The following is a 118197-nucleotide window of genomic DNA, read 5'->3' as shown; positions in this document are numbered from 1 at the left end:
ACTGTTCTAGTCTAGTGGCCAGCTCCAAGTTTGCAGCTCTGTTTCTTCCTGCCTCTCTCTCCCTCAGCAATGCCCTGTGACCTCACTCAGAGAAAGACATTTCACCTCTTTCCTGATTTAAAACGGGAAACTCGAGTTTAAATTTTTGCTGCTGATAGATCACGGTGGTGGAATTGCAATGCAACAAACCAGCTGGACTGCAGGATTGTTGCAGCTCTGATGGCTGCCTTCCAAGTGTGGTTAGAGAGATTCACAGGCTCATAAAAAAATTTAAATTTGGGGACCTCTTGAAAGATGCTACTTCTACCATGCACTTGGAGCTTGGCCTCATTCTGAATTGGATCCAGCTTCAGAAGTAGATCGTATTGCTTGGGGTCCTGGTTTTTCAAAAGGAAAACAAGCAACAGGCAGCTCTGCCCTACCAAGGTTTTGTGTCCCCAGATTTTCATCTCCCAGCTGCATAAAGGTGTGAGCACTGGCTGATGCTTTCATATTCCTGCTATCCCAAAGAGAAAAGCAACTGGGTGTTACCATCATGTTTTCAGGTCTTAAAAACACACAAGCTTAAAATCACAGCAGCATGAAAAAAGAGTCTGGGGAGTTGTATGGGGCTGGGTCAGTGCTCCTTCCATGGCTGGCACACCAGCAATCCTCTACAACCAAAATTATGACAGGGATTGTCAGTGGATAATCGCTAACACACACCCGCCTTGAATGGGTATTTGCCAGGTACCCTCAGTGTTTGGAGACATATTCCTAGCATTTGATGCCTGCCCACTTTGTAACCAGGATGTTTGTAACATCAGGCTTCTCCACAAGAAGCCACAATTCCTGCCATTTTCTACACTGCTAGAAAAGGAGGGGTTTATCAACCATGTATTGGAACCTTTTGTGGTTTTACTTTTCTTCCAGAAATGACAACACAAGAAAACAAATCAGTCCCCTAAGGCTGAAGTTGATCCCTGGAGGACTTAGTTTGAAGGGGCATCTCAGATTGCCTGGACCAAAGGTGACCATTGTGGGGCAGCCACCCAGGGGGTCTGTTGGGGCAGCAGTGCTCAGGGGCTGCAAGAGCTCCACTTCATCTCTAAAAATGGCACTTGGCAGCAGAGCAGGGAGTGCCCTCAGTACTGCTGAAACTCTGAGGTGAGGCACACCAGCAGATGGGGTATTTTGGGTACAGGCCTGGGCAGTACCTTGTGCTGGCATGGGCTGTGCATGCTGCAAACATAGAGGGGCCAAGCTGTGCTCCTCAGCAGGGTCTCTGTTTTGCTTTCATGCTCCTGAGCTGGAATTCATCTCTCTTGCTTGAAATGGCATCTTCACTGAGGACCACAGCTTTTCAGAGCTCACTCCAAAGCTCACTGGAGAACTCTGTTTGCTTCACAGGGTCTGGATAGCCCTTGGGAGCCCAGGAAAACCTACTACAGGTGACACCACAGGTGACAAGAAATCTCCTGGCTTATCCCATGCTTGAATACTCCATCACTCAGTATGCACTTGCAAAAAATGCCATTTGTGGCCATTTATATTCCTCAGGCTTCCTAGTGTGCAGGTAAAGTCGACCAGACTGTTTCCACATAAGGTCTTACTTCTTTGCTCCTTGCTTGCATGCATACAAGTTTGCATTGCCAGGTTGCTCCAGGCTCTGCTCTCCACCCAGTTTGCTCCCAGCCCTGCTCACACCTTCATTCCCTGCTGTCCCCTCTCTCCGGCCACCCCAGGCACCAGCACGCTGCCTGGCTGAGCACAGGCACCTCCCATGAAATCGCTGGGGTGATGCCAGGGATTTTTCCCGGTGTCACACAAGTGTTAGGTGCCACACCTGAGTGGCTGCTGATAAAAGGTGCAACTTTTGGACAGACTTATTTACTGCTTCCTGCAACTTCGCCCATGGATTCTTGGTGGTAACTCCGGGTTATTTTAAAGGCAGGGATGGGGAATTAAAACAGCCACACCAGCACTGCACACTGCCTTCCAGCAAGGTTAGGTGTTAATGCTGGGTCATACAGTTTTCTAATGCACAGCATTCCCCAAGCCATGCATGCAGCACGGACCTAGCAGTTATGGCCAAACAACTCACAAACTCTCCTTTGTAATGGCTTTGTTCTTAAGCTGTTGCTCTTGTCAGCTACCATGATTTTACTGCTGAAACTTCACCCCACTGCAGCACCAAATGCCCTCCCTGGAGTGTTGCTGCTGCCCTGTGGCCTTGCCTCGATGCTATTTCTGCCCTTATCTTGTAATTGAAGTAGATACCAACTGCAGCATTTCTGCTTCTTGTTTTCTGAGTTGACACAGCTCAATAAGGACCAGCCAAACCCAAGTGCTTCTTACCATTGCTCCTGTTCCAGTAGAGCAGACCTGTCACTGACATGAGCCTGGCCTGCTGTACACATAGAATCATAGAATCAACTGGGCTGGAAGAGACCTCCAAGATCATCCAGTCCAACCTATGCCCCAACCCTATCCAGTCAGTTGCTGTTTCCCATAAAATTGTGGTCTTTGTGGGCTCAGATCAGATAATTACACTCTCAATTTTCTGTCTTCTATGCTGAGTGCTTTTTCTGCAGTTCATCTTTTTCCGCTTTTCATCTTTCCTTCAGAACAACAGAAATAAATGTCTGTTTCTTGAGCCTTTCCTCATTTCTTTTTGCTCTATTTGTTTTCTCTTTAACTTTCAGACTGCTGTGAACAGTGAACATATGGGAACAAGGTCACCTGCTAATGGATAGCTTTCTCCAGTCAGACTTTAAAAGTTGTTGCTAGAAGAATAAAATAGCAACCCGAACTCAGACTATAAACAAGTCAGTCAAGGGAACAGCTCCTGAGTGAAGCTGCTTCCTCTGCCCTGCTCTGTTGCTCCTGGTGCCGGGTTTCTATGTTTGAGGACACATTTAAACAGGTATGTGTTATTAAGTGTTTTTTTTTCCCCTCAAAACACATTCCCAGAGGCTGTGAATTGCAACATATTGAGAAGCAGGCTCTTCTCTGTGCCAGTGGAAATCTTTTATTGCCTGCCTGCAGCCTGTGGCAGCTGGCAGAAAGGAAAATCAGGAGGGAATCATGTTTAAGTCATCTACGGGCAACTGTATGAAAGCAAGAGAGAAAGTAAATTTATAATCTTTACTTGAATAGAATGGAGTATTTCCCTCCAGGGCTGTAAATGTAGATGAGAGAGAAGCAGAGTTGGGAAAAGTGAAGTATTTTTCACTTTTGCTCCAAGGAAGGGACTAAGAGCTAAGTTACAGACTGCTTTCTGCTGATCTACTGCCACTACAGTTGCTTCATCACCAGGAATGAGCACTTCTGTTTTCAGCTGTGAACCTCAAAGCAGGGTGATGAGTTGGAAAATGTGCATTAGATGAAGTGAACAGAACAGCAGGGAAAGGATTCATGGTGCCCAGTGGCAGGACCAGAGGCATGAGCACAAAAAAGCACAGGAGCTTCCCTCTGAGCATCAGGAAGGGTGACCAAGCACTGGTACAGGTTGCTCAGATAGATTGTAGACTCCCCATACCTAGAAACATTCAAAAGCTATCTGAATGTGGTCCTGGGTAGCCTGCCATAGGAGGCCCTGCTTGAGCAAGGAGGTTGGACTGGATGCCCTCCAGAGGTGCCTTCCAGTCACAGCCAGTCTGTGATTTTGTGGCCACCCCTAGGACATGCTGTTTTCACACAGGCTTGAGCAAAGCAAAAGTCTGGTGGAAAGACTCTTGGGTTTTATGATGTCAGCTTCAGGACTAGAACCCCACAGAGGCTTAAAGACAAAGAATGAGGAAAGAAAATACACACATTTTAGTTACTATAAACATTAACTACCAGACAGATAACCTCCAAAAATAGATCAGCTGGAGATCAGCTGATCTGTATGCTCTACCCTGGGGAAGGAGCAGCAACTAGGATCCTCTGCCTTCAGTCCTGCATTCCATGCATTTGGAGCCCTGCCCACTAGAACTGAATGACAGCTGCTTTGGAGGGTCAGTAAGAGGAACAGGATCCACTTTTTTTTTATTACTATGATCTGTCAGCAGAGGGAATTGTTGGGATGTAGATCAGCCCCCTTTCTGATCAGGAAATGGGTGGTGCCTGCTCCCATGAGTCAGGAGGAATGAGCCAGCTCCTGACCAAAGCTGTCCCACACCTACTCACAAGGCCAACAAAAGGAGAACTTGCCTTCTCCCATCCTCAGGAAAAAGTTATTTTTCCAGACCAAAACTTAATTCATCAATGTCATGCAGTGGCAGAAGCTGTTAGGACTTTCTATTGGAAAGGGGGAGATTTAAGTCCCAGCAGGCATGCAGCCAGCCTCCTGGGCTGTGGTGAGCATTCTAGTTTCCCAGTGCCATGGGTGACCTCAGCTCTCTGTCCATCTCCTCAGCCTCTCTTCCTTCCGCTGATAGGATGCTAATCACTGCTGAGATTTTTCCAGTGGAGCACGGGGCAGTGCCTTAGTCATTGGAGCAAGCCCCCTTCCTCCCTTTAAAGTTTTCCCATGCTTAATTCAACTTTGTATCGGTAGGAAACCACAAGTCACGTCAGGTTTTTTTTCTTTCCAAGTGTCTCATACTGCTTCACTCTACCTAGAAGCACAGCATCTGAGCGGGAAAGCACAATGAACTCACCAAGTATTACCAATAGGAAGTGACATTTTTCCTCCTTTTGTTCAGTGAATTCCCTACAGACTGCAGTTAAAATATTGAAGACATTTTATTTAAAGGCAGGAACGTTGTGTTTTCAGATATGATACATTTCTGATTTAATTTTCTGTCTGATGGAATCTGACCAGTCTGGACAATTTTCAAATTAAGATTGTGAGCTTATTGAAAAAATCCTGAGAATGTACCTTTTAGTCAAGTGCTGGCTCAAAACCCTGATTTAGTATCAGAACTATTAACACAGCATTTCACTTAGGAAGTTACATGTCCTTCGTATGTGTCAGCTCCGGGAGTCTTTTCTGAAAGCAACCATTGTTGAGCTTGTGCTTCACAAATTTGCCAGCATGGGTAGCAGCAGAATTACATCTCAGGCAGATACCTTCCAATGGTTGCAATGTCACCTTTCCCTTAACAATATGGCACTGAAGGTCTCAAATGTAGATTGATTGTTGCCTTTCTGCCCATGCCTCAGCAGTGATTTTCCTCTTATGGCAAGCCTTAACTAGTAGCTATGGGCTTTAAAAAAGGAGCTGCAGATGCTGAGAGCTATTGTGAAGTCTCTGCACACGGAAGAGTACGGGTCTTCAGGTGCTATTATGTTACCCATCAGGAGGTCTGCTACGAAAGAGACCATGAACCTTTTCACTGAAATACTAGGCACTTCTTTGCAGCTTAGTTTCTAGACCTCCCAGCCCAGAGACCCTTCTTTCACATATCTCATGTAAGTAATAGCATCAGCTGGTCTCAAGCAGGTAGAATCTAATCCCTGTGTAATCAGGACACTGCTACCAGAGGATTTCTGTGAGGAAGGCGGGGTTAATGACACAGCAGAAAAGCTTCAAGAACCTGTGGTTAATTTTGCTTTGTCCTGCTCATGCACATGTTTCTCTTGCAATATGTTTCTCATGCAATATGTTTCTCATCCACAGAGAAGGTCCTCATGTAATTTAGGAGCTGCAACACACTAGCTGGTTCAAAGTGCCATGTCCCAGTGCAGGTGTTTTTCATGTTATGCTGCTTACATATTTTTGTCCCTTTTAATATTCCTCAACATGCATGTAGCAAGTGCCCCCAAATTACACTGAAAAGTAACCCATAAGATAACATAGCTTGCAACTATCAAAGCTTGCAGACATGTTTTTCACAGAATGATTGACACAGTCAAGGGTTTGAAACTCTCCTTTTATTGCATATATTTTGTCTTCACAAATAATTATATGCAGCAATACAAATGTTCCTTCACAGAAGGTACATTTCTTTTTTATAAAAAAGGGCTAGGGCATCATCCAAAATAAGCCTTTTATTGTTCATTAATGTAAAATGTATTCATATTTCTGGGAGGTGTCATATCCAAGCCACTGTTCATCCAAATTTCTTGTATGATCTGGTCCCTGCGCTCTATCCTTTCAGCCAGTTCTGCCGCCTCTGTGGAACTGTAACCTGAGTAAGGAGGTCTGTAAAGTTCTGCTACCTCATCCTGGACATCCGAATCAGAGGACTCTTCCTCCTGCTCCTCGTTTTCACTGTTCTCGTATGCTCTGTCACTTCCTGGCATTAATTGATTCTTCTTTCTGTGCAATTTCTTGATGTCGTTCGAGCACCACACGCAGATCACCAAAGCACACAGTGTGAAGATTAAGCCCACACAAACACTGGACATAAACAGGAGAGCTGCTCTTTCGGGGTGATCTGGAATCAGAAAGCCTGTGCTTAAAATACTTGACAAACTCTGCCAAAGTCTAGCTATGAAAGCATCAGCTGCCATTTCCAGAGCAATGCAGAAATCCCTGCCTCTTCAGAACATGATAAAATAACATTATTCCACCATGCTATTAGCATCTCGCTAGCATTCTCAAACAGCTCCTGAAGCACACACTTTTTTTTTTTTTCTCCAGCCATCCTGCCAAAAAGTGCCTTACCCTCATGAAGAGAGGGCATGGGAAGAGCAACTCTGGGCTCTGCACCACCATGGCAGCATCTCCAGGCCAGTCTGGGTAGGCAAATTTTTTTTCCCTTGACATGCCCTGAGATCACTTCTCGGTATAGCAACATGTGAGACAGATGTGGAATAGCCTTTAGTCATGGACTGTAAAATCCAGCCCTGGCTGCTTGGGGTGTTGCTGGGGGTTCTCGAGGCTGGTGGGGTCTAGGCATTTGGGGACTGTTGGTGGCAGCTGGGTGCTGCCAGCAGGGACAGTCTTGTCTTGAGGGGCTGCAGCTACTCTTCGTGCTGGCAAGTGAAACCCTTGCAAAGACTGTGAGATGATGCTCAACAGCTGTGTGGCTCTTGGTGTTTCCTAGAAGAACAGAAATCTTAGCTCCAGAATCACTTCTCAACATCAAACTTTGCTTACTTCAAAAATTCATGACTTCTCTTGTGGTGTTAAAAGTTTTGGTGATCATGAATTAATTTGTCTAAACAAAATTTGCCTTAAGTGTTGGGAGGTCACAGCAAACCCTGCTGTGTCCCACGCCAGAGAGGGCTGGACTTGGATTGGCTTTTATTTTTTTTCACTGCTCCTTGATGATCCTTATATGTGAGCAAACCAACATTTCCAAAAATGGATGTCCTCAGCTCTGCTCCCAGACTGGGACCAGGTTTTCAAAACTACTGAACAACTGACTGTCCCCATTGAAAATATTCATTAAAAAATATCTTGGCTGCAGTCTCTGAAAGAGTTTGGATCCTTCAAGATGGAAAATACTCTATTAATATCAGTTATGCTGTGACTGTCCCATCCACAAGACTGCAGTCATATTGTAATAATATTGTTACTACAAACATGAGAAGTTGTGACCTTCTGAAGTGATCCTCCCTTTTCCCCAAAATGCCATGATTTAATGAACAAAACAATCTCAGCCTCATTTTCTTACCTCTAAGGTATGCAAATGTAGCCAAGGAGTTGCTAACAATGGTTCCATCTTTCTTTGGAAGTCTTGATTCCTTTGGATCGAGGTCAACACCTGTGACATGCGGAGGTAAGGCAAATTGAATCGTATCACTGATGATGAAGCTACTGAACTGATATTCACCCAATAACTTTTAAACTAACAAGTGCACCTAAAACACAGGCAGGCTAGTGCTATGCTGTAGGAACCTTGCAGAACTTTAGAGCAAAACAATGTTTGATAAATATAATATTTAAATAAATTATCAATAAGAAAATATTCAAAATATTGAGTATAGACAAGCCTGGAGAAGAGAAGACTCCAGGAGTATAGGAAAAGCTGGAGAGGGACTTTTCATAAGAATGTCTAACAGTGGGACAAGGGGAATGGTTTAAAGCTGAGGGAGAGTAGTTTTAGGCTAGATTTTAGGACTTTCTTCAGCACGAGGCTGGTGAGACTCTGGAACAGCTTTCCAGAGTGGCTGTGAATGTCCTCCCTGGAGGTGTTCAAGGCCAGGTTGGATGAGGCCTTGTGGCATCCCTGCCCATGGCAGGGATGTTTGAGTAGATGATGTCTAAGGTCTCTTCCAACCTAAGCCATTCTGTGATGAACAGGAAACTATCTACTACCTGTGCCTTCTCCCATTAGAGTCTCCAAACTAATTTTACTTCATTATGCTTCACAGCTCTCAAAAGAACTTCCCAGGTCCAGCCACTGCAGTATACTCCCACTGCTGATGACAGTAAATATGCATTAGGCACATCGTTCATTTTGTTGCCTTTAAGAGCAGGTGCTGTTGGCATAATTCTTACAAGACTCTTCACCCTGAAAAACTGCAGTTTCACTTTTACTTTTCCCATGATCCCATTGAAATTAGAAGACATCATGCTAGTTACAGGTAGATCTGGATGGGCCACTCGTTTCATAGTGTTGTGATAGCAGAGTCGTGCTGGTGTGAGTCCTGCCTTGCTCCCAGCCAGCCATCCTGTCCTGTTTCTGCCAGGTTTCTATGACCCACCTCTCACAGACCAAGCCCTGCAGTGAGAAAATGTCTTATTTCAATCAAAGGAGAGCAGCAAGCCATATGTTTTTGATGGTACATACCATTGTTCTGTTTTACAGAAGACTTATTATCAATGGCCAGGGTGTTGACTGCCGTGAGGATCAATTTAGGAACTTGAAAAGATGAAAGACAAATTGTGTAGTGTTAGTTCGAGGAACCAGATCCTCAGTTCATTACCAATCTTGATACTAATGCTCAGTTTATTTAATTCAGTCTCAGAAGTGCTACAGAAGGAATAAGAGTGGGTGGCTGCATTCAGAACCAGCACAAGCAAGTGCCAGCCCTGCTAGTGTGCAAGCCTTGCCCCAGTGCCACAAGCAGCCTGAGCTTCCTCAGTGGCCTGGAAGTGTTCCCTCATGTCCAGTGGCCAGAAGTGTTTGCAGTTGGTACTGCTTATCTGCACCATATCAGTCTCAGCTGGGGCTGCTGCTGCTGTCTGCTGCATTGCCCTGACTTATAGTAACCTGAACTTACACCCTCACCCTGGTATCTTGTCCCAGGAGAGTGGCTGCACCCAGTGACACATCCTTTTCCTTCCACTACTGCAGATCTAGCACACCAGGAGGCACTGCACCGAATGCTGTGGCATGGGATGGTAGCAAAGACCATGCTGCTCACAGGGTTAGCACTGGTGGGGAAGAAAAGGAGGTGGGAAAGGGAATAAAGTAACTGGGGAGAAGAATATAATAAACATGGGGTGAGAAAGGGTTGGAAACAATTGCAGCAGGCAGAGTGAATCTGAAAGATGGAATGCATAGGTAGAGCACTGCTAATTTTCATCTAAAGATGAATGAAACCAAAGAGGACATACAGTGTTTGTGAGGGTCTAGTAAGGGCAAATGTGGACCTGTGACTGGATTCACGTGCCAGCCTGTGTGAAGCTCCAGGAGCATCAATGTAGCTGTACACAGTGTGGGACCTACCCCCTTGTTTTCCATCCCACAAGGGATGTGTTAGCTTGTACACAGTAGACAAAACAAGCCTATAATTTCAGGATAAAATGGGCTACAATCAGATGCTAAACTGCTTCCAGATGCTGGGTTTGGATGAGGATAATTTGCTTTAATTCTCAAAGAAACTAAGTCTTGTGTCATGTCCTCTGCAAAGCCTCTGAGACAAATTGTCACTGAGAAGGAAGGTGTGCAGGATGGGAAGAGATGAGTTAGGTGAGAGTCGGCTGCATCCTTCTCATTTCATTATTTTTTTCCCCTCAGTAAGTTTTTATGCACTTAAAATAATGAGAAGAGATAAAAGCAGGTGCATCATGCAGACAGTGACAGTTCACATTTCTTGTTAGATGAATGGGGCCTTCAGATACTCAGATCTTGGCACCTGTTCCTGTACTATGTGAAGGCAGATTGACTGATTTGTCAGCCTGATGTAAAGGAGGGGGAAGCAAGAAATTTCAGGTATGAAGCTCACCTCTATCCCACACAGAAACATTTGAAAATACATAGTGTATAAGAAAAGTTACACAGAACAGAGGAGACTGAAGTTTGCAGCTTAGCATAGTTTTCATTTGAAAAAACAACTAAAAATAGCACTTCTTTCTGAGCAGAACTTTTGTGTGTGGGCTCAAAGTCACAGTTGTTTCCTTTCCTGATGAAGGACTTTTTTCAAGACTCTTAGCTCCCGTTTGCAATAGAAGGCCAACAGAGATAGGGGAGAATGAGCTCATGTCTATTTTGGCTTGTACCTCATCGTAACTCTTAACTGTTTTCCAGTGGCTGAATACTTCTGTTGGTGGATGAGGCAGACAGTGAGCAGGTTGTTTTGTTTTCAGACTGCACTCTGAGCTGGCTGTTATGAACAATATGCATTTGTTATGTACAATATCCTGGGAGGACAGACCATCCCCAGGGCCTTGGTGTGACCTGAAACTTCTGTTGCATGGGCACCAGCTCAGGCGAAGGCTCCTTCACTTGGGCAGATGTTCCTCCTGCTCCTCTCCCAGGGGGAACCTCCCTGGGCTTTGCTTGCTACAGGACTAAATCCTTTACCCAGAGCTTCCCATCATGTTTGCATAGCTACTTAATTTGGCATTCAAATATTTATTGCAGGGGGATGCTTAATTCAAAATGGGAAGGACCAAAAAGGCCCCTGATTGCCTGCATTGTTCATTTTTATTATGGTTTTATTTCAGACATGAGGACTTTAGGCTGCCTCAGGTCACTAAGGTACAGAAACACTGGTACTAGCATAAGGAATTTGTATCAATACACCTATATTACAACTTGTGTCAGCACTATGTCAGGAAGACTCGAGTCAGTCACCTACAGCAAGCTGCCAAAGACAGCCCACAGACAGTGTCTTCTAAGAGAGGTTCCTGAAGTTCAGCCTCAGCAAGAACCAGGAGATGCCACCTTGTGCAGATATGAGATGATGCTGAGTAGGTTATTGGGAGCGCTCAAAACTGCTAGAAGCCAGCATGTTCTGGCTCCTGCTGAGCTTCTACTAGCAGGAATTAGCTGCAAAACTAAAAGTGCAGCCAGACACACTAGCCTTAAATGGTCGTTGACCCATGAAGTGGGGAGTATGATTATTTTTCACATTCCTGATCATGATGAAAATACTTTCAAGTGTGGCACAGCCCTCAGAGACTCTGCTCTGCTGTGCTCCTGTCACTTCAGAGGAAGGCCTGTTTATCTCATCTTGGGAAGCATTAGGTTATCAGGAATCTTCTAGAGGGGAAAGAATGTGAAATGTCATTCTGAGATATGGCCAAACTCTTCCCATGTTCACCAGATGATCTCTAAAATAGTTAGACCTGCAAATCATTGGCTAATGCTCTGGATTGCACAGCTCAGTAGAATCTGGCAGAAGGAAAAGTCTTCAAAATGTGCCAGCAACACACAAGAACACTATTTATTACCCACATGCTTTTGCAAAGCCACTCCACTAAATAATAGAACACAGAACATCACTGCAAACAAACCTCTGCTGTTTTTCTAGTACACAGATATGCAGGACAGGATATATTGTTACAACTATTCTTAGTAAAAACTAAAGAGAATTCCTTTAGCTCATTTGAAAAGTTACTGCAGCATGATAAGATGACATATTAGTGCAAAGGCAGTATTCAACAACATAAAGCTGAATTACTGCAATGCCTCTCACCTCACAGCTAACTCAGGAGGAAGCTGAAAATCTCTCATGCCAGCAAAGAAGCAGCGAGGGCTCATTTTCCTCTGATCATCGGCTACACAGTGATCTAGCAATCAAGCCTATGCTGCTGTTCCCAAAAGCACGTCTCAGATAACCTGTGCCCTCTAACCACTACTCACTAGAGATGCAGCAAAAGGACTCTTTGATATGTCCCTGTGGAGCTACTGCTTTGACTCCCTGCAGACCAGAAAGAGTCAGAAAGGAGAAGGGCTGGCAGCTTTCCAACCAGTGCACAGTAAGCAGATCAGTAACTCTGTAAAAAAATGTTTATGCATCCTCAGTTGGAGCAGAGGTGTGTGAGAGATAATCACCCCTGACCCTCATGCTTCAGCCCCAGAGCTAGCCAGCAGCAAAAAGCAGAGCCTGAGGAAATCTGTTCAAGGCTTAAGTAAAGTGCAGTCATTCCTAAAAATGTGCAATAGAAAACAAGATGCTACACAGAAGTTCTGCAACTGCCTTTCTCTCCCTTTATTGATATTACACTTGACTCTCCCACAGCCTTTGCTTTTGAGAAAAATAATTGTAGGGAATTCTGCTTTCCACTGATGGAAAAGTATTAGCCTGTGGTAAAGAATATGGAAAACTGCTCCCTTTTTGTCTGAGGAAAGAGCTGAAGTAGGCTTCAGTCCTGCAGGGGATGTATAACCCCAAACCCTTACTTATAGTGAGACTCTGCCCATGAGAAAGGAAATCCCTCTGCAAGGCTGAAGGCTGTAGGTGTGCTCATGTGAATCAGGTTTCAGGACTGGGCTTGTAACACAGTGCTTCAATTATACTGGACTGCTTTACCTGTACTGATGGTAGGCAATGCCAGGCTATGTTTCCTAGCTCTGTTGCAGACTCTTAATTCAATATTATTTCTCAAAATACTTAATTATTTTGTTGCCAATTGCATTTTTACAAGAAAAAAAAAACAAAACTCAATGTCTAAGTTTACATTTGGTGCAGCTCTGCCCATGGGTTTGCTCACATCTTTTGGTTGTTCTTGTATGGCTATATCACAAACTTCCTATGTTAAAAGGCAGGGGAGATTTAGGAAGCCTCTGGGTGCATGTGTATGTCTCTGTATGTGTGCACCTTTTGGCACTGTTTTGCTTTGCAAACAGAATGGGAATTTAAAAATGGTCACAGATTAGCTCTTACCGCATGCATAGCTGACGTTAAGGTGTTTTGTCACTCCAGGTAGGCATGGACTTCCAAAATCCTGGCTAGTGACAATGAATTTGCATCTCTGTTTCCCATAACACCTTTTTGATAAAACTTCTAGCGCCGTGTAAGACAAGCAGTCTGAAAGAAAAGTGCATACAATGAATATACAACACTGGTGTTATTAGAAATGATAGCTGCTACTTGCATCACTAAACATCACAGAATCATAGAACTTTAGAGGTTGGAAGGGACCTCCAGAGATCATTGAGTCCAACCCCCTGCCAAGGCAGGATCCCCTAGGGTAGTTAGCAAAGGAAGGCATCCAGGAGGGGTTTGGAAGTCTCCAGAGAAGGAGACTCCACAACCTCTCTGGGCAGCCTGTTTCAGTGCTCTGTCACCCTCACTGTAAAGAAGTTTCTCCTCATGTTGAGACCTTCTATATTCAAGTTTGTAGCCATTGCTCCTTGTCTTATTGCTGCTGACCAGCGAAAAGAGATTGGCCCCATCTACTTGACACCCACCCCTCAGATATTTGTGTACATTGATCAGATCTCTTCTCAGTCTTCTCTTCTCCAGACTAAACAGCCATAGGTTTCTCAGTCTCTCTTCACAGGGGAGATGCTAAAGTCTCCCAGTCATTTTTGTGGCTCTCCACTGGACTTTTTCCAGCGGGTCCCTGTCTCTTGAACTGGGGAACCTAAAACTGGACACAGTATTCTAGGTGTGGTCTCACCAGGGCACAGTAGAGGGGCAGCAGATGCAAATCTAATCTTTATTTCAGGCAGATGTTTGCCTAAGCAGGATTTCAGAATTAAAGACTATGATCTGTCAATGCAAGGACAGCTGCAATGAAAATGTGAACCTGCAGCAAGCTAACTACCTCATGCTGACTTCCAGGTGCAGTAAGATTCATGTCAAGCTCCCGATGAGGTGTCCACTGTAAGATCTCTATGTTTCCTTCATGATGACTTGGAGAAAAAAAAGCACATCCAAATAGTTCTCCATCTATTCCATCTCAAAATGACTGCGCAAACAAAGGGAGAGGCAATGCTGTTTGGAGGTCTTCCTCTTGGGCCTTGCACGATGGAAATGATTTGACTGGATGCCTAATTTCAGTTAAAGTCAGGTAAGACCAATTTTTCTGTGTTGTGACAGCTTGGGCTACAGTGAAATTTGGTGTACTAAATGTAGCTTTTTGCTTTATTATGTCTGTCACTGGTAGGAGCCATTCTGCCATTGGTGAAGAGGTCAAAATGGACTCAGTATTTAAACAGGGAAATAGTTGTCTGCTTCCATTCCAAATTCCAGGCTGTTCTCGTAAAATGCCACCACAAGCCAAGTTTGCATGCCTAAAGCAACCACAACAACATCTATTCTGCCCTAATTACAATAGGTAACCCACATCATTTTCAAAGCAGCCTAAACTTTCCTGACTTTGCACAAACAAAGAAAATCCAGGTCTCTCTATGGACTGGGCAAGAGGCACACATCAGGTGTGAAAACCTGCCTTGCTAACATCTGCACTCAAATCTGGAATTCCCTTAGTCAAGACTTAATGCCCTCCACTACAATTTGTAAGATAATAAAACTTGACTAGCAAGATTTTGCACTGCAGCTGGAATGATCTGAGTGGGAAAGCATGTATCACTCAAAATTCTGCTTTAAAACAAAAAAAGAGAGAATGTCTTTAGATGTGATTAAATTAGTGGTATCCACACATGCTAAACTTCAAGCCACAAATCAAAACATCCATTAGTTTTGGGTTTGAAAATGAAAGTATGCAGAAATTACAAGCCTGGAGTAAGTAATACTTTGCTGAAGCTGTCTGCTTCCAGTCAGTGTGACCTAACACATTTTGTGACTTGCTGGATGATAGATATTTCTTACTCCAGCCTTCAGAGGCATGGACACCTCAAAGGTCTGAAAACATATTTTTCTGGGCATTAAAGTAGCCCTTCCTCTAATAAAACTCAAACAAGGATGGCATCATGTCACTTTCCAACTGCTGAAGCTAATTTGTGACCTTAAAGGAAGGAGAAACAGTGTTTGCATACACATTGAAAAGGTTCCCCAAATCAGCCTTACTTGAAAAGAAAGAGGAGGTTTGAGACTGGAGTTCTTGACAAAAAGTGACATTAAATAAGTGAAAATGGGACAAATTTGTGATTTTTAGAGTTAATGCCCTGACACCAGCACTAAATAAGTTATGTACTTGAGCACAGCCATCAGGAGATTCTGGACTGATTGCTTCAGCAAAAGTCTCACAGGTTACCTTTGGGCATGGAATTTTAGTAAAGTATCTATTCCTTTGACTTCTTGGAAACTTAAAATTCTAATGCCCCTATGTCAGGGAAGGCTGACCTAAACCTTGTGTACATCTGATGAAGTAACTCAGTGCTTTAGTTTCCCTCCCTGGCAATTTCAGATGAGTAATGATATATTCAGGTAGACATTTTAGGCAGCCAAGTAGCTTATTTTGGCAAGTACAAAAACAACTGAAGAATATCAGGAGGAATTATCAGATGATTCATAAATGGATGTCTTGGGAGTAGTACAGAAATCTGCAAACTGACATGTTTTTCTACAAAATTTCCTGCCCTGGATGCTACTCAGAGTGTCTTAAAAAAACAGGAGGCTGTTGTGCTGATGGTTTTCTACACATTCAGTGATACAGTGAGTACATGTTTCGGTTTGCCTTTGGTAGATGTTTGCTCATGTTTCTCTGAGAGTTAATAGCTTCTTATCATTTATACTCATGTTGGATTTGGCTCTTCTACCTGAGAGGCCAGTCATCATATGCCTGCAGGCTCTTGGCAGGGCTGTTTTTGGAGAACTTCCCAAGTCTTGCCTGGTGTCACAGGTGAGGAAATGCAAACGAGGGCTGGCTTGCTTTTGCAGGACACCACGGATGTTAACTGGAAAGACTTGTATCACAAAAACTCTTAACGGCATCCTGTCGCCTGACAAGAGTTTGAGTTTTAGTGATTTGGTCCAAAAGTGTTAATTTTTTTTCTCTCTAGTTCATATGCACCTTTTCTGTCTCCTTGCTAGCTCTCTCTGCAGCTGTGATACCAGATAAGCAGTGAGTTCAGCTCAGAGGAATCCTGTGTACCTGGTACCAAAGGCTACTTTTTCAACATCTGCAGCTTCATCAGTACAATCTCCCACAAGCAGACATTACAGAAGTGTGTCTGCACTGAAGTCAGAGGAATCAGTGTGAGCCGAAGGGACGTTCAAGCTAGTTTCAACTAAACTTGCTTGGGGTCCAATAGCAATGCAGCTGCAGCAACACAGAGCTCAGGCTAGGAGTAACTTATCCTCCTTCTGGTTAAACAACTTCCCGCAATGTCTGAATGAGGAGAGGATAGAGCTGCATTTTGAGTAGATGAGTGAATGGTCCCACCACATGCTCCCAAAGTCAGGAGATGAATGTAAACATGCAATGTGTTGGCATTCTGAATATCTAAGTACTGTTTGAGCTACACATAGGTTTATGAGGCTTGCTAAATTGGTACCACACATTTAACATAAATTCCTGGTATGCTGGAAGGCTGGTAGCATCCAAGAGTGGCAGTGGCAGAAAAAGCAGCATTGTGTGGCTTGGAAAACACTCCATTCTTCATGCCTGTCTCCCAAAGTTGCCTGCTGCACACCAAGACTGTTGGTGAGTCTTTTGAAGCAGTCAGTCGTATGGATGGCACAGAGATACAAGTGTCAAGAAGAGGTTCTTAATGCAGTAATAAATGATCAAATCTGACTGCAGCTATTTAACAGTGAGTGTAGAAAGCCTTGTTTCTGGAGGAAAGGCTCTTTCAGCTCCCTAATTAGCTTTGTTTAGGGAAGTTTTGGCATGCAAATAACATGCCATAAATTATGCAGGCTTTAATGAGAAGCAATTTGTCTTCTGGTTTCTTAAAGCTTCTCTCAATTCAGACAGGAGGAGGTTTCCTTCCCTTTCTTTCCACTCTGCCACACAAGACCTCCTGGTGATGGAGCAGCCAATGCTGTTCTGAGCATCTTGTGCCAAGTTCTGGCAACAGTATTCTGTCACACCCTGTCCAAACATTAATGAATGCTGTCTTCTCTCAAATCACTATTAATGGGGTGATCTTTGAGACATGATGGGGACGTGTCTCATATGTAGATCTGCATGACATAAAAAGTAATGTGCTGGTGAACGACCAGGGTGCCCAAAAAAGGAACTTCTCCATGACCTGTTGCTCCAATATTGGAGCTCAGATACTTCTTGCTTCCATCCAAACTGCTGGCTTATGCTGCATTATGCTTTCTGGGCTATGCCTACCAGCAAAAGAATAAGCATCTTTTAAAATCAACTGAAAGCAAAGATTTCACACTACCAAATCAGGACAGCTTGTACTTTGTGGAGCCCAAATATCAGCTCTGAGGATAAAAAGTAACAAAGGGGAACGATGGAGTTTGGAATAAGCTAAGGCTGCAGACTCCTAAAGAAAGTTACCATAATAATATGGTAATTTATGCAAAAGCATGGCACACAGGGTGTTGCCTGTGCATCAGAAAAGGGCATTGTACTGCTGATTCTAGCAAAAATGTACAATAGGATCACAGCACTTATGGAAAGTGTTGCCGATATCTTTACATTCCAGGTCCAAATATTGTCAGTAAATATGCCAGTATGACACACTAAGAATACTTACTGCCTGCAGGGGCCATTCCTTAACAGTGAATACAGCACCAAGGCTTTCTGAAAAGCTGCACCCTCTCACTGCAGAGCCTGTTGTGAGACTCTTTTAAGTCTGCATGAGATAAGCCCACGGCTTGGTTTTATTTAGAAGCAGCTCTAAGTTCAGAATCCAGTCTGTACGTATTCTGCAGCAGCATTCTGTCTGGTCTTTCTTCCCTTCTTGCACACGGAAGAGTGCACACAGAGCAGGGGATCCACCTGCTAGTACGAATGCCGAGGGCAAGAGACAAATGGAGCTCCATACTCACTATAGGCAGCAGGAACCAGGCTCCCTCTGCTCAGACACTCCTTCCCTGTTTTGCACCACTTCGGTCTGCATGTACACAGGCAGGAGTTCCCTGGCTTATTTCAGACTCGAGTGGCAAATGTACTTTTCAATAGTTAGATAATCTAAGATAGAAAAAACTGCATAAACCCCCTGAATTGCTAGTGAAGAAAACATGGATGGATGAAGCCACATGCATTGGCCTGTGTTTCAAGCAGCTTCCAACAGCTGTTCAGCTGAATGCAATCTTCCTTGTTCTTCTCAGCAGAAAGCTAATTGGACTCAAAACGGTGGCTGCTTTCTTCCCTTCAAACAAACAGTTCTCATTCTGCCACTTGCTTTGAACACCTTTCTCTTTTGGGGGAGCTGTTTTTTTTTCACAAGATTTGTTGGGATCAAGGAGTGCAATGGCTGCTACTGGAATTTTCTAGAGCCTAAAACACCTACTAATCTTCCCAGATCTTGGCTCAGATTGACATGGAAATGGAACTTTTCATATCTGATGCCTGTACATAGAGACAGAAAGCTGACTTAAAGGTTTTAGTGGTGGAAGCAAAACTGAACTACTTTAGACATTCTTTTGCACCCATAAAACTCAGCTGACTGTTGTTGCCCATACTCAGAATGGCAAGGTGCTAGTGGAAGAAGCTGCAAGGTTTATGTCAACCTACTCCAAGTCCCTGAGCCCTGGCCCTGCTACAGAACATGGCCTTTGCATTTACCCCACTCACACCATCCCTCTGCCTTCACAGCTGGAGCACGTTTGCATTTTCACATGGTCCCTGGAAGAGGTCCTATGCTGGGTTACTAAAACAAGTCCTCTGAAACCTCAGGTTTTCTTCGCTCAGGAGCCTGCTACTTGCACAACTGCCACAAGGCTTGTGTTCGAAATCAGAGTCACTGTTAGCTAGTAAATATAATTGCTAAGCAGATGATGCTTAGGAACATAAAGGCCTTCAACTGGTGATACCTGCAGTCTAAAAAGTGACCTTCTCTCTAGCAGTTCTGAGCTACAAGCTGTTGCTGCTTCTGCCAGCAGAGAACTGGGCTTAGTGTTTCTGTTAATGATCCTTGGAGTGTTTGCACTTCAACATCCAGCATTTCCTAAATTCTGGGCAGCTTACAAAGTTTGTGTTTTATGACACCTAAATGTCTATAGATAGCATGAACCTACTAATTTCAGTGTATTAGCATTTCTAGATCTGTCTATAGCCATTTGTACCTTCATTTACATCTTCTCTCTAAAGACTTACACAAGGGACTGGCTCAAGATGGGAGGAGTATAAATCTCTCAGAGAAAGAAAACAAAGCTTTTTAATTAGTGATTAAGAGCTGTAGACTCAGGGAAAAGAAAAAGGTTAAAAAAAAAAAAGAGGGATCACAGTATCACAAAATAGTGTTATATAACAAAATCATGACGCCTTCTTGGGCTGGAAGGAACCTACAGGATTTTGGAAAGCTCTTTCTTGCCTTGCTAAAATCCCTTCTTCTTAGCCAAATGCCATTTCACTGGGAATAGGGGATTAGTACAAAACTCAGCCGCAGGTCATGTCATGTCACAGTGAATGAGGATAATGCCTGAATTCTCAGTTTCCCAAAAGTGAGAACAGGTAAAAGAGAGGACTGTGTTGGAAAAGACTCCAACTTGCATCAATGAAGATACATAATTCAGGGCTCTGCTGGTCATAAGTGCTTGAGGGAATGCACTTCTCACCAGCCAATATGCATCCAGGCGAAATTTATGGGAAGGACATTCTGAAGTTTTAGCTTGCAAGTTGCAGCTAGAAGCGACCCACTATTGAGCCTTTTTCCAAGTACTTTCATGTATTAACAAGAGTAATTTATTGAGAGGTGTTTGTTGACCTGAATCTTCCTTGTATTCTCTGTGGTAACCTGTTCTGGCACAACCTTGAAATTTCCTCTTTCCTCATGCACATGTTAGTACAAATATAAAAGAGAGAGCATGTCTGAAAAGGCCAAAACTCACAGGAACAAACCGATACAGTTTCCTGCTTTGGTGCTGGACACAATTAAAGTAGAACCATCTGCTACAAAACTGCACCCAAAAGAAGTTTTAGTTTTACTGTGATATTTTTGATAGCCTTAGTAAAACAAGGAAGTTACTATCTGTAAATACTGTATAGTCTTAAGAGTGCCAGATGTATGAATACAGCTGCAGAAGCAAGATCCTGCTTGCAGGTTTTTATTTTCCTGCAAAGAAAGATGCAAAGATCCTATAATGGAAATAATTCCCTGTGCGTCAGTGAACTTTGCCACTTGTGGTAGGAGCTTACTTTGCAGAATAAACTTCTGAAGGCAAAATACCCTAAAATGCTCAGAGGCAAGATTTTGTGCACTGTTCTTTGAAGCAGGTAATGGTGACCACTCATAGGAATGAAGGGCCTTGATGACAAGCTGGAGAGCAAGACCAAAGATGTGTAAAAATATCATGTTTCAATTCAATGGTGGAAGTGATAAAAAGTGAGGAAACACAGGGAAAATGTTTTATAGTGGTCTTGTATGGAAATTTCACATTCTTTACAAATCCTCCCTCTCAAATTCCATGGAGCAAGATGAGTGATTTTAAGTGCAGCTTGTTTGGGGTTTTTATTGGTTGTTGGTTGGTTGGTTAGTTTTTTTCTGGTCATTTTTAATAAAATCAAGAGATATTTTCACATGAAAGGTGCAAATTACACATATAATACCACATATCAGTCTTGGGACTGAAGTCTTGCTGCTTTATCAGCTATGGTACATGTTAGAGGGTTTCTTGTACTCAGTAGTTCAGATCATTACCCAGATTCAGATCTTCTCTTTATATAAATCAGAACATGGACTTGAATGTACATTTCCCATAACCCATCCTGTGTGGGCTTTTCAGCTGGCTTTGTCTTGTGTTAAAACTGTTCCATTGCCTAAGGTAAGCAAGACTTAACCATACCAGAGGACAACTCTACTGTAACGACTTTATCTAGCAGGAATGACACCACAATGCTATTGCTCTTCTTCCTTCTCTGTACTGAAAACGGCAGCCAATTTGTGTTACTAAAACTGGCTTAGTAAACTGGGTCCAAGAGGAGGCAGCCATGCTAAATGTTTAGGCCAGGCTCAGGGTGCTATAAGCAGGTATCTGCAATACAAGAGACAGGTTTATACAGTCTGTTTCCCATATGGAGAAGAGCCTTTATGCTAAAGACATTGTATGTTTCCTTGTGTTCCCTTTGAAGCAAAGCTCCAAAAATCTGCCAGCTGATTACATAGACTGTTCACAAAAAGCAATAGTTTAGCATATATCTGTCTTAGTCCAAAGATGCTGACTGTCATTAACTGCTTAGCATCTGTATCATATGTAACATGAGGTCACAAAAGTCTACAGAAGTATCTAATTAATTCAATACTCAGTACCCCTAGCAGGATGGATGTCAAATATATCAAGTATGGATAGATACAAAACTCTTGAGCTCTACAGAGGCTTCCTATACCTGTCATTAGGACTTACAAATGACTTCTTTGCTACATAGTACTAAAAAATTGCCATTTTCCCCCTGATGACTGCATCAGTCAGCAGTGCCTTGTTCTACAAGTGCACTGCTTTGCACTACAAGTGCAAAACTGTAGGTAGAAGTAACAACAGATGTGTGTTTGAGCAGATTCAGCTTTTGATGCAAACATATACAAGTGCATGGGCTCTGATTGAAGAATCAAGAGTAGCTGAAGGTTTCTAAATTGTCTCAAATAATTAAGATCATGTTGACATTCGAATTACCATTACTTTCCTTTAAAGGAAGGTACAGAGACATTTAAAAAATCTCCTCATGCACCCACTCACACCTGTATGTGTTTAAATAACCACTTAAATAAGATTGAATCTTTTGTTTTTTTCAGACTGCTTTATAGAAGACAAAACCAGCAAGAGCCAGGCTGTTGTCCAAGAGGTGTTCACATGCAGGTGGCTGCAGCAGAGAGCTTAATGGTGGTGCACAGTGTTTCTTTTTTAATACTGGGAAACTTTATCCAGTAAGGAGGGCCTGCAGTATTCCAATCTGTGAACTCTTAAGTGCTTTCACTAGAGGTGAGTGATTTCCAGAGGTGAATTAAATGCAACAAATTAGTATGATGTCAGACTTCTAGATCAACTGGGCTATCTCTGTGGTGCTTTACATCATGAAGGATGTATGAGCCTGTCAGAAACATACTAAGATGTTTCCTTAATAGAACAGATAGAATCATAGAAACATAGATAAGTTTGGGTTGGATAGGCAGACGAGCAGAGCTAAAGTCCGTGTGAAGGACCACACAAGGCAGATGATGTGAAACACAGTCCCAGAAATTTTAAACAGATTCATGCCTAAGAACAGATTACAATTTTCAACCAATACATTTTTAATAATATCTATAGAACTAAATGGAAACATTGGCTTGCAGACAAGTGGCTTTTAAGACTGATTATCAATCTCTTCTTGATATTGTCAGATGCTTCTTACAGATTTCACTTGTAGCATCTTTCTTAGGAGTAAAGTTCAGTCTTTGCACATGTATCTAATCCTGTCTTTCTCCATGGCATGAACATTTACTTTCATACCTTCAGTGTCAATTACTGAGCACCATATGACCTCACAATCGTCATAAATTTAGATATTTTGTGATAAAAAGTGAGTCATAAGTCTTTAATCATACACCAGTTGAGACTACAGAGTGAAGTCAATGACTGGTTGTCTATGCAGTTATGGTGGTTTGGGTTATTTTACCTATTCAAAGGGGAATGGTCTGTGCCTGAAAGTGGTCACAGCCTGACCAAAGTAATATTAATATTAGAACAACATGAAACTGTTGTTTTTATAGGAATTATTAATTTAATGGCATTAATAGTATATATTGAGATGCACCTGTACAAGTAAATCAGACCCTAAGAGGCATGCTTCTGGCACTGCAATGCAGTGTTCCACTATAAGCATGGTCCCTGCACCCATTAGACCAAGGCCAAAAGCATCCTCTCAACAACTCCCTACCAGAGCTGAAGATCTAGCATGGGTCAGGGAGCAGCCCCAAGAAGCATTTTGCATGCAGTCTCCCTGCCATGGAAACTAAGAATTTAGTACATTTCTGTACTAAATTTAGTACAATTTAGGCCATTTCTGCCTGCTGGATTTAGTGCCAAAGAGAAGTCCTAAGAACATTTAATTTTCTACTGTCACTGTCTTGGAATCTGGTCATATAACAGTAATAGACCTATGGACCCCAACCTTACAGTCTGCATTTAAGGCAAGGAAAAGCTGGCAGAATTAGAGATCAGAGGAGAAGGTAGCAATAAGACATGGCATCATGACACTCAGGTTGCCTAGTTACTGTCAAAAGCTGGGGAAAGAACAGAGGCAGACAGCTGATATTTAGTATACATCACCTAAGTTCAAGACAGCCAACAGAACTAGAACTAAGGACTCATCAACTCTGTGAAAGTTTATTACTTTTCTGCATTTCTCACTCTGTGTTTCTCCCTCATGCTGTGCAATTTGTTTGAGAAACAATCTCATACTTCCATCACCACCACTTCCAAAACACCACTGCTCTTACACCTGAAATTTTCTCCCTTTGTGTTTCCCCTCTGTGCACCTGCCTGAAGAAGGCCTATCCATGGTGTAACAACATACCAAAGCTAGGGACTCGCTCCACTTCTGTTGAGCAGATGTTCTCCTCATGTGCCCGTCTGCCATAGGTGGCAGAGTAGATGATAAGGAATTTGGACTCCTGACAGTGGAGTTTCAGTTCCTGGTTTTCACATGCTGACTTGGTTTTGTATTCAGCTAAAACAGAAGCAAACAACAATACAGTAGCATGAGACAATTTACTCAGCTGGACTGATAACAGCAAACAACATCAAGCTTTTCTGTAAGTTCTGTGGCACTATCACAACTACAGACAAAGCCAGTTGCAAAGTGGTGTGTTTCCTCCAACTGAATTGCTCCCATATGACTATCCAAAGCCTCTGGCTCCTTTCTGAAAGCAATTTAAATGTTAATTTTTGCCAATCCCTTCTCCCAGTGGAACAGCCTTCCCCCTTCCAGCCTGATTTCCTGGCTTGTGTTCCAGCATTGCTTAGTAGGAGAAGCCTCATCCTTTCCTTTTGATAGCTTCCTGGGACAATGTTGCATTCTATGCCTACTTCAGATGCTGGCCTCAGCTCTGAGAGCCTCCAACCACTCATAAATCATGAGGATGGCTGGCATCACCCAGTGCCACCACTTACTGCACTGAGCGAGTGCCGAAGAATGGCAGGCACAAAGGCACGGGGACGGGCAACTGAGCCAGACAGTGCTCTCAGCTGTATTTGCATGGCTCCGCCAAGGTCAGTGGGTGTCCCTGGGCGTGACTAGCCAGCACAGGCTCATTTTATAGTTTTGCTGACAAAGAGATGTGAATCAAGAGCCTGAGAAAAATACACTCCCCTTCCTTTCTTAGCTGGCAAACGCACACTGGCAGGAGTCTCAGCACAGAAGTGAAGGCAGGGAGATTGTCTTCCAGACATCGTGGTTTATCCCTCCTGGGGAACTGTTTAAAATCTGCTGTCTGGGTAAGAAGGTCTCTTGCTGGCCTAAGCAGCTGCTCTGCTTGCAGTATTTTACTGCCAAGTCTTCCTGGTCTCTGGTATGATGGCAAACATTTTTACTGCAGATACAGCAAGAGAGAAGAGTTTATTTTTCTACTTTTTTTTGTCCTTCCAAAATGTGAAAACAGGAAAAGGAGGATCCTGAACAGAGCAGGAGAAAAGGGAAATCTTATTGTTACTGAGTGGTATCCCTGTGAGAAGAGTGTGGGTATTTGTGGTAAGGGAGCTGGAGAGAGAAAAAACTCCTATCTGTTCAATGAAGAACATACTGTATCGTTTAGAAGAGAGCAGATATAAAACAAAGGGGGTCAGTGTTTTGGTAATAATCCACTTTCTTCCATCCAAGCTCACCAGCAGTTACAAGCTTAAGTCTAAAAAGAATGATTTTAAAAAACACTTGACTTGCTGCAGTTTGTTACTTCTGTAGAAGCATGTGCTACACTGTACACTCATGATGATCATGTCAAGAAAACAGAGGCTCTGACCCAAGGGCTGACAGCCTAAAGGCTCTGTGTCTGTATGGCTATGCTTTCTGATTGTAGTACAGAGAACAGAAACAAACCTGCAAATGGTATAAGACAAAGTTAAGCATACAGCAAAAACCTCTGCAGAGATACAGCAACAGTATTTCTAAGCAGATTAAAAACTAAGAGACTTTGGCAACTGTTTATGTGCCCACTTGAAGGCAAGGAGACTGTAAAGTATACTTAAAATTACATTTACTGAGTGATTCACCAAGTAAGTACGCCTGCTACAGCCAAGCCTAACAATATACAGGCTACAATCTTACCTACAAGCATAAATTTCCTGTCCCATGAAATCATGTCATTTGCACTAGAACTGTACTACACCTCAATTCTGCAGTTAACATTTGCTGTTAAATACACTTCTGACCAGCTTTTGTAAAATTCAGATCATGCTTATTCCCTGTGGGAAAAATACTAAGCAATGTCTAAAAGTAACAAACAGGATCTCAATCCACTTTTGATTAGTGAAAAGAGATTTCTTCTAATGACACAGACACAGCTGTGATATCCTCATCCATCTGTTATTAATAATGAAGTAACCATAATATGTAAAAAGTTAAATTTCAACTATTGAGATTACAAAACAGATCATTGAAATTTTGAATTCTAGACTCTTTTCCCCACTGATGATTTGCCCAGTTCTTGTGTCAGCGCTTTGCCAAAGGTAGTATCTGCCCACTCGATTCCCGTATCTCTGCTCTGTCTTCAATACGCCACATAAACTGGCCCTTCAGTTTTCTTGTCACTTCTGTTCCTACTCCACCAATGATGCCTATCTTCATGCTCCCATTAAACAGAATCTCTTCTGTGCTTTCTCCTTTAGTTGTGGGATGGTATTTTGGAGTTGGCTGGTGAACCTACCCCTAAGTCATCATTCTGCTATTTTCTCTGAGACCCATTTCAGTCACACGGGGCATTGGCTGCCAAAAAAAGCTGAGCCCTTGGGCTACTGGGGCTTGCTCTCATATATAATAGCAACAAGAAAAACAATTTGAAAGCATCAGAAAAAAACCTCATGATGATTGTCTTAATCTTTCTTACATTTTTCTCATGTTTACAAAGCACATCCTCTTTGAGGCAGGATTTGTCCCTTTACATGTCATCAATTACCTGCAGAGAATACAGGTGATTCTATAAGGACATTCTATAATAAAGTTAGCCAGGCATTTATGTCCTCCAGCCATTGTTCTATAATCAGGAGGTGGTAACAGAGGCTCTTTCAAAGCTTTGGTCCTATCTCCTTAAGTTTTTGTGCATATTCATTATTATGGTATCTTCTTCACCACTTGGATCATTAGCCCAAGCATCTGGTTTTGATGTTCAGGTCTATTTTTCTAGTATGACATTATCATTGCCATCTCTTTAAAAATAATTTTCCAAACATTTTTCCTTTCAAGTCTGATGCCTAACATCTGACTCTGCCAAACTACACTGGTCATAAAATTGGCAGCAAGCTCATTGAAGTTGTAAACACAATGGAGAACTGAGGTAAAGCAGAAAAAAACCAATTTGCTATTAATCTAAGAGTCTCAAAACTACACATGGACTTACACAAAGCCTTCTGCAGTGGCATTTTAACCAAAACAAACAACAAAACAGATACAAAAACACATTTGCCTGATGTGAATTACTTACTAGGTTTGCATTTAAAGGAGACAAGGAGGAATTTAGTGGTCCCTGGACATAGATCAGGTCCAAAAACCCGACTATTGACAAGGAGCTGGCAGGATCTCAGGTTTTGGCATTCATCCAGTACTTTCTAGAACAATGGGCAAAAAGGATAGGCTTGAAAACAAGGTATGAAGCTATACAGCAAGGAGAACACTTCTTTTTTTGCACAGAGGAAACATTCCTTCACAATATTTTGGCTATAACCATGCAAGAAACATCTGTATCACTAGATTTAGGCCACATCTCTACTGCACTTTGTGTCATGGCCAAGTTTATGGGAAGGCATTCATTACAGTGATGCTCATGGCAGTCAATGTTGTTACCAACTGATGTTACACCTTGCTCCTGTTTGTCACCTTTCCCTCTGCCCATGGAGTCAGATAGATCTCACTGTGTGCCACCATAGCCTTAGTGGTGCTTGAGACTCTGTGTGGATCCCAGAGCAAGTGGGAAGACGCTTAGCCCCCAGCACTCACACCACCCTGACAGATTTTGTGCAAGTGCAGTGTCCAGGTGAAGCATGGTAACTACAAAAATATATATTTTTAACCATTTCATCTCAGTTTCCCTAAGTTGACCTGATCATGGTCTCTACTATCTTCACTTGAAAGAATTATAATGACCTGGTGTGCTTAGTGACACTTAAACGCAACCCTAGCTTTAAGCCATATGCAGGACCTCCTGTTTAAGGGGCACTTACTTCTTGCATGCAGTTACACACACTATCAGGTATTTCTTTGACTTGCCACGTGAACCAAATTCAGAATCAGTCTGATAGCACAGATTCTAAGCCTGATTGTAATGTTTTTTTCTTTAAAATGCTTTTCTAAGACCATATCTCCCTAAAGGTTTTTTGCCCAGCACAATATATCATGGTTCTTACTGTGGTGCTTCACTGGCAGTGGCAACAGAAGGAGGATAACACAAAAGTCAGAAGTGTTACATGCAAAGGGTCATGTGGACCCTCTCAAGGTTCTGTAAAGCAACAGAGTACTTCTAGAACTCACATTGGTGTTCCCACTCCATCAGTAGTTTTGGAGACGTAGCTATAGAAAATATGAAGACATTGCTCAAGATGAGTCTGAGTTTTTAACAATGTCACAAGACAAAGCATCTAAAACCTCCCCAGTTTAAATGCAGTGGTGTACTTATGAAATTTTATTCGCCTTCAAAGAGAGGGCTTTCTATACACTATTTTTGGATAGTCTGTGGTGTTGTGCTCAGGATTCTTGAGGTTTAAAACACACCAGGCTGCAATAAGGAGGGCATCGTCTATGGGTCATCCCACTGTTAATTAACAGCAGTGAATATAAGATGTCCTTCTCTGGTAGTTTCAGGTATTCCTGTAACATCTATGGGAAATTTTGCCTCATTTCTCCTCAGAAAGGGTCTCAAGATACCACTGTGATAGCACAAGCTGCACTCTCACTTCCAGGCTGAGGAAGTTGGCAGTGGCTGAATGTCTCCTGTCATCCCTGGAAGCCATCCCTCCTAAGCAGAAATGATACACATTGGCAGCACATAGCAGTGATCCTCTAACGCTCATGCCTTTTTGTTTCCGTTGGTAGAAGCAGAGGACTGACTTGGATCCAACACTTTTTGAGCATTAAGTGCACTCTAAAGATTTCAAAAGGGAAGGAAAGCTCAGCAGGCTTAACTTTATCAGTCAATTCTTCTATTACAGAGCTGCAAGTCAAACAAGTAACTTCCTTAATTGGGATGGTTTTGGAACAGGCCAGTGAAAGAGTTACGTCCCTGGTGAGTCGAGAAAGCTGTCCCCTACTGAGTCATCTTCTGTTCACCTGAGCTGAATCATCTCCTGTGCATCTGTTTGTATCTTCTCCTACTTAATGTAAGCAGTAGTCAAATTTTCTATTAAGTTGCTGTGCAAAAACACATAACCACAAAAGCAAACAATGATATTCATAATAAGATAGTACTGGACTGCTAATATCTGGAGACAAATATAACTTTGCAGTTTTGCTTTTAATAGGAGGTCACTGTAAAAATATCTTGTTGTGTTTCCTTCTGGCTGCAGGGTAGCATCATGCCCAATTATGCAGACTGCAGATGCAGTTCCAAAGGGAAGGGGAGGACGGATGAAATCATTGGTGCTCTTTTCTAAGAAATTAGCTTACAGGATGTGTCTCTTCTCCTTGACAGAACCAGAATTCCCTGAGATGCAGAGCATTTGTATCTCTGATGTTCATGGCCTTGTCAAAATGCCTTTGATCAGTGGCAGTGCCTGCATGATGATGATAGTTTATACAATAGTTATCCCATGCTGTGTTCATTATATTCAAAGGAGGGGGAAAATTTTGGAGACCTCAGAAAGGCACTCAGAAGCCCAAAATAACCATTGGTATCACTTTACTGTGGTCACTAAAATGACATCAAGGATGTCTCTGGCCTACTCTTTTTCATAGAGAGATGTACTTTCACATGGCTCATAGGTCATGTCTGGAATGTCTTTAAAAGCTGCAGTAAAGCATGGGCAAGCCACACTTGTAAAATGCCCTAATACTGTTTCTGGAGAGAATCACTCTCCAAGACTTAAAGATGGGAAGGGAATGGACATTCCTGTTATCAAGAAACAATGTGTCAGCAGCAAGCACAAATGTTTCAAACTTCATCAGAGCTTCTGTAGAGCATTTACAACAGCCTTACCAACATAAGGTGTTCAGATGGCTCAGACTACTCATTTTTGCAGTGTTTTACTGAATTTGGCCTAACATTGGGCATTTCTCCCTTCACAGCAGTGTAAGTCAGACCTTCTGAGCCTTCTTATAGAAGGCTCCACAGCAGAAAGTAATAGTTTATGAAGTATAATGCATTTTAGGCTATACTTAAGTGGGGCCAGCACACAGACATAGACTATTACTGGTACAAACCAGGTATTCACATAAATATAGATACGTGCACAAGTGTTTAGGATCTGCTGTTTAGCTGTCACGATGCCTTTCCATTGAGTAATGATAGGCATGGAACAAGCCAAACACCAACCAGAATGTCATCTTACTCAGTGGATTGGTAACCTAGCTCTGTCTAATGTTTGAATCCTCTCTTGGGGACAAGAGCCTGTGTGATGGATCAGGACTGGTCTGCTCAGTCATGATCAGGCCTTGTTGAGAAGGGAACTGATTATTATAGCAAGGCTCACCAGAAGAGAAGGCAACCTATAAAGCTTTCACAATTGTATGCTAATATCCCACTGGCCAAACTAATCCTTTTAGCTGTAATACCTCTGATGGTAAACACAGACATAATGTCATCTCATTCAAGGGTGTGAACACTTGCCATTTTCATACACCACATGGAAACTGTCAAAACCCTTCTGTGCATTAAGAACCTTCACAGCGTGCAATACCTGCAATGAGGTGGGTGCCACACAATTTATAGGCTCTGCCATCTTGCTTTCAGGCTCCTGAGTGCTACACATGTGGTAGTCTTGCCCATAAAATGCTGACTGAACACTTATTGTTGAATGCCGAGGACAGTGCAGACTCAGATGTTCCCCATCGCAGGCATAGGCAGTATGGTTTTGCAGAAGTTTGGTTAGGTAACCTAGAAAATATTCAGCTCTGTTACAACTAGTACAGGAAATGACAAGCTCATTAGATAATAAGAAAACCACAATCAGTCTCTGGAAAGGGCACTGCAGTCAAGGTTATACATGTGGCCTGCTGCCTCACCACATGATTCTGTCAATGGGTCAGCCATTACATGCTAGGAACTCTCAGGTCTGGAAAACAAGAGGTGGGGTGGCAGTGAGTCAGAGCCCTACCAACACACTAGCAGTGGCACCATGTCAAAAATGTCACTTCACAGACAATAAATAGGCTCAAGCCCTTGCCAGGCAGAGTTGCTAATATCTCCAGGGAGTTTACAGACATTGGAAGGACTGTTACTTTGTTTTACAGGTTACATTCTTCCAGCTGCTAAGGTATCACCTCATTTTACACTGATGCTTTGCACTTCTGGGCTCCTAGGCAGTTGTGTTTCACAAACGTGATAACAAAATTCTGTCTCTGTGTCACTGAAAGATGGTATGTAAGTGCTGAACACTGTAGGTGCTGGAGAGGAACCCAGAATTAAGACACAGAATTTTGTATTTGCTCAAGAGTTTATCAGTGTTACCAGGAGGGGGAGAGGTAGGATCTGTATGCAGCTGTGCACCTGTGCTGTCAGTTTGCATCTTTCAATATGTCTATGAGCAGCAGAGATAATGACAATTGGGCTTCTGATTTGTATTTCATCATATATTGCCTCTTTAGCAAAGATTACTGTTATCACCACAAATATTTGAATCTCCTACTGGCCTCTCTGTTCTGCAGATTACTTTAATGGAAACATGCAACTTGCTATCTTTGACAGATTAGCCACTGTGATGGGACACTATTAGGGATAATTTAATTCAGAGACTTTCCTCACCTATATTTAGGAAGCTTGGACATCTCTACCATTCTGACACACCTGAATGAAATCTACTTATAAGCAGAAAAGGTTTATGGGTGAAGTGACAGAAGAAGCATGAGAGACAGGAGAGAGAAAATGATACAGTCAACAAATGAAGCAGCATCCTTCCTCATCCATAAACACATGGAAACTAGACCCAAACCCACATTTTTCTTCCATGACAATCCAATATGCTACAGTCCAATCAAATACACTAATTCTTCCACTATTAGTCAAACTTTTTATAAACACACACACACACCCCAACTGTATTTGAATAGTTTTCTTATAAATGTATAAAATTCTGTGTAACTATCTCTAAAATAAGTTCCCACACACTAGAACACCAAATTCATCCACATTCACATAAAAATAAAACCCAATCAGTGTTCTCCAAACCCACCACAGCAAGGAATAAGATTTGAGAAAACACTTTTAGAACTTTTAAAACAGAGACCATGATTACACATGTAACTTTTTCATTTCAAACATTTTAAGTTTCCTATCTTTGCCTCTTTTCCAAACATAGAATTGGCCTCACTAAAGACAAAAGCTAGTGTCTTTTCCTCAGAAGTCTTGCTTACCCTACTACAGTGACAGCAACATTATTACTGCTAAATATAACAGGGAAAAAGAAAAAAAAAAGGAGTCATGCTTTCTTGTTTTGGTGGCTGAATCAGAACTAGAGTGGCAAGGAGTTTGTAACATTAAAACAAAAACCAGCTTTCACAAAGAAAATATTGAAAAATAGCTGGCTTGTGCTGACACTTTTGGGCCTTTTCAAACCTTTAACCAAAGAGGAGCAATTTAAAAAACATTTTAAACAGAAATCTAAGTATTCTAAGGAAAATATAAGAAAATAAAGTATTGCAGTTCTCTGGGATCTTTTCTGGCTCTAGCTGTGCAACTGCATAGGGAAATTCAGTTCCCATGTCAGTTACCAAGTCTTGAGAAAGGAGAAGCCTGCTTTGCTACTGTCTTTACTATTCTCATCTAGAGGCTCAGAGAGGACAGGAGTCAGTTAGGTGCACTTTACACTGAAGCAAAGATGTAAGTGACTTCCTCACCTCATTGAGCCCAGTCTGAGCACCAGCAGAGAGGAATTCATGTTCTCTCCTCACAGCCTAGATCTCAAGCAAGCTATCCCTTACATTTGTGTGTAACTGAGATCACAAATAATTGAGCTCTCCTGCCAGAGCCACTCTTCTGTCAGCCTGCTCCTGAGAAGTGCTGAGTATTGTCAGGAAAATGGGCCAAATGCCCAACTGCACCCAAGTGACTTTGCTACAGTCCACTACCGCAAAGGGGCCTCCAAGGGCATTTAGAGAGGCCCAACGCCTTTGACATTGCCATCATAGCATAAAGGCCCATAGTGTAAAACAGCATTCAGTCCAACATGAGTTGTGGGCACTCAACACCTCGAAAGATTTAGCCTGATACTTGTAATCATTTCAATTCCTCAGGTTTTACATTACTTGGAGCCAAGAGTGCTGTATACAAAACAGCCCAGTATTCCCTAAAGAATATCAGCTATGTTGTGATTTGGATGAGTTCCCTGGCATCTTAACTGCTACTTTGATCCTGCAAATTCCTAATCCAGTATCTAAGCACCTTTCTCCAACAATTGCAACTATTCAATCCTTAAAAAAAAAGGCTTTATAAAAACCTTGCTCTGATTCTGTAGAAGCCATATGGTTCACTTATAAAAATAGCATCAGGTGGACTGCTGAAAATAAGAAGTTGTGCTCTCTGGCCTTCCAAGTGGCATTTAAAGTGACTCTTGCCATTCAAATCCTTCTGTATTTGCACACAATAAAGGATAAAAATAGGAATGGGAATTGGCTGAAACCTAATGTTCTCCGATAAGAGCAGTGGTGACGTGCTAGTATCTAAATTACTTGTCTTATGTGGTAGACCACATAAACTTGCCTTTTTTATTACTATACACACAAACTATACAGACACGGGTGGAGCAGTCAGCCCTTTGCAAAGGCTGGTGCCAATTAGGCAGCTCACAGCCCACACTCAGAAAGAATTCCCACTCAGAAGATCATGGTTTCCTCTTGCTCTTCCATGAACAACTCCAGTGTCTTTTCCTCTCCTAATGCAGGCCCTCTTCAGATACCAGGAGACTGCCTGCCCTGTAAGGGAGTTAAGTTCCCTCAGCAGCTGCTGCCTCTCCCCTCAGTCATGGAGTGGTGTTTGCACAGGAGCGGGACAGATTTTAGTTGCCTCCTCTCCTTTACTGGGCAGTGTGGCCATGTAATCACACTAATAGAAAGCTTCACCTTAAGAGCATGAGTTATTGTTTACGAAAATCTGTAGAGAAACAGTTCCCTCCAGGCAGCCAATTTAGCCAAACAACAATGTAAGGGTAAGGGGGAAATCCTTCCTTATCTCTACAATTAATAACAGCCATGATTATCAGGAGGGAGGGCATTGTGACAGTTGAATGGCTCTGTCACTCTGCCTGATGCATGCTTCCTTTTCTGCATTTCTGTCAACTGGCACAATTAAATCAGGTCATCCAAAATAGACAGCAGGGTTGTGCCACCATCCAAAGCAGGCAGCAGGATTGTGTCACTTTCAGGCAGCACGTTGCCTGGGCTACACGTGCTTCAGGGCACACTGTTTGTTGCTTAAAATCTCTCAGTTCACATTAATTCATCAGTGTCTGTTCATTGTGACTTCTGAGAAAACTTCTTTTTTTACAGCTAGAGGCTGTGCCTGGACTACAGGACCACAGTCCTTTGTCTCCTGTGTGCTCGGGAAATACTCTCTAGCTCATCTCTGGACTGCAGAAGAGGGGATTCCCTTCCCCTGGAAAGCAGGGCACAGGGAGGTCCGGACCACAAGCACGGCTTGCCTCAGCGTGGATGGAGTGAGGACATGCCCGTGTGTACATCTGGACTGTGAGTCTCACCAGAAGAGTTGTCAGTTATAGAGATTCTTATCCTGAGCAAACAATTTTAAGCAGATCATATCAAATTCCTTAAGATTACTCAGTATTTTAAAGGAAATATTGGGGGGGTTCTCTTTATTTCGTGAGTTGTTTGGTGATGGAAGGAGATGCGGTGTGCAGCTACAGCAGCCACTTTTTCAAGTGCTATTCTGCAATGAAAAGGGTTATAGATGTCCTCTCTACTTTTTCAAAAATGATGGCACTCTTCTTTAGAATAATATGAAACAATTAAATAATAGTTAAAACAATAATAATTAAAACAATTTAAAAAGAAAAATAAGTCAAATACTGTGAGAATTGCCTAGATTAGAGAAACTTGGCAATACTGCAATGTCCCAGTAATAAGTCTATGCCTCTGTGTGAAAGCCCCACTAGAAGCTTTCCCATTTAGACAAGACACACATTCATAAGCAATGTATAGGGTGCTCTGCATACAAAATTGTGTACAAGACATTACAGACTGGCTCAGAAGTTAAGCCTGAATCATACGGCAATAAACAGATCCCATTGATTTGAAGGCCAGAAGGTATCATCCCACCCAACTGTCTGCATAACCCAGACTACTCACTCATTGTAACTTTTTACTGAGACTCAAAACACTGATGCAGAATCCAAGCATAATCCTTTCTTCAGGAATTAGCCAAATTAGTCACAGCATCTACTGTGTTGACAAAGAACTTCAACGGAAAAAACACAGCACCACAAAAACACACAAAACACGAAGGCTGAGCAGCTGAACAAAGCTTTAAGCCTTGCTGATCACTTCTTGTTGCAAAAAGGGAACTGATAAACTGTAACAACAAAGACAGACAAAAAAAAAAAATGGCCTAAGAGAGTATAGGTTGTGAATAGATACCTCTTTGTGTAAAACAGAGCTCTTAAAATGTTATGGTTTTTATACTTATCATATGCTTCTGGCATTATTGCTTTCAATAGTAACAGTAACAGTAGTAATGAACCAGAAGGTACGAAAATCCAAGTTTTTTTTCTCTTAAGAACACTGAAAAACTGGGAACTTAGAAAGTTTCTGTTTATTAAAAAGCCTAGCAGTGGTCAGACAAAAGATGTGTTACATCTCCCACGTGTGGCAGAAGGCACTACAGGGTAAGCAGATTTGCTGGATTTATTCCTTATGTTGGAGGATGCTATTACAAGGCCTTAAGGCCCTTTTCAGTTGCCAGCATTAGAGTAAAAATAAATGTGTATATTCTGTCCAGCCTCATGGCACTGGCATGTACCTCACCATATGGAAATATCAGGGTGAACAGTATTTCAAGCTGCGAGTCTAATGCTGACCACATATCAAATGCAATGTTAGTCTTGACTGGTGTAGCGTCTTTTTGGCAAGAGAGCAGATGTGCAATGTAGTATTTTTAGAGCCTGAACCTGTGTTAGCACACAGCCTTTGAGGAGTCTCAGAACTGGGCCTTCATATACAGATTTAGCAATATTAGTTCCTGTGCATAGTTCGATCTAACTTAATTAGCACAGTGATTCGGTAGCTCATTCTAAAGACATTTTAGATCAAACCAGACTGAAACAGCGTAGATATTGTTGTGGGAGTCCTAGAAGGCTAATCCATTCAATGAATTTGCATTAGCTCTCAGTTCTCTGAAGAGTTGTGCCAACAGTCATTATAAATACACAAGCAAGATTGGCAAGTTTGAAGGAAGAGATCTCATGCAGTGATAACAGAATTGTTGATAAATCTCCACTACAAACACCCTTAAAAGCATCAATCTGATGTTTATTGGTATTTGGGCTCCAGCTGCAGTACTTTCCCAGCAATATTTTCTACATTGTTCTGTGAAGGAAGCACTGAAGAGAAATTAACCCCTACATTTCCTGCTTCATCTCCTTTCTCATACCCTCTACTGGTCTTTAGAGGCAGCTGTGCCACAGACCATGCTTTTGAGGGTTATTGCATAATCAGCGCTTTCAGAGCAAGGCTGCGTGTGTGGATATCACAGAAACAAGGATCTGTATCTTGCAGTTCTCTTTAGTGTCTCACCTCACTTTCTGCAAGTTCTTTCTGCAGTAGCTCTTTTATAAGAGTTAGTAATCGTGACAGAGGGCAAAATGTTATCCAAGAAAGAGGCTTTCTAAAGTTCACACCACTGTTTCTTACCCTCTCGTTTTATTCTTTCTCACCCAAGTACTTTGTAAGGACAATGTTTGAGTCATTGTAGCCAGCCTTGGTCTTACAGTCTTTTATCAGCAAGAAATACTCTTAGGCAGAAGTATTGTTTATTCTACTCTTCTGAAACAAGCATAACAGCTTTACTAGGCAGATACACATAAAAACATGCTTGCTTAATATACACTTTGTTCCTTAGTCACTAATTTGACTTAATTTCCCTCCACTTTTTTTTTACAGTGTGCCTTTTTTCACTGTTCCTCTCAATACTTATACCCTTTACAAGTGACTGCTATTCTACTAACTTCATCTTTCTGCTGTACTATGGGAGGTGGCATACAAAGATGGTTTTTCATGAAAAGAAAACATTTTTTGTATAATCACTGTGTTTTTAATATCATATACACTGGTTTTCATCTGGAGATAGATGTTCTTCATTTGGAAAAATAAATGGTAATCTAATTTCATTGACCATAGTCACTATAAAGAAACTTCCATTTCTAAATGTCTAGCTTGGCTTCAGAGGATATAAAGCTGTTGCTTTTCTTAAAATCAGTCCTTTAAAGTTGCCTGTTAACCATTTCTGCTAATCATTTATAAAGGAGGGGAAGCTTACAAGATCATGATCTCCATCCATCTGCCATTCCCCTACTCAAAACCTTTAAGCTCAATGGCCAATTTCAAACCTACGGAATACAGGGATCACAGGAACAAAGCTTATACAAGTTTCACAAGAAATGAAGCCTGAGATGAGAAGTCAAAGTAAGAACTGTCAACTTAATTGACTAATGCTAAAAGACACCTAGCTACTGAAGAGACAGCATATTATGGAGAACTAATCAGCCTCCTACTAATGAAGTAATGTGTTTTCATTTTCACTGACCTTAGTGACAGATGAAGGATTAAGCCTTCAATAAGAAAATGCTTAAATTAAAAGTGTAAGTGCTTTTGGGATAGCATGGCAATCGAAGTAGGCATGAGTGATGAAGATGTCAGTCAGGTTTCCCAGTAACTGTTTTATCAACGTGTGCTTTCCTAAGGAAGTGGTCTTATTTATTTTTTTCCTTCATAGTCACACCTCATGGATCACAATTGTCTTATTGAGCCTAACTCCATCTGCTAAATCTGAAGGTCAAATTAAGTAACTGCTTCATTTCACTTAAGCCAGAGAAAAGACCCAGGTAACCAGCAAATAATGAATCACAAAAATGCATTCAAACTCTAGTATGTGAACAGGGTTTTATTCAGTGAGTGGCAGCACATGCAAGAAACCAACCCATGAGTTCTCTTTAGAAACACAAAAGCAAGTTGTCATGAAGAAAGTATAGACCTCCTGTAACTTTTTAGTTGTACTAAATGGGCACTATTTCTCCAGGAACCAGAAACCTCATCAGATCCATGCCACTCATCTCATGCTTCCAGTTATGAGATAATTAATTTTTTTCAGAGTGGAAAAATCCATGAATTCTGTGCTGGGAGACCAGATGCTTATTCTCTCATACCCTTACACAGCTGTTCTGTTTCCTTCAGATCCACAGTTTGATATTCCCTTGTGTTGTTTCCTAGGAGTGATGCTTATTTTCATTGTATTTCAATGTCTTTCTGAGGAAACTGGAGACATGTCTATTTATTTCCTTTTTCTTGCTCACTTTCTCTTTTTATTTCCTTCTTCCTTTCTTGTGTTAGCAAGAGGCAAACTACTACTGATGCCCAAAGATTTGGGTCTGTAATAAACTCCAAGCTATGGTCAGTTACACTCCCCTCAGCTATTCCATTAACCCATAGCAGAAAATACTTCTTCTGGAACCTAACATAGGAAATATTTCAGTAGAAAAGGACAATTTTCTCCCTTCTCTTACGACATGCTGACAAGAGGTACAACACTGTTGAGAGAGACTGTGAGGATCTTTACTGCCCTTGCCAAAAAGTCATTTTGACTGGAAACACAGTAGCCTCTTCTAGTGCCATTAACAAGAAGTCACAAGAGAAAGGCTCAGCAGGCAACAAGTGCTTCTGGAGATACGATGAGTGAATCATAATGCCCAGGAGGCATCAAAGTTACAATCTCCACAAAGACTGCAAGTGGGAGAACCTCAGGGACTAGAGGAAAATATTTCTTTGAAAATTTGGGTTTATGAACTTGAACTTTTGTTCAGACTTGAGGAGAGAGCCCCTTCATTGACAGCTACTTAGAAAACAAAATACAGATTTCATGTTGCATACAGAAATCTGACTCAAACTGCATTTTTTTTAATTCCTGTTTATATTTGAGAATTTAAAAAAAAAAAACAAATAAATTAGAGATCAGGGAATTTGCTTACTGAATGACTATCCTTTGGCAGCTCACAAATCTGCAGTGTTATGATGGCTTATAGTACAGTGAGTCCAAGTCAGAGAAGCAAACTCAACAGCACTACCTTACCCTCATAGCCTGATGATTTTCTTTAAAGCATTCCACTGTGCCAAACTCAGTTTGGGCTTGAAGAAATGAAAAGATACAAATAGTAAAGTTATCCTGGAACTCTTGTGCTTGTCTTCCCATTCAATAATAAACACAATGAAGAAAAATAAACAGATATTTGTAGGTTGAAACCCCCAGCCCAAAGCCCAGTGAAATTCTTGGGAATCCTTCCAGTGACCATAGGCTTCCAATCAGGTCTTATGAGTGATGTTTTAAAATTAATTCTAAATTAAGAGCCAAACATTGCTGGTATTTAACTTGTTGCCAGAAGTCACACAATAGACCTTTGAAACAAAACTCTTAAAATGCATAGAAATTCAGCTGAGATGTCTCGCCAGTAATATATCAAAATATTTCCATTTTAATTGTAGATTATGGTTGGCAGATGACAGAATTCTGATAACTGGGGACTGGCGAGACAGTGCTTTCTCTGTCTGGGGACACTTTCATCAAAACCTCAGTATTTATTTGGAACAGATATGTAATCCCCTTCTCTAATAAAGCTGAGACTGCCTGGAAGCTCTGTCCCACTAAGAAGGGTATCAGCAGCAGGTGGAATAAGAAGGCAGAGGGGAGCTAATCTCTGCTATTTATTTTGAATTAAAATAACATATCATGTGTCAGGTGCCCAGTGGGAACAAAGAGAACTCCTGCCCCAAAGGTGTAAGAATCTGAAAGACAAACTCAGACATGTTCTCAGAGCAATGGACCTTAGGAATTCAGGTTTCCTCTACTCTTCTGTCTCACACCTCAGTTTCCCTGCATCTGTTGCACAGGCAGGAGCATCACATGAACACCTCAAGAGTCTGATGCGCTGAAGAGCAGAGCTTTGAAGAGTAGAGTAACACTTCAGGTGAGCTTTTGAAGCTGCATCCTTTCTTGGAGATGCCAGTAGGGCCTATCTGCTTATGCCTACAAAATGTGTGGGAATTTGTTAGGTCCAAAGCTTTTACTTCCATAACAAAGATGATTAAAGAAATATTAGGCAAAAAACACATCTAAGATGGGATTTCATAAGCTATACCATCTCAGGAAAGCAGAGAGAACAGCAGAGACAGGACTGAAAAAGAATCTTGGATTTCAGCAGCATGATCTGAACTAAAATGTCACTTCTGACACACCTTTTTTGTTCCACAGAAGAAATCCCAGATCCAAACACCCTCCACTTTGAGAAGATTTAAACCAGACTTTGAAGTTTAACTCCCATACTACCAAAATGAAATATGTTTCTAAAATGAAATGTTTTTCTTTAAATAAAAGCAAATTTTCATTTGACTTTCACAAGGCATTATCAAGACGATGCATCATTGACATCACTCCTTTTAGCACCTCTTTAAATATCCTGGTTGAAGGACAAGCTCCACTTGCCACCGTGAGTCAACAAAATCGAATCAAAAAAAATATATACAGTACTTTATTTGACCAATAGAAAACCAACAAAAAACCCTCTGCATCATTGTGGTTGGTCATGATTGATCCTGCCACATTATTACCAACAAAGCATTCGCTTGAAGCATTTGTTTGCTTTCCTTTTGCCTGAGGGAATCTGGCATGGGTGAAAGCCACAGAACTTAATGGAAACTTATAATGCAGAAAGCCCACAGAATCAGATTAGATTTCTTTGGTGAACTGGCTTGCTTTTTCATTAGGGACATTTGGTTTCTATTGTGGGTCAGAAGATCAAGTCTATGGAGTTAAAGCAATGCTAGTCCTGTCTGAAGTGTTCTGGAAAAAAGAAAGAAAAGCTGACCCCTGCAGACAAAGATTCAAAGCAGTGGTTGTTCTTTCTGTTCACATCCAGAAGGTCATTCTTCAGCCCAGTTATGCAATCACACAGTTACTTCTTCATTTTTGATCTTCAGTTATAGCCACATTTCTTGAAAGCTGTCCAGAAAACCTGGCTAAGACTAAGGTAGAGAAAGGGAGATTGACAATGAAGTGAGCAAAGGAGGCCAATTCAAGCAAAGAGTATGAGCTCAAAGTAGCATGGAGAACAGGAAGAAACAGGTATAAAAAACATGACTGTGTGTTCTTCAGTGTTGTCAGAGAGAAGGAATTTGTTTCCAGGTGGATAAGAGGTCAGTTCATTTCTGCAACAGGAAAAAGGTGGGAGAAGAAACAGGGATAGGACAGAGAGCCAAGGGGAGAGCCAAGCACTCTTCCCATTGCCAGCAAGGAGAGCTGGGGACCTGATGAAGGAGCAGTGACTCCTGCTGTTGGGAAGACAGATGTTCCTGAGCAAAACACCACCCCTAGCAAACATGGCTTTCCCTCAGCTGCAATGGTAGCAGACAGTCAGGCTTTCTGTAGTACCAGCGTAGGTATGTAAGTATAGTATACAAGTTAAGTACAGTGCACAAATCTGCTGGGTTTACCAGCTCCTTATTTTGCCTGTTTGGGGAAACTATCATTAACCATAGAAGAGTTGTGAGGAAACAGCTGTCACATGGCCTTGACTTCTTGAAAACTCTGTCCCTTTTCACTTCTGAGTCTCCCAAAAGCCCAGAGTATTTAAGATTTTGGTTCCCAAGGACCAGAGAATTAGCAAAATTCACAGCAGTCTTCAGTCTCCTGGGCTGGCACCTGATCTGAAATGCAAAACCTGCAAGTGATCACTGAGGAATTAAACTGTGGACACGAATACTTATTTTGGTGAAAAGGTGTTTCAGACATTGTTTGAAGACATGAGGGAAAAGAAAATTATCTACCTATAGCAACAAACCAATATACATAAAGATCTAAGGAATGAACTGTGGATGAAATCTCTCTTCTTCCAAATCTTCAGCTTTCACTTTCAAAATTGGGCATAAATGTTTGAATGTTTGTATTTAACTCCAAAAAATTAATCACACAGAAGACTGCACACTTCACTTCCAATAACAAATGCAATTAATAAAAATATTCTTTTTTGTCACCAAAGTGGTAGAGAATGATAGATTACACAGATCTTTAAGTATTGTGTGTGTCAACATCTCAATATATCAATACCTCCTTCTATTAAAAGGCGAAACTAACTTTGTTCATAGACACCGAGTCCTCCTCTGAGTTCTCAGAGTTTTATTTAGAATTGCTTTTGGAGTCTTGATCAGAACATTTTTTTCCCTGGAAAATACCATTTTGCATATGAATTCATATTGCAGTGAAGAAACATCTCAAAAAAACTCTTCCCCACCCCAAAAAAAAAAAACCCAGGAGATCCCTCAAAAAAAAAAAAACAACAACTTTTTTCATAGTTAAAAGCTGGTCTGTGAAACATATGAGAACAAGAACCCATAGTTCTGTCTCCTATGAGGGCAAGAGTAATAACAAGACCACAACAGCAACTGATCTGCAGTAACCTAATGAAGAGATTCTACTCACAGCCAGAGCTGCCAACCTCTCTCTTATGAAAAGGGAGGGATAAATACTGTACCAGTTTCACTGCTTCTGTTCTGTGAAGTGATCCATAAAAAATGACCATAGTTTTCTAAATAAGGAAGTAAATACAAGTCAAGCATTAAAAAAAAAAAAAGGCTAAACCAAAACCTTTCACTATCCACGTACACTGCCCCCTGTTCCCCTCTGCATGACATCAAACAGATCCTAAGAGCTGTCATCTTCGTGTTGCTACAAGCAAGCAGTTAGGTCTTGTGATTCACAAATGGGCTCTGGGCAGGTTAGAATTGCTATCACAATTTAATACATAGATAAAAAGAACAACAAAGCTGTCACAATCAGGCAGCAGTCCGAGAATCAGTTATAGAAAGCTGTCAGAATGGGGAGAGGGTGGGAGTAGAAAAGAGGAGCAGAGTTTGGGCTGCTGAGGTAGAGATCTGATGCTGGAAACACACGGACTGGAAAAAGCAATGACCCACAAAAGTATGCACCTGATAATCTGAGTATAAAAGCTGAAATCTGTGAAAAGGAGAAGTTTAAGTAAGTGGCCTTCCAGTTCTCTGTGTACTGCTAATTTCCCACTACCACAGCAAATCATGCAGAACACATTCAAGGTGCAGATCTCAGTTCCTTTTGCTACAACATGCAATTGCACATGGAAACCTATAGCCTAATGCCTTGAAGCTTTACCCTCAGAAGGGTAGAGTTAGACCTGATCCATGCCAGGAAAGTGAAAGTGCAGGTGGTGAGTGAAACAGAGGGAGCCAGCTCTCCACTCCTCAGCCCACTGCCTCCCAGTGAGAAGCCAGCTCCCCACTCCCTCCTCATGAGCTGCCTTCACCTTGGCAGCTGTAGAGCCCTGCCCCTTTAAATGGGGCAGATTTGTTTTCATGCAAATTCAACAGAGGTTATGAAAACCAAGTCACTGTTCCTGCTCACAGGCAGAGCAAATAAGGAAATTCAGCAACTTTAGAAGCTCATCTTAAGGCTGCTATTACAGAGCTTGTCGCAATTCTTTAACAGGTATTCAACAGAGTAGGGATGGCACTGCAAGGTGTCATCTTACATCCACCAGTTACTGGCCCAGAGCATATACCTTTGAAGTAGTTAAAAAACTTCTCCATGTGCTGTAGATGCTTTTATTTTTCTAAAGGCTCCAGTAACATTTTGATCTTTTCTGTCATTCTGGATTAGATCTCCATGTTAAAAGTTGTTTATAAAAAAAACATGGTAAACAAGGCAGGATTTCTTTGGATCTGGAAACCTCCCAGTCTGGCAAGAATTTTGGAATCCGATTTTTCTTTTCTACTTACTTACTGAATTGTCTGCATGACATATTTAATACTAATCTCTGGGGGTGAGACAGAGGTTTTTCCTTGGTCATTCTACCTATTTGGAAAGTTCAGTGCACAATGAATACTGAATACAGCTGTACTTGTGAAATGTATCTTGGATAACCTTATCTAAATAACTTCATTTGAAAAGTGAATGGACTTTTGTGAGAGGAACTTTTCTAGATAAACTAGAGGGATATTTTTTAACTCAGCGGCTATTTGAAAGGGAAAATTCAAACATTTGTTTTATTTTCTTGTGGAGAACTAACATGTGATTCCAAAAATAACATCTACAAGCCAGCAATTAAGCAAAAAAAAAAAAAAAAACCAAAGAATGAGATAGCAAATATCTAAAAGCCTTTTACATGTGAAAGGCATCTAATAGGAGAAATGTAATTTAGCCAAGTATATAGTTCTGATCTTCATATTTGGTGTTGGCTTGCTTGCTTAGAAATGTTCAGGCTTACAGGAACTGGAAACAGTAATGAAATCACAAACTATTTCTCTATTGCTGAGGAAATAGTTTTTACAGAACCATCAGCAACTTTTTAAACTGTACTAACATGAACTATATTCATATGCATAACAACACATTTGACCTCTTAATTATACCCTACCTTTGTTCCGGTGCACTTGACTGACTTTTGGAAAGTCTGCTCTCTTCATTAAGGGTAAAGTTTGCTTTTTGCCCTAGAGGCAGTTCCTTAAGTTTACAACTGCCAGGATTATGCTGTGCCTACTGTGAAATATAGAAAGGAGAGAAACCACTCTTCTGAACAACTTCCTAAGAGCAGTGAGATGTCCTGGAGCACAAGAAAAGTTGCAAGACTGTAGTTTTCTCAAGCAACAAATTACAACTGCTTCCTCAACATGCACATCTTTCCAGGTTCCACAGTACGTCCGTTTTGCACCAGGACAGCACCTTCACAGTGATCACAGATGTGATTTCTGAATGACCGCTACTGCTTCTGCTCCCTTGGAAGCGACTCTCACCCTTCCAGCCCTAAGAGGCACAGCACTCTCCCGGCAGAGAGAAGTGCAGCATTTGTTTGCTACTGGACTTAAAGGCGGCTCACTCAGGGCCCGATTCCAAGTCTCCAGGAGAAAGTGGGAATCTTTCCAGGGACTTCCACGCACTTTTGGTCAGGCCCTGTCTGATTCACGCATAGCTTTCCCATCGTGCAGCCGAGAAGAAACCGACAGTTCAAGCCTTCACGTCCCTTCCCACAGGACCCCCTTGGAAGCCGTTAACCCTCTCTTCCTTCCTCCCCTCCAACACACGGTGCCACAGCTAGGCACATCTGAATCATTCGCCCGTGCTCCCCGGGGCACAGGCCCGCGTCCTAGCCCCAGGACACGACGTGCTGAGCTCGGCGCTCAATACGCAGCCTTCCGAATTGTTTCGGGCGGGGTCCGCTGAGCAGCGAAGTAGGCGGACAGAGCCGACGCTCCGGCGGCCGGGCGCACCCGGCTCCTCACGCCCCCGCCCAGAGGTGCAGGGGTACGGCGGCTCCCCTCCTGAGGCACCACGGAGGACGGACAGCGCCGCCAGACCCCCGCCCGGCGAGTGCGCGCAGGTACCCTTCTCCTGCCCCAGCGGCCGCCGCCGTGTCCCAGGTAACTGTTACTCGGTCCCGGCCCTCCCGCCGTCGTCAGCAGGCCCACCCGGTACCTGAGAAGTCGGCGAGCGCCGCGATCTCGGCGCTGCACACGAGGATCACGCAGGAGAGGAGGCGGAGGAGCCGCCCGGGTTCTACCTGTCTCCGGCGTAGGTGCTGCCCCGCATCCCTGTCCCTCATGGTGCGGGAGAGGGCAGCTCGAAGCCGGGGGGGCAGACTCGCCGCCTCACATGATGGACCCTTCGCTGGCTGGCGGCACAGCCACCCCCGGCCCTCCGGGTGCCCTCCGCTGCGGAGCAGTGCCGGCTGCCCCGGGACCGCTCGGTCGGCGGGGCGCGGGAGCAGGAGGGCGGAGCAGCCCTGCCCGAGGCCGAGACCGCAGCGCAGCCGCCTCACGCCGCGGCGGGAAGGGGTCTGGTCCGTCGCGGAGCACCGGGAGACGAGTCGCTGCCGCCGCAGGGGAGCCCGAGAGGGCGGCAAGAAAGGAAAGAGACTTCTCGGCGGCGCCGTGCCTGGCACTGCCCTCAACGCACATCGTGCGGGCCGGGCTGACTCAGACCCGGCTGCACCTCGCCCGCCCTCCCCCGGCTCTCTCCACCCCTCTCCGGGCAGTTCGAGGTCCCGGCACCTCCCTCTCGGAGAAGAGGCACGATTCGCCTTCGCGCCCCCTGCGAAGGGCTTTATGTTTAACTTATTTTACGACTTTATTCCTGCTTTGCAATTGTTGGAGGACTGTCATGGATTTACACAGCTCCCCCGACTTACATGACAACATTTCCTTGCCGGTATTTTTACCAAGACAGGTACAAGATGCCATCATTCCCTGTCCGCGGCAGCGCAGCTTCTCAGCATTTCCTCTTTCAGATGTCTTTGCGCCGCATGCCAGACCCTGCAAAACCTACTGCTCCAGCTCGGCTCCAAGTCTCGCAGGTCTCTGGGAGAAATCTTCTTAAGAGCTACGCCTGACAGGATCTCAGGATGAGGAATTTCACTGAGCAAACAGCCGTGTTAGGAAATAGCCCCAACTCTTTCGTCTTGCAAAAGAAACTTTCCCTTTCTCTGTTTCCTCCCCACATGTTGTTGCCTGACAACACCTCACCATAGCCCTTAAAGACTCACGTAGTTCAGCGTAGCTGAGTTTGAAGTGTGTAGGTTTGCCTAAAGCTTTCATTGCAGAGTGAGAAAACATCTTGAGGTTACTTTGAGAGAGCTCAACTTGCTCCCTGAAATGTTTGCAAGACCGAAAAGTAAACCAGTGGGAAGTTCAAACAAACTGTGTTTACAACCTGTGAAGCCACCTTTAAATATAAGGTGGAGCTCCTTTTAAGGTATGAGGGACTAAAGAGAATAAATCAGGACAATCATTTCCCAGTTCCTCTAAGAGCTGCCCTCGGGAAAGACAGCCTAAAAGCAGCGCTGGAAACGAGTCATGAAAGCATCTTCTGCCCTGGGGTTGAGCTTGGATATAAGGTGGGCAGGCAAGAACATCTATCTGTTTACATCCTGGCATACATGTTCACACTGATCTTCCTCCTGAAAAAAACATGAGTGAGCAGGTGAGGGATGACAGAACCAAATTAATTCTGTTAAATCCGTTCCTCTCCTCCTGCTCCAACTGAAGTTGGATCGTGTCCAGATTTCAATTTCCAGACTGTGGCACCTTTTTCTGGAGGTTAAACTGAACTTTGACCATGTTTGAATAAGAATCCACTTTCTTTCCTCACTCTCTCCCTTTACACCCAGAACAACAACTGGATAACATATACATTATAGTCATGCTTCCTTAGTCTTGGTCAGATAAGAGCAAATACGGTTTCAAATGACCCTGACTTAGGTCAGGGACATTCCATCAAGTTTTACTGAACTGAGATAAATGAGATCAAAGATGCCGAAATAACAGAATAAAAGTGGAGTACATCTGAAGCATCTGCAACTGCAAACATGGATGGAAAGAGAGAACAGTAAGTTTGCCAGGTGCATGAAGCTCCTATTTCTTGCTGCTTCAGAGAAGGACAATGTTTGCCTCCAAACTGAACCAGTTACCCTGTGACTTTCAACTGTGATACTGGAAGGAGTCTTGAGGGAGTCCCTTGCCATACCCGGTGATTTAATGCAACTCTTTCTGCACTTGGTGTCACAGGTCAGCTCTGCCAAAGGTTTAAATGAATGAAAGGGCAATGTTGTAAGTAGCACAGATTTTTACCCCTCCATAAAAGCAATCACTATCCTATGCTCATTCTCAAAAGGCCTTGAATCAGAACATCCTATTGGGCTGCTTGCCTAGTGGGAATTTGTGAATCTTCTCTTTCCAAAGAGACAACATTGCATTTTCTAGTCTGTGATGTTGTAAGAAAATGACCATTCCATGTTGCAGGAATGAGCCTGGTATGGTTTTGGCACTCTGCAGGTATAACCCAAAGGCAAAGGCAGTTTTCAAGTGGAATGGATGAACTGGGAGAAGTTCAAAGTGTAGGTAACCTCCAGGGAGGTGAAGCAGCAAGGGTGGAATAAAAACATAAGAAGCAGCTGGGTACTCCTATGTGTAGGTATCTGCCTTTTAGAGAGGTCTTTCTATGGAGGGAAGCAACTCGATAGACATTGCAGCCAACAGCAACTGAAAACTTCCAATAAAATGATGCTTCTGATTTTTATTTATTCCACCACTAGGGGCTACTTCAACACGAACCTAAAAGTGTAATGTTTTTGGTAACCCCTACTATTCCCCACTATGGGGTAGTGCTTAAATAGTAAACTTGGAGACAGCTGTGTAAAAAACAAAGGTAGGGAGGGAGGAAGAAAATATGATTTATCCTGATATGTTTCTTTGCCATAGTCTTGAAAGCAGGTTCTACAGAGCTTAGTAGTTGCAAACAATAGAAGTCATCTAGACATGTAGAATTACAGAAGCTCTCAATCTTGGCCTTTCTTAGGAGCAACAGCAGTGAGATTAATTTTTTTCTTCAAAGGGAAAAAGTAGAGGCCTGTAAGTTAGAATGCAGGCAAGATATGTCTAATCCAGTTTCTCTCTTTTGAGCTTGGAAAGAAAAATAATTTCAGTGTCAAAAACGCAGGAACTGTGTTGTTGCATGGAAGCTTTGCAAGTGCAAAGCCAAAATCTGAGCTCTTTTTTTTCCCCTTCATATTCATTTTTCTCTGAACTTCAACCAAACTGCCAATTTGAAACTTACATCATGGCTTAGTCTATGGAAATAAAAATCAAATAGTGCTGTCAGTTAGGAAATAATCAAACAATGTGAAACAATAGAAAACAGTTGTGTTAGATGGCCTCATTTTTTCTGACAGTAAACTAAATCACAGCAAGATCCAAAGCACAGTAACAAAAAACACCAGAAATATATAGTCTCAGAAACTCTCTCTCTATATATATGTACAGATATACAGACCCCTATTATACCTCCTACTGCTTTTTCTTCCTCCTTTCAGCAAACTTACTGTGAGCTGATATATGTCATCTTCATTCTCTTCTCCCTGAATAAACTTTCCAAGAAGTTCACTAACATTCTCTTTGGCTTTTAGAGGCAACCCCCCCCCCCCCCCCAGCTAACTACAAAACCCCAGGCTTTTCCCACATTTTAAAATGCTTTATAATCCTACATCCTGACAGATGCAATCTACAACACAGTTCAAACAAGTGGGCTGTTATCCTCTCTGTTTCTATGGAAATGAGTGTCAGACTGGTTAAAACAAAACACACATTTTAATCACTACATAGCAGTTATTTAAAATAATATATCACACTTTTCCCAATTCAACCTCTCTTTCTATGGAAATAAGAATCAAAATAGTGGTAGAGAGGCCTTTGCTGTGTTTTTTCAATTCTAAATGTGTTTGGGGTACTTGTAGGTTCTGGGATGTGACAGGTTTTAAGTTCTAACAAGATCTTCAGTTGTGCAGTAGTTTGAACTTGGACTTGCAAGTCACAGTTAGGAAAAATTCTCATGCATTAAAGCAGAAGCTTGAATGAATAGAGAGTATAGTACTTCATCCAGCAGGTATAGAGGAGGGAGAAATAGTTGTGATTTTCTGCCATTTTATTACTCATTTCAGAGAGAAATGTTAGCTAATGACTTCTGAATTTTGTGGTCATAAACTGCATCCTGCATAATCATCTCTTGGTCAAAATAATGGCATGGTGACCCTGCCTATTTCACAAAAAAGAGAAGTAAGATGTAGCATATAGAGTTTGTAAAATTAATCTCCCTTGTTCATTCCATCTGAATTCTTATTGAAACCTTCCTCACCACATTCAGCAGAAAGGTCACTGCTCATCATCCTGAATGCTGCTGGTCTTACTGGCACCTTTCCTGTATGCAGATTACTTTTTCTAGCAGTACACTTGGACACTTGTATAAACATGAAGTAGGAGGCATGCCCTATCTTACAGAGTTTGCTGCTGGAAACAAGAGGGAAAAAGACTTAGGGTGAAGAAAGAACAAACACATCCAAAAAGTCCTGGGTTTGTTGTTGCCCTCTTAAAGCACACAAGTCATCTCTGGTCACTTCCTGATGGGACTCTTCAAAGACAGACTGGAAAAGACTGTGTCTTGTCTTTCAGTTCAGGAAGGACATTAGGGCAGAGCTGCTGGGTGGACCACAGTCTTGGAAAGCAGCCTGTTTGCTTGTGAAGATGCCTTATTAAGAGTTTATGAACTGGCCTCTGGGCTGGTTGTTGTCACCACTTCTCCTTTAATATGTATTTAGGCTAAGATTTTCCAAAATGACTAATGATTTTGTGTACTTGAAATTCAAGACTGCATCTTTTAAAGCCACAGAATCGATGTCAAAGCACTGAAAAAAATGGTGACATTTCCAAAAGCCTTGGAAAATCAGGCCTCAAGGTCTCTCAGGTTAGGTACCCAAAAGCATGCAAAACTGACAGTGTTTCAAAAGAATATTGATTATCTAATCAGTGACAGTTAATAGTTTTGAGATCCAGACCTCACATTAATTCAATTTGAGCTCTCCAAAATTAGAAGCAAATAACAAAAGTTAAAAATAATATTGCCTTGTTTCTAAAAGCTTGGTTTTCTTCTCAGTACTTTAAGGGTTTCATGGTAAATTCTGAAGAGCTGCTCAGTGACTGTGTTAAACTAATTCAGGCTTGATGACAGTTGAAGATTATTCCATGTCTAGAAGGTGTGGAGGATTTCAGTATGCATGGGAGATACCTTTTTTCTGCCTCAGAATGTAAATATCCCATAGCGTCACAGGTCTTGTTCTGTACCTGAAAGTAAAGAATTAATTTAGTTTATCACAAGTCGATACCCATCTTATACTTTCTCTACCTCTTCCCAGCCTGCTCATTGACATTCCTATTCTTCTGTCCTCTTCCCTTCTTTTCTGATCTTCCCGTCCATCTTAAGTATCTGGGCAAGCAGCCTGATTCCCAACTCATACCACGTTCTGGCTCAGAACCCTGGTGCTAATGCATGTTCGTACTGCTGACTCCGCAGGCAAGTTAGGTCTTTGATATTGATAGGGCTCTAGTGTAATGCTAGGGAAGATAAACTGTCATTAGCCAGGTTTTAAAATGCACTCCTTTAGCTATTCAGAGAAGTGCTGCTCTAGCTTAAATAACTAAAAGATTGGAAGATGTGGAGGCGGGGTAAGTTTATTTTTCAGCCTCAGGAGCAAAAAGACTTGTGGTTTTACTAAATTGGTCTAACTTACTTATGCCAGAGCAGTACTGGTGTTGAAGGGCAGTTTCATGAGGTTTATTGCCATAGCCCAGTCTGCCTGCTCAGTTCCTGAGTCCATACACCATTTGGAGCCTTTGTTTCTCAGTTTCTGGAATTCAAGCTCTGCAGTCTCTGTATCTCCAACTCTGTGCACTGACACTGGGCACAAGACGTATGATGACAAAGAAGTGATAATGTTGGGATGCCTTGGGAATATTGCCTTCTTTAGAGGCTGTGTTCAGGAAGCAGTCCTGACACAGCAGCATCCAAGCTCTCTCCCTTTGTGATTTCATGCCTCAGGTATCAAAAGCTGGAAAGTAGAAAGACCTGAAAAATAGCAGTATCACATACAGGAACTTTAGATTTTGGAGAAAAAAAAATGAAGGAAGCTTTTCTGTGAAATAGATCTGTAAACCATGAAAGAACGTTGAAAACAGCAGTTTTAAAGATGCAAATTTTGGACGAAATTCAGTCTCTCTGAAGGCTCTCTATAATTCATTTGTAGATCCAATGAAAAGCTAATGTTAAGAAACTACTGCATTTTCTACATACTCTGGACCAAAGGTAGTGTGGATCAGAGGATCACAGGTCCTATATGGCCATTAAGTGATACTGCCACTGACAGCAGCAGTTATACTGTTAACTGGCAGGGATTCCACTAAACCAAACTTCAGCAGTTTTAAAGGACAAGTCTGGTCTGGGATTAGCATGGGCAGTATAAATCTGTTTAGATATGGGTCTATCAGCAGTTCTACTCATAAGGATAGTTGTTCATGTATAGTGTGAGGTTGCAGGCCAGGAGATCAAACTGAGTTTGGTAAAGGTCACCAGGACATGGTTAGGGAATGATGTAAAGTTATATCAACAGACGTAAGATTGAGGGCTGGCACAGCAAGTACTGCTGACCTATAGGTAAAAGCTAGAGACAGGGTCTGGATGAGTGGGAAATGAATGTTTATGGATGAAATGAGAAGGCAGACCTTGATGAATCTAGTGGGTAAGAACTGGCCTAACTTACCAGTCAGCTTTTGTCTTTAGGCACTGCATGATTAAAAATCCCAGAGCAAGGAGTAGCATTTGTATTAGGCAGGACTGGGGCTTTTTGCTTTTGGTACTGTTCAAGCCAATAAAGACTTCAGAGGTCAGGTTACAGCTGGTATGGAAAGGGTCACTTGGCTCTCTCAGTCTTGTATCTGGAACTGTTTGTTGAACAAGAGTGATAGCTAAGGTTCATGAAAGAAACTGAGAATTCTTTTTCAGACTTGCAAATGCCAAAGGGGCAATGTGTATCTTGGATCTGACTGTATGTCCATCTGGCAAGAATCACAGAATTAACTTTCAATTTACTGAAAACTAGGCAGCTCAGAAATTAATGCTTGACTCATTCACTGCTTACATCTGGTAAATGTGCAGGCACAACAGAGCAGATGAGCTTTGTCTGAGTTTGATCTCTCATTCTCCTCCATGATTATAGCTTGTCAGAAATTAGACTTTAGGGAGGAAAATTCTCATAGATGTAACAGAGAAAGAAAAGGACATAGGCTTTAAGTAGACTACAGCAAGAATATGGCAATAATCTGGCTTGAAGTGAAACTAAGTCATCCTCACCATCCTCATTAAGGCCTATGACAGCTGTTCAGGCAGTCAGGGGAGATAATCATTGAATTTAAAGTTGAAATTATAATAATTTACACTAGTATTTTGTAGCAATGTATTTATACTAGATATTCTATGAACAACTATGACTTTTACCTGGACCACATCAGCATGAGTGCTTTGAGCCTTTTCAAGGCTGTGTTTGATTGTTTTGTTTTGGTTTGGTTTTGTTGGTTTGGGGTTTTTTGTTTGTTTGTTTGATTTTTTAATTCTAAGTTTTACTAGCTCTACCTTTCCTTTTTGTCCCTTCAGAACCAAAATAACTCCTTCTTAAGAATGTTATTTACTTTCCATGCTATGTGCCCCTCCATTTCTAGAATTTGAAATATATTTGCATATCTGCACATCATCAATTAATTTTCAGGAAAATTATAAGGTTGAAAAAAAAAAGATTCTCATCATCCAGAATAATAACCCATCAGTAATGTTTTATGGGAGAATTGAACAGTCTGTGCCTTTGAACAGAATTTGCTATACTAAGTTGAATTACAAATGAAACTGCCATCAAAACAAGCAGAAACATACTTGGAATCCACTATGTTAAAATCTAAGTATTTCTGGAAACATCCTGAATTATTAGAGAGTTTGGAGTATGATGTAACTAGCATCATTAAGATGCTTTTAAACCTTGTTCTTCTACAGTACTTTGAAAACCCTTGTAGCTAACATCTAGCAATGCATACTTCCAACCTTTTCTTTGCAGTTTCAGGTACTCCTTTTATTTTACTGTTTTGTGCCTTCTACCTTCATCTTCTTTTATTTTCTTTTACCATCTGTTCTCAAAATATTGGAGCTTCTTCCATCAACAGCAAAGCATTTGCCCATCCTAAATCTTAAAATTGCTGTTAATGTTGCCCTCTTCTGGATCACTTTTTTTCAAACAGTTTTGTTTTTAACAAAAACTCATGTTAGGCAAACCAGACAAACATTGGGGTTGCTTTTATTTGTTACTTGTAAATAAAATTATCTACTTTGGATAGATCTCTAACTTGATTTTAATTTTCTCTTATCGACATAAAAGTCTCCTTTATCTTCCATAACTGTTTCTGCTACTGGCTTTTCATTGGTGAGTTCCAATTCATTGGAACAAAATTTCTTCCATTCCTCCCTATTGCTGTGTTTCTCCTTGAATAACTCCTGCTGAAAGCAAAACTTCTGGTTTCAATTTAAGTCTAGAGAACAATGAATGTATTTGGTCACCTTGATTAATATGCTTCATAGGCTGACAGGCAACCAGTACTCTTCTATCATGTCTAATTAATTATTCGTTCATAATTAAGTGTTAGTGCTTAAGACATTTTAACTAGCAACTTTTAAAGTGTAATGGAAACATGGCCTGTTAATTGGAAAGCAGCTTGTGCCCATTGCTTTTTGCAAATTATGATTTTATCTTTTACCTAATATCTTAAGGAGTTCTCTCTGCTTCCTGCCACTCCATGCTTTCCCTTTCCGCTCCCAAGTTTGTGTCTCCTTGGTTCAGGACTGGATAGGACTGAAGTTCTATGAGACGGTGATGCCAGTGGAGATAAAAAGCTGCTTAGCCTTGCAAGCATCCACAGATGACAGGCTGTATTACAGGGTAGTGGAGACTTGCTTTTGCAGGCCCTCTGCTCCAGGTGCTTTCACCCCTCAGTGGTACCAGTCAGGTCTGTGCGGTTGCACTTAAAAAGAGCAACCAAAGCATCCTGAGAGAGAAGCAGGAGGAAGGAAAAGGTGCGATAACTATTCCTGAATCATTTTGTCATCCGATTTCTCTGATAGCATGCCCACAATACAAGCAAAGAGTAGTTCACGGTGTTATGCACGCACACGTACGAAGTGCCTTTGGTTTTGGCCCCGGGGACCGAATGCCCCACTGGAAGGGCAGCTGCCTGGCAAGCAGTAACTGCATGCAGAGGGCTATTTCGGGAAAGCAAGTGCCAACTGTAACGTGTGACAGCGCCAGGCCCAACAGCAGAAACCTGCCGAGCAGCCGAACGCCCAAGCCTATCTCATGAAACGGGAGCGGGGCATTTTGCACCGGGAAAGCCCCTAAGGGGAGGCGCCGCAGAGCTGCGTGGCAGGGCAGCGCGCTCCGCACAGCAGCTGCGTCAGAAGCGGGAGGCACAGCAAAGCTGCGACATCTCACGGAGACAGACCGCAGCGAGGCAGGCGAAGAGTGAAATGCCGCCCATGCGTGTTGCAGCCGGGCCCCGGCTCGGCCAGCCACCCTGGCTCAAGGCCCGCGCCCCGATACGCGCCCCGGTCAGGCGCACCACATCCCGGCCTTCGCTGGCAGCGGAGCCGCCGCGGGGCGGAGGCTGTTGCAGCTGCTATCGCCAGCGCCGCTTCCTGCCGACGGCCCCTTCCGGGGCGGCTCTGTCAGGCCAGCGGCAGCGGCATGGCGGCGAAGCGCCGCAGCGTGCCGGAGGCCAGCCCGCCGGCGGCCAAGCGAGTCTGTCCCGAGAAGGAGGAGTTCAACGGCGCCCGCTTCAAGGCACTGCTGCGGGACCCCGCCACCGCCGGGAAAGGTGAGAGGCCGGCTCGGGGGAAAGGGTGGCCAGCGTGTCCGGCGGCGCTCGGAGCTGCCCCTGCCCGGCGCTATCGTGAGGTGAAGGCGTGCTCGGCCGGCGCAGCAGGGCCTGGAGCGGCGCCCCGGGAAAGCCGGAGGCAGCCCCTGTCCCCAGAGCGACGTCGTGGGGGTGGCGATGGTGGTGTTTGCTGTTACTGTGCTCTGGGCTCATCCAGCTACCGCACGGCGTGGACGCACCGCAGACCCTCTGCGGCAGAGCCGGCGTGTGCGGGGCCCTGTTGACCCCCCGTGTGAAACTGCCATTGCAGGTTTGGAGACCTTCGTCTCGATCGCTAAGAGGCTGCCGTCCCCTGAAGTCTATGATGTCGTGGAGGGATACATGAAAATTTCAATGGAGTGTGCTGAAATATTTAAACTTATGGACGGAGAAAGGAAACCTGACAGCGAAGTAAGTTGGCCGTGGGTTTTATAGTTGAATGCCTGGCAGCGTGCACCCTGATCGGGAGAGGAGTGGCCAGAGAAATGCTTTGTGGTGTAAATAACGAATCATTTGGTGTGGTGGGGTTTTGTTTGTTTGCTTGCTTTTGCTGGAAGCCACCGTGTCAGAAGCACCGATCAAGTGAGAAGTTTTTTTCAGGACAAAGATGTTTCTGGGTCTAATGATATAGACAACCAGTACTGCCAAAATCAAGCTGTTAAGGTTCTTTAAATGTTAGTAAAAGAAGCAGTTAGGCAAAATAAAAGAAATAGTCCAGTGAAAGCAATTGTTATTATATAACTAGACATCATAGTACTTCTAGGAAGCCACTGGCAAAGTTGGCCTCATTTTCTTCATCTGAACTGGACACAATTTTTCCACATCAGAATGTGGTGAATGGACTAGAGAATGTTTACTGTAAGTACTAGTGCAGTTTTTTTAACTTAAATCTGCTTCCAGTGTAAAATTGGAGAGTGAACTTTTTAACATCCACTTGTTGGTCTTTGTCTTTCCTGTTTGTGTGATGATGGCAGGCGTCATGGTCACTGACATCCTTTCTTCGAGGTCCTTTTACTAGTAGGGGATAATACTTGTAATGAATACAGTCCCAGTGCTGTGTGAACTCTGGTTTAATATAGAAGGAGTTAATTGCAAGATCAGAGCAGCTTGGATGGTTTTCTCCAGCACATTTTGTTGTTTCACTATGTGCTTACTATGAGTTGTCTCTTAAAGCTTTGATTCGTTGGCCCTAGGCCTTGCCTTCCATCTTGAAAAGGGCCTTTAAGATCCATCATCCTGTGCAGCGATTTGCATTGCAGTTGGTGTTTGCATCCCTAGAAGTGGTGGTTGTGTGTACATACAATCATGCATATGCATGTAGGTCTTGATTCCTCAATTTGTGGGTGAGGTGGGGCCCTTTTTATTACAGTTTACTTGTCCAGGGTTGTACAGGCCTTCAGTCAGCACATTGAGTTAGGCTTCCAGCAAAGGTTGTCCCTCCACACTACTGAATTTCATGAGTTTAGTAACTGAAAAAAGAGAGGACTCACCTGACCTCCTGTGTTTCTCTGGTCTTTCCTATAATATCTGTACAGGGGTTCCTTGAATATTCACACTGTCACCATTAATTCTTTAGACGGGGAAGGATTAAGTTGGTAGAGAATTCAGAAGTTAATTTCAGTTTCATATGTGGAAGGTCTTCTCTTGTGGTGGGGTTGCTATCTTTTTAGTGATGCCCATTACTGTTCAGCTAATAATTTCAAACTGTGCCCAAATATTGACATATATTGACATATTTCTGTATCTTGCAGATGCTGTTAATCTTTCAAGCTCTAGAAGCCATTTTACTGAGGACGGCCAGTGACCTCTCCCATTTTTCTGTTGTGGGAATGAACATAGTGAAAAAGTTGATTCATTCTTACATGAGATTGGTCTATGCTGCTCTGTATTCCGAAAATCAAAAGTAAGTCTTCTCTGTACTGTTGCAAAGAACCTCTATCTGTTGAACCCAAGAGGCTGAGTCTTGCACATGAACTCAAGACATTGCAAAATCTGCCTTGACTTAGTGGTAATAAGCCACCTTTATTTAATGATAGTTTTCCACATTTCATAAAACAATTACATGTAGAAGTCTTTGCAAGATGGAAGCTCTAATGTAATACACAGTGCTATCTGATACTTTCCTGAGAATCTAGCTTTCATAAATAGAAAGAGTAGATGGTATCTTGAGTCCTGTTATTTTAATGCTGCTTGATTTGTGAAATGTACTGCATGGAGCAGGCGAGAACAGATGTTCTTCTAGTTTGCAGATGCTAAGCATTCTGTATTGTGATGGCAAAAAAAAATTGCTCTTGAATGTTTTCTTTTCCTGTACTTTTTGTAGTCAGATTTCCATAGTTAGAACAGATTTTTTTCTTTCTGACTCTTTTTTCCTCTGTAATTTTACCTGTCTCTTAAATCTAATCTGTTGTAAGCTGTTTGAAGCACTCATGCTTATCTAGTCTAGTCTAACCAGCAATTTTTTGTGCTCTGTGGTCAGTGGGAGAAGTTCCAGGTGCCAGAGATTTTAATACAAACCTGGGAGGAAGAGCAAGGAAGAGTTAAAAAAATGAAATGCAAATGACTTATCCAAGGCTAGTGACTTGTCTTTTGGTCTTCAGACAGGCCAGAAGTAGAAAAGCATTTTCTGCTTTTCAATTCAAATTCAACCATGCTTCCTGCACCACTCAGTGGATCTTACTGCAACAGGCACTTCAACTGTATATAGAATCCCAAGCAGGAGTAAATCAATTGTGAAAACTATGCAAGATCTACACTTCTTATGAAGCATTTAAAGATTGCAATTTTGGATAAATCCTTCTAGAACTGACATAGAGGAGGCTGCACATTTCTAATGGTATATATGATGCTTTCACCATATTTGAGTGAAACATGATGGAGAGATTCCAAGACCCTTACAAGGTAGTGGCTACTCAGATAATTGAGATCTTCAGATTTGTGCCTGATAGTCCTGTCCTATTCTCATTAAAATAAACAGCAAACTCCCAGGAATTTAGAATGTATTTTTTTGTCATTTCTTCCTTTTAGACACCTTTAGAAAGTGAATGTGCATCCTCTCATTACAGCTTAATTTCCTGGAAGAATATAAATAGGTGTTCCCTCTTTCCCTTATTCCCTCTCCCCTCATTCCCAGCTGCCATTATCGCTACCTAAAATAATGAGTTTTGGTTGTTTTAACTTCCTTTCTATTTTCTAAGGCAAATTTTCCCAGTGTTGAGTGAGCAAGAATCAAAACTGAGTGCAGAAATAGGCTGTTCACAAAGATGACAAGTTCTTTGTAATAGAATTATCCTTGTGTTTGGTGTAAGTTAGTATTGTGATTGTTGTTAGAGTGGTTGGTTACATAGAGATTTGAATGACCAGGGATACTTTTCTAACATCTGTCTTTGTTGCTTATGATGGGACTAACTCAGAACTGCTTCATGCCTGAAACTCCTGAAGGCTTGGGTGGATGTTGGAGGTGGAATGGGATAATTTCTTTTGCAGGAAGGTCTTTCTTTAAATTTTGATCTTCTGATTTGGTTGTCTGTATAACTATCATCCTGGAAATAACCTGCAGGTTTTCCTCTGTGTTTTGTTTTAGGATGAGCCAAGCTTGCCTTACCTTGTTGTCAGCAATGGTGGCTCAGGGGCCAGATTCAGCAAGGGATGTGTATAGCCATTTTGATTTCAATAATAAATTTCTGCCTGGATTACTGAAAAAAAGATCTAAGAAGGTAAACTAAGCTGCTGTGTGGCATGAAATACTATGGTATGACTCCATCAGTTTTCTTTTGCAAAGTTTCAAGCTGTTGCTTAGTCCCTTTTCTGCATCTCTGCAGGAACTTTTTTCCTGTCTTGTGTCAGACTGAAGTGCTTCTTGATTGTGTTTAAATGTATTGAGTTTGGGCTGAGCTGGAGTTAGTTATCAGCCCAAACCTGATACACTTATTACATAGTAGAAATGATCTACGGGACAAGAGCCTCCCATAGACTTACATAAGAAATCCCCAGGGAATGTTTCTGAGTAGCTGCAACAGTAGGAGAGCTGACCTGCTGGTCTTTCTCATCTTATCAGGGTACATAGCTCCTCAGGATAACTTTGCTTTCACCCCTTGAATTTAAATGCTTGGATACAGTCTTTTGACCACAAGCTTCTTAGATATGCGAGCAAGGTGAAAGGAGAAAATTTTCCAGAAATGGATTTAAGATTTTCCTCGTGCTTAGCTTTCATTCACAACTGGTTATCAGAGGTGAATTTTTAATACAAAAATGCCTAAAGCTTGCAGCTAAATCTAATTTCTTTATTCTTTCAACCCTTTCATGAGTCACTTCTGTCTTACTTAGTCTAGTTAGTATCTTCTTTCAGGCATTTTCACTTCCAACTTCACCCAGGATTGTAGTGACAGGACAAAAGGTAACAATTTCAAACTGAAAGACAGTAGATTTAGATTAGACATTAGGAAGAAGTTCTTTACTGTGAAGGTGATGAGTCTGGAACAGGTTGCCCAGGGATGTCGTGCATGCCTTCACTCTGGAAGTGTTCGAAACCAGGTTGGATAGGGCTTTGACCAGTCTGATCTAGTGGAAGGTGACCCTGCTCATAGCTAGGAACTAGATGATCTTTAAGGTGCCTTCCAATCCACGCTGTTCTATGATTCTATGTTCATATCCAATGCAAAGCTTTCAGTACTTCCACTGTGCCTGACTTTGTAGTTTCACAGCACACTAGTCCCTTTTGTAAGGAGTTTTTTGGTCTGGTCTAAGTTTGCATGTCCAGAGTAGCTCTGTGAGCAGCTGCAAGATGTGTTATACACTGTAGCTCAAATACAGCATTGAGTAGCAAAAGTGCCCAAGACTGGCACTGCTCTGAAAGCCTGCGTGGTGCTCGGAAGGTTAACCAGTTGTTTCAATTGTGTACAATCTGTATGCTAACATTGCCTTTTATCTTTTTTCAGGAGAAAACTGATGTCCGTGTGGCCTATATTCAGTTTGCTCTCTCCTTTTTAATTGCTGGAGACAATGCAATCTTGACACAGGTGCTGGAATTAAAAGGTACTTTGTAGTTGCTTGTTCTCTTTTTCAATAACTGAGTCTTTTACAGGTGATAGTAAATAGGAGCTAATTCAAAATGTGAACTCGTTGAACAGCACTAATAAACTAGAGGCGCTGCTGGTGGTGAGGCGAGTGGTGGTGGGAGGGGCATTTGGCTGCCCATCTCTCCAGGCACACAGTGCAAAGTCAAAGGCCAGGATGGCAACAAAATTGGTGAAGGCTCTGCAGAACAGGTCTTATGAGGAGCTCAGGGAGCTGAGGTTTTTTTAGTCTGGAGAAGAGGAGGCTGAAGGGAGGCTTCATTGCTCCCTGAAATTAGGTTGCAGTGAGGTGGGGGTTGGTATCTTCTGCCTAGTACCAGGTGACAGAACAAGAGGAAATGGCCTGAAATTGTGCCAGGAGAGATTTAGGTTGGATATTAAGAAAAAATTATTTCCTGAAAGAATGGTTAGGCACTGGAACAGGCTTTGCAGGAAGCTGGTGGTCACCACCTCTGGAGATGTGCAAAAAATGCATAGATATGCACCTGGGGACATGGTTTAATGGCTAAGGTGGTGTTAGTTTGATGGTTGGACTCACTGATCTAGGCGGTCTTTTCCAACAAAAACAATTCTATGAAAATACATACTTTTATTGCCTGAAAAGATTTAAATCTTCTTCAGTGTTCTGGTGAGTGCCTCTTCTGCTTGAGAATAATGTTTGCTTCTTGCAAAAATAAAAAGACCTTGGTGAACACAGATGTAAAAAAGGTAAATTTAATATAACTTCAAGACCATAGAGTTAAAAAAGAAGGAAAAAACTTCAGGCCTTCAGCATTTCTCATAACACAGTAACAGTGGATATATTGCATTAAAAGTTTCTTTAGAAGTGCTAAAGACTCTGTATACTTAGTTTCCTTTGAATCCTCATACAGGACAGCTGTCATATACTCCCATTAGACTGCTTTTAACAGCAGTTCAGGAGATTAGTGTCATGAATGTCCTTTGCATCCTTAATGGAGATGTTACATGAGAGTGGAGTGCAGGATTTTAAGCCCTTGTCTCTTAGAGGAGGGAGTCAAACTGAACTGACATAGGATCCAGAAAGTCAAATCTTAGACACATTTGGTTAATGTTTGATGACTGAGGTACTGAAGATGATGTAAAATTTGATTACTTCAGTGATTTGAAATCTGCTGCAGATGTTTGTCAGGTTGCTAATTGTGACCCTTGGTGAGGTTATGAAAGAATTCAGAAGACATCTATAAATAAAAAATAGTTCATTTAAGATAAGGTGAGGGGATGAGAAGCAAGTCATAATTATTTACTTTTGTTGTGGGACACGGATTTTCTTTAGTTGCTTGCAGTTCAGTTCTTTCAGGATAGGGAATGGCAATGCACATCTAGACCCAGTCAGCACAGCTGGCTTTCATTCCTCTTTAAGATACCAGAGTTCTCTATAAGCTGAAGTTCTCTGGGTTTGGGATGTTCAGATGAGACAAAAGATGATGTGCATGGTTGGAAATATAACCTCCCAATATTTGAGAATCACTCAGTGAAGCAATTGTGAGTCCTGAAATGGCATTTACTGAAGTTTAAATACTGCATAGCACATTGGGGCCTGAACTACATTTGAAGCTGACAGATGTTGTTGCAGTAAGTGTTAATAACCAAGCTGGCAAATTAGCTAGTTGAGACGAGAGTAGGTTTGGCAGCATTACTTGTTCATCACTGTAGTTACAGACACATCATCTGTCTGAACTCTGATTGCAACCTTTTGGTTCATCCTTAAATGTAACAGCAAGGTAAATAATTTGACATAGCAGAGAAATGAGTATGAATTCCCTGAAGTATTTTGGTATGAAAACCGCTTTCACATTTGCACTTAACATTTGAAACACCTTCTTAGATTTCATTCCCGGTATTCTTCGCTCTGAAATAAATGAAGACAGAGTTTCTACTATCAATCTTATACTTTCCACACTGAGAACTAAGGTATGAAATGTTCTTGGAACTGTTGTCCCTTGTTTTCTGTTTTCTTTGCTTCTGATACTGGCACTGTGCTGCTGCAAGTTGATCAGTAATATTTGATAATACTTGTTTGATTTTACTAGATTGGCCATATTACTGTTTCAATACCGAAGATCCTTATGCTTTTCCAGAGCCCTCTTTTAAAGGAAGCATTTGTAATGGCTTGTACTTGGATGATGATTTCCACTCATCTTTAGTGTGTGATGTCCAACAGATTTTTATTGTTTTATTGTTCTGTTGCATCAGTGCCAAGCTTGAAGGTCAAAAGAACTGGAGTCCTTTTGGTGCTTCTAGTGAGAGTAAGAATAGTCCTTCAGTTAATATGTCTTGTACTGAAGTGGGGAGGTCAGCTAGGACTGAGCTCTGTACAATCTTCTTTCCAGAAGAAAAATTATTTTGTGTATTTTTAGTGTGTGGACTGTGGCATGAGATGGGCTTCTAGGAGCTAGTTTCTAATCTGGTTGCAGTTGAAGGGTATGTGATACCCTTCCTTAAAGTCGTGATAGGACTCAGCTGAGGCAGCATCCTGTGTTTCTGGTTAGCTTATCTTTGGACTTGATTCCTTGTTAGTATGGCAAGATTTCTGCTGTAGGAGGTAAATTGAGTCAAAATTATTTCTTGGTGGGGTAGAGGAAGAAGGAGACATCAGAAAATCAGAGAAGTTTTTGTGGAAAAGAAAGGATATGTTCTACCTGCTGTAGGAAAATGCTGTTGGAAGAGTAAGTCTGCTGCCCTTTGATTTTCCTTCTTCTTTCATGGCAAACAGAAAAAACCTCATGATATAGCAGAGCTGAGACAGAAAACTTGAAAGCGGAACTGCTGAAAGGTGTGAGGCTTGATGCAATCTTGGCTGCCTTTTCTGTGCTCTGTTCCTTAGCTCTGAGCATGGCTGTGTCTCTTTGTGTTGGATAAACTTGTTGCTGTTGTAGGTGCAGCAACTGCATGAGAGATTTATTTAAGTTGTGTAAAATGTTTTGCAGAATGTTTTTAGTTCCAGTACCTCTGATTTTTGAATCTCTGTTTTGAATTACCGTAGAGGTGTTGCACAAGCTGTTGTATGACCAATTGAGAGAGTGAATTTAAAATAGTTTCAAGTGTAATCTTAAGAGCCTGCCTCAGATTCAGGCCTTTTGCAACTGACAGTTTAAGCCAAAAAAAATATTTTTCCATTTTTCAGACACAATAAGCTTGGAAAAATGTAGTGTTTTCTGAGTGTATCCCCCCACTAGATTAACCAGACTAACTTAGCCAGCTGGAAGTTAAGGAATGAAGCTTTATATTTACAACTTAGCACAATTTACAAGTATATATATACAATATATTACAGATATTTACAACTATGTACAGTAGTATACATGTTAAAAGTAATACAGAAATACAAGACCCCTCCCAGCAGTCAGAGTGGCCAGGAGGGGCTCCTAACCACCCCTCCACCTTCTTTCCACCCTTTCCCTCATCTCAGAATCTCTTTTATGTGCAGGGTGATCTGAAAAGATAAGCAAGAGGTGTTAGAAGCAGTATGATTAGTTGGAAATGTGCAGGTTCAGGCAGAAGAAGAAGAAAAGAAGCTAACTTTTAAATGTAGTATAAATCTTCCTGAAAATTTGTTTTCTAAATGAGTCTTTTTCCTTGTGGGAATCATGCATTGATACTGTTATGTTGTTGATGAAACCTGGCCCACTGTATGATTCCCTCAGTTTAACAGGGGAAAAGAGAATTAAACAAATGCAGAGAGGAAAATATAAGAGAACTTCTGAGAAATTTCTCCAGTGTGTTTTCCCTTTCATTCAAGCTTTATTTGTAGCAGGTTCTACCATCTCTACCAGCAGGTATCTAAGGTCGTAGTCTGTGGCTGTGCTACTCTAGATACGTTCATTGCTCTGTAGTTGAACTTGAAATTCCATCCTGTCAAACACGTGCAATGTTTGCAGAAGCTGTAGTATATCCTATGGCTTCAACCATATCAAGATGGGAGCAGGAGTGTGTGAAAGAGGTGTTAATGGGACAGACAAAAGAACCTTTAGTCTGCTGTAGCAAGGGGAGGGATTTCTGTGTGTACTAGAGGAAGTATGTTTCTAATTTGCTGTTATTTTGTGATAACTTGAAATAAATAAAAGAGTTTTGGTGGGTTTTCTTTCTTTCTTTTCAGGTAGTTCAGAATAAAAATGTCACCAAAACCCAGAAGGTACGCTTCTTTACTGCAGAAGTGTTGATTCGCATTGCCTCACTTTACCAATGGAATGGGATTACTGATGTCAGCCCTGAAGATTTAAAGGTCTGGTAATTTATTTATTAGTAACCCCCAGTCTTTGTCCTGCCTTCCTGCTCTCCTTGCTCCTTCCACCTTGCAGCCCACGGAATTGGAAATAGCTCCCAGTTACTGTAACCTTGATGAGAAACTCTGACTTTCCACTGCTTCTCACCACTTGAGCAGGAGGGTTTGTTTCCCTTCTCTGGTGGTCAGAACTGCAGTGCACATTTATTAAGCAGGGAGAAACTTTTTGAGTGCTAGGACTGTATTCTATTTCCTGGACACATTCCTGTCTATAGAATATATCAGGAGCAGTGTTCTTACCACAAGCCTTATTCCCATCATACACACTGCTTTAGTATGAGAGATAAACTCCCAAGATGGTTGCCAGCCTTTTCAGCTGACATTACTTGAGAGGTTAGCAGGGTTTCTGAGGTTTGAGCTGTTACTGCTTGTTCTAGTCCACGAAACCACATTCCTAAAGTCAAGACATGAGGCAAGGATCAGGGCTGCGGTTGGTGTGTGTGTGTGTGTGTGTGTATGTCTGTTATTACTGCAGATATTTTGCCATCTTCTCCTCATAGTTTGCAATTTTGCTTTGTTGTTTTTAATAATCAAATGATTTACCTTTGTTTACCTTTTGACTGTGGGAATAGCTAAGGTATAGCTGCAAGTTCAGTGCAAAGCAGTAGAAGTTCTGTGCTTCCACTGGGTTTTGGCTGCAGACGTTGCACCTTTATATTGATTAAACTTTGTCTTTAGAAGCTGAACAATTCTAACACTAAACAGTTGCCTTCTTCCTCAACTGGATGTTTGTGCCTGTGCTACTCCAATCATGATATATTTTGAACACCTTTTGGAGGAGATCTCTTTCCAGTAGGTGTCTGCTTGGAGTGGTGCAAATCTCTGATGTTGTTCGCAGGATCACAGGATGTCAGGGGTGGGAAGGGACCCAAAGAGATTATCGAGTCCAACCCCCTGCCAGAGCAGGACCATATGTGCTTTTCAGTTCTGAGTAATTTTAAATTCTTATAATTCCATGCAGTCCTTGTGAGTGATGGAACTTGTGATTTCTCCACCACAACTGTCAAGATACTTCTTATCCATAGGATTCTTGAGTTGTGCTGGATGAAAAAGATTGATGGAATCTGGGTTCTTTTGTTGGTTATCTTTTTTCCTTTTTGCTTGGTATTTGGTCACTTCTTTCATTTTTGTGTGGTGACTGTACTGGCATGGATGCTCCACCTTTCCCTGCAGTGCTGACATTTGGTGCATTGTTAGCTCTCCATCTTTTGTGCCTTGTATTCAGTTGTTTGGTTTTCTGCAAAACTGGCCCAAAACCAGATGTTTGCTTATTTCACATCCTTTATGCTGAATGCTTCAGTGATATTTTTTAAATTGATCTTTCTGAATTTCCTTATTGTGTACCTGGCCTGTATGGTTGAAAGTTGGATGTTTCAGGTAAAAGATTAGATTCTTGACTTAAAAGTCCCAGGATGGCCTTGCCCAATTTATGTAACTTTTGTATCACTACATTTCTTTGGTTTGATTTTTCTCTGTCTTTTCCTGTCTGTTGTCCTAGCAAATGCCCTAAGTCACTAATGCCCTGCAAATAATACCTGTGTAACTAAAATTGGGAGATTTGTCTTTCCTTGAAATAGAAAAAATATTGTAACATTTAAAGTGTGAAATACAGAAACTGAAACCTCTGTTCCTAAAAGCAAAATTGATCTCTAGCATTTCTGTATAAAAGCAGCTTCATAAACTTTATAAGTGAAATTGATGAAAGATTTTCTTCTGTGATATCAATAATCCTATGTCCTTTTTTGCTCCTTTTCAACTTTTATAGGTGGTTCAAGGTTCTAAAGAGGTGGGAAAGATGATGGTTCGGGAACTTGTCCATAATTTCCTAATGAAGCTCTGTTGCTCTCTGAAACATGGCATACCATTCTATGATCCAACTCTTGGAACTTCTGGCAAGTAAGTCTCCAGACAGATGAGATAGTACAAGAATTTTGTGCTAGGAGCAAGAGAGACCTCACCAGTTATCTTGTCTCTGCAAGTAACTTTACTGAATTTTCCTTCCATCTCTCTTCTTTGGCAGACAGAAAAAAAAGTTGAGTTTTTTATTGGTTTTGAATTAACTTTTTAGGATCAGACTACTGAATGTCCTCATACAATGTAACAGAGGAGAGAGTGTTCTGCCTTAATAAGGCTTTAGGCAATGGTTGTGTTTCTTTGAGACCTCTCCCATAACTAAATGTAAGGAGTGATTTTTGGACCGTAGATTTTTTTTGATGTGACAAGAAAGCATCAAAAGCTGCAGTGTTAACCAGATGATGGCAAAATACCTAGCCTAATTTACATTCTGTAGAACCAAGCATGATTTTACCAAATTTTGGTAAAATGCTGACATTGGTTTCAGTGCTGTCAAAATTTGGCCTGCAGCATCTAATCTGGAAGCACCTAGTTGCCCTACTGTTTCTAACTAGTTAAAATATGTACACTAAGAGTATATATGCATAAGTCTGTGGGACCTGACAAGACACATCCCAGAGTCCTAAGGAATTGGCAGATGTGGTTGCTAAGCCACTCTCCATGATTCTGAAAAGTCCTGGCAGTCCCTGGTGACTGGAAAAGGGGAAATGTTGTGCCTGTTTTTAAAAAGGATAAAAAGAAGAAGCTTGGACGCTACTCACCTGTCAGCCTCACCTATGTGTCTGTCTTGGTTTCAAGCAGGCGGAAGTCCTTCCCAAAGGAGTAAAATAAAGATGTTCCACACTGGTTTGGAAATTTAAAAGGAAATCCTATTTGCAAATATACACAGAAATTCAAAGCACACAATTAGCAAGTTCAACCTCAGTCCGGTTCTCTAACCTGGACTTTTCCACAACCTCATTAGGCCAACACCTTCCAAAACCTTTCTTACAACCCAGGTCAAACACCAGGCTTCAATGCCTCCCCTGCATACCTCTTGTGATTCCATGGAGGGGTTCTCATAGGTTGGTAAGATTCGTCAGATTAGCTAGGCAAAGAAGGTACTACTAGACTGTAGTAGCAGCTACTGGGTGGTGCTAGAGCAGGTTGATTTTGCTTTGAGCAAAATTTTAACAGGTATTCATCTGGTATCTGCAGTATTCTCACATTGTTCGGGAGAAAACTTTAGAAAGCAAACAAACCCCCCACAAAACCAACCAACCAAAAAACCCCAAAGTCCACAGGAGATACTTCCAAGTTTAATCTTAAGTTGGTTTTGAAGTTTGCTTAGACTATTTCTGAAATGCTGTGGTTTTAATTAAAAGTAATTACTTTTTGTCATGCAAAAGACCTGAAGGTAAATTCAGTTCTTACTTTTCTGAATCTAAGCTCGAAAGTTATGCCAACAGTAAGAGAGGTCTTAGCGGTTAGAGGAGCTGCAGAATTAGCATCACCTGTAAAGTACTGAAATAAGGATTTATTGTTTCAAATGTTTTTGTTGTCTTCCACAGGGGAGGAAATGTCGTACTTCTGCGCTTTCTGCTTGCATTAAAGAGTGCAACAGAGGATGAAATGGTTGCTGATCTCTTGGTGAACATTCTTAAAGTATGTCCAGATTTACTGAATAGATACTTTAAGGAGACCCAGTATTCCTTTCTTCCTAGAGTCAAGTCTGCTTGGTTAGACAATATGAAGTTACTTAAAAAGGTAAGAATATGAATGATGCACACCACCTCTCCCCAGAAATATGCTATCCCAGTACTCTAGGGTTTTTGTAATCCAAAAACTGAAGTAGTTTTTGTGAAACAGTGGTGCAAAACTAACAGAAAACCATAAAGTCAAACATCCCTGACATACAGAAAAGTTACCAAGCCAAGGAAATGATTAGTAAGTTGCTAGGGCTGCCTTTTTTCTGTTTTTTTTACAGATAGATGTAGTGCCATTCCTGTGTTAAAATTGTTACAGTTGGGATGCTGTGCAGTGCAGACCCTGGCCAACCCTTGCTGTGGGTGTGTTCAGTGTAAACTAGCTCTGAATTAATTAATTTAGCTGAGTGTTCCTAGTGACAAGGAGCAAGATTTCACTGATGTCAGAGGAAGTGATCTGAGGATCAGGGACTGGATTTACTTATTTTTTTTGCTTCAGAGGCAGCTGTTCTGCATTAGAGGAAAGTCACATATCTGAAGATGTGTTGCATTCACAGCTGGAACTGCACAGTGCTGTAGAGTGTATTAAAATGGCTAGAAAGAAGACAGGTACAGTGTTTCATAAATAATTCATTTTAAAACGTACCAGTCCAGCAGTGGGGAAGTTAGGTGACTGAGATTTAAGTGAGCTAAACAGGAAGTGCTTAATGGCGCTGAGATAACAGCGTTAATTACTGTGGGTGTATGAGGAAAGAAGCAGTTAGGTGTCGAAGATGGTAGATGGAGGGGGAACGTGAAGGGGGAACGTGGCATCCTGTTTTCTATGGATGCTGAGGAGAATGAGCCATGGCTCAGAGCCACTTTAAAAAGTGTAGGCATAGAGTGAGTTGGAAGGTCATTTGGTAAAAAGTCATGCTTAGAGCTAGGAGACTGTACAAACTTCTGACTAAACTGGAAAAGAAAGAATTGGCCTAAGATGCAGTGTGATACATCAAAGCTGGCAGCTTGGACAGGGACACTCTGTGCTGGGTTAAGAACTGGCTGGGGGACACAGAGAGTGGTGAGTTGTGCCATGTCCAGTTGGTGGCCAGTCGCTAGTGGTGTGCCCCTGAGATCAGTGCTGGGCCCAGTCCTGTTTAATATCTTCATTGATGATCTGGGTGAGGGGATTGAGTCCACCATCACTAAGTTTGCAGAGGACACCAAGTTAGGAGCAAGTGTTGATCTCTTAGAGGGCAGGGGGGCTCTGCCGAGGGACTTGGACAGGCTGGATAGATGGGCAGAGTCCAGTGCCATGAGTTTTAACAAGTCCAAGTGCTGAGCTCTGCACTTTGGCCACAACAACCCCATGCAGCAATACAGGCTGGGGACAGAGTGTCTGGAGAGCATCCAGGCAGAGAGGGACCTGGGGGTACTGGTTGACAGCTGACTGGACATGAGCCAGCAGTGTGCCCAGCTGGCCAAGAAGGCCAATGGCATCCTGGCCTGTATCAGGAATAGTGTGGCCAGCAGAACCAGGGAAGTCATTCTGCCCCAGTACTCAGCAGTGGTTAGGCCACACCTTGAGTATTGTGTCCAGTTTCAGGCCCCTCAGTTTAGGAAAGATGCTGAGATGCTTGAGCGTATCCAGAGAAAGGCAACAAGGTTGGTGAGGGGGCTGGAGCACAGACCTACAAGTAGTGGCTGAGGGAGCTGGGGGTGTTCAGCCTGGAGAAAAGGAGGCTCAGGGGAGACCTTATTGTTCTCTACAACTACCTGAAAGGAGGTTGTAGCCAGGTGGGGGTTGCTCTCTTCTCCCAGGCATCCAGTGACAGAACAAGAGGACACAGTCTCAGACTGCACCAGAGCACGTTTAGGCTGGATGTTAGGAAGAAATTCTTCACAGAAAGAGTGATTGGCATCAGAATGGGCTGCCCAGGGTGGTGCTGGAGTGTCCTTTTAAACACCTCCTGCCCTGGAGACTGGATGAAGCACTTAGTGCCATGGTTTAGTTAATTAGAAGGTGTTAAGTGATAGGTTGGACTCGATGACCTTGAAGATCTTTTCCAACCGGGTTAATTCTGTAATGTCTGTAACCAATTTGATGAAATGTTTTTTGAGATGCAGCAACATCAAAGCTCAGCTAGAAAAACTTTTTGTTCTGAGTGTTCCATGGTCAGCTTAAAATGGGCAAGTAGGATCTGTAGTTTGTTGGAAAGGGATGGCCTTTAGTAGGGATGCGTGTCACACACAGATGTTATTTTAGTTGAATAGGAATCTGAGGGATTTATTTCTGTGTAAAAATTGACATTTAGTGCTATTTTTGAAAACCCTTTGGAAAAGTGATGCCCAGAAGAAGATGTTGTTTCTAGGGCTGTATAAATGTTGATTAAATTCTTGTTTTTTTTTCAGATCTATGAGGCTCAACCAGAGATCTCCAACTCTTTTAAGACTCCAGAGTTAATTCCTCTTCCTAGGTTGCTTTCTATGGTAATGGTAACAACAGTCCCTGCTGTGTGCAATAAAACAATGTTCACCCAAGGACTAAATGTAAGAGCAGCCTATATTTCAGTGAGATTTTTTTCTGTCATAGTTAATACTGTTTGATTTAAGTGTATGATCATCCAAGAAGCTTCTTAGATTGATTAATTCCATCTGTTTTATATTGTCTGTCCCAGCATAAATCTGGCTTGAGGAAGCACAGGAAAATGAACACCAGTCCCATTGGTTTTGCTTCCAAGAACCATTCACAAGCATGAATTCTACCAATGCTTACTAATGGTTTAGGGTGGGAATCTGAATCTTTCTTGGAAGCCAAGGTTTAGGAATTAATTCTTTAACAAATTTTAATATATTTTCAGAGTACAGATTATGTACAAAGCGTAAAGGGAAGCACTGAAACGTCATTAATTCAACTTCCTTCTTCTAGGTACCCAGCAAAGTGGTGAATCACAGCATATTGTCACTTGTGTCAATGATTCTGAGAAGAGCCTTGAAGAATATTGAGTATTGTTTGAATGAAGAGACTTGGCAAAGGTCAGAAGTTTACACAGTGTCAATGATGCAGGAGTTCGTACAGCTGTACCGAGAGGCCATCAGCAAGGTACAAACTAAAACTAAAATTGAGGTTGCACAGGAATAGTTACCTGCTGTAAAATGACTCATGTTCAATTTCTCCTCCAGTGGTTGTGGCCTGGGAGCCAGGAGATAGTATTTTTGGTCAGGGTGAGGGGAAGGCTGTGGATTAGAAAGTGTTAATAACAGGTCTGCTAGTAGACTACATCTCCTAACGCTGAGAGAAGTGCAAATAAATTTTTACCACGAGACAAATTTGTAACACTGGAAGCTATTGTGCCACAAATGGATTCCAGCAGCACATTATGTTGGTTCAAATGAATTGTACCCAGCAAAGTTCATTCAGAAGTTGCTAGACATGGTAGTACTTGAAAACCAAACAGAATTTTCACAGGAAACTTTGAATGAAATGAATACAGTTTCCAGTATTTATGGTCTGAAGAAGTGAAAGTACACTACTTGGTTTCAGATCTTTTTTATGATTGCATGCAAGGTCAGTTACAAACTTTGTGCAGAGCATCAAATCCTAATACTTCTTGGTTGTGAAGAGTTTTATCATAGTAGTTTTGTCTGATTCAGAAATGCTGTTGCAATTCATTCTTTATCCTTTTAGCTTTTACCAGACATGACCACCATAGTGTTTGTGTGGCAGTTCTTTCGGAAACCACCTTCTGAACACCACAGTGGCCAAGAGGAGAAAAGGGAAAGTGGTGTCTCTGCTGTGAAGACAGTGACTGAGACAGCAGAAGTTACTGAACAGCATGGTAGGCAAAGCAGCATTTTACAGAAGTTTTGACTTGTCAAAAGTAATGACAGCACTAAATGTCGTTTTTTGTGCAAAAAGGCTACAGAGCATCTCCCAGACTCCAATTTACCCCTTCTTACATGTATGTGAGTGGGGGTTATGAAATCCTCATCCCATCTAAGCTTGTTAACTTCACCTAAGTCCAGCTGTCACTTGTGCATTTGTTCCTTTGTTCAGGTTTTTGAGCTATTTAATTCTAGCTTGTGTCGGGCTGCCATTGCTACTATGAATCTCAGCAGTTTGACTTTCTGCTGTCAGAGAAGCACAGCTCTGGAGGTCATCTTGTCAACCTCCCTACCTAAACCTTGCTGCCCAGGATCATGTCCAGACAGCTTTTGAGTATCTCTGAAGATGGAGACTGACATCCTATAGTTCTCTTTTCCAGGTTGACCAGTCCCAGCTCTTACAGTCTTGGCCTTCACTTATAGGAAAGGTTTCAATCCATCATCTTTTTGGTTGGGTAGGACTCCAGTATGTCCCTGTCTCTCTTGTGCTGGGAAGCCCAGAACTGGTCACAGCACTTCAGGTGTGAACTCACTAGCACTGAGTAGAGGGGAAAAATCACCTCTGTTTACCTGCTGGCAATGTGTTGCCTATTGCAGCCCAGGATACTGGTGGCCTTCTCTGTGGCAAGGGCACATCACTGGCTCATATTCAACCTGATCTCCATTAAGACTCCCAGGCCCTTTTCTGCCAGGCTACTTTCAAGTTGGGCAGCTCATACCATATACTCTTGAAGGAAGTTATTTCTCCTCTGATACAGGGCTCTGTAGCTCCCTTCTTGAACTTAACCCTCCTGTCCTTGACCTTCCTATGCTAGTAGGAATATTTTGCAGTCAGTCACACAGTAAAAAAGGCAAGGAAACTGATATGCCTGAGAAATAATATCTTGAGGGCCAGGTTATTTTGCCATAAAACCACCTTTTGGAGGCAGTTACTGTGGCTATGCAAATGCTTGTGTTGCTCTTGCACAGGACTAGAAACGTGCAAGTGTTGAAGGAGAGAGTGGGGTTGGAGTGGAGTCTCCAGCTTTCCTCTGTCACAACTAGTGGCCCTCCTGAAGGACTTGCTTTCACAGTCCTGTTGCAGGGAACTGGAACTTCTGGTACTCTGGCTAGCAGCCTACAATGTTTTACTTACAGACTAAAGATAAATCTGCAGACAGTTTCATGTCCTTCACAAGACATAATTCACAGTGAAACTTGCTGGAGCAGAGGAATTTCCAGTGTATGTCCTTCTGTGTGTGACTTGTGGCAGTGAATAATTGTCCTTGCTGACAAGCCAAGGTTCTTTATTGGTAAAGTGCATGCTAAAGCCCATGAAGCAGCTCAATTCTCAAGTACAGTGGCTATAGTTTCTCTACATACCAGGGTGATAATCACTTACTGTCAGCTCACCTTTTGCAGCTTTACTTGCAGTTTTTCACAGCTCCCTGAGGGAGATCTGGTTAACAGGAAAAAACGTAGGTGTTAAAAATTTTTGGCTGCCCTTCTTTTATTTTGCTTCCTTTCATTAATGACTGGGTAACAAGTAGCTTGCATGTGTTCTCATGTTACAAACTAAAAGCCTATTTAGCTGCTGAGATAGATCTTTCCAAAGAAGTAAACAGCTGCCTTAGCTGGAGTTGGTGTTTCTACCATATAGATATTTGCTTTCTTCTTGCTGGAAGGACACACTGAGAAAGTGTGATTTTTGAAGGAGGGCAGAGAAAGAAAGGAACCTTTAACTGAAGTAATAAGTTTGTAACAGATTTGTGTACTGACTTCTGCACTTCTCAAACATACCTGGCATTAGGTAAAAACAGCAGCAAGGCCCTATCCTTTCCTTTGCTGCTTTCTGTTGTTCAGCCTTAAACAGCACCAGGACTGACTGGGTTCCTATAGTGATTGTTTAAATGTTGAGACTGTGTTTTATACATGGAAGCACTTAAAATGAAACCACAAATGGCAGCTGCCAAGTGAATCACGGCATAAGGTGGTTTAGTTTAAAAAGTGTCCACACGGGAGTGCTGGGGAAGGAACCCGGGGATTCCATTTCTTCTTTGTTTGGTTCTGTTTCTTGTCAGTGAGGAATATCACTGATCATTTCATAGGCAAGTCTTTTGGAAATATACTTAGTGATTTTCCTGATGAATAAGGTGGATGATACATTGCTCTCTTGGTATGAAGGAAGGAGAAACTAAATATGTCAACACTTCATTTAGGTTCAGATGATGCTGAGACTCTGTTCCTGAAAGCTGCACTGCTTCAGGTCATATGCCTTTATCAGAAGGTTGTGCCCCACTTGGTAGCACGGAGCACCTTTGATTTTAGCAAGCTGATAAAAGGTATGTAATGGATATTTCTGCTGCCTTCATTGTTTTCTCTGCCTATTTACAAAGTCCACAGCCCAAGGGGATGTTTGCTTTTCTGTGTAGCTAGAGAAAGAACTGTTTTCTGAAAGTAACCCTTTTTAGTTTCTCATTGTTTGGGCATTTATTATTTCTATTTCGGCAGTTCACTGGCACTCTGCCTCTTAAATTCCATAGCTGCTCTACTACACACAGTTGTTGTAAGTGGTATGTTGTCACAGAGTCTTCCTCTTTCTCTACCACATTCTTGCAAACATTTGGTCTTTATGGGGTATTAATCCTAATGCTTCTGAAGAAGACTTCTATCCAACTCTCCATGTGATTTGTTTATATAATCCTTCTAGACTTATATCAGCAACCCAGCATAAGTAAGTTATATCCAGACTGTTCCTTAGCAACAATGGTACAGATAGATTTTTTTTTATGAGCTAGTTCACAGAAAGTTGGGGCCGTAGAGAGAAGCAAGTAGTGATTCACCAGTCTTCTCTGGAAAAGTCTTTTATGTTCAAGTACTTTCTTCATTTGCTGTGTTTGGAATGATTTCTTCATAGTTTGGTGGTGTGTGATGTTATCTTCTGTGGGAAATTGATAGAGGGAGCACTTTAGATATACTGTATTTTTGTCTCTGGTGGACGTTTTGTTTGTGGACAGCAGAGGTAACAGAGGTGCTTTGTACCTGCTTAATGCAACAAGGATGATGAGCCACAAATTATGGGCTGTGGGCAAGGTACAATAAAAACAGTCATTTAAATCCGAGTCTGGAGGAGAGAGCAAAATGTTTTGGCATCACTGATGTCTGTGACCCACCAAATTATAACAACTATCTGTGTTTTAGGCAGGTCTGGGATGTGTAAATATGGGAGTTATGTAAATCATAGAATCATAGAATCAACCAGGTTGGAAGAGACCTCCAAGATCATCCAGTCCAACCTATCATCCTGCCCTATCCAATCAACTAGACCATGGCACTAAATGCTGTAATTAAAGTCTGTCAGGAAAAAAACAGGGACTTTAAACAAAAACCCCTTCGAAATCACCTGTCTCATGCGAGAAGCTTTTCTTTCTTCTGTCAAAGCACATTTAATTAGTTTGTATACTTGATGACTCACCAAATTCATATACCCTGTTTATCCCATTATTTTTTGTGTGGGTCTGCTCTCTTTAAAATGGACAAAAGGCAGGACACCTTCTTGTGAGACAGAAATCTCTTTGATGTTATGTTTTTTTACAGTGTGAAATAATAAAGTTGAACAGGCTGGAGAATAAAAGTGTCATTCTCATGGAAATGTAACAAAGTGAGCCTGAATATTAATTTTGGTGAAAGATGATATGGTAGAAATTAATGATGCAAATTAGTAGTGAAATTAGTGCCAGCCTAAGAGCTCTGTCATTCCTTCCCCTTGCCCTCATTGAAACACAGGCTCAAAAGTCAGTGTATTTTAATATCTTGGAGCAATATGTTCTTTAAAGACCAAGTACAGTTTTATTGTTTGGTCTTACTGTTGGTTGAGCCTTGTACTGACCTACTAAAATGTATTCATCTTTCCCAAATACGGACTGCAAAGATACTACACAGAATATGAAAAGCCCATTGACACTTGGACTTTGTCATACAATTTATCTCTGTATGTAACTCAACAGCAGTTAAAGTGTGGGCAGGTCAATTTTTTGAGCACACCACAAGGGTCTCTACACAGCTGTGTGACACTGTAAGGTGTTTAATTGTGAAGTTATGCCGTAGCAGTTGTGAGCAGATGATAGAGGTGGTGTAGAGAGAAACACGAGTGTAAAGTTCCACTGCCCATAGCAGATACTGTAACAGTGCAAGTTTTGTTATGACTTAAATTCTGTATTTTGGTCTCCAGTTTACCTATCCTTTTTACTTCAGTAGGGCACAAATTTTCAGGGTCGTTGAGACCAATAGGAAAGCTTTTATGTTCCCATGCGGCGGCTTGTGCCAGGGGCAGCTGTTACACTCTCCCTGCTGAGGGCTGGATTCCAACCTTAGATTGGCCAGACATAATCTTAGTGCATCTGGGGATCTGACAGTATGAAAATTTATCTGCTTGTCTCCTAGAGGTGGTTTGAAGCCCTGGATGATTGGTATTCCTATGATTTCAGGATGATATACCCAAATAAAATTCTGTTGCTTTCAAACCTCAGGTATCGTCACTGAAAAGGGCTTCCGAGAGGAGGTCCCTCCTGTTCTACAGCATCACATACTGAAAGTGGCTTTGGAACTTCCTGCAAATAAATTTTCCTGGTTCAAAGTACAGGTAAGAGGTTTTAAGGCAGATTCATGCTTCTTTGGCCTGTTGTCCTGAAATCTTTGCATCTGTCACTCCCTAGTTTTAAACTACTCCAGTTGTTTAGAGGTGGATTACAAAACTAGTAGGAGTCTTAGCATTAGTAAAGACTCCCTTTGAACTGAGTTGTTTATCTACAAGGACAGAAAATTTTGCCTCCCTGATGAAGGCTGGACAAGTGAGAGGGGGCACAAGTGAGCATTTACTGGTTTTCACTTATGTGGAAAGCTTGAGATTTCAGACCAGGGAAGTGAGCTGCTGAGGGTACCCAAGCTACCCATTCCCAGGGAAGATTTTAACATTGTTAAGGCTGTCCCTCCTCTTCATAATTACTGGAAACATTCAGGCCCCCTCCTTTCTTTTTTTTTTCTGCAGGCTTGTAAAATAAGAAAGCTGTAGAGAGCCTGCTTTTCATGACTGGAGAAAGAAGTGAGCCTAGCTTTGTGGGGAAGCTGAGAGACCTGTGGGTGTTTTGATCATGCCACGCTAGGAGAGTTAAGAGCAATCAAAGGAAAACTTGAAAATGAACAAAGAAGCTAAATGTTTTCTTGTGGCTTTTGCCAGTGTTTTCTGGGCTTGGTATTTTTGGGCAGGTCTACAAATTGTTTTTCTGCTTCAGTGCAACATTATCCTGTACAGTGTTGCTATACCAGGGGGATTTCAATCTCTTTCTTTTTAGGGTGTCTCTCAGACAGAGAAAGTATCTGCTGAAAAATCAGTATTCTATTTACTGATGAAAATGTTTGTTACAAGTAACCACTCTCATCTGAAAATTTCAACCAAAAAACTGATTATCAAGGTAAGCATTTGATCTGAAGTACCAGGTTGTTCACTGTATCACACCAGTCTGAAAAGTCAGGATTGTAAAATGTTTTCTTGAAGTACAAACCTTATACGGCATTGTTGTGTGGCCAGCAAAGTCTGCTTGAAGTTTGCTGTCAGGATGACAACTTGTTAGGTGGATATTCCATAAAAGTAAATGCTGTCAACTGAAATCGCTGCAACAGTTGATGAAACAGTAAAGATTTTTTTTTTAATGTTTACCCACCTGCTTAGACTGAATTATATCCAATAGTGTAATAAATGTGCCTGCAAAAGTCTTGGCACTGATCCAAAAGAGATTTGTTTTCATTTTTCTTTTTTATCCTCATTTATTTACCTGTACTTCGTCACTTTAGCCTGACTGAAGTCTTTGCTGTTTCGCTCTGGCCTTGAAAAGTAGTCCTGTTTGTTAGTCTGCTCCAAGCTCTAATGCAATGAGTGCTTTTGTCTTAAAAATGAGTTAAACTCTTCTTCTGTGCCTTTAAGTTACCTGCTTTTCAACTACAAGTGCTGTGAAGACACCAGTTGCTGTTGTTTACAGCATCTTTTTAAAACTGGGCATCTTTTAGTTATCTAAGGGTAGAGAACTACATTAAAACCAAAACCCAACCAAACAACTGTTCCTGCCAAGAGAAAATCCAAAAATCTGTTCTGATCCCTGGACAGGGCTGTTTGTGCAGTATCCAGTAGTAATAGTGACATGCAGGTTCGTGTACAGCTTTGTGCTTGCAATGTCTGCATTTACCTTCAACCACAGAGTGCAGTTGTAATGTTCAGTCCACTAAACCAAAGTTACAGTGATTGAATTAGGTTTTAGTTGCAAGGGATTAAAGTCAGATTAACTTTGTATTGGTAATGCATATCTCAATCAAAGGCTACCCTGTACAGTTTTTCTAGTGTGAATTTAGATTCTTTTGCTGTGTGGAGATGTGGGATGCCTGACTCATTCTTGTTTCCTCTTTTAGATTCAGTCCATTTTGTTTTTTCTGAAGAGAATACAGGAGCAGTGGAGTTCAGGCAGTAATGTCAGCAGAAAGGCTGCTAAGAATAGATGTTAATGAGTGTGTTTTGCTTATTTTTCAACACAGTGACATATAATCGGAAGGCATGTTTTTGAATTTCACATTCTGTTCCTGCCTGTTTTCATGAGAGCTGCAAGTGTATTTCTATTTTGGGATTCTGCCTAAAATAGTAAATTATTTTTAAGTGTCTCTTTTTTTTTTTTTCTTTTCTTTCCTTTCTTTAAATGAATTATTCTTTCAGATTCATGTAAGCAGTGGTGTTATTTTTGTAGCTGCTGATAGTGTACACAGACTAAACGTACAGCAAGTGAGCTGTGATGGCTTCCTTTGTATTCTGTGTGTGTGGGGAAATAAAGGCACAGATTCATCCCACCTAGTAGCAGTCCTTTAAAATAGGTGCCAGAGTTAAGAAGCTGGTGAAGGTTTGTTGAGAGTGAGAGGTAGATGGTTCTACCATTGTGCAGATCGAGTCACCTGTTAACTAGATTGTCCTTCACACATCCATTTCTGCTTCTCTTTTCCTTCCCTTTCCTTCCTTTCTTTTGCAGACTGATGGTAGGGTCACCGAGTTCCTAATTTAGGTGCTTCAGATAAAGGCCTGGATTTAAAAAGCATGAGACTGGGCAAAATATTCTAAATACCTTAATGCATATTACCTGATTTTGGTATAACTGTGTCTGCCTCCCTACCCACAGCAACCATTAATGTTCCTACACAACAGTTGGCCATGACCTACTACCGTTCATTTCTTTAACTATTTGCCCAACTCTTTGAAGCACAGATAGTCTGATTTAGATTTAATTAATCAATTATTTCCTTTCTGTCACATCAGTAGTTTTCAAAAGCCCCTGCACAGGCTGTTTTTAAGATCATGCTGCTTTTGTTTTTTCATGCTGTAATGATATAAAGATGTATGAACTTACTAAAGTACTACAGTGTGCTCCCCCAAAATTATAAAAGTGAGATTTACTAAGGTGGAGGGAATAAATGCTGTGTCCAGGCAGCTTTGATCTCAGCAGAGTTTGTGCTGATTGCAGACAACAGAAGGACTTGATGTGGTTGGACCGAAAGTCCTGCTAGCCAATATCCTGGCTCTGACTGTGCATCAGGGCAACTTTCTTGCCAGCAGACAGTGTTGCAGGAGCCTCTGTTGTAGGGGTCACATCTGGTGTTTTCAGGCCACTTGGTGGGACAGGAGACTTGCTAACTGTGTTGAAGCTGTCCAACAGATATGGCTCTTGGCCATGGCATCTGTGCTGTAGCCATCTCTCTTTGGCCGTATCTCTGCACCAGGGGCCTTGAGCAGTGAAGTGGCAGAGAGGTGCTGCACTGAGCAGCACTGCAGGTAGTGCAGTGATCTCTGGGTTCAGTCTGTACAGACTCAGTATGTGCTTGGTTCCTGCATCTGTAGTGCTTGTAGGCATTTTGTATTCTAAATGCATGGAACTTTCATAGGGGTACTGCCATGTGCTCACTGCCCAGTCTAGTGTTGCAGCATGACTGAATGTGGTGCATAGGGGATCCATCCCATTCCCGTGGTCAATGTGAGGGCAAGAACCAAGTGGAGTTGCACTGAGTTTATGCTGCAGACAGCAGGTGAGAGGAGGAGAGGCTCTAAGAAAGCAAAAGCAGAAAGAAGTCACTGTCATCTGATTTTCCCAGTTGTTCAAGAATAAGCCATTCTCTGCCTCTATTTTAGTCATACTTAAAGACGTTTTTTCTAGGCCACAAGACTGATTCTAGCCCTTTTCCTACAGAGCACGTATGTGTGTCTGACAGAGCTCAGTGAGTTTTACTTATCAGCTGTAACATAGAATCAAAGAGTCGTGGCATGGTTTGGGTTGGAAAAGACCTCCAAAATTTGTCTAGTCCAACCCCAACAGTAAGCAGAGGCATCCTCAACTAGATCAAGTCTCCCAGAGCCTTGTCGTGTGTGACCTTTACCTCTGGAGGGAACCTGTTCCAGTGTTCCACGAAGTCACACCTCACCTGCTACAGCTTTGACTGGGAAAGCAGTAAGCAAACAACCATCATGAGGGCACTAGTCCTTGGTCCTAGTTATGCTAAGGCCAGCTGATGCAGCTTTGTGAGATTTTGTTTGAAAAACACATTCACTTTTACCCTCCATTAATGCACTTAGAGTGACCCTAGTGCGAGTGGGAATAAGGCCTCTTGAACTGAGGGGTTAAGAAGAGAGGTGCAGGCATTTCTTTTCATCAACCTGCTCTTTTTCTTTCCAAGCAGAGGAAATTTTTGTTCTGTTTATAACTTTTGTTAAATGAAAAGATCTATACTTTTTTGGAGTTTGTGTCTTAGTTGTTTTGTGAGGGTTTTGTTACCAACCTTTTGATTTTCCTGGACAGGTTTTACGTGACAGTGGAGTGTTTGAATACACATGGAAGGAACTTTCAGTGTGGCTGGAACACTTGGATAATACAAAAGAAGACAATAAGGAAGCAGTGATTCAGTTTTTGGAAAGGGTAACAACTGTTCAAATTAGCTGGATAAACAATGCCAAGAATAGCATTAAGGGAAACTAATTATTCTATTGCTATTGTTGTGAAACCTGTCAAAGATCAGTGAATGAATCTGAGCACAGCAGTTGTTTGTAATTCTTTATACAGAGCTGACATCTGTCTTGCTTTGGGTGGGAGGACAGTGAAATGATCTGGAGGAAAATTGAATCTGAAAAACTAAGTTGTTATTACAGCATTGTTGATAGAAGGGCAGAGTTTGCATATGGGGGTGTGTGTAGCTCTTATCTTCTTTCTTTGTGTGACGGTGTCAGACCTAAGTAAATGGTAGTCTTTTACAAGAAAAACTGACATTTCCTGTTTGCTTTTCAGGAGGTTAAATGCCCAGCGTTTCCTTTTTATTGACATTTCCCCAGGGACTTAGGTGCAAAATCGCAGTGAACATTTTTAGAGAGACTCCTGTAGAAATGTGTGGAAGTATCCCTCTGCTTTTAGCACATGGTCTCTCTTAACAAGTTGTGGTTCCCACAGACTTAGTAGCTTGTGCATTTACATCTCTTTCTCAACCTTTATTAACAGATCCTGTTGAAACTGGTGACAAACCCTTATCCCTATACAGATAAAGCAGCAGACCTTGTTCAGGAAGCCAGTATGCTTCAAGTTAGTATGTTTAAACAAGACTCTGATAATGTCAGCATCCCCATCTCTCACATTGACGGTATGTGGTGAATTCCTCAACAGCAGTAAATTCCAAGACTTTGTGCTACATTTTCAAGCCCTAACCTGCAAAACTGACTGAGAACTGTTGAGATCCTGCTTAAGTAAAGACCTTTGAGACTCAGCCTTCCAGCTCTGTTTAGTATCAGAAGTCTGAAGTGCAAAGTGACCACTTTACCCCCCAAAGTTATTTCTGATGCAGTTATGCTGATTTAACAGTATTTTAAATCTATCCTCAGGCTCCTGCAGTAGCACTTTATAAGTAAAAATGAAAACTGATGCAGTGCCTCCTTGGGGCTGCTCATATTTTTTCATCCAGGAGAAGAGGTTTGGGGTGCCCAGGGAACTTCCTTACTTGCAGGCACACAACTAGAAGCTCCTGCTTTCTGGGGCCAGTTACAGCTCTGCTGCAGCCAAACTCAGTATTCTGCAGATGTAGACACTTCGACATCTTACCACGTGCTAGCTGTTCTGCTATAACAGTCCATGTGTGGGCTTTTGCAGTACATAAATGTAACATAATTGAGGTTGTTTAACACTCAGTACCAGATGGATCAGTTACCTTGAGCTGAGTATTACAGAGATGTAATGCCAGCCACAGAATGTGTGGTACTTTCTTCGTATGTTAAAGCTGTCTTTGACTCTTCCATAATCAAAGTTCAGTTCTTTGTCCATGTAGAGCTGAGAGAGTCTTCAAGGACTGCTCAGGATGTTCTTTTAATTGGGAAGTGGCTGCTTCCTTTGTATTTTCCCATACACATTTCCTCACATGGTTATGCTCCGATAGTCCGTACCTAATGCCATCAGGATGGCAGTGGGTTATGCACTTCTTTCCTTCTCTGCTGGACAGCAGAGTTGAAAGGCAAGAAATGTGAAGCACACAGTAAGAAAGAGTGATTTCTACAGTTGCATTTACTGATATGTTGCTACACAAATGAGGCTTCCATCCTTTTTTGTGCTTTGGGGATTCAGAAGCTGCATTGTATTGCTGGAATGTTTGATTCTGTGGTTTTCTAGTTCTGAATCCTCTGCTTACACTTTTTCTTCACTTACTAGATGTCCTGGATATGGTGGATGTCCTCATAGAGGGCAGTGATGGACTAGATGAAGAAATTGGCTTCACTTTAAATGAAGACATGATTATCCAAACATTTCCATTCAGTGCTGTTGTACCTGCTGCATTAGAAGCCAGAAATAACCTGTTGCTTCAAACTGAAAATAGAACAGGTGCAAACTTCTTTTATGTGTATATATTGCTTATAGTAATGGAGTGGAAGTGGGATCATTTTTACCCAGTTAGCTCCTTGAAGTATTTTATTATCTCCATTGCAAGCAGAAAGAGGTAGCAGATCCATAGTGCAGTTTGCTGCTCAAGAGAGGCATTAAAGCTTCTGAGGTTCTTCTGTCCTTTTTTTCTGACTCTTGGTTTCTGGAGTAGGGAAAATTGATGGAAGTACAGACATTCTATAAACTGACATTTTACTCCAGGGAGCTTCTGCTGTGGAAAACAAATGTGCTTAGGTTAGAAAAAGAGTGCCATTCTTTCCCCTCTGAGATACAGGGAAGTGGAGGATAAGAATGACTTTGGGCTCTGGGCACAGTATAGAGAAGACTGAAGAGCAGTGGAGAGATACTGGATAATCTTGGCTTGGAAGCAGTTGCGCTTCAATGACAGAGTTGTTAAAGTACAGAGTATGCAGAGCATGAGGGAAAGGTGGCTTCAGTGGCTGTAAGCAGCTATTGCACTGAGACCAGTAGGTAGCAGAGAAAAGACTGGACTGTTGACTAGGAAATGGATGTGTTTTTTAAAAAAACACACTTCTTCAGAGAGGAAGCTCCAGGGCTGAATGTTACAAAGTTATAGTAACCTCACTGAGGAAAGTATTTGGTGGAGCAAGAAGTCACAAGGGCAGCAGGTGGCTTCAGAGCAAGATTTACCAACTCTGTATCACCTCACCAAGTCCTGTATATATTTGGCTGTTGAGTACCATCTGGGGTGAAACTGAAAGAAAAGCCTTGGTATTTGACCAGTGTATGTTAACCTGTGTGTGTTCCTCCCAGTACAAATCAGTGCTCCTCTTAGGTGATGCTTTACTGAGGTCCTTATCCATCAAAATATAGACAAGTTCAGTACAACACAGTAAAGGTGAAACTAGTTTTATGCTTATCTGGAGGGAAACAGGCCAACGTGAGCATGTATCTTAAAGTGGGGTGATTTTTTACTTCAACAAGAACTACTGTATGGAGGATTTTTTTTCAGATACCTCAGTGGGTCAGGAAAAAATGTCTGGCTTCTTTAATCCTTGTTCAGCACTTTTCTAGATAGTGCTACCTAGCCTCTTATCCAGCCATTAAGGAAAGAGGGTTGCCTTAGTGTTTTGTGCTCATGCAGATTGCTGCTGTCAACAGAATTTGAATTCTTCAATTTTGCTTTTCTAGACATGCACATTGTAGAGTATCTCGTTGCTGTTTTCACTGACCTCCTGCACTCTCAGAGAGATCCACTTGCCCTCTGCTTGATGTTCCAGCTCTATGATAAAGATTTGCAGTCCTTGGAAATGTCTAAGTATCCTCAACTCTACCAATTTAACCAGTACTACAGACTTTGGATACCTCAGCAGTCTCAGGAACCTGTGGTATGAAATACCTGAAGTCGCTTGAATGCTTGAGCCAGTGTTGCTGTAAAACCTTACTGTGTGCAAAGGTTACATTGCCATTAGAAAGTGCATTTACATTAAGCTTGATTCTGTGTTGCTTCTGTATCATATTGAGACACAAATTTGCTCAAGGGCTTTTTTCTAATTAATTGTGGTTGGGAAGTGAAGCTAGAGCTGAAGGGTTGTGTGCATTCACCCAGACCACAGCTCCTCATCTGACATCTAATGTGTGGCATGGCCTGAGGAGCCGATTTGCAGTGGTTGAAGTTCACCTAGGTATGGGTTGGGAAGTCTTGAACCAGCTGTGTTAGATGTCAGTGTATTTTTCTGTTAGCCCAGCAGTAACCATGTGCAGTTTTCCAGTGGGACACCTTTGATGAGCTTTGTGATGTAGTCCTGGAACATCAGTTCCAGCACAGAGTACATTTCAAAACAAAAATAGCTTAAAAAACTTTGGATTCATACTCGTCTTCACTTTTATCTTACCTTTTTTTTTTTCACTTTTTCAACAGTTTAAACAACTTGAAGAGGTGTGCAAAGAACCACCTGTGGCCTTGGATTCTGTATTTACCACTTTGCTAAGGAAAGCTTATGAGAGGGGAAGTCATGTCTTACTGGAAGACAATATCCAGACGAAACTGAGAGATTTGGCTTCCCAGCTCCCACCTGAACATCTTTTGTTAGGAGTAAAGCATGTGCTGCTCTACCTGAAATCCACAGTGGAGAACTTCAGCAATGTAAGAGCAATACTGTAATGATACTATGGGTTTATTTTTATGCAGAAAGTACAAATGTCTTGGCTGTTGAAACTGAAGGATCCAGTTCTCCATTTTTTTCATGCACTCAGATCTCACTCGTGTGCAGACAAATCTGCACCTGATTTGTAAACAAATGTCTATCTTTCTGGTTGCTGAGGAGTCTTGGATTTACTTTGCATGGGTTAACTCACTGATCTGTGCACAGTGCAAATAGACTCCAGGTTTTCATCCAGCAACTTGGGGCTCCATAGAAAGCTTTTCCAGAGAATGAAATTTGCTGGCCTGTGTTACATCAAATATCACAGGATAGATGAAAGCCTCTAAATGTTTATTTGGCACCCCGAGACTTTTTGTTAGAATTAAGTTTCTACAGAAAGGAATGATTCCTTCCCCCACAAAAGGTTGTAAACTAGGATACTCTTAATTAATTCTGTTGGATAATTATCCTTTGTCTCCCATCCTTCTATTTTCTCAACTTCCAAGGTGTCTCCTTTTCACAGATTAGCAAAGCTGTTGGTCCTCACATTGTTGACTTGTGTATGGACCTATTGAGCAGCTTGTTGTGCCGAGGAAATCAGATAGAGTTGGATAATCAGCAGAAACGAGAACAACATCAGGCTGAATCAGATCTATTTGTGGATGAGGAATCTCTGATTACGGAGGAGTCTTCAAATGACAAGGTACCAGATCACTTGATATACAGGCCAGAAGCTCACCTGTTAGGAAACTTTGAGTTATTCTGCAGGGAGGCAGTCTTACATTTTGCTGAACCATTAATTAAAGCAAATGACCTTAAACATGAACAGTTTTGGAGCACAAATTATGTTGATATGTTCTCATCAATCACCAAAACCTGGAACTGGCTAAACATGACAGAGAGCAGGGGAGGAGGCTTTGTGAGTGCTGTGATAATAGTCATGAGGATTTCTGGGATTTCATTTAGGGTTAAAAGTGTAGCTGTCAAACGCTCACTGTATAAAGGCTTGAATAGGAATTCACTGCTTCATGGGGTGTTCATACAGCTTTTTGCCAGAAGGGCAGGGTGTGAACAGATCATCACAATCACACACTGTGCATATCACAGAGTTGTACTGAATGGAAACAGGAGTATACAGAAGTATGCCAATAAGGTCTAGACAGGGGATTTAGAAAGTTTGAGTGTGTGGTCCAACAGTTGGTGAAACTACTGTTTGGAGATTTGACCAAGATACATCAACCACAGTCTCACCCCTGAGCTGGGATACAGTCAGGGGAAGTCCTGGCAGAGATCACTCACCTTTGCAGAAGAAAATCTCTAGGCTCTGTGTAAGGCCTAGTTCTGAAAGTCATGTAATTGGATGAGTGCTCCACTTTGATCTATTCTTTGGATTTGTGGAGAATTGTATTGACAAGTCCCAGAATATACAGTTTTGCCCTGGAAATGTGACTGTGTTCAGTGAAGGTGTGCCTCCCACATCATAAGTGTTGAAAGAATGGTGTTTATGTGCCTACAACACACTAATATTTTTATCCCCTGACAGTTTGTAGACTATTTCATGTCCCACATGGCTCTGGAAAATAAGCAGATGAATGATTTGGTGGTTGTTATATGTGCCCCATCTGTCCTGTCTGTTCTCACCTGTCCCCCACCTATAATTTTCCACTCAGTGATACTGTTACAACCATTTGTTACAGACACTGGAAGACACACTGCTGTTGATTTTCAGACATCCTATCTTGGAGAGCTGGTTCCTGGCTTTAGAACAACGTTCTCTCCCTCAGCACCATTTAAACCCTGTCACTGTGAAGCTTCTGTCAGCCCACATGAACTCTGGTGTGCTCCAGCTGTTGAAAAAGGGTGCCCCAATATTGCAGAGCATGGATCAGAAGTATGTGTTATCAAAGTATTTTGAAGCTGTCACAAAAAGTGTCTTGAAAGAGCTACAAGCTGCAAGAAAAGTCAGAAACCAGGTCTCTCCTAAGAAGTCTTACCAGCTGGAGGCTCTGGAGGAGTTGCACATGTACATGGCTGCAGATCAACTGAAGGAGATCACTTTAACCATGCTGCAGCTTCCTGAGATGAGCTTGACTACACAGAAATCTGAAAAGTCCCCTAAAAAAGGGAAGGAATTAAGCTTGTATGGACAGATTTTGGTGCAGCTTCTCACAGGGAGCTACCTGAGGCAGCCCCAGGGAGGAGAACTGCTGCTATCCACAGAGCACATGAAAGCCTTGGGGATACTGATGTCAGCATCAGCTAGCAAAGATTTGGAGAAAGCTTTCCTCCAGGCTCTTCAGAGTGAGCCAGTCCTTGCATATGCAGTCAGCATAGAAGTGCATGTTTACTGCCTTAACCAGAGGTCAGAAACCTCCCTTGCCATTGTGGGCTTGCTGATAAAGCACTGTAGGACTCATCTACTGCAGTTCGAGCTGTGGTGTCTGAGCAGTGCCAAGGGAAAGTACCTTAAGAAGAACATGGATATCTTTCTTCCACTCATTAATCTGTATTTGCAGTGCAGAGACCAGTATGATTTTACCCGACCTGCTGCAGGTAAAGCCACAACTGATTCCTCCTTCTGACTCAGGAAGCCAGATTTCCAGTGTATGCCGTGCTGGCCTTGGAGTCCTCTATCTTCTGCACAATAGGTAGAGGTGATAAAAGTAATGTGTCTAACTTAAAGTCATTCTAAGTACCTCTGCAGCATGTAAGGTAAAGGATTGTAATGCAGGTGGGCTGTTAGACTGAAGCAAATAACTCTTTTGACAGTTGCTTTTGCCCATTTTTTTCTTCTGAAGCCCTTATTTAATGCTAAGTGCATGTGACAATCTGTCTTCATGCTTATCTCCGTTTAGTATAGGAGGGAAAAACTTTTTCTTGGGCATAGATAGAACACTGTCTGGTGAGTGGAATGCCACAGCCATATGTTTCTGCAGAACATAAGCTTGCACTTTTACAAGCATAAGAGTCCAAAACTTTCTTCTAAAATAAATCTCCAAATATAGCTCCCTACAGTAATGCCGACCTGAGCTGGCAGTCCACAACTTTCCAGACCAAGAGCAGCATTAACTTGACAAGACTGATAAGTTTTCTACCAGCAAAATGAGTTGTGATTGAAGCTGACAGAATGGGATCACTTTTATTTGATTTATCTTACTGCATTGAAGTGTGAATAGCAACGGAAACAGGTTGACTGTAGCTGTTGGTGTAGGAGCCTGGTTCTATCTAGCAGTGAAGAGACCCTGTTAGCATGCATGTAACAAGTGGCTGTTCGGTGCATGTGCTGAACACTTCCTAATGCTGCTGTGGGGTGATACAGAGTGTGCTTCTCAAGCAGGTTAGACAGCTACTCCTGTATAATTCCCTAGAAACTTAAGTACTCTGGGCCTTCATTAGGGAAGGTGTTTCTGTAATTACAGGTCTGTTGTAGCTCAGCACACTGAACTGGTGGAACCTGTGCTCTCTCCCAACAGTTGTCTCAGCTGTTACACCTGTCTTGAGGAAAGCTCTGTGGAAGGAGCTCTGCAGTGTTTTTCAAGACACAGGAGCCTCACATGAGATCACTGTGAAACTTCAAGTTCTTTCAAAGTTGTTGCCATCTTCAGGAAGCAAAGAGCTGCAAAACCTAATTGATCAGCTTCTTGCTGCTCTTGAGAAACCAGAAAATGCTGAGAGGTAGGCAAATCTAGTTGCCCTGTTTTATGGCTCGTTTTGTCTTATTACATTATGGTAGATGTGCATAAATGCAGATATTGTGTACAGTAATAGCATCCTTTCCTCAGAGAATCTGTTGTTTCATGCTTTGGCAGCATGAAGCATCTTTAACATACACAAAAAGCATATTACGACATCAGAAAATATCTTTCTGCAGTTGGATAGTTGCAGATGCCATATCTAGAGTGCTTGAAAACTCTGAAGAGTTGCATTCTTGGAGGAAACGTCTGTTGTCAGCCTGCATAAAGGGCTTAATTGTCATGTACAACAGCAGTAAAGATGAAAGCAAGCAGGAAGTGGAGAGGTCCATGCTGCTGAGGCTAGAAGAATTACTGGTGAGACTTCTTTTTATCTTCATTGCCGTAATGCGACTCTGTACATATATGTTATATTATGGTCTAGTATCTTGGGTAAATACAGATTTATCTTTATTTTCTGTTTTGTAGATTATGGCTCCTGTGAACTTATTTAATCTCTTGCAGAGTTTTCCAGGCCTGTTAATCCTTTCTTAAGAAGCAGTTTTGAGTTGTTCTTGGTAATGGCGCTCTGCTAACTGTCCCCTTGGAAAATTAGAGCCTAAGATTCAGGAGTTAAAAATCACAGGTTTCCAATAGACGTTTATATTTTAGAAAAAAAGAAGTCATAGAGACATTCACTACAAGATGAAGGTGCCAGTCTCTTTTTGGTGGTGCCCAGTGATAAGACAAAGAACAGTGGGTACAAGCTAGAGCACAGGAGGTTCCACCTCAACACGAGGAAGCACGTCTTTACGGTGAGGGTGACAGAGCACTGGAACAGACTGCCCAGAGAGTTGTGGAGTGTCCTTCTCTGGAGACTTTGAGAACCCTCCTGGGTGCATTCCTGTGTGGCCTGCCCTAGGGGATCCTGCCTTGGCAGGGGGCTTTGACTCAATGATGTTTGGAGGTCCCTTCCAATGCTGAGCATTCTGTGATTCTGTGACCCACCTGCTGTTCCCTCTAATAGTCTGTGACAGAAATCTGGTTGATCTTAGCTAGAAATCCAGACGTTGACCAGAAAGAATGCTCCTTGATCATTGCCTCTCTACTACTTTTTTAATTTTCTTTTTGTAGTTCAGGAAGGTGAGCAGATGCATGTAGGAACAACAAGCCTTTTCAAGCAGCAACTGCCTTTGACCTCTTGCTGGCTTGATGAGAGTTCATTTTAGGACATGTCACGTGCAGGACAAAAGTCTTGCAGAACCTGGGGTGCCACTTCACTTCATAGTGCCCATCCTAATGGTGTTCACAGGCCTGACAAGGTTAGCACTTACCATTACCAGGACTGCTGGCATGTGCAGCTGACAGTCTTCTTAAAACTGATTTCAGGGAAGATCAATTTTTGTAAAGAACTTGTACACCCAGGCCCAGCTCTTCGTCCTATGCAGAGGTCAGTTGTGTTTAAGGGGATTGTAGGTACACAAAAACCTAAACCTGAATCTCTTGCTTCGATTTGCTGACTACTTATTCCTTTCACACTTCTGGAGCATGAAGAGTTTCAAGACTCCAGGGGTTTTTGGTACCTACAAACCAGATTGCTTTTTAATTGCCCATATGCTCCCTTGCTCCCAAGACCAGAAACCAAGACTTGAAATTTCATTTGAGTCAGGAAGTAGTATTGCTATATCTTCCCTGTTTCCTTTGATCATCCCATCTGGGGGTTTGGCTTGCATATTGTTAATGTGTCTCTTGAATGGAAATTGCTGGATTTGATGGTCTGTAGAAGCTCTATGTGCTAAATGTAAACATCTGGTTTTGCTTCCTACGTTGAACAGAGTGTTGTTGAACAAGTGGACCCAGAGGACTGGTACAGCTTTATGAAAACAGGGCTTAAGTAAGTAATTTTGACATACACTGTAGGTGCTCTAAGAGGTATAGTTCTGTTCACTTGGCCCTGTGCTGCATTATAGTGGAAACACCCAGTCTCCCATGAACTGAGGCAGATTGGATGAGACATCTTTTTTCTCAGGATGCACTTTGTCACATCCACTGGCTTCATTGGAGCCTGAACCTGCACATCTGCAGGTAGATGTGGATTTTGTGTTTCATATAGCTTAACTAACACAGCTAACTGGATAGCTGGACTAACTTCTTCTCAACTGGCATAAAGAAGCTTTGTGTTCATATAACTTCTTATTTAAGATATTTCTTAAATACAGTTAATATGAAAACAGAATCAGATTTTTCACTTTTAAATGTAAACCATTTAAATAAAAGACATTAAAATAGTGTAGGATAAACTTAGCTTCTGTGGAGGTAGGGGTTTTAATCTACAGGACTACTGTCTGAAAGGTTAGTAGTTAAATCCTTTATTAAGATCAGTGCAGCCCCAAGTGTTACAATGTGTCAATTCTCCTTTATTTTTTATAATTAGGTACTAGTATGGCTTAGAAATGATTAAATCAAAACAACTTGGGGAAGGAGGTGGATGTGCTTTCTTTGTCTGGTTGTGTTGGTTTTGTTTGGCTTGATTTGTTTTGGCTCAGTTTGGTCTGGTTTGGGTAGTTTGGTTTGATTTGGTTTGAAGAAGTTTGCAAAGTTCTCATTTCTTAAACAGATTATTTTTTTTCAAGCAGTTTTCCTTGGGCTTGGTTGGGGCCTGACTTTTCTGTGATTCTCCCCTTCTAAAGGTACCGCTACAGAGATGAAGCGTTTCTGAAAGTCCTAAACACTGCTATTCAGTTGTTATACAAGCAGGACTCAGAGCTTAGTCAGAGCTTAGTCAAGCTCTCCAAACTTCACATGATGGTCACGCAGCACTCTCTATTTTTGTCAGCCATCCTGAGGTCAAGAGAAGAAGATGGCACGAACACCCAGACAAGAGGTATTTTGTTATCTTTGTCTTCCCTTTACCTTTATTTAGTGATCTTGGCTTTCTTGCATTATATTCTATCCACCTACACAGACTTGCAGAGCTATTAAACAGTTCCAGAATATTAGCATTTAGTTTTAAATTCTACCTCTGCTTGGATCCAAGTGTTGTTATCATTTTATCACTGCCAGTTTTAAATACTGACATTTCTAAAACTACTCAAAAGGTGAGTCTGGGCTTTTTGCTGCTTTGTTGGTTTGTTTGGGTTTTTTACCCTGCTGAAATAGAAAATTGGTTCTTTTGGTTTCCATGAGGCTGTAAGATGACTAAAATGCATGTAGATTCTGTTAGAACTGTGTGGTAACTGTTTTAAAATCCATTGATAACAGAGGATTTTAAGTTAATTTTGCAATTTCATGAAAAAAATAATTCAATTGATGTAATTTTGCCACTGCAACCTTTTGTGAGAAATATCCTTCCATGAGTTTGGTGCTAGTTCACATGTAGGATTGGTTTTGTTTCTTTGTCTCTGCCAACTGAAACACTATACCTGACCTTGAACCAACCATTTAATCTACGTACACCATGACTTTTCCCCACTGTATGTGGCTTTGAGATTCAGTGATGGAAGGAGCTGTGTAATAAAAGAGGAGGAAGTCCTCAGGGTACCATGTTTGATAACAGATTTTGTGTGTATTAATGAACAACACATAAACACACTTCAGAGTTTTAAATCACCTGAAAAAGAGCAAAAGGCTCTTGTGAAATAACAAATTCAGTGAAATTCAAAATATGTAATAGATTTTGTGGCTGACTTTGTTTTGCCTTTTGAATGTATTTCTGTAGAGCAGCAGTATGGATTCTTTGAAGCTAACTTCAGTAATTCAGAAGCTTGGTGTCAAGACTGCATTCATTCCAGCTGTTGTCTTTATGTTTTGCTTTATTTTTACATACATTTTATACTCCTCTAGATATTAGGAGGAAAAGCCAGTCTTTCAGATACTGGGAGGAAAGAAAACTGGACTCGGGTCTTGATCTTTTGCCTTTGAGTAACCTGTCTTGATCCAAACCAGATGATTCCCACATAGCCTGATCACTTACTTGACCTGTTTCTCATCTAGTTAGAAAATAAAGGTGGATAATTTTGTCCCAAGACAACTGACCCCTGTTTAAATAAAGAACAAGAAACACTTTGATAAGCTACAACAGCTGGGGTGTGGACTTAGTTCTTGCTCTAACTTCTTGAGTAAGTTGGGAAGGTGTTCACAGCACGCCGCATGTATAGTACCTGTGCTTATGCTGTATCCATAACTAGTACTTATGTTGCGCTCATCTTTTCTTGCATTGTGGGGCAGTAAATCGCCCTGGTGATGCTTTTTTCTGGGCAGGGAGTGCAGATAAGGGCTCTCCAGGTTGCCCAGGGAGCTTATGGATGTCTCCTCCCTAAAGGTGTTCAAGGCCAGGTTGGATGGGGCCTTGAGCAGCCTGGTCTAGTAGAAGGTGTCCCTGCCCGTGGCACAGGCGTTGGAACTAGATGATGTTTAAGGTCCCTAACAACCCAAACCATTCTATGATTCTTTATCTGTCTTCATTCTCTGCAGCCCCTGAGCAAATTTAAGATGCCTTCCTGGGAGAGGAGGGAGCTGTGGTGTGGTAGGAGAAGGTATAGCACTTCTTTTTAATCAGAAACCAAATGTGTACACACGGGAAGTTTCTGCAGGGCAGTCGGAGGTCCATACTGTGGACCTCACCTCTCAAAAACATTTGTGTGTCCAGCTTGGAAATACTCTTTTAACTGCTTTTTTAATAAGATGTTTCTCCATTTAATTTAAACTCATTGTCATCATACTTTAGTGTATCTGAGGAAATGTTTTTTGTGTATTTATAGATAGATCTTGATCTAAAATGCACAGTACTGTGTGTGCATCTGTTTAGAGAAGCTGCATGTGTGTTGGGAGATTGATACATGCACTGAGAGAGTAGTGAAGCTAAAGCTGTGTGTTTATTTCAGAGGCATTGGTGGATATACTCTTGACAGTTGTGAAACTCAACCCTTCTCTCTGTGAGAGCAGTCACCTTGCTGTGTTGCTGGGGGCCTACGGGGCTACACTGAGTGCTGTAGGTAAGAGTGCTAGCCTGGGAAATGTATTTCCTACCACATCTGGTTTTCATCTTTGTGGGTGACTGACTGACTTTGGGTTTCATCTTGTTTTTTAGATCAGAAGATACTGCTATTGCTTCAGTTATATGAGAATAATAATCAAAGTCTTATAAATTCCAGGTAGGCTGACAACCTTCCTCTGTTCAACTAATTACCTGCAAGTCAGCAGTCTCACAACTGGCATTTTTCCAGGGTTCTATTTTTAACTGCGATAAAACAGTGAGCAAGGTCAAACCTAGTGGTGAATGCTGGTTTTGGAAACATTTTTCCTGTGTATTTTCTGTTCTTAATGTCATTCTTGTGTTGCCCAAACTTTTCTGTGGCTGCAGATTGGGTAAAGGACTGTCTCATTTTAGTAGTCCCTCACTCTCCATAGTAGGAACTCGCTACAGGGATGATCTAACCGTTCTTACATACACCAGTGGTTTTGGTCTGCCTTGCTCATATGCACTTCTCTTTCTGTAAGGTATGGACATTAAGGTTAACAACAATGCAAGAGTACTGGCTCACACAGCTGAGGCAGGTCTGGACTCTGAACTAAGAACTCCCCATAGCTTTGTCTGAGAATATAGATAATCTTTCCATCTTGTGAAAGGGAGACAGGAAATGAAGGTTCTTCTTAGCAGGGAATTAAAGGGACTTCTGGAAGCCAGGACTCTGGCATTAGTCACATCCTGCATAAATCTTTACTGAAAGTGCTTGTGAATGGGAGGGTGTTATGAGAGGATGAGATTAATTTTACTTCAAAAAGGCTACAAAATTTTGGGATCTCTGAAATCAATCTCATACTGTACCCTGAAGTGGATCGATAATGAGATACTTGTTTAGACTTGATGCCAGCACTGAAGAGTTTGAATGAATATAAAGAACATTCAGAACTGCTGGACATGCAACCCGGCAGCGTCAAACTTTTATTACAAGAAGGGAGCCTTCAGGTCCTGGGTATTAAGAAGCCCTTCCAGCTACCTCACTTGCAGACATGCTGCTGGCAATACTCATGTAATGAATGACAATATCAATAGCACTTCAAACCCAATGGGCAAAGTAAGTTTGGTCTAAAGAGCAGCTTAGGAGGAGAATAAGGATTTATGTTTTACTGAACCACTGTGATGCTGCTTTGAAATATTGATTGCATTTGAGATAGCCTTGTGTGACCAGGTCTTGATCACTGCCTTTTCATGCAGCTGTTTGCATTTATAGCTTAAACAGAAAAGCATTTTTTTCTGAGAAGATTAAGTTCTGGCTTAGAATAATAGAGTAAGAGATAGTTAATGAGACACCCTCAGACTGAATTTGAAAAGCTTTTGGATGGATGAAGAAGGTGTTGCCAGGGAAACAAGTTCAAGTTTCAAGTTCCCACAGGATAATAAGTAGAAGTGAAGGGAAATTTTAAATACTAATTTATATCCTCTCTAATAGCTTTTCACTCGGTAGTAGCAGTCTCTTGACTAATGCCTTTTAACAATGTTTAAGAATCCTGCTATGGGGTCCAGCCGCTGTGGAGCATCACAAGACTTGCAAGAGTCTGGGGAAGTCACTCTGGCAGCAGCCAAGCATGGAGGAGATTCTGTGTCTGCTAGATCAAGAAAAGATGATGAAGACAATTCTGTCTTTCCCTCAGCATCGCCGTCTTCTGTCACCACAGGTGGGTGCTTTGGTTCAAACTGCTGAATTATCCTTTTGATGTAGGAAAAGAGCTGTTCACTTTAGTAATTTCTTTCTTGCATTCATGTAATAAATTGCAATTTGTTTACGTCAGGAGAGTAATTTAAATTCATAGGAGGCCTGGAACACAAACCCTATGAAGAGAGGCTGGGGTTGTTTAGCCTAGAGAAGAGGAGGCTCAGGGGTGACCTCATTGCTGTCTACAACTACCTGAAGGGACATTGTAGCCAGGTGGGGGGTGGCCTCTTCTCCCAGGCAACCAGCAATAGAACAAGGGGACACAGTCTCAAGTTGTGCCAGGAAAAGTATAGGCTGGATGTTAGGAGGAAGTTCTTCACAAAGAGAGTGATTGACATTGGAATGGGCTGCCCAGGGAGGTGGTGGAGGCACCATGCCTGGAGGTGTTCAAGAAAAGCCTGGATGAGGCACTTAGTGCCATGGTCTATTTGACTGGAAAGGGCTGGGGGATAGGTTGGACTGGATGATCTTCGAGGTCTCTTCCAGCCTGGTTGATTCTATGATTCTATGAATTGCTTATTTAGGAGTGCTTTTCAAATTAATTCAAATTTATGGACCCCATCTTGTTAGCAGTTGGTATGTCTGCACAGCATTGTAAAGATTGACAAGTATAAATGAGACCAGAATTTGACTTTCAAACAGTTGTTAAATTTGCCTGTCCAAGGATCCACTGGCATTGGGCTGTTCATACTTTCACACAATCTGCTAACATGCTTCTATACCTGTTCATGCCAATCAGGGGGAACCCTGATACAGAAAGCCAGAGTTAAAACACAAGTGTGTCTCACCCTGTGTTGCATTATGTGGTGAAATGTTTAGTGTTGGCTTCTTTGTAATGGGATGAGGTGGCTGGGGAAATTTGAAACCAAGCTAGGGACTGGTGTTGTTCCTTATAAATACTGGTTTGGTTTTGGTTTCAGGAGGAGCAAGAGTCACTATATAGAGATGAAAGTGTAAAGAGTCTTGATGACTTCTATGATCCATGTTTTCTACTTCAACTCTTTTGTGAACTGACCAGACCAGGTAAAGTGGATGTTTGTTTCTCTTTGATATTTAGTGTCATTTCACTCTGTTCAGGAGCTGCATGGCTCCATCTGTAGCGCTGCTTTTCTTCATCTAAGAGGTAATACTACAAAGATATTTGTGCCTGGCTTCAGACAGAAGAGACATATATCATTTAACTACCTACTGCATTGCATTCTAATTTTTAGAACAACTTAAACTAATAAGGTATAATTTGCATTAAAGGTTTTTGTGTTTTTTAAAAGCAGTTTTCCAAGTAATGCAATCTAGTGAAACTGAGCTACTCAGAAACAGAGCAATGTAGCAGCAGGCAGCTTCTCTGGATGACTAGATGCTCCCTCATGGCTCTTTTAAATGTAGTGGGTTCATCCTAGGTAGAGGGACTGATCTGCTCAAGATGAGGAGAGGATTTTGCACTGAAACTGGAAACAACTTGGAAAAGACAAAAAGTAACCAAAGATTTATACTCTCTGATTAAAGGAACGGTGTTGTAATTGTAAAATACCATAGGAAGGGAATATTTCCCACTGGAAGGTTGTATTTTTTCTAGTGAGTATGTAGAGCCATACTGTAAGTCAGCCGTGGTGTCACAGCAATGTGCGATGGGCAAAACAAGCATGGGAGAGGTGGTACCTTCTGATGCTACACACAGTGCTGCTGCTGATAGGACTGCTCTACTCTGGGACTGCTTTGTGGCTGAGGTTTTGGGAGCATAGAATCAGTCAGGGTTGGAAGGGACCACAAGGATCATCTAGTTCCAACCTCCCTACCATGGGCAAGGACACCCTACTCTAGATCAGGCTGGCCAGAGCCTCATCCAGCCTGGCCTTAAACACCTCCAGGGATGGAGTCTCAACCAGCTCCCTGGGCTACCAATTGCAGGCTCTCACCACTCTCATGGTGAAGAATTTCCTCCTCACGTCCAGTCCAAATCTACCCACCTCCAGCTTTGCTCCGTTCCCCCTAGCAGTAAAAGAATAGTAATAGGCTCCTTTCAGCTATGATCTCAGTGGCAGCTGGGCAGAGGTTGAGCAGGCTGAAGAATGTCCCCTGCAATGCTGTAGGAATTCTCTGGGAATAAACCAGGAGCCACCATTGCTGGGGACTGGTGAAGCTGTGCAAAGATACTGCAAGTATTGTGTTTTCTGTGAGGGACACCATGAGCGAAGCGATTGGAGATCTGGCCTTACACAGGCTGTGGTTATGGCATGGGGACACTTCAGCCAGCTCATTTTGCTACTCCACTGAGATGCATGGGGCCATTATACGTCATGAACAGCGCTTGTAATTGTTGGGAAGTTTGGTGAGACCTAAGTGGTGGTTGAAAACTAGTTACTTAGGCTCACTTTCTTGTTTGACTTGACCCTGCTTCACATACACGCATCCTGCTGCACTTCACAGGCATACTGCCCAGAGAGTCCTTAAAGAGCAAAGTGAGACATGTATCATAAGGATTTCATAACTGCCTCCCTCCCTGTGTTGAATAGGGTTAACCACTGCCTGTTTAGAGCTGAATTTGGCTTTCTGCAGCAATAATAGCAGAATCAGTTGGCAGACTTACCACTGTCTTGCAGTGAAACCATATGCAGTCCTTATTTGTTCTCCTATAGCCTTATAGTACAGTACCTGTTTGTGTGTTCTTAGCCTATACTTAGCTATAGCTGTAATCTGCTCTGTATAATTCTGGCAGCAGTAGAAAGAACTGTCTTCTGGTCTGCTGAGGAATTAAAGGTACCATGACTATTTGGTGTTGTGCAGTAGGATGAATCTTAGATGATCCAGTTAATGGTGGGTCTTACAGACTGTTGTTGATGAAGAGTATGGCCAGACGGTGTCTTTTTGAACCTGAGAGTAGCAGTTGGGAAAAGCACTGCTGTCATGCACCTGTCGTCATCACTCACCACTTGGAGGTCACCACCTTAATTGGTCAGAGAGATTTGGTGGCTGTTGGGCAATCTCAGCAGCACTACAGTCAGCCAGCAAGGGCCACTGCTTGTACAGGCAGCAGTGGGGTTGAGGGAACTCTTGCATATCATGTTCCTGCAGAGCTGAGGGAGTGGCTATCTTGATACAGACTGAGTCTAAAACTGGAGAGGTGAAAAATGGTTCTCTTAATTGCTCCATGCTAAGAGACTGTGTCCAAAAGGGGTCATTTTTAAAGGGCCCAAGTGATTTGAGTTCAAGTCCCATTGTGCACCTAAACCATGTCAGCAGCTCTTGGAATGCCCAATTCTTCTTTATTTATTTGCTCTTTGTCCTGGCTGCACAGTGCCCTGTGCTCAGACATTATATAAGTGCTGAATTTATAAACACAGACTTATTGCACAGTGTTCAATGCTCACTGTGTAAAAAGTAAGCCCTGAGCTAGTTAGATGCAAGTTCTGTCTAATTTGAGCTCTGATAAGCATCAGTGGAAATGTTTTCCATCCTGATTTTCAAGGTATTTTAAACAGACTGTATGTCAGACATAGAATTAACCTGTTGTGCTTTGGGTTTTTTATAACAGCTTGTTATTTTCTGTTGGTTCTTGAACACACTCTCCAAGGTCAGCTGGGTGGAAAATATTTCCACTGCATGTTTTCATGGAGCAGAGTTTTCCAAATAAATCTTTCTGTGACCAGCATGAACTTCACTGCTGAAGTGAGAACCTTGGATTTCAGTATGTGATACCACCCCATAAAATCATCCACAATAGACATTAACACTTCTCAACAACTACTGCCTGAAGGGGAGCCCTGCGGCAGCTTGCTGTGGAGGGACGCACAACACATACTTGATCTTGTACTGGAGAAGGGTTGCTGTATAGGCCAGAGCTGTGTGTGAGATGTCCATAACTGAAGTAGAACCTTCTGCAGGTAGATGAGTTTTAGGTTGTCTTTCTGTGTTCACTTGGGATTCAGCAAAAAGCAGCCCATTTCCCACTGCTCACCTTGCATCAGTGCATCTTTCCTGCTTTGCACAGGCAGAAGGTAGCAGAAGGCATAAATTGTTTCTTAGGGCTCTGTTTCTCTTTCTCCTATCCTGTTTTTTGCTGTTTTCCTCTCACCATTTTTACTTTGGTAGTTAAGTGGCGGCTTTGCCCTGGAAGTAGAGGAGGCTGTAACTGTATCAGTAGGAGCTCTGGTGGTGTGAGAGGTATCTCATGCTAACCAGCTGTGAGGGTGACAGAGCACTGGAACAGGCTGCCCAGAGAAGTTGTGGAGTCTCCTTCTCTGGAGATGTTCAAAACCTGCCTGGATGCATTCCTGTGTGACCTGCTCTAGATGGTCCTAATCTGGCAGGGCAGTTGGACTACGTGATCTTTTGAGGTCCCTTTCAACCCCTATGTGATTCTGTGATTCTTTGCTCACTAAGAGAGTAGCTGAGGTGTTTCACTTTATACCAATTAAAACTGATGTGCCTTGGTGAGGAGTGGTGTAGGGAAGTGCACAGGGATTGCTTGCCGTGACATAACTTTTAAAACCACTCACTGAAAAGATCTGCTACTGCAGTTCAGTGGTGCCTCTGCATTGATCACCTAGCAGCGGACAGTGCTGCTTGCCAGGGACCCTGCTGCTGCCTGGCTGGTAACTAGCAGAGCTGAGTATGGAACTCCCAGGCATGAAATTGAAGTAGGAGTTCTAGCAGTTCAGGAAGAGATGAGAGGAGCAGCCCAGCTGCTGGTGCGGGGACATAAATAGTCTGTGATTTATACGCAAATGTATATACATGTTTCAGTTGTATGGGGGCAGTGGTGGGAGGAGGAAATTGGTGGACCAAATATAGGTACTTGTCAGTAAGACTACAGACTCTTCCTAAATAGAAATATTTGTTTCTCAGAAACTTCCTCTTGACCTTTAGTGTGAATTATAAGAAAACATGTGAATATTGTTGCTAAACTCAGAACTGCAGCACATTTGCACTTTAATTGGTAAAATACAACTGAGGTGCCATTTTATGCCATTACTGGTGAATAGGAGATACTCTGGAGATTTTACATCCAGTCATTTCCAGCCACCACAGAGTAGAAGTGGTGCAAGTTCTTCAAAACACACAGCCCTTAAATAAGAAACTCTAAACCATGATGGCAAAGTGTTCTGGTGGATAAATGTTAGGTTCAAGAGTGTGTTTTCTCTTTGGCTGATTACTGTTCACTGCTGGATTTTATTTGTCTCAGAAGGGCATAGAGGTACAGTTTACTACTTTTCTTGGAAAAGAAAAGATTGTACCAGCAGAATCACTCGTGCCTGCATGGGAACAACTGGTGTGGCTAATAGCCTATTTATGTAATACTTCTCTGTCTGTTCTGTTACAGAAGCTTTTAGTGCAGATAGGCTTTTCACTGGCTTTGCTGATCTTTCAGGCACGGGGCTGTCGTAATGCCTAGAAAATGTTTTGAGTTGGAGAATTTTACCTCCTCTTCTTTGCACTTCTGTCCTGAAGTGGTGAGATATGTGATGTCATTAGAGAGTTTGCATTGTCTAGCAGGCAGAATCACCTCTGTCTCAGGCAAATGAGACTAACCACATTAATTTCAACTCAAGTAAAAAATTCCTGTTCAGGGTGATTTGCAAAATGCCTTTGTTGGCTGAAGGACCCTTCAGCATGCAATGAAGTAATAGTTTGCAGGGGTAGATCCAGAAACTGGCAGTTGTGAACAGCAGTTTTGTTAAGGATTATAGTGCTGTTCTGTTAATATAATGTGGTTTTCTTTCACTTTTCCCCCCTCTTCCCACACAGAGTGTGTAGTGGCATGTCACAAGTTTGTTGAAGTTAATGCCCTGGGTCTAACAGTAGCTGCCCTCAGCAGCTATGATTCCAACATGAGAGCAGCTGCATACTTTGTCCTGGCTTCCTTTCGTTCTCATCTGGAAGGAGCTCGTTTTCGAGAGAAGAATCAGGTGAGACTGAGCTCCGTTGGTAGTCAGACATTTTAGGTGATGGACACTGAAGGGAAAGTCGCTGCTCGCTGCTTTGCTCGTCCATTTACTTGTGCACGGGGAGAGAGCTAAGAGAAGCTTTTTATCCTCTAGTATGTTTCGTTGCTTTCTGTTTCCTCCCGTTAGAATCAGTGGGCAGAAAAAGGGGGGGAGATGTGCTTTTAGGATCCTTAGGAATTTTATCTGTAGAAACTTACATCCTGATGGGATTGGTATTTAGTTAGTGGCCTATGAAATACCCTAAAAGCTTACCAATATATTCCCACTCTGCTGTTATGTATGTTTGGGTTGTGGTTCAAGCTTTTCTCCCCTGGGCTTTTGTGCTGCAGTTGCTGTATCTCTTGGATGCTGTACAAAATGGAATTCAGGTGCCAAACCTCAGATTTACCTTCTCTTTGGCCCTTTACATTGCTCGTGTGGCACAGCAGATTCTGAAGCCAGGTACTGTAATCTACTGTGCATGTCAAACTCCTGGGGTGGTGAGTCACTGATACTGGAAGATGAGATAGCTGACAGGAACCATGAAGTATGGTCCCCTGTAATTCAAAGACAAAGTTGAGTGCTTGTGTAGACTGCCTCACTGGAGAAGTGGGAATTGCCATTTTGATTTGTGTACAAACCCAGTCTGATCCATCAGGGAGGAAGCCACTACCTCCTCATAGTGCTGGGGTTGAGGTGGGCAGAAGGCTGGGTGGGTGTGTGGGTGCTCTTCAGCAGGTCAAGAGTAGGTTGGCCTGCATGTCCTTTTGTCCCTGAACACTGAATCAATGTAAGTTGCTGTTGCAAATGAGAAGTGTAGCATCAGGAAGTAGTTCAGTTTGGAAGGGACCTTATGAGGTTTCTAGCTAAATCCTCTGCCTCAAACAAGACCAGCTATGAGGGCAGACCACTTTGCATAGGGCTTTATCCTGGAATGCCTTGAGAATGAAGGCTCTGCGGTTGTTCTGGGAAACTTGTTCCACTGCTTGTGAAGGACATCTTGTTGACACATCTGGTCTGTCAGTTAAAAATTGTGGAATGCAAGGCTTGAAATGTGGAGAGATTTGCCCCTCACTGTCATGCAGATTCTAGTTTTGTCAGTGAAGTAACACTGATTTTGTTGAAATCAGAGCCATATTGAACATTTTCTCTTCTCATCTGCTTTGTGCACACTCTGAATGAACTTTTCACTTGGGGGGAAGAGGAAGCGTGGCCAGAAGTATAATCAGCTGTAGAGCAGAAGGTCTCCTCATTGTAATTAATGTACTGGTCTGACAGCTAGCTGATACACTGGAAAATACAAGTTCCATTTATTTTTCTGCATGATTGTGTATTGTGAACATTGTCCTCCTCCACAATAACCATTGCTTCTCTTCATAGAGGACCACATGTATATAAAAGTAAACAGATTCCTTCTATCGCATCAATATTTGGACCTGAAGAAAGTGCCAGGGTTTTTCCAGCTTTTCTACAGTTTTGAATATGAGGTAATGCAAGGATGTTCTCCAAGTTATCCACTAATTCCTCAGAAAGTGATAGAAAAAAGGCACACAAATGCAATTGAATCTGTTATTCCTTGGGTAATTCGTTAGATGCATCTTTGGTTTATATTGGAGTAAAAAGTAGTGTTTCTGGGTTTCTTTTTTCACCTAATGAAATAATGAGTTGTGCTGTGCATGCTCTGTAAGCACAACCCAAATGTTCTGCCCTACCTAGCTTTCATGTTTTGAGTTTAGGTTAATAATGTTGAGCTCAACTCAGGTATTTTAGAAACAGCAACTTTTAAAGGTCCATTATCAGTGTGTATTTGGGCTGCAGAGTAACTGTGATGAATGTTATTGATTGCACTTGATAGGGATGAAAATTGAGAAGAAATAACTGTTGATGTGCTGGCACTCCCAGGGAACCAGCTGTTTGTGCTCTTATGTGCAGGCATTGTTTTGATATGTCTGATGGTGGTACTTTGCTTTTGCCTTCTAGTACAATAAAGAACGTGAGTGGGTTCTCAGATTTCTTGGAGAAGGGCTGCGTGATAAATATTGCTACGAGCTTTATAACTATCAGAGGATTTTCCAGATCATTCTTTCCTTTTTCAACAGTCCTCTCTGTGATGAGGGCTCCCAGGTAAGAATTAAAAAAAATAAACAAACCAAGAGCACAGAAAAAACCCAACCCACAAACGCTTGCACAAATACAAACCAGAAAGGAGCAGCTGATTCTTCCTCTGTCCCCCTGCTCCCTTTTGAATTGGTGTATGTGTGGAGGAGGTAATACTTGTTCATGTCTAAATCAGAGTCCCATCCTTGTCCCCTAAACCTGGAACAGGTCCCTACCATCATTGAACCTCACTCAGTTTTATCAGCTGGTGGTCTGGCTCTGGTCATATTTCTGCTGCTTCGTGAAGCGTACTGCAGACACCTCTGTGTTGCTCATATAATTAAAGGGGCTTTTGCTTTTCCAGGTTTCTTTATTCCCTAACCAGCTTGTTAATCATACAGGGTTTTAGGAGGAAGAAAACTCAAATGCCAGAAGCTCTCATGTTCATTAGCATCCACACTGAGAAATCTTGTCTGCTGAATGTATCTCAATTAGGTACCAAAATCTTAGACAGAAAGAATTTCGTCTTTCTACTTTAAGATTTCTGTTTAAGAGCAGTGTCTGGTATTTATGAAGCCTTGAAAAGAGAATGGCTTTTCTTCCTCGTGGTTGCTAAGAACATGTAGTGTTTGGCAATGTATTTTAAGTTGATTAGATCCCAGATCACAGTTGGATGGCTAATTATACCCTTCTGAAAGACTGATAATAGTTAGATCCTGACTATATTCCAGTTTTGTAAAAGAGCAAATTATATTTTCTGTTTCAGAGTCATATTCTGGATATATTGCAAAATGCTGCCCGTGTCACCAGAGCTGCCTATGAGCTGATACAAGATCATAGCCTCCTAACCTGGATAGTGCACACCTTAGAGAACAGGTAACTAGGGAAATGCTAGTGAAATCGGAACAGTTTTACTGTCCAAAGTAGCATAATTATGCAACTGAGTATGAAAACAAGGGTGCCAGATACAGAGATGGCCTGTCAGAGATTGTGACATTTGACTCCTAGGGCCATACTGGCAGAGCTTGTCAAACTCTTAAGTGTTCCCTTGTGTTTCTAAAAACAAAATCCAGATGCTTTCAGGTTGTTAGTAGGAGGGATGAAGATACTTCCTTGCAAAACTTAGAAAACAAAATTAGCATGTGTGATGCTTTCCTTTCAAAATCCCACAATTCACATGGTGTCCTAGGACCTCCTACACAGGAACTGGCACAATTCAGGGTAGTCTATGGTGCAAGTGACCTGAACAGGTTCTGAGTACTGCTCACTTGTTGTGCACCTCATTTTGGTACAGTTTGGTACACGTGGAAGTGAAAAAGCACCCAATAATTATTTTATGATCGTTCTTTGGAGAACTATACTTTCTGAAGCCTCTGTGCAAAAATGGGATTGCTTCCCATGCTCCCACTCTGTCCTTAGAATAACAAATTAAATACAGCTCCTGATACTGTGCTGCTTGCATTGCTGTTACTACTTAAAGCTGTAGGAACATAAGGAGCCAACCTGCCTTAAACAGTGTAGCTGCTCTAAAGAAATGGTGGCAGTGGTGGCAATGTAATGCAATACTTGGCAGAGCTATGTAAGGAAAAGATGCAAGCCAGAAATCACTAGTCTCCTGTGGGGGCTATGATACATCCCTCTGTCCCTAACTGCGGCATGGCAAGAGGAGGGCAGTAACCAGGGCCCCTTACTGGTTTGGGCTTCAAAGGGATGCACTCCCACACCCTGATGAGGGCCCTGGCTGAGAGGCAGCTCTTGTAATTCACGGACTGTGAAAGCTCACTAAACTATTGTCTAGTAGCAGCTCTTGTAATTCAGGCCTCTAAAAGCTCACTAGACTATTGTCTCCTCTAGGTAACGCAATGGTTCCTAATTAGGATCTGCTTTGCAAGTAGGTGTTTGCTGTTTTTTTGTTTTTCAGGCTTCTGGAAAACAAGCTGCTAAATAAAGTAATTTCTTTACTCCACACTCTGTGGCTAACAAATTCAGGAGCCAAAATGAAAAGCAAGAGTCAGTCCCAGGAGAAGAGGAAGTTTCTTCCAGTTCAGATTGTGAATGAATTTCTCTATGTTTTGATCACATTAATCAAACACATTCGGTAAGGCTTTTTGTTTCTTTTTAATCAGTTTGCATTTCATGCTCTGTCCGATTGGTAATTTGCTAAAGCCAGAAGAATTTCTTGATCTCTGGTAATTTTAATGCTTTTTTCCCCCTTCACTTGGAAAGCTGAGTAGTGAATTTTGATGAGATCTTTTTGACATGAGGGTTTAACTGCTTAAATATGCAAGGAATAAAATAACAACTGATGCATAGTTACTGTCAAGTTATGTATCTGTAATTATCTGCATGCCATTACCTGCCTCCGACACAAGAAGGACATCAAACTGTTGGAGTGAGTCCAGAGGAGGCCACGAAGATGATCAGAGGGCTGGAGCACCTCTGCTATGAGGACAGGCTACAAGTGTTGGGGCTCTTCAGCCTGGAGAGAAGGCTTCAAGGAGACCTTATAGTAGCCTTTCACTATCTGAGGGGGGGCCTACAGGAGAGCTGGGGAGGGACTACTTAAAAGGTCTTTTAATGACAGGACAAGGGGCAATGGGTTTAAACTGGCAGGGGGAGATTCAAACTAGATGTTAGGAAAGGGCTCTTTACAGAGAGGGTGGTGAGACACTGGCACAGGTTGCCCAGGGAGGATATGGATGCTGCCACCCTGGAGGTGTTCAAGGCCAGGTTGGACGAGGCCTTGAGCAACCTGTTCTAGTGGGACGTGTCTCTGCCTATGGCAGGGAGGTGGAACTGGATGATCTTTGAGGTCCCTTCCAACCTAAACCATTCTATGATTCTGTGTTAGCAATGCTATTTCCTTCAAGGATCACTCATACTCTCTGAAGGTTTAGACCTGAAAATGGTACAAAGAGAAACCATGCAAAGTGGTGTTAAGAAGGGCCACAGCCTGGAGAAGCTGTAGAAGCCAAGGTAAAGCTCCAGACCAATGACCTTGTATGCCAACTGCCTTTGATGTTTACAGGCAGGAGGGCAAAGACTGTGTTTCGTGGTCTGTTGTGCCAAACACTAATGGAGTCAAAAATCAGGGATTCAGTGGGAATGAAGGTCGTTGTTACTGGCACGCTGAAGAAACAAAGTATATGACTAGTGAACTGCAGGAGAAACACTAGGAAGACTGTGAAGAGAAGAAACCTGTACCTATTTTATTTTATTAGTTAGCATGCTTCAAATACTTAGCACCTTGGTCTTTTTTTCTCATAGGACTAATTTGGGTCTAGCCACACTGACTCAGTTTTTCAGTACACTCAGTTCTGTGCTGGAATATCGAGCTACAGTTGTTGAGGCCTTCAAAGAAATGAGCCGTTGCACTGTGAACAACAGCCTTCTCTCCAACAAAGACATCCTGCTGCTGCTGCATAAGTGGAGCATCATCGACAAAGACCTGCAGCTGCAAGACGATCTGCAGGCTCTTGCCCAGAAATACCAAATCACAGATTTGCTTAGTAAGTAACTGACATATAAGGGAAAAGTAATATTGTTGAGGTTAATCTTGTTGAGGTTGTTGCGATCTACCCATTGAAGTGAGGCAAACATCATGGGAAATAGGATTAGTAAATTTTGTTGGACAGTCTGATGTAGGTTGGGAGAGGGGGAGCAGAAATGGAAAGCTGTATTTCAAGTCTTCCTTGTAGTGATTTCTAACGGTAACACAATTCTGGAAGCATTGGAGGAACAGAGTTTACAAAAGGGAAAGAGCTTTAAAACAAAACTTCCTTGCAGATCTACAGTCAGGTTTTGAAAAGCTTTCTTCAATGAACTTTTTGAAAAACAGTGCTTTCTGCTCAAAGATTCAAACCATTCCCAGTGTGGATTGGGGAACTGAGAGTGAGATGGAATTAAAGGTCAGCAGGAAAGCAAGCAAAAATGAAATAACTGCTTTTGATTATTGTGCTCAGAGTTGGGAGAAAGCAAAATACATTTAGACTTACATGACCTCTTGTTATCTCTGTGGTGAATAAAATGCAGAATGGGCTTTCTAGTGGGAGGTGTTAAACACTGCTGGTTTCCTGCCAATACAGCAGCTGCTCTTGGTGCATATTAAAACTTTTACTGGTTTCTTTAAAGGTTTTGTATCAGTTAAACTAATTATTAACATATTTAAAGGATACTGTAAAAGTTTTTTAGTCTTTCTGAAGTTTTTTTTTCTGCACCTTTTTAGTCTGAGGACTTTTAGAGAGTTGTTGTAGTGACAACTGCAATTTACTGTTATATATGGTTTTTAAATATCTATTGCTCCAAGAACCAGGTGCGTATAAAGCAGTTACAGGGTAAAAAAGGCTGAAGTGCATTTAGTTAATTCTAAGTTGTAGACTGCAACATAATTACAATTTGTGATGATTTTTCTCTGCAGCTCCTCCAAAGCAGAGTGCTGTAAAATGCTGTGTGATACAGTGGTGGCAAAGGGCTGTTGGACTGTGGGAGCTTTGCTGCTCCCCGTGTCACAAGCAGCATCTAAGAGAGGGCAGCGTCACGATGTTTGGTTGCCTGTCTCTTTCCTTTGGGGTGTGGAAAATTCGCGTGCCTTTGATTGAGAGCATCTGGCCAGCCAGACGCTCAGCATGGCTACAGCTGTGCCAAAGGAAGGCAGGCCTTAGCCTGTGCACTTCCAAAGCAGTGTAGATGTGCTGCTCTCTCCTTCCATAGGCAGGCTTGTGCTGCTCTTTTGCTGGCCCAGAGGATGGTGGCTTGAATATTTCTCATGAAGCGGTGGGTAAATAATGTAGACTTACTGGAAACAGTGCATTTTGCAGACCTCTGAAGACTGCCTTGGCTTCCCTGGGCTGTGGGCCAGGGCCTGGATGCCATCACTGCTCACTTTAAAGTTAGGAGATCCAGTTCAGTGGAACATTTCAGCCTGTGAGTCACTGGGAAGAGCCTGTAGCAAATTTGCTCTGAATTGCATAGGCTCAATTAGGTTGCTAAATGAGGCTAGAACTTACCCTTTTAGCAGCTGAAACAACACCAGATGCCATCTTTCTTGCACAGTTTTGTACCAAGGAAATCCTTTGGACTATCTGATGTTTGTTTTGGTGGTGTTTTTCTCCTTGCAGAAAATATTAAAGAAAAGAACAGGTCTCGCGTGTCCTCCCGTGCATATCATCATATTTGGAAGAAGAATGAGACAGAAGAAGAAGACAGCGTTGCTGAAGACCTCAAAGTTGCTGAGCTGGAGAAATGCAGAGATCACCTGAATTCCATATTTACCTACTGGGAGCCTGTTTTCCCAGTGATGCCTACCAAGCATCAGGGGGAGCCTGTCCAGTCTGCTGACCTTGCAGATGAATCAGTCAGTCTTCCCTGTGCATCCACACACATGGTAGCTAAGTGGCTGGTAAAGTCCATGGTTGAGCACAGCCTCAATACGCAGAACGTTTTGTTAACTCTGCGGTGGCTACAGAACTGTGTCTTGCCACACGCAGTGGCAGTGCAGGAGATACTCAGGGATGTGATACTGAGAAACCACATCTTCAAGTTTTACACCAGGATCTGCGAGGCCAGCGGTGAGATGTCTGGGCTCATTCAAGAGCTCTGTTTGTTCAGTTTGATCATGCTTCATCTGATGGATGCTCAGGGCCTGACCAACAACAGCTGCCATGAACTTGTGAAAACGTTGTGTCTGTCAGCAATGACAGAAGAGGATGCAAACAAGAAAGGTAACTCATCTTTCTCCTGACATTACAAGGTGTTAATAGTAGACAGCAGATAGTTTCATGTTTTGCTTTTTTAATTCATCAGAACACATTGAAGTTTGCCCATGTCTGTTGGTGCTCATAACTTCACAAAGTAAAAGCTGTGTCTTTAGTGTGATGGGCACGGGGGGTTGGTAGCACAGAATAGGCTCATATTGTAGGGGCTTCTGATAATACCAGAGTCACACTCCCTCAGAGAAACTTTTTGTTTTTAGGATTAAAAGGGAGTTCAGAGAGAGGTAATTCCATGGGGAAAAATAGCCTGCAGCAACCACAGGTCAGATTTATTCGAAGTGGTCAGGAGGCTGAGCTAACAAGAAACTTGTTTTTTTTCCTTAGTGTGAGGAGAACCATTGGCTTTACATGGGCCAAAACCCCACAAATTTTCTATCTAGGAAGATATTTAGGAAGCTGTTTTAAAACATAGATCTGGAAGTAAAATGGTTTGATTCTGTATTTCTATGTGGAAATAGAAGAATATGTCTTCTGATTTTTCTCTAATTTTTCTTCCACAGCTGTTTGTGCATTCCTGACTTCTGTTTACACTGGGGACATATGGCTTGGAGCACAGGAGCCAGATATGTTAATAACCCATGTCAAAATGATCTGCAGCAGTACCGATAATAAATTAAATGATGATGACTTGGAAACTCAGAAACAAAGAGCAGAAATTATTGTGCCTCTTTGCAAACCTCTTTACTTGGCTACACTGGGGCATTAATTCAATGAACTGACACTTAATCTTTAATGTTATGTGCTCTGCCGCCACTGCTTTGATCTACAGAACCCTCCCAAACTGTTCTCCATACAAATTTAACTTGTTTGGTTGTAACAATCAATATTTTACTGCTGTGTGCAAACTCACAGGGGGGGAAATTGTATTTGTCATTTCTCAGCGTAACGTTAAAGCCACAATTTCCCTTCTCCCAAACAGTATGGGACCCAGTGTTATTTATACCATTTTTGTTACAGGCATTTTTCACTTTATGAAGAACCAAAAGGACTGATTAGTGCATTGCCTCCAGACTGTAGTCATTATGCAGTTAAAAATCCATCCTCTCCCCAATATAAGATGGGGAATAAAGACTGGAACTTCACCACAACGTGGTGTAAGTGCAAAGAAGAAGTAGTCAGAGGTTTAGCCACCATAATTTAGACTATTTCTTGGAGAGCCCAGTTTCTTTCATGATATTTGATACCAAAACCAGTATGCTTAGAAGACTGAACACTGGAATTGTAATGGTCTGGGATTCTGCTTGTTACAAAGTTAAAAGGCTTTTGAAAGCATTTATATTGGAGCTTGTCTGGCTTTATTCTCCCTTCTGTTTGGTCTCGGGTTTTTGTAATTAAAAAAAGCCCTGACCATCACTGCTCCTGGGACTCACAACAAAGGCCCATTGCTTCTACTCTGAAGAGATGAGAGATGGAACTAAAACCCAAATGACATGCTGCTGGTTGATAATACATGGGTTTTATTGGAAATTCTCTGTGAAATATGATAAATATTTCTCCAGTGTGGCCTTAAGGGCAGTTTTAACGTCCTGTGCCAACTATGCAAACGTGCAGAGCCTGAATTTGAGCCTTTGAAATGCAAACCAGGATTTATGAAATTGTTTGAATCATGACTATGTGCTGTGCCTAGGTATGTTGCACAAATTCTCTACAGGGAGAGAAAAAGAAAGGCACATTCCTTGTGATGTTTGTTTAACTTGTGTGTTTGGTTTTTTTTTAAATAAACATGAGATGCAAATAAGGAGGATTGTTTCTACATAAAAATATTCTTGTCCTAAAGAAGCCATAATATCTGTATCAAGACTTGATTTAAAAATAACAAATACCTCTTGAAAAACTGCAAGTCCATTGAACAATCAATTCTGCGTGATTTAAAATCCCTAGGGTCTGACATCAGGAAATCTTCTTTGCAATGAAAAAACAACCCTCTGTATTTTGCTTAAATAAAATAAACCCAAAACATTAAATAATTAAAAAAAAAAAAAAAAAGAAAAGAAAAAGCAGACAAAATGAAACCAAAGGAGTTCCAAAACAAAATAATGCACATCTAACATCTGGTTTACGGTATGATTTGCTCAAGAGAATTAAGCATCCTAAATGCCACAACCCAGTTACACACTCACCACCAAGTTGAAAGCCCAGAGTATTTTTGGGTGTGCACCTGCATGCCTTGCAAGTCTTCCATGTGTCCTTTGCCCACGTTTGCTTAAAAAGATGAATCATGTAACTGCAGTATCTGCAGGAGCAGAATTTACATGTTGAACCTCAAGCACTACACTTACTGAACCTCAAGATTCTTGAGCGAGTTCTGATTTGTGGTCTCAGGTATGCTGTTTGCACATCTTGGACTGTCTCCCTGTGGACAGAAATTAACATTTCTGAATGCAGTTTTGTCACAGCCAAAACAAGGAAGAGGACTTTCAAGCCTACTATGTGCTTTAGTTAATCAGATGTATGGTGCTGTAGAAGTGGAGACCATGTCTACTGCTGAGGCTAGCCATGTATCTTGGTGTGCTTTCCTTAAAGTAACACACCCAAATCCTAACCAATTGCACACGAATCCACCCTAAACGTTCATACTGAAATGACGATTTTCTGATGACCTTAAGTATTCAGAAAGGCCCAGCAGTGAGTACTTTCTCCATAGCTTGTAATATTTTGTTAGTATCTCCCAACGCCATACTCAAGGTTGGAGGAGAAGATTGTTCATACACATTTTTTTTTAATGCTTAGTTCTGGAAACAGAACAAAAACAAATGCAAAAACCTGCCAATGTAAAGCTACTAGCCTGTTTATGTAAAAGATATGTAGCTCATCACAGTATCATCAGGGTTGGAAGAGACCTCACAGATCATCAAGTCCAACCCTTTACCACAGAGCTCAAGGCTAGACCATGGCACCAAGTGCCACGTCCAACCTTGCCTTGAACAGCTCCAGGGACGGCGACTCCACCACCTCCCCGGGCAGCCCATTCCAGTGTCCAATGACTCTCTCAGTGAAGAACTTTCTCCTCACCTCCAGCCTAAATCTCCCCTGGCGCAGCCTGAGGCTGTGTCCTCTCGTTCTAGTGCTGGCCACCTGAGAGAAGAGAGCAACCTCCCCCTGGCCACAACCACCCCTCAGGTAGTTGTAGACAGCAATAAGGTCACCCCTGAGCCTCCTCCTCTCCAGGCTAAACAATCCCAGCTCCCTCAGCCTCTCCTCATAGGGCTGTGCTCGAGGCCTCTCACCAGCCTCGTCGCCCTTCTCTGGACACACTCAAACATTTCAATGTCCCTTCTAAACTGGGGGGCCCAGAACTGAACACAGTACTCAAGGTGTGTTCTAACCAGTGCAGAGTACGGGGGCAGAATGACCTCCCTGCTCCTGCTGACCACACCATTCCTGATGCAGGCCAGGATGCCACTGGCTCGCTTGGCCACCTGGGCACACTGCTGGCTCATGTTCAGGCAGGTATCAATCAGCACCCCCACATCCCTCTCTGTCTGTCTGCTCTCCAGCCACTCCAACCCCAGCCTGTATCTCTGCATGGGGTTGTTGTGGCCGAAGTGCAGCACCCTGCAAACTTGCTGATGACTGACTTGATGCCCTCATCCAGATCATCATATGTGCTTATCTCTCACCACCTCTGAACTTCAGTATATTTTAACAATTTAGCAATTAAAATATTATTATGAACCCCTCCTGGAAATAACAGTCAAGTACAGTTAAAAGCCATAGGTGGTTAGTAGTTGAATGATTGGTGTTTGTGAATTGCTGCCAACGTATTTAAAATTGCCCAATAAATTACAGAGGTGGAGAGATCATTTTAAGAAATTAATCTTCATTCAAATAAATCATGGAGAGCATTTAAAGTGGAAAACTTGCCCATACCTGAGCCTACATTGTAAAACAAGGGAGTTTCTGCAGCTTGACACACGTTCTTCCCTTTGATGTCACTGTGATGAGAACCCTGTGGATGAACCTCCAGAATGTTCTGTGGTGGGCCCAACAGCCTGGACTGCCCTCACAGTAATCATTGCCAGGCCTGGCATTTTACTCAAGATTCACAAAACCTCAGTGAAGTCAACAGCCTAGGAAATAATTTTGCTTCCTGTTGTAGCTGGTGTATAGACCATCTACAGTCTGAGTTGCAGGTGAGGGTCCTCAGGATTTGCAATGGACTCAGTGATGCACTGCTGGGTGCCAGTGCTGAGACCAGGACATCTGATGCAGGAGAAGACTGCACATAGCATGAGTAACAGGGCAGAATGATGAGACTTTTGTGTGGGTAGTGGTTTGGGACAACATAACTATGGCTTTGAACCAGCGCCATGAACTGATTTTGGTCGTAATTTGTTGACTGGTGGTGCAGCTTTTCAGCCATCTGTGAAAGCTGCAGACCACACAGGGAAGGCCTCTGTTAATGGAATACTCTGAAGGAATGGGAAATAAAGTGCTACCAGTGGAGAACAAAGCACTGGAAAGGCCTTGAAATAGGTATACATAGAAATGTCATGAGGAAATGCATTTCTGTCCCCTCACTGCCCTCCTCCTAAGTTTGGTGCTGCAAGATAGGCTTGCGTATTATTTATGATTTTTTGTCTGCTTCATACTGTGTGTCTTCCATTTCCAGGCAATGTGAAAAGGGTTGTGTATCATGAGGCGTGTTCCAGTTCAACTAATGAAAGAACATCAGCTGTTACAAATGGCAGTATTCACATCTTTCAGAAATCCCTCTGGAATCCATTTGTAAAGGAGAGTTTCTTGAAAAGCAGTGATATGAGTCTCTCATGAGTAACAGAGGAGAATACTGGAGCAGATTGTGCTGGCAGGTGGTGCAGAACTTTTGCAGGAGAGATGTTCTAGCTCAGGGTAGATGGATGTGTCAAGAATGATTGAACTGCAATTGCTCCATCCTTGAGGAGGAAAATGGGCCTAGATGGTCAAGTTCTATCCAGACTGTCTCTGATGATACTGTGTGACTGCAGTGGGGTAAGGTTAACTCCCAATTTGCAGCAGGAGAGCTGGTGCCAGAAAAGGAGTTCACTCATGTCTCCTGTGAGAACTGCCTTTACTTTCAGCAAAAGGTAAGGGCACCTGAGGGGAAAGGAAGGCAGTTGTTGACTTGACTCATAGAAATGCTTGGTTCTCTGATATAGTGCTCTCCATGTTGTACCTTCAGTTCCTGCAGCCTTTCTTTGTTTTCTCCATCTGCCCATGACTTGGTCTGACTCAACAGACTTTATGCCTTGACATGTTTCCAAGCACAGCACTAGTAGTAGTCGGTTTGCTCAAAAAGCAAACTGTAGATTAAAAAATGTGAAGATTAAAAAAGACCCACGATACAAACATATGCCTAGTGGTTTGGTCTGTCTCTTGTGTTTCAGGCTTTTTTAACAGCCCAACCCACCCACTCTCTGGTAACATCATGGCCCACACTCCCTGTACACAGCAGAAGGCAGCTCTGGCAGTGCTTCATTTGCTGCCTGCTTGGGGACATGGAATTTCTAAGCTTCTCCTCAAGTTTCAAGGGAGTTTTGTGTTGTCCTCAGCCCAGCAATTAGCTATGCAGTCTTAGATCTCTTCCAGCCCTCACTGCCTTCCTCAGCTCAACTCTGCAGTCCCAGCATTGTGCTTCCTGGAGTTCTCGCCCTCTCACAGACCTTCGTCTGGCTCTGCCTGAGTTTGGTGGAACTCCAAGGATGAGGAGAGGTGGAGAGAGCAGAGGCCACAGACAGGGAAGGAGTGCAAATAGCCCTTCCAGCTCTTCCAGCTGAGCTAAACTTGTCCTCTCCATCTCACAGAAAAGCCGCTGTGATCCTCACAGAGGGCTGGCTGTAACTTGTGTTAAACTGTTGTCAGCCCCAGCTAAAAGCAGGCAAGTCATGCAGAAATGTGATGTTGCATCTGTGGGGTTGCCAGCATTTTCCTTTGATATAAGCACGGTAAATGCACTTCTCTTTTTTCTGATGCCTAGTGACTGGCAGAAACAACTTCAAGATTGTGTAACGTTAACAATTTCTTTTCCATCTCCCAATTCCAAATGGAACCAAAAGCAATTGGTTATTGGTAGCAAAATTATTTCCTTGCAGTAGATAAAGCTAATGACTTTATTCAATAAGACACTCACTTGAGATAATTAGTGCTGCCATTAGCTTTTTAAAGGCTGTTCTGGGTAAATGGTGGTTTAATAAATTTTAAGTAACTACATTTTGTTTCTCTGGCAGTACTCTGCCCTTGAGGGAACAGCTGAACTTTAAATTCGTGAAGCAAAGTTTTATTGTTGACGTTACACTTGACATTGCTGCTCGTTGTTTTCATACGATGACCAAGTGGAGGTGCTAAGATACAGCTGGTGAGTGTGGCCTGAGGACAGAGCCAGAGATGACTTGTGTCTCTCATCATATATGAACCATACTCGTTATGCTGTCTGTCCAAGGAGATCCATGAGGTGCTTGCTTTTACAACAAGGCAACTCAGTGAAAGCTGATGCTGCACCCCTGAGGATAGCAGGACTTGGTGTGCATTTAAGTGAGCAAGGCAGAACTCTTTACAGGACCCAGGGTGTAACTGTTAGAAATTTTCTGCCAGGGGATTAAATTCCTCTCAGCCAAATTGATCTTAATGAGAACCACCCAACCACCAGCACACCATGTAACTGACAGAGGAGTTTTGAGTCTGAATCCTCACTTTAAAAAAAGAAAAAAAGGCAAATTTTACAGTCACCAGGATAAAACTCCAGCAACGTTGCTCAAATGTGGCCATTAGGACTTCCTCTAATGATTTTTCAGGTTTGTCCTTTGTTGAAAGACATTTTTCTTCTCCTGAACTAGCTCAGGTTATGTGTTTAATAGGCAGTCGTAGCACTGAGCTTTTCTCGGCAGCTAGAACAGTACTGCTGGTTTTGCTCAGTCTTTTCCAGTTTTAAGTCAGGCTCACATCCTTCCATGAGTGTCAGTTTCATCTGAAAGGGAGGTAGGTGTTTCAGAAGCAACCACCACTGAGTATGAACTACTGAGGTCGCTGCAGTGAGGCTGTTCACCATTGGAGCTGCTTTCTTCTGTCTGCTTCCCTACAATCACCTGTCTGAAATGTGTGGAAATAAAAAGAAAAGGCAGAGTTAGCAGTGTCATCTGCCTGGAAGACAGACAGCAGCAGTTTCATAAGGAAGTGTACTACCACAGTTTTAAAAAACACAAAAGATGGTTTTTCTAACACAAAAGACAATGAATCCAGCATGAGAGATGCTTTTGGACTTCAGACCTCTTTATCTAGCATGAGAGTCATCTTTACCCAGAAACAACATGACCAACAGCAGAAATGTAAGCTGTGACTGATCTGTGGTGACTCCTGCTTCGCCCCTCAAAAAGGGACCTTCAGTCTGGCCCTTAAGCTTGATTCTTTAGCTGGATTTTTAAAGAGGAAACCAGAACATTGCTATGACTTGTTCTGTACCAGTGGTGAGTAGAACTGGTACTGTGAGCATCCTGACCACAAGATTTAAGTACCATTGAGAAATTGAGTTATTTCTGGGCTCTTTGCTGATCTTGGCTATTAATTTCAGTACAGGTGGGTGTGAAAATACATGATTACCACTAGTGAGACAGTAGGTAAAGGCTGCAGTTGAGTCAATTTTGAGTGAGTTTATAGAGACAAATTAGTTTGATTCCAGGAAACAGTCTACTGTAATAGGAAAGAAGATGAAGAAGGTGAAGAACAGGAGCAGCCACTCTAAGTAATCAGAATAGTTTATACTGGAAGGGACCTCAGAGTCATCTAGTTACAACACCCCCCCCACCATAGACAGGGACACCTCCCACTGGAACAGGTGGCTCAAGCCCTCATTCAACCTAGTCCTGAACACCTCCAGGGAGGCAGCATCCATATCCTCCCTGGGCAACCTGTGCCAGTGTTTCACCACCCTCACTCTAAAGAATTTCTTCCTAACATCTAGTTTAAATCTCCCCTCTGTCAGTTTAAACCCATTACCCCTTGTCCTGTCATTACAAGACCTTGTAAATAGTCCCACCCCAGCCTTCCTGTAGGCCCCCTTCAGATATTGGAAGGTTACTACAAGGTCTCCTTGAAGCCTCTTCTCCAGGCTGAAGAGCCCCAACTCTCGTAGCCTGTCCTCCCAGGAGAGGTGCTCCAACCCTTTGATCATCCTTGTGGCCCTCCTCTGGACTTGCTCCAACAGTCTGATGTCCTTCTTGTGTTGTGACCATGGAAAGGACAGAAACATAGTCTGCTTAGTCAGAGAACTACCTCTGATCAGGATCTTTTTACTACAATATTAACATGGACTTTCCACAAAGACAAGGTAACATGTACAGGTAACACAAATATATGAGACATATGCATATAGTGGTTAAATTGTTCAGTAATGAATCTTTAAGGTAATCTAAAATAAACCCCAAACCTCTGAAAGCTCTCTGCCCTCAAGTGAGATGTAGAATATTGCTACAGATTTTTTTTTCTGTCCTAGAGACTAGAACCCCTGAGCTGTCAAATATCCAAATTAGTTCCCCAGTTCCAGGAACAAAGCAGCTGTTGCAACTGATCTAGATGGAGAAGAAAAAAACAACTGAGAGAGCATGTGGACATTGTACAGGCTGTTCACTAAATCACTGGTTATCTGCCCATGAGGGAAAAACCTCACCTGCACACTGAAGAGAAAGCTGGCTGCAGAACAACTGTTTTCAGGCCCACTGACATATCTCTATCTAGCAAGTGGTATCCTCAAACTATGTTACCATATGCCCCAGAAATGTTGGGTGAAAGGTGGTGGCAGTCAGGAGGACAAAAAATATCTAAATACTGAATCGGTTCTTTTATTGCAAGCTGTCTGAAGCCAGCAAGGCTCATGCTGTCAAGGAGCCCAAAGTCTCTTGATTCAGCCTCTGAGGTTACTGTGGCAGCAAATAATGTGGACAAGGGATGGACAAACAGATCTCCAGCTGTCAGTGTGCCAGATTTATTTATATATTGTTTGCTGCCTGGTAGGGAAATGATAGCCAGAATAGTATGGATGTCCACAGTGGTCTCAGCGACATCTGTCAAGAGTACACAGCCTCTAGTGAAATGCTTGGAGAACCTCTTGGAAAGGTCCAGGAAGGACTTTAACTTGCCCCAGCTTCCACTGCATGAAGTTCCAGCCTTGGCTGGAAACTATCTCCAGACACTAACCTTTATTTTTATGTGTCATTTTGGATGGTAAGAAAC

General features: G+C 42.1%; 2 protein-coding genes and 2 long non-coding RNA genes across 7 annotated transcripts; 3 read left to right on the top strand and 1 right to left on the bottom strand.

The window, feature by feature from the left end:
• The first annotated feature begins 1394 nt into the window (after positions 1–1394).
• On the top strand, positions 1395–6645 carry LOC135180144 (uncharacterized). Its single transcript, XR_010304294.1, has 3 exons — positions 1395–1555; positions 2685–2905; positions 6554–6645. It is a non-coding gene; the product is annotated as an uncharacterized LOC135180144 (long non-coding RNA).
• On the bottom strand, positions 5822–45635 carry EVA1C (eva-1 homolog C). 4 transcript variants are annotated; one of them, XM_064152414.1, is made up of 8 exons: positions 45111–45596; positions 30082–30278; positions 26679–26802; positions 23561–23713; positions 12919–13062; positions 8652–8723; positions 7533–7622; positions 5822–6347 (listed from the first exon to the last, which is right to left on the bottom strand). In XM_064152414.1, the coding sequence occupies exons 1-8, from the start codon at positions 45235–45237 to the stop codon at positions 5959–5961; spliced, it is 1296 nt and encodes a 431-aa protein (XP_064008484.1). In that variant the 5' UTR covers positions 45238–45596; the 3' UTR covers positions 5822–5958. The 4 variants fall into 4 exon arrangements, with proteins under 4 accessions (XP_064008484.1, XP_064008485.1, XP_064008486.1 ...); XM_064152415.1 differs by lacking the exon at positions 8652–8723 and having other exon boundaries at positions 45111–45597; XM_064152416.1 differs by lacking the exon at positions 12919–13062.
• Positions 13822–35549, top strand: LOC135180143 (uncharacterized). Its single transcript, XR_010304293.1, has 4 exons — positions 13822–14050; positions 21798–21984; positions 28399–28566; positions 33884–35549. It is a non-coding gene; the product is annotated as an uncharacterized LOC135180143 (long non-coding RNA).
• Positions 45636–54110: 8475 nt separating the features above from the next.
• On the top strand, positions 54111–110734 carry URB1 (URB1 ribosome biogenesis homolog). Its single transcript, XM_064152412.1, is given in 40 exon segments — positions 54111–54922; positions 55233–55372; positions 56713–56864; positions 58545–58677; positions 59899–59995; positions 61883–61968; positions 64154–64279; positions 66105–66235; positions 67744–67939; positions 70270–70407; positions 70787–70960; positions 71546–71696; positions 73941–74063; positions 76251–76363; positions 77073–77192; positions 80601–80717; positions 81291–81429; positions 82485–82655; positions 83868–84064; positions 84598–84822; positions 85344–85523; positions 86518–87373; positions 88294–88495; positions 88692–88869; positions 90327–90385; positions 91182–91375; positions 93375–93485; positions 93581–93644; positions 94998–95169; positions 96128–96230; positions 100950–101110; positions 101479–101590; positions 102509–102615; positions 103109–103252; positions 103992–104101; positions 105147–105323; positions 106493–106734; positions 108343–108945; positions 109497–109681; positions 109683–110734. Coding segments are annotated over 40 exon segments (6852 nt in total). The 5' UTR covers positions 54111–54792; the 3' UTR covers positions 109716–110734.
• Positions 110735–118197: the final 7463 nt, after the last annotated feature.

This window comes from Pogoniulus pusillus, chromosome 12, assembly GCF_015220805.1.
Source record: "Pogoniulus pusillus isolate bPogPus1 chromosome 12, bPogPus1.pri, whole genome shotgun sequence".
Taxonomy (NCBI): domain Eukaryota; kingdom Metazoa; phylum Chordata; class Aves; order Piciformes; family Lybiidae; genus Pogoniulus; species Pogoniulus pusillus.
This window is presented reverse-complemented; position numbering and strand designations above follow the sequence as displayed.

Coding starts and splice junctions, on each gene's coding strand:
- EVA1C (XM_064152414.1), bottom strand. CDS start 45,237: ATGAGGGACAGGGATGCGGGGCAGCACCTACGCCGGAGACAGGTAGAA. Junction 23,714..26,678: donor CTCCTTTAAATGCAAACCTA/GTAAGTAATTCA, acceptor CTTCTGTTTTAG/CTGAATACAAAACCAAGTCA. Junction 7,623..8,651: donor TTCTGTAAAACAGAACAATG/GTATGTACCATC, acceptor CGCATGTCACAG/GTGTTGACCTCGATCCAAAG.